General features: G+C 40.8%; 6 protein-coding genes across 9 annotated transcripts in view; 5 read left to right on the top strand and 1 right to left on the bottom strand.

Moving 5' to 3' along the window:
* LOC139478935 (uncharacterized) overlaps positions 1-7,412 on the top strand; it is a 14,248-nt gene extending 6,836 nt beyond the window's left edge. For 2 of the 3 annotated variants that reach the window (XM_071261631.1, XM_071261629.1), the window contains one exon: positions 3,045-7,412. In XM_071261631.1, coding sequence (XP_071117732.1) covers positions 3,050-3,697 — 648 coding nt within the window. In that variant the 5' untranslated portion in view covers positions 3,045-3,049 and the 3' untranslated portion in view covers positions 3,698-7,412. The remainder of the gene's footprint in view (positions 1-3,044) is intronic. The other variant, XM_071261630.1, reaches the window with a different exon arrangement.
* A 16,185-nt stretch (positions 7,413-23,597) lies between these two features.
* On the top strand, positions 23,598-42,621 carry LOC139479769 (elongator complex protein 3). Of its 2 annotated transcripts, XM_071262625.1 has the most exons (17): positions 23,598-23,700; positions 25,687-25,789; positions 26,840-26,930; positions 27,880-27,927; positions 30,599-30,669; positions 31,450-31,513; positions 33,862-33,930; positions 34,465-34,619; positions 34,883-34,963; positions 36,170-36,250; positions 37,083-37,209; positions 37,998-38,070; positions 38,398-38,518; positions 39,091-39,247; positions 39,980-40,207; positions 40,870-40,951; positions 41,521-42,621. In XM_071262625.1, the coding sequence occupies exons 1-17, from the start codon at positions 23,679-23,681 to the stop codon at positions 41,595-41,597; spliced, it is 1,650 nt and encodes a 549-aa protein (XP_071118726.1). In that variant the 5' UTR covers positions 23,598-23,678; the 3' UTR covers positions 41,598-42,621. The 2 variants fall into 2 exon arrangements, with proteins under 2 accessions (XP_071118726.1, XP_071118727.1); XM_071262626.1 differs by lacking the exon at positions 27,880-27,927.
* Positions 42,622-43,559: 938 nt separating this feature from the next.
* Positions 43,560-70,064, bottom strand: LOC139478204 (transmembrane 9 superfamily member 4-like). Its single transcript, XM_071260583.1, has 20 exons — positions 70,027-70,064; positions 67,323-67,439; positions 66,245-66,347; positions 65,198-65,241; positions 64,682-64,815; positions 63,084-63,186; positions 62,478-62,530; positions 61,882-61,923; positions 59,995-60,089; positions 57,012-57,164; positions 56,165-56,235; positions 55,085-55,217; positions 54,461-54,542; positions 52,846-52,921; positions 51,923-52,102; positions 51,089-51,168; positions 49,992-50,055; positions 49,245-49,364; positions 48,455-48,544; positions 43,560-47,560 (listed from the first exon to the last, which is right to left on the bottom strand). The coding sequence occupies exons 1-20, from the start codon at positions 70,036-70,038 to the stop codon at positions 47,411-47,413; spliced, it is 1,902 nt and encodes a 633-aa protein (XP_071116684.1). The 5' UTR covers positions 70,039-70,064; the 3' UTR covers positions 43,560-47,410.
* Positions 70,065-70,550: 486 nt separating this feature from the next.
* LOC139478533 (small ribosomal subunit protein uS10) lies at positions 70,551-74,433 on the top strand. Its single transcript, XM_071261031.1, has 3 exons — positions 70,551-70,659; positions 73,089-73,182; positions 74,139-74,433. Exons 1-3 carry the CDS (start codon positions 70,657-70,659, stop codon positions 74,393-74,395), a joined length of 354 nt encoding a protein of 117 aa, XP_071117132.1. The 5' UTR covers positions 70,551-70,656; the 3' UTR covers positions 74,396-74,433.
* A 9,642-nt stretch (positions 74,434-84,075) lies between these two features.
* On the top strand, positions 84,076-90,448 carry LOC139479159 (growth arrest and DNA damage-inducible protein GADD45 alpha-like). The gene is made up of 5 exons (XM_071261942.1): positions 84,076-84,204; positions 85,417-85,645; positions 87,419-87,526; positions 88,866-88,990; positions 89,373-90,448. The coding sequence occupies exons 1-4, from the start codon at positions 84,173-84,175 to the stop codon at positions 88,962-88,964; spliced, it is 468 nt and encodes a 155-aa protein (XP_071118043.1). The 5' UTR covers positions 84,076-84,172; the 3' UTR covers positions 88,965-88,990; positions 89,373-90,448.
* Positions 90,449-114,435: 23,987 nt separating this feature from the next.
* Positions 114,436-117,725, top strand: LOC139479885 (growth arrest and DNA damage-inducible protein GADD45 gamma-like). The gene is made up of 5 exons (XM_071262805.1): positions 114,436-114,601; positions 115,642-115,873; positions 116,193-116,282; positions 116,422-117,002; positions 117,284-117,725. The coding sequence occupies exons 1-4, from the start codon at positions 114,483-114,485 to the stop codon at positions 116,527-116,529; spliced, it is 549 nt and encodes a 182-aa protein (XP_071118906.1). The 5' UTR covers positions 114,436-114,482; the 3' UTR covers positions 116,530-117,002; positions 117,284-117,725.
* The last annotated feature ends 26,454 nt before the right edge of the window (positions 117,726-144,179 follow it).

Below are 144,179 nucleotides of genomic sequence, written 5' to 3'. Positions count from 1 at the left end.
GCTAAAAGCGGCGTAAAACCATACTCACTCACTCACTCACTCTCTTCAAACACCAATCTGGAAAATCTAGACTTGCTTCACCTTGGCTTATAAGCATGATAATAGGGGCTTGGCGGTTGTGAAAATAATATGGTTCAGGGATTGTGAGACGGATTTATCGTATCCCATTACAGGCCTGTCCAATTACCACAAAAATCCCTCGGCGCTATACCCACTCGTGTCACATGTATGACATCTTTTGCTGGCCTATGCTTGAGTTGGCCCTAACAACTCAGCATATCTATGTCGCACCTCCATTGTGTGGAATCACATGACCCTCTGAACTCATTGTAAACGGGGGTCAGGCTAGGTGAACTGTCCTTAACCCTTTTGATTTTGAAATGAATCTACTCTCTCACTAACATGGGATGTCTGTACCTAACAGTCTGTACCGAACACACGGATGGTATTGAAGATGATATTCAGAATGACAATTTGAATCACGTGCATCACGTGCTTCGAGTTAATAATAAACCACGTAGCTCACATGTAATGTGTTGATAGTATTACAGGTGTATTTGATGCATGAGGTAATATACCACGTGAACACGTGTATTGCTCATAACGTACCACGTTTATCTCGTGCTAATATGACAGAAACATATTGCCTAGTCCTGCACCATGACTGTGGAATATATTTATTTTATGACCACAATCTAGAAACGCATAATAGGGAAAATTTCAATTTCAAGAAGGGTATTGTGTAATATAAGATTTCATAGACTAAATGTTAGTCTACATATTGCCAAGTGACGTGCCATTTTAAGTCACTCACCTCACTAATGCTTCGTGTTCATAATATGACATATGCATCAGTCATCCATATTGTTAATAGTAATCCAAGTTCATCTCGTTAAAAGGTTTATAATATACCACAGTAGTCATACATTATCTGAATAATATGCCTCGTGCACACAGAGATGATGTTAATGATATGACTCGTGCACCAAAGGCATGATGTTAATAATATGCCTCGTGCACCACAGGCACGATGTTAATAATATGCCTCATGCACCACAGGCATGATGTAAATAATATGCCTCGTGCACCACAGGCATGATGTTAATAATATGCCTCATGCACCGCAGGCATGATGTAAATAATATGTCTCGTGCACCACAGGCATGATGTTAATAATATGCCTCATGCACCACATGCTTGATGTTAATAATATGCCTCTTGCACCACAGGCATGTTAATAATGTGCCTCTTGCACCACAGGCATGATGTTAATAATATGTTTCGTGCACCACAGGCATGATGTTAATAATATGCCTCGTGCACCACATGCATGATGTTAATAATATGTCTCGTGCACCACATGCATGATGTTAATAATATGCCTCATGCACCACAGGCTTGATGTTAATAATATGCCTCTTGCACCACAGGCATGTTAATAATGTGCCTCTTGCACCACAGGCATGATGTTAATAATATGTTTCGTGCACCACAGGCATGATGTTAATAATATGCCTCGTGCACCACATGCATGATGTTAATAATATGTCTCGTGCACCATAGGCATGATGTTAATAATATGCCTCATGCACCACAGGAAAGATGTAAATAATATGCCTCGTGCACCACAGGCATGATGTTAATAATATGCCTCGTGCACCACAGGCATGATGTTAATAATATGCCTCTTGCACCACAGGCATGATGTTAATAATGTGCCTCATGCACCACAGGCATGATGTAAATAATATGTCTCGTGCACCACAGGCATGATGTTAATAATATGTTTCGTGCACCACAGGCATGATGTTAATAATATGCCTCTTGCACCACAGGCATGATGTTAATAATATTCCACGTGCATCACACGCATATTGTTACAAATACGCCAAAAAAGTGTTCAGTGTCAGTAAAAAAATGATCCGGCGATTTCACCAATCGTGTTTGACCACTAACTTCATTAATCGTGTTCAGCCACTAACTTAATCAATCGTGTTTGACCACTAACTTCATCAATCGTGTTTGACCACTAATTTCATCAATCGTGTTCGGCCACTAACTTCGTCAATCGTGTTTGACCACTAACTTCATCAATCGTGTTTGACCACTAACTTCATCAATCGTGTTCGGCCACTAACTTCATCAATCGTGTTTGACCACTAACTTCATCAATCGTGTTCGGCCACTAACTTCATCAATCGTATTTGACCACTAACTTCATCAATCGTGTTTGACGACTAACTTTATCAATCGTGTTTGACCACTAACTTCATTAATCGTGTTCAGCCACTAACTTCATCAATCGTGTTTGACCACTAACTTTATTAATCGTGTTTGACCACTAACTTCATCAATCGTGTTCAGCCACTAACTTCATCAATCGTGTTTGACGACTAACTTCATTAATCGTGTTCAGCCACTAACTTCATCAATCGTGTTTGACCACTAACTTTATTAATCGTGTTTGACCACTAACTTCATCAATCGTGTTCAGCCACTAACTTCATCAATCTTGTTCAGCCACTAACTTCATCAATCGTGTTTGACCACTAACTTCATTAATCGTGTTCAGCCACTAACTTCATCAATCGTGTTTGACCACGATTTCATCAATCTTGTTCAGCCACTAACTTCATCAATCGTGTTTGACCACTAACTTCATTAATCGTGTTCAGCCACTAACTTCATCAATCGTGTTTGACCACGATTTCATCAATCTTGTTCGGCCACTAACTTCATCAATCGTGTTTGACCACAAACTTCATCAATCGTGTTCAGCCACTAACTTCATCAATCGCGTTTGACCACTAACTTTATCAATCGTGTTTGACCACTAACTTCATTAATCGTGTTCAGCCACTAACTTCATCAATCGTGTTTGACCACTAACTTCATCAATCGTGTTTGACCACTAACTTCATTAATCGTGTTCAGCCACTAACTTCATCAATCGTGTTTGACCACGATTTCATCAATCTTGTTCAGCCACTAACTTCATCAATCCTGTTCAGTCACTGACTTCATCAACTGTGTTCTCATTTCAGCCACCATGACTTGGCCTGAGTTTATCAAGCACATGCTGGCAACGACCCACAAGATACAGAAAGCAGCAGTGTTGGCCGAGGACGGTCAACCGCTAGCTGTGACGGAGGACCTTCAGGTATCCGTGGAGGAAGGACAGGCTCTGATTAGGAGCATCTTGGACCCAGCAAGGTCCGTCACAAGGATACACATGGACAATAACTTCTATACTTGCTTTCAGGGCAACTCCAAGACGCTGGTTGGGACCTCTCCTAATAGGGACAGAATATTCGTTGCCCATAAAAGTAAAGATTGTGTTGTCGTTGTATTTGGTGGTACAAAGGGCCATGGGTCTTATCTGTTTGAGCTGAAGAAGAATCTTTCGGCTAGGGAACATCGTGAAGATCATATGAAACATTTACATAATCAAGAGCAGATTACGAACATACCCAGTCAAGAGCACATCACGAATATACCCAGGCAAGAGCAGATTACGAACATACCCAGCCAAGGTCAGATTCAGCAAATCTTGAATGCAGCTGAGGATGAAAGATTAGCTTCCGAAGAAGCAGACGACATGGAACAACTTTCCGAGATGGGCCAGGAATCGATGGAGATTGATGACTTTCCACATGGACAGGACACATTAGGTGATGATCAAAACCTCCTAAGCTAGGTTTTGTTTAGAAGGGGCGATCTTACGTACACGTATATGCAATATTTATTTGATGTATTTAACATATTTTCTTATGGGATATGAACCTCTGGTGGCAGCTGCTTTCCTGTTGTATGTAAAACAAATCACACGATATACTCATTTTAGTTTTATAACGTACAGTACGAACGTACCACAATGACCCTATTGTGTGGTCCATGGTTTCACAAAATGCCTAATGTATGTTTTCACAGACCAATGGTTGGTTACGAGAGCACATTTATGTTGTTCAGAATATCACTATGCAACTTTACAAATTTCCGTCTACTCAACTTCAGTTATCTTTACCTTCGACAAACAACTCCTGAATGTCGAGTATAATAAGAAAAAAAGAAACTGCGCATGTCATTTTATCACACGCACATTTCTTTCTGGGCTCAGTGTACACGGAATCAAAAGGTCTGCATTCACGAAAACTTACATCACACGTCTTGACCTACTCGATAGCATAAACTTCATACGAACCCATTGTGTTCATACGGTATGTTGATGCAAAACTCTGGGCTGATCCTGACTCACTTGTTCCGCTCCAGTAGGTGGGATGACAAACACAAATTGTGCAGTTATTCATTGTAGGGGTTTCCCATATAACCAAAGAGAAATGACAACCTCTATTTGATCTGTCAGACATTGAGCAGCAATGCGTACAGACGGGCCATATAAGTCGTTTCAGGTCGACCTGGTTGGCCTGAAAGAAGTTTTGACTATAACAGTTTGCGTGGATGCATATTTGATGGTTGGATCGTTTGCATTTATTCTGAATATAACCATGCGTGTCTTGCAGGGGGAGGATATATTTGAGACCCGTGAGGAATATACCTCGGCCTCTGCCCCAATGTCACACTCTCCAGGAGCCTTGCCTTTAAACCGTGGGCCTAGCAGGAATGTGGCCACTCCCCAGTATGACAACGACGTTGTACAATACCACTGGGAACAGACTTACTGGTACATCCATAGGATGCTCGCCTATTGACAGTGTTTGCTGCTATAACATCTATAGTCTATACAAATATTATACTTTTTTCTCTCTGATCTTTTGCGGTACTGGCAGATTGATATTGTGTGGCGAACCCTCTGTTAATTAGTTTCTATTTCCAAGTTCACTGGCCAGGAGGGCTTGTTGCAAAAATGTTGCAAGCCCTCATCATATTTTAGTAGCCCAAAACAATAAACTACAAAATGAAAACTTGATGATTCGTATAAATATGGGTATGTATTGAATTTTCAAGTAGACAGTCGGACCAGCTTTACTTACTGTTACTAGCCCAATATAAAGGTTACTTTCATTTGGCTAACCGACAGGCAGCTATTTCGAACACTGGGCGTACCATGTGGTCTTAACAATGCATGTATGTATAAATATGTGTACTGCTGACTCATTTCAAATCAGTATACTCGCTATCGAGTCACTGGATTGTCTGGTCTAGATTTGATTGTTTACAGGCCGCCATCGTATTGCAGGAGTAACTAAAGATTTTCAGTGATCCATTCTTATAATTTTCACCACTATTTTGAATTCTACGCCCAATGAAATATCGGCAGATAATCGAGACTGTTTATTCTCTGGCGTTGGCGATTTTTTATATATATTATGTAACAATTCGAATTATGACATCAACAATATTGTTAGTTATGTTTCAAGAACACCTCTTTACGCCACCATCAATTATATATTTTCAGTCCAAGCATATATATCTCTGAGGAAAACTGGATATAAAGTATATTTCGTACAATGCAAATATAAAGATACATTTATGTATGCCTATTTATACTACTAAATGTATAACGTATATATCTTTTAAATGAAGAATCGGATTATAATACTAGTATCCCCCAATCACGTTTATTTATTACCCTGTCCTTGTTTATCGTTTCAGTTGTATTTTTAGTCAAAGCGTATATTTTGGTAAAATATTTAAATATTGTGCAATTGTAGAAACACTGTGTCTGTTTTAATATCTGTATACAGACCTTATCATTTTCGGGTTCTCTTATTGTGTCGTCTTGTATGAGTTCCATGGTGGCCTATTTCCAGCAGAGAAGATCATGACATTATCTGCTTTTGGCATATATTTCTTATGATTATGGAAATGGTTTGTCGCTTCTATTGGCATGATTTGACCATTGTTATTAAAGTTATTTCAAAGTGGCAGTTAGAAGATTTAGTATTAACGAAGAGTTGTACGGAAACGTCGCATATTTAAAGGATTTGAAATCCGTTAGTCAATCCTGACTTTGTTACTGTAGTAAGCTTCCAGAAGTAATCAAAGATGGACGTTCAGTGATAAAGGAAATAAGGTCACGTGATGTTTAAGCAATAAAATTGCTTTCATCTTGACATACCCCTTACTTGAAAATGTATTCCTGCAGTATTATATTTGATATATGTAACATGCATTCTCTTATATATATTTGTCATATGATTATTGTAACACAATATACAATACAATGCAATATGTATTGCACCACTTTATTCGATGATGATGTTGGAGAGTTTTTACGAGCGCTTCCCAAATGATCCGATTTCGCATGTTATTAGATCAAGTGATTTTACACAATTCTGGATCAAGCCCCAAGGACCAACACCCTTATTTATCGGTCCTGTTTGACATGTGTCAATCCAGTATTTTATATACAGTGACTTTTCCTTGTAATGATGTATAAGACCAAGGACGTCAGAACCTAGAGACGGAGGACCTTCATTTGTCTGTGGAGGTGGGTCAGCCCCTAGCCGTGACGAAGGACCTTCAGTTGTCCATGGAGGTGGGTCACACACTAGCCGTGACGGAGGACCTTCAGTTGTCCATGGAGGTGGGTCACACACTAGCCGTGACGGAGGACCTTCAGTTGTCCATGGAGGTGGGTCAGCCCCTAGCCGTGACGGAGGACCTTCAGTTGTCTGTGGAGGTGGGTCAGCCCCTAGCCGTGACGGAGGACCTTCAGTTGTCCATGGAGGTGGGTCACACACTAGCCGTGACGGGGAACCTTCAGTAGTCTGTGGAGGTGGGTCACACACTAGCCGTGATGGAGGACCTTCAGTTGTCCATGGAGGTGGGTCACACACTTGCCGTGACGGAGGACCTTCAGTTGTCTGTGGAGGTGGGTCAGCCCCTAGCCGTGACGGAGGACCTTCAGTTGTCCATGGAGGTGGGTCAGCCCCTAGCCGTGACGGAGGACCTTCAGTTGTCCATGGAGGTAGGTCACACACTAGCCGTGACGGGGAACCTTCAGTAGTCTGTGGAGGTGGGTCACACACTAGCCGTGACGGAGGACCTTCAGTTGAACATGTAGGTGGTTCAGCCCCTAGCCGTGACGGAGGACCTTCAGTTGTCCATGGAGGTGGGTCACACACTAGCCGTGACGGAGGACCTTCAGTTGTCTGTGGAGGTGGGTCACACACTAGCCGTGACGGAGGACCTTCAGTTGTCCATGGAGGTGGGTCACACACTAGCCGTGACGGGGGACCTTCACTTGTCTGTGGAGGTGGGTCACACACTAGCCGTGACGGAGGACCTTCAGTTGTCTGTGGAGGTGGGTCACACACTAGCCGTGACGGAGGACCCTCAGTTGTCTGTGGAGGTGGGTCACACACTAGCCGTGACGGAGGACCTTCAGTAGTCTGTGGAGGTGGGTCACACACTAGCCGTGACGGTGGACCTTCAGTAGTCTGTTGAGGTGGGTCACACACTAGCCGTGACGGGGAACCTTCAGTTGTCTGTGGAGGTGGGTCACATGCTAGCCGTGACGGAGGACCTTCAGTTGTCTGTGGAGGTGGGTCAGATAGTCAGTCTTCAGTGAGTATGTGAGGACCATCTCTACCCAGCATATATGGCATTATCTGATGGACATAAAGACCTTCTGAAAAGTAGAACTACCGACCATGTTTTCATTCTGTCGGCGATGAGATTATCCCCGTATTGTGTAAGACTCTGATGATAACAGATATTATTTGGGTCACAATACATATTTCATCGGTTTTTTTCACTTTTTTCGACAAACAAGGCAGGTTGTTGATGAATAATGTTTTGAAAGACATGATTGAAATTGCATGTAATTATCCACAGATCTTTTTTCTCGCTCTTTTCCTGAGCCTTGTCAGACCCATTGGGTTTATCCAGTGCGCTTTGACAAGCTATGTTGTGTCTTACTCAAGTAACCCCTTGAATTTATTTTTTGTGGGTTTTGTTGTGTTATATATTGTCTTCTTTCATTTTACAAACTGTTCTTACGTTGTGTTGTTTACTGACAAGGTTGGTGAATCTAGGGACTCTTTGGTCAGATCTGATGAGTCTTGATATAGTTATTCCCTAAATCGACCATACCAGCTTATGTTGAAAGGTCCAGGTGCTTCAGTACAAAATACGAACAAGTCACATTCCCATGCTTGTGGGATCCCTAAAGCGGTAAACGCCCAAGGCATGCATCGATTCACTTCGGGTTTTCCTCGCCAAATCAAGCTGATACGCCTTGATGTAACTGAAATACTGACACCTATGATCTTGAGTTTGAATACCGGTTCGCCCGATTATGTTTCTGTGTTTGTCAGCACCATACCCGTGCTCGTAGGTTTCACCAAAGAGGTAAATGTCTGAGACCTACATTACTTCAGGCTTTCCTCCCACATCAAGCTGACACGCCGTGATATAACTGGAATACTGTTAAAAACAGTTCACTTTCTTTTACTATTCATAGCAGTTTTCATTTTTCTAAAATATTTTGTGCCTGAAAATACTTGAATATTTAATGTCAGGTCCAACTCACTCACTGCCGTAGTCATATATACAAGTAGGTGGTTGTTAAACAAATCCCAAGGGTCGTCAAATGGTGAAAACGTACTTATATACCTTCAACGTACTCATATACCTTCAACATGTTCCATTATGGTGGCCGAGAGGGGACATCGCTTTCTCGCCTTCAATTACGGCCGCGAGAATGCGATAACACGAGACGAGAAAGCTATAGCAGGAGACGAGAAAGCAATAACGCTTTCTCGTCTCGTGTTATCGCGTTCTCGCGAGAAAGCAATTAATCCTCTCGGCCACCATATTTCATCCTAAAAGGACTATGTGGTCCACGCAGAGGAAGCTATGTAGAGGGCCTCTTGTTTAACATTTTAGGTACGAGTTCAATCAAATCTCAACCTCGATCAAAACTTACAACTTACTTAGTAGCTTATTGTTCCTATAACTAACTGATATTAAGTGACTGGTAACTTCGTTTTGCGATAATACAACATGCGTATGTTATCCTATTGTCGGCGATTGTGATTGGGACATTTGATATGGACATCTGTATCGTTCAATGATACATCAAACTTATTACTTATATGAATATAACATCCGGATTGACAGATTTCACTATCGCTATAAAGGTTGAGCGGTATATAACGAAGCAACTCTGTGTACTGATCTTTTATACCACATTAGCAGCAGGGCGTTACGTGAGGGTCTGTTGTATAGAGCTACATCACCCTTTACTTACACTTTGAGTCATGTGTTCATTCCTTGTATGTACTGTTATCATGGTTATATATGATGTTGTCGGCATTAAATTTTATCTATCACTCAGTGTTCACATCTTTATTTCAATCTATGGTTTGTTTGTTTGTTGTTTAACGCTGCAATCACCAAGATTCCAGATATATGACGGCACCCTGTAAATAATCGAGTGAGGACCAAACAATCCAGTGATATTGTGAGCAACGATCCACGCCATCGGGATTTGACAAGTCATCAACCAAGTCGAGTCTGACCAGCTGATCCATTTGGTCGCCTCTTTCCACCAGCATAGGTTGCTGGAGACCTATCCTAAGTTGGAATTGCCACGGAGATGAGTCTATGGTAACACACTTGGCGTTAGTTATTGGACGAATCAGTCCTTGCATTGCGTTGATGCTCTATGCATGTCATCGATCGATGCTCATTATGTCAATCACTGGATTTTCTGGTCCAGGCCCGATTATTTACAGACCGCCGTCATACAGCTGGAATATTGCTGAGTGCGGCGTTAAACAACAAAGAAACATCTCTCCCATTCTGGGACTGTTCCGATGTATTGATAGGCTGATCTAGTTAGGTTTAACGCCACCATGGATATTATTACAGTCATATCAAAGTGTTTCAACTGAATATATTAGATATTCATTACCACTTCTATAAAACACCATCAAGGTATATACTGAGTGACTGACAGTATGGGTCTTACGCCACTTTTAGGTTTGTGACCTTTTTGAATTGAAAAGAAATGAGGTACGGTCAGTGATCAAGTACTTACGAAAAAGGGCTTAACACCAAAAGTCATCCATGAAGATATGAATACAACACTAGGCGGGGATGCCCCTTCCTATCCCATCGTAAATAGGTGGGCAGCAGAGTTTAAACCTGGCGGGGAAAATCTTGAAGACGACCCCCACCTCAGCAATACCGGAAATGATCCAGAGGATCCACGATAAAGTGATGACCGACCGGCAAATGACTAAGAGCGTCGTGTGTGTGTGTTTGTGTGTGTGTGTGTGTGTGTGTGTGTGTGTGGCTGCTTGTACTAGTCCGGACTAATGCCAATCTTATTGTGCTAGCCATGCCGCAGTTTAACATCAACACCTGACACACAGTATACTGACTCAGAACCGACCAGTCCTTGTTTAAGCCCAGGCATCTTTGTTAATGACGCGGCCGGTGATTGAACCCCTGACCTTCCGCTCTCTTGGCAGACGCTCTACCACTAGACCACGGAGGCGGTCTACTATCACAGTGACTTGAAGCAATGAAGAAAGTATCAGCTCGTTGGATTCTAAAGCTTCAGACATCTGATAAGAACTCATGTCGCATGATAATCTGGCTGTTTGGAGCTGATCCATAAAGGTTCTTGCAGCAATTAGTGACTATGGATGAAACCTTGGTCCACCACTTCCAGCCTGAGTCTCTGTAAAGGTTATGACCTCCGTGAACTGGGATGCGGGTGGTATCATGATGATGGACTATCTTTTAAATGGCCAGATGATAAACGGAACATATAATGCTGCAAGTTGAGGAAATTATGGGAGCACATAAACACTTAGGGGAGTTTTAAGCAGTGACAGGGTCACAGGGTGTGCTCTTCCATCAGCACATGTGCAAATCAGATATTGTCATGGCTACTATCCTTGACAGTGTGGCTCTAAACTTCTTCAGCACCTAGCTTATCCTCCTGATCTGGCTGCGTCAAACTTTCGTCTGTTCCCAAACATGATGAAAACTCTAAACAGAGCCAATTTCGACTCGAACGACGACGTCACAGCAGCTGCGGAGAACTGTATGGACAGACATGAGAAGAACTTCTCCGAAACTGGGATAAAATCCCTCCAACATCGTTGGCAAAAGTGTATGAATGTGGGTAGAGATCATGCTGAAAAATAAATCATTTTAATGCCTTTAGGTCAAGTCTTTCTAAGTGAGGCTCAGAAGTTATCAATCACCCCTGGTATATAGTGCTGACATACCAAAGATCATGGTCTGGCCCAATTGTAGACATCTATTACCACTTATCAAACGGGAAGCACGGGTGGCCTGGCTCAGTCGTCTAGGGCGCTGCGATTCGCTGTACAGAGTTGCGGCCCTTGGGCACGCCAGAAACCTATGAATGTGGGTTCGAATCCCGGTTCACCCCGATTATGTTTCTAGGTTTGTCAGCACCATACCCGTGCTCGTGGGTTTTACAGAAGTGGTGAACGTCCGAGGCATACATCACTTCAGGCTTTCCTCCCACATTAATCTGACATGCCGCGATATAACAGGAATATTGTTAAAAGAAGTGTTTAACCCAACTCACTCACTTATTAAACGAGAAACACGATTGCAAGTATGGGGCTGACAGAATATGGTGAGGCAAGAATCTGGTTCCTGCTTATGTGCTTGGGGGGCCAACTTCTCCAACTTGGTTGCCTTGATGTCCTTTGCCCAAATGGTGCAGAGTGGTGCCCATGCTTTCAGTCACTGGTTTACCTGGTCCAGATTTGATATTCAGCAGGCTGCTGTGGTAAAGCTGAAAATGCTGACTGAGATTTCAAACAACATTCACTCACCCAGTATAAAATCACAGCACTTTAGGGGGCTGTGCAGAGTTGCAGTAAAGATTTATTTTCTTTTGGTGGAGGGGGCACTGGTGGACCAGTCGTCTTAGGCGCTGCAATTCGCTGTGCAGAGTTGCATCCCCTAGGCACGCCAGAAACCTCTGATTGTGGGTTCGAATCCTGGTTAATTTTCTAGGTTTGTCAGCACCATGCCCGTGCTCATGGGTTTCACCAAAGTGGTAAATGTCTGACAGCTGCATCACTTCAGGCTTTCCTCCCGTATTAAGCTGACCGTGAAGTGACTGCAATAATGTTAAAGGCAGGGTTGAACCCAACTCATTCACTCGCTTGCTTACAGCACTGTGCAGATTTCTCCTTAGGAGCCAGTGGTTAAATTCTATTGATGAACTAGCAAGCTGACTAAATCTACACCTGGAAGAAAGGTAAATACCACCCCTTCTATATTTTCATAGAAGCAGATGAAACAAATAAAACGATAGGCAACAACTATTGCCATGCAGGGGCAGACCGAGGAGTTTGAAAAACGGGACTTGGCCGAGGGGTCAGTTAACATGTAAGGTGTTTGAGTGTGTGTGAGTATGGTTTTATGCTGCTTTCAGCAATATTCCAGCAATATCGCGACAGAGGACACCCAAATTGGGCTTCACACACTGTACCAATGTGGGGAATCAAACCCAGGTCTTCGACATGATGAGCGAACGCTTTAACCACAAGGCTACCCTACCAAACCTGTAATCCGATACAAGAATGGCACATGTATTTTATCCGAAAATTACAATGTATCCGATTTGTTAAAGAAGCCATACATGAAAATACATAAAAAGCAAGTAGTGCTTTATTGTTTTCCTCATGCCATGTATATATACTACTCAAAAGAAGTTAAAGAATCCTTGATTCTTACATATTACTATAGCTAAGATTAACTGTTGTAATATTTAAAAAGAATCATGTTCTTTATCATCTTTTGCCATGACAGATTAACAATGGTAATACTAAAAAATCAGGTGATCTTTAACTTCTTTTAAGTGGTATATAAACAAGTCTGGACCAGAAATATATACATCAAAGGATGATGGCCCTAGGCCATGACAACTTGGTGATATATTTTTATAATTCATGTTTTTTTAAAGACAAACAACAACAACAACAACAAAGCATGTCTAAAAGTATTTTAATTCATCCCCATAACTTTCCTCTACAAGAGACACATGAGAAACTGTACACAGCATAACAGGTGTTCACTATATACATATAGACACAGTCCTCTCAACATGATATGTCATTGTATCAACACATAACAGTAGCACTGACAGCTGATATAAGCAGTATAAGTAACAGGCATAAGTACACAGTGCATTGCCTTGAAAATGATCTGGAGTCAAATTTCTTTTCTATTTTTGCATAAAATATTCAACTTTGAATTCAACTCTGAAATGTGCCTTAACTCACTTTTAATGACATTTGACACAATATATGGTGGGATATATTTAATATGATACATAACAATAGGTTCCAATCAAGGTGAAACATAGCTCATAGGAAATGGAACAACGATATGAGTTTTGTTTGTTTGTTGTTTAACGCCACACTCAGCAATATTCCAACTATATGATGGCGTTCTGTAAATAATCGAGTCTGGACAAGACAATCCAGTGATTGACATCATGAGCATCGATCCATGCCATTTGAATACGATGACGTGCATCAACCTAGTCACCAAGCCTGTTAGTCACCTCTTACGACAAGCATAGTCACCTTTTACGGCAAGCATAGTCACCTTTTACGGCAAGCATGGGTTGCTGAAGACCTATTCTACCCGGATCTTCACGGGTCGCAACAAAATGAAGACTCAACAGAGCTCATACCAGATACACAGGCATCACAATTACAGCAAAGGACATGCTTGGATCCTCACATTGGATTCAAACCTAGGACTTTGGCTAGATGAGCTAACACACAGTGCCAAGTATCTTTAGACTGATATATGAACAAGAAATAATCTAGATAATTTTTGCTACCTAATTTGATTGAGGAGGTTTAATGCCGCTTTGAACAGAATTTCATTTTCATATTGTTTCAACTTAATGGACAAGGGACCAAATAATTCTAGTGGACATACTTCCTCTGTAAAACCCATGAACAAGGCTTTGTGTCTGCAAGACCAGTGTTGGTGATTATGAATGCCAGCCAAGGGAGGTAACCATTGGTGAAATGTGATGACTAAACACAAGGCAATGCATTCTGCCCACAGGTACTAGAGACTAAACCACTGACTGTTCTAGCATGTGAGGTCAGGCTCTGTTTAAAGCCTCCAAATGTTAAAAAAAAGTTCAAAAGCAGTTTATTTTTCTGAGAATATAAATTCTTAAAGTAAGCAAAATAACACTTCTCAAAACCAGTATCACCATGACAACACATGATGGTGAAACAAGCCATGATTTCATCAATGATAAACCCACCAACAAATAATTGTACCAATGAGTGAAGTGAGTGAGTGAATGTTACTTCTCATTGGCAATATTGCAGCCATACAGCGCTGGGAACAAGTTATGAATTAAAGGTGGAGATGTGGACAGTGACGTTTATTCAATAAACATAATCATCCCAAGGTCGTTGTCCCTACTTTTCAAGGTCATTCTTTGGCACCAAATTGACATTGAATTTATCATGAAATTAAATGCGAATACATTTCAAAAGTAAAGTAAACGGGTCATTTAAAATGTATCTTTCATCATCCTCACAAAATGTTGATGATGTGTCTCTCCCGACAAAATGTCTATACTAAGTAATGCTTGGAACTTTTGTGTAGCTTAAATGTTGATTCATAAAACTGGTTTAGTCAGTGGAAACTCATACATTCTCTCAACTCAAAACAAACTTCACATCCCAGTACTAATAAACAGAAGCCATATATGAACATATTCTTCCACAACACTGGTAAATACTTGATTCTTTTTGGTCAATCTGAGGTTTTTTAAATCACAATGACATGCCTATGTTAGAAACAATTGATTTGGCAGATAAATCACTGAGAAATCTAATATCTTTAGGAAACAATCTACATAGTTGGTCAAATCTCCACAAAGCAATGACAACTCTACACTGAAAACACAGTATGTTTATCTCTGGTGTATACTACTCAAAAGAAGTTAGAGAATATCCAATTATTTCATATACATGTACTGAGGTTGTTCTGCAATGCCATGACAGATTAACTACAGTCATATGAAAGAATTGGGTTCTTTAACTCTTTTGAAGAAAATATATATGAACTTAAAGTTCAAAACCCAGACAGATCTCATAAGCTGACTTGCAAATGAAACTGAAATGTTTGTTATCGATGTGCTTTTAACAATACAATTACACCGGAGCTGTATTCGCAGAGTGCATGGACAAAGCATTGAGAAAAAATGTTAAAAGTTCCAATACTCTCAACATACAAGTCATACAACTTGAAGACTATCAAAGTAAACAACAAAATAGTTGTTCTTACAAAAGTCCATCAATAACAATCAATACAGTGCATATACCATATCCAAACTTATTACCACCCCACCTCTAATTATCAGCCGTTGTATAATAACAAATATACACGCCGAACACACATTGTATCAAATATGCTGAAAAGGCAAATAATAGGCTATATCCTTTAAACTTGCCACTGTAATATCACACTGTCACTGATGGTGTCAATCTGTTTACCCTAACTTACAAACCACCAGTTGATTGGGTAAAGCAATTATAACTAGCACTCAAAGTAATGACTAGATCATATAGATATTAATAACAAAAATACATCCAAAGGTTATTTTAAGTTAAACAAACTAATGAAACATATTAAAATAAACTCCCTGTAAACTTGGGATTGATATATGGCAACTTAGGTACGTTGATTCAAAGTGTTCTGTCTCTTGGAGTAACTTGATCAGGTTGGTAATGATTGAGGGTAGCTGAGGTCATTGGGTTTAGCATGTTGAGAAAGTTTGAATTATAATAAATAAATAGCACTTCTTCATTTACACTCCGACCAAAATGTTTGGAGGCAATTTGAATTTCAAATAAACAGCACTTCTTCATTTCCACTGCAGCCAGTTTTCCAGCATCCACCAAAAGAGTGAGCGAGTGAGTTGGGTTTAATGCTGCTTTTAACAGTATTCCAGTCATATCATGTGTCAGCTTAATGAGGGAGGAAAGCCCCAAGTGATGCAGGTCTCAGATGTTTACCACTTCGGTGAAACCCACGAGCACGGGTTAGGTGCTGACAAACCTAGAAACATAACCGTAGCAAACCAGAATTTGAACCCACAATCATAGGTTTCTGGCGTGCCCAAGGGATGCAACTCTGCACAGCGAATTGCAGCACCTTAGACGACTGGTCCACCCGTGCCCCCTCCACCCAAAGAAAATCAATCTATACCAGCTTACAAAACCCCTGATATATATGTGCTTCTTTATCTGTTTCTTAAGTGTACATAGTTAGCGTGTATACGATTAACAAATCAGTTAGATTAGTTTCTTGCACGCTGCCCAACACTAATACCACTAAAAAAATGTTAAGGACCATCCGCTTCTTTCATATTACTATAGTTAATCTGCTATACCATGATTATCAAGTCTGTCAGTGACTAGATGGGTTCAATTACGCCAACGTTCAATGATTTAAACACAAGACAAAATAACAAGCATGAAGCAGACGCATATCTTTCCCCTGTGAGGCCCAACAGTCTGGTTCCAGACTTTCTTCTCTCAGGATGGTTTTCTTTCAAAACAAACATTTCAGGTACATGAAATTGTCTGTTTATTCCCACATCTCATATCTGGTCATTTTTGGTGAGTTTAGTTTTAACACTGCCCTGAACAGTATTTGAGTTTTAACAAAACATTTCACTTTCAGCTTAAAACATGAAGAGTAATCCCAGTGATAAAGATTACTGGATTATGGGGAAAAATCACACAGTGAAGTTAATGTAATATACAAACCATTATCATTTAATGTTGCGATATTTAGTTGAACTGGTTAAGTCAATAACTATATACATCGTTAAACAAAACATATCTTGATAGTAAGCTTAAAATATGATACACGAAACTCCATGTTTTACAACTAATTTTTAACAATTTTACAAGTCTCCTTTACATATCTGATATACATCATGAAACGTGTACTGTTTTGTATCGTTTCATAACTTACTGACATATATTCACATCATAGCGCAGAGTACAGCAATGCACTGAACCTTGGGAGTGTCATAACACACCTAGTTTCAACAGTCTTTCAGTCAAATCACAGTGTAAAATTTTATGAATTGTTTGATAGGTATTACTTAGAAGTTGACGGATGACAAAGTAGACACAATTTATGGATAACAACTTCTTTAATACTGTAAAGTCAATGTAGAGATCCATATACCGTTGTCAAGCAGGACGGGTCAGTCTGTCAGTCTTGCTTGACAACGGTATAAAGATCTATACCGAAACATTGCCATAACAGTCAAATTTTACGTGGGATGAAACTTTACAATGATACAGGGGTCCATTCCACAAAGCTATTGTATCACTAAGACAATCGTAACTCCCATACTTTAACATAAACTTACGACTGTCGTTGTCCTACGATTGCTGTGTGGAACAAGGCCCTGGTGTTGATGTTTACAACGCTCCTGAAACAGTGAATAAAGGTATGGTGCAGACAAACCACAACAATCAACACAAACCTGGGATTCAAACCAATAATAAGTTGACTCTGGTACAACGACGGAAACCCATCCTTAACTTGGTTGCCTATCGAGTGATTATTTTATACCGATTATCATAATATTAACTCAGTGATAGTTGGCGACTCCATATCTAGATACCAAATGGGATGTCCCAGAATTGACTATAGCAGCTATAATTTAAAAAAAACAACCACACATGGATGTGGATCATGGTTTTCCAGCATACAGGGCTCGATTTAAGGAACTTGATTTAACTTGCACCAGCTACATGTTGACATGAAAACCAAGTAGCACCAGGCTAAACCATGTTGCACCAGACTCAACCAAGTTGCACCAGACTAAACCATGTTGCACCAGACTAAACCAAGTTGCACGCTGTCCCATAAATTTATCAAAGTTCAAACACAGATGCATAAGCTAGTCTAAATAAATAAAATCTCAGATCTTTGATGACTGTGTCATGATTTTACATAAATTTATGACGATTTGCTGTGTAAAATGTAATAGGAACATAATCGTGAAGTACCCACAGTTTGATTACATCAAGCCCAAGAAAGCATGACAAATAACACAGAGATTAGTAACGTAGTGTGGTACATAGAGCTTAGAGGTATTGAGTGTGTTATAACATTGTTGTTGTATCAGGTTAGTCAGACACAAATTTGACCTTTCCTTACATGTGCTTTTCAATAATTTGTTCCAAGGTTACATAGCTAAATCTAGCCCTGGCCTATCGTATCACTGAGTAATAGAGAGTGAGCTTTTAGCAAAATACCAGCAATATCTTGGAGGGGGCACAAGAAACAGGCATGAAATTCACACATTGAACCCATGTTCAATCTCATTAAAATCAGACCTTAGTTCTCGCTACCGCTAAACAAAGATCTGAAGACATCCCATTAGGGGTCACGTCAGAACGACCTTTATCCGACCAATCAGTGCGTCGCTTACCAGATTATGAAAGTGACAGTCGGAATGTGATTTCCAATCATGCAATCTCGAAACTTTAACATGGGGTATTCCGAACAATAGTTACGGGTTTAACGACTGAATCCTCACAATCTAGACTATCTATTAGCCCTTCCAGAATGTTTTTTTGTTCAGGTTTCAAATTTGTAATTGAGAATTTGTCAAAATATGTTTCGAAGCGAAGTCGCCAATTTGAAATTTGTGCCGTAAACATGGTAAAGCACGAGAAAGCTTCCTTCTGATTGGTCATTCCATTGGTTGGTCAAAGTTCGCGCAAGATCGGTCTGACGTGACCCGTAATGGGATGTCCTCAGATCTTTGTTTAGCGGTAGCGAGAACTATGATCTGGTTTCAATGAGATTGTACCCATGTGGAGAATCAAACCAAGGTCTTCGGTGCGCTGGCTGAATGCTTTAACTACCATGACACCCCACCACTGTGGGCATTCGTTACCATGGTCACCATGGTCACAAGTTTTCACTGAGACAATTAATGTGTAACTAACACATGTCACCATTAATTACATAAGCTGTGATTGTAAGATCCAAACAAAATACATGAAACCTTCTTTATAAACAAATAAAAGGACTAGAGTGCCAACTGAACAAACTATTCAACATGTTAAGTGTACTTGCATCAGTTAAACTAACAAAGGCTTGATTACTCTGTTCATACTTTCAGAAAATAGTATTTTACAATAAAGTATCCATCCTCAAGTGTCCAGGGTATGACAGATTCCACTGAGATAAAAACCCTGGACCCATTCATCACCAAAGCTTTGTTTTCAGATGTTACACTACCATCTCAATCTCTAATATAACTTAGCAAAGAATTTCTCTCGCCCATGAGAGTAATTTAATTGGATGGCTATTCTTAGCATCATGTAATTTGAATCAGGCTCAAGAATCGAGTGTTCTTTAACTTCTGTTGAGTGGTATATATATATCACTCAAAAGAACTTAAAGTTTATATATACCACTTCTTTTGAGTGGTATTTGTATCTATATCTATATATCCCGCTCAAAAGAAGTTAAAGAACATGCGATTCTTTCATATTACTATAGTTAATCTGTCATGGTACGACAGATTAACCACTGCAAAATGAAAGAATCATGGCAACAGATTAACTGTAGCAATATTAAAACATCAGTTGTTTTTTAACTTGTTTTGAGTAGTATACAAGGTTCATTTTCAGTCAACACATGCATAACATCCTAATACCACACTCACAGTCGCACTGTGGCACAAAATATACCCAGGAACCAACAAGTCACCGAATAGTTACTACACTCGTCTGTAACCATGGTAACAAAATAACTGATAACACAAAACTACATTTACAAAATTTAGAACTTTACAAGTCCCAGGCATAATTAGCATAATTACATCATAAGACATGTCAGAATATATCATGGCTAATAGCTGGCAACAGTCATTTCTTGATACACGTCAATCAAGGCAGTTACCGTCATACAACAAAAGAAGTTTATCACAAATGTAACATTTCTTCACATCAAATATGTTACAACAATGGCTTGTACCAAAAATATACATGCAGAAATTAATTAAAAACACAATCCACGAACCGTCAGTTCTTGTACTGACTCTGGTTAACATTTCAGGAAGGACCACACAAGCTTTCATATCATCAAATTACTTTATGACAACATTCATCACTGAGTGCCCCTTATGTTAAGTCCAAACAGGTCAACCTTAAATGTTGTCAATGCATCCAGTGCTAAATTCTTTTGTACTGGTTAATCTTGCAAAGTACATTGCATTTGTGTTGACAGAAGTACACAACTTACATTTTCACAAGGACTGGGACGGTCGGGTAGCCTAGTGGTTAAAGCGTACGCTTGCCATGCCGAAGACCCGCATTTGATTCCCGACATGGGTACAATGTGTGAAGCCCATTTCTGGTATCCCCCGCTGTGATATTGCTGGAATATTGCTAAAAGCAGCATAAAACCATACTCACTAAAACCATACTCACTCACTTATACAAGGACTGAAGGAACAAGTTCAACACAACATACCATCACTGTGAAATTTATCGTATTTTTTGAAAGTGAGTTAGATGTGATTGAGGTGAAATGGGTTTAACGTCGCAGTCAAGGTTATTGCACTTATAGTGATGTGAATGCATGTATACGTATGTGAGTGGCTGCTTGTACTAGTCCACAGTAATGCTGGTTTTATAGTGGTAGCCCACTGAGATACCATGCCGCAGTTTAACATGAATACCCCACTCAGAACCAGTATACTGACCCCAAGCTGACCAGTCCTTGTTTTAGCCCCTTAATGCTGAGCGCCAGACAGGGTAACAACAAGTACCATCTTATAATGTCTTTTGGTATGACGTGGACAGGGGTCGAGCCATGAACTTCCACTCTCTGGGCGCAAGCTCCAGCCACCAGACCACGGAGGCTTTCAAGTGAGTGAGGAAGGTTTAAAAATGGTTCCAGCACCACCATATCAAAGAACACCCATCTTCCCGAGGCAACAGTGTTATGTGACTATAAAAGTCAAGTTTTCAACGTTTCGAGTTTATGATCGAGCCTGGAAATTCCAGCCCAATTGGGCAAGGGTGGAAACCGGACTTTTATCATGTTTATAGTCAGTTAATGCCCTTGCCTCAGGAAGATGAAGAACACACCATGTGGGGAACAACAACTGGGTGAGGATTACTTAAGGCTACCTCACTGCCCAGTATCCCAGTTTTTAACTTATATTTTCATTAAATCATGATTGTACTTTTTCTTCCAGTGTAACCAGTACCACATATATAAAAATTATTTTTTAAAAGGAAAAAAATGATATATCACTATCAGATCATTTTGAATTCTTACATATTTAACATGTTTAACATGTTTAAACCAACAAAATTTTAGAATTGAAAGATTTGTGCTTACCTATAGAGAGGTGTTAAACAAAAAAATAATCTAATTTGAACACATTTTCAGTTACCATGGTTATATGTCATGGTGTGTCAGCTTGACATGCTTAAAGCTTAAACATGTTAAAGTCTTTGACCTTTACCACTTTTCTAAAACCTCATGAGCAAGGGTATGTGCTTACAAACCAAGAATCTGGAATCAGCAACGAAGAGTCATAGAATCCCTGTATGCCTTAGGGATGCAACTTTTAGAAATGTCAAAGCTAGGTAAGTACAATAAGCCCTCTCTTAAATTTGATGAACATTCTCAGTAGATGGGGACATAAATAAAGATCTTAAAAAGCATTGGTGGTTAGCATTGATCTCACACTATGTACAACACAAGCCAACACCCTACCTTCTTAGCTACACTACAGTCTCATCATTTGGAACCTTAAGATAGTTAAACCTTAACATTTAGAATTTAGTGATCCTGTAGTTTTATGGAAAAATTTAAAAAAGTAACCATGACCTGCTTATGAAACATATTAAAGTGGTTAAAAATACATAGTTGGTGTACACTAAATATTATTCCTTTTCGGTCATTAGAATGAAGATGCCATGTGTTACGCACATTGTGAATTTGTACATATACTTGATAAAATCTTGATATACATGCCTGGCTTGTGATGATGGTCTGGAGTCTCATGATACATTTCATCTGTTTTGATGGATAAACATGATATGTACTTATATAATATTATATAGAATCATCAGGTTAAGATTTCTGATCTAACAAGGCCACGTTGTCTGCATGAAGTCTTCCAAAAGCAGTCATCAAACTACGGCTCACTTGCATATTGTGCATTTACTCTACACACATCAACTGTCATCAGCAGCATACTTCATCTTTGGCATCCATTCACAGACTCCTGTTGGCATTTCAAACATATCGGCAGCACAAACGAACATGAGATTTCCTTGATGGTAAGGTACTTTTGTCCACAAAATAGCACTGAAACATATTCGATTTCTTCTTTCTTCACCTCTTGGTTTCATGTGTGGATTTTTGGAATCTGGATGTAAGTATATTAACAAGTCATTCTTGCTGTTTCTTCAATTAAAATATTAAATTATACAGAGACATTTGTGTTGTGATGAAGTTTGAAATGAAAGTAATGATTTGATCGACAATGTATTGCACAGTCCACACAATGCTGGTTTGGAAACAATATCATAATGACCATTATGATCATACAGTCCTGAATAGCATGGAATAGCGTCCAGTCATTCTGTTCTTAATATTTGAGACATTTCATCCAGCTGAATATGTTCACACCAAGAATGTGATAACTTGAGATTTATCCATGGTTATATCATTGGGTTATTGACACCAGCATTTTCTTGAACACACATTCATCATTTTCTGATCACGTACCTATGTACACTTGACCAATGTCCACTTACACGGTCTGAAACATTAATTCATTCAGTAGAAGAGCAACAAACATATATGTTTTTTTTGTCTAATATGTCTGTACACGCTAGACCCAGTACATGACCATGTGTTCAAGATGGCTCACTAACATACACCGCACAATCAATTTCCCCACGGGAATATTCTCAGGAATTCACTTCAATCAGTCCCGACATTCTGCCCCGTCGCACTCGTCGTCAGCACACCGCCACAAGATGCAGTTGCCGACACAGTTGTAGCAGATGAGGGACACCGCTGCCAGGAACACGATGCTGCATATCGTGCAGGGTTTCCTCACCAGAAAGAAACTTGTCAAATACAAAACAATAAACATTGCATGGTTGTAGATAAAAGCCGGGTTTAGCGGCTTCGGGATAAGAAGGACAGGTATTAACCACTGTAAACAATACATGGTGGTGATGTGGTGCTTAAAAATGTTCCATATCGACCTCAAATGTCACCCCTGTCAAATCTTAGCCAGCTGTTGAGTCATTTGTCCCAAGTCATGAACGTAAGAGAGTCTCCTTTGACCCGGAAGTATTCGGTCTTCCAAATCAGGTACCCGTTGACATCATTTGCGATCGTTATAGTTTCTTACGTTTGCATTCCATGAATATAAATAGTCAAATGGAAACTTTATTTTTGGTTTTATGTCTTAATGGGATGCTGTCTCACGTTATGTCGCAAAATATTTTCGTTATATTCGAAACTAATTTGTGTAGCTTTATGTTATGATTTAAGGTGAAGGTCGTTGAACATGTGTACACGCAAGGTAGTTGCAACTATCTAGCTGTTGTTGATGGTGTGTGTAGAGGTTGAAAATCAACGTTATCATGGTGAAGAATAGAAAGAAAGGCAAGTATTTCAGCTCTTAATTCATATCAAATAGAGTATACGGCTATAGGAGAATTCTGTGGTTTTAAATTGGATGCCACTGCCAGGTTAGGCAGGCTAAACATTCATGACAGCTGCAGACACTGTAGTTATGTGGTAATGATTGCGTGTGCAGAATTTGTTGCTGAATGAACTTTTAAGATTGATTATTGATTTAATTGTAGATATTCTAGCTTACTACTTTCTCTTGTGTCCACATAACTCAAGACTGCTTCCTTGGGTCATTAAACAATAATTCTGGAATATTTAGGATTGAACATGCATGTAGACGACAGGTTCCGTTGGGTCATTAAACAATAATTCTGGAATATTAAGGATTGAACATGCATGTAGACGACAGGTTCCTTAAAATTGGGTCATTAAACAATAATTCTGGAATATTTAGGATTGGACATGCATGTAGACAATAATAGACCAATGATCATTAAGTGACTATTAAATGTATGACTGTCCAACATGGTCAATGCAAGGTTATTACCACAACGCTAGTAAATCATAATCTATGTACTGTATTTCTCTTACCACTTGAACATTTGTTGTTCTTAATGTGTTTATATATAACCATCCTGTCTTGACTATTGGACACCATCATGGCTCTCGGTTAGCTAAGCACATATCTGCCATGATACCTGTTGAGGGAGATCATTTGAGGGTACATAATTAACTGTGGTTCAGATTAAAGGGAAACATCACTCCAACTCTCAGTTGTTTAGTTTGCACCGTTTTAATTAGCCTTCATAATCATCAGATATCAAATAGTGTCAGCAACCCAACTAACTGGACCAGTGATAATTTATCTCAAATTTCACTTTTTTTAATGACCAAGGTTGTTATCACTTGTTTGTTATTGTACATAATATATGTTGATTAATAGCTTCACCCTTTAAAGTTGTGTATGCACTAATCATGTTAATCAACAACAAAAACACATGTCGGTTTGGCTGCAACTCATAATTCATTGTATACCATTGTTATATATGGTTTCTCCTTCACACCTCCGATAGGTGTCGCTTTGCGCAGCGCAACAAGAATAGAGCTGAACACAAGTCATACCAGTCAAAATTATATTCATAATAGGCAATTATTGAATCCACAAAGAAAAAGCCCATCCATATTTCAATACTTGCAAACTTGGAGTGTTGTTTCCCTTTAACATGTTCATGGAGATTTCCCTGAGATTTTACTTTTCCATGTTTTCTAAAAAAGAAAAAGAAACACACATCCGCGAAAATGATGTGTATGATTAGAACCACTGTTTACCAATGGAATTTTAATGAAACAGATACCGTATTCGACGTAATAAGCGCCCAGGGCGCTCTCAAAATTAGAAATTGGGGGCTGTTATTAGAATATTATTTTGGTGGAAAAAAGAGAGTTGAAAGATACATTTCGTGGTTTATGCTGACACACTGAAATGTTTATATACGACAGATACATTTATCCAGAATTTAAATGCCCATATTTAAGAATGCATATAACACACGAGTGCGTATTATACAGGAATAAATAAGTCTTGTGTACATTGATTAGTCGGAAGGAGTGCTAATTGGGATTGTTCACTAGCCAATATATTAGCAAATATCGCCATGGGCGCTTATTACGTCGAATACGGTAAGTGTTCTAATGAAGGCTTAAAATATGTCTTTCTGGTGTGAGATTAGGAACACTGTACTGTATGAAAGTGCTCCAGAAAACGTTGTGTATATTGAAATACCTAGTGAGAATGATGGCGCATGAGTGCATACTCATAGGGGGTTGGGGTAGCCTAGTAGTTAAAGCGTTTGTTTGTCACACCGAAGACCTGGGTCTGATTTCCCATATGGGTGTGTCACCATGCAGGGTCACAAATACCAGCATTTAAGTAATTAAGTAAACAATGTTTCAATTTTCACACCCCTGACGAACATGAAAGGCACAATGTACATCTTTCTGTTGTCATGGTTGCAGTGCCGGATGTTTCCCGTGAGGAGCTGATGGTGATGACGGTCACAGAGATTGTCAATCAGCTGATCAAAGCTCATCAAGAGGGCAGAGATATCAATCTGAACAAGTATGTCACGATGATTTGATGTCATGAATTGTTTTTGGTAAAAACTGGCCTTTATCATTTTAAGCAGAAATAATGTTGGTATGTCATTGGATGTTTTAGAGGCTATACATGTAAAATTTTGTGTGGATCGATGCTCATGATGTCAATCACTGGATTGTCTGATCCAGACTCGATTATTTACAGACCGCCGCATATAGCTGGAATATTGCTGAGTGGGGCGTTAAACAACGAACAAACAAATCATGTAAAATTTCCAAAATATATAACAAATATGAACTATGGCTGTTGCATGTGTTAATCATTTGTAGATTAATTTAGAGGTAGAACCTCTGTCAGAAGATCCAGACAATATATATATATATATATCTAAAAGCTGGTAAAAAGGTCTTCATCAGTAAGGTCGTAAGCAGGGATGGAAATTAACCTAAACCATTGACAAGCCTGATAACATATACTACAAAAAACAGAAGAAAAACTGTCAGAAGATCCAGACAATATATATATATATATATCTAAAAGCTGGTAAAAAGGTCTTCATCAGTAAGGTCGTAAGCAGGGATGGAAATTAACCTAAACCATTGACAAGCCTGATAACATATACTACAAAAAACAATGTTAAGGATCACCTGAATCCGGTGATCAGTAACTTGTTTTGAGAAATATATAAGGGGCCTATATAAATTGCCTGAAAATTTGTCTAGTTCTCAGGAAATCTTAACATCAGACAAACTGACTTGGTTAAGGGGCTTGTGCCAAGTTGTATCCCAGGATAGGATAGGATAGCATGTTGTTTCAGATTTGCATTTCTGTATAACTTGGCATTGAATGTGTACATAGATAGGCTTTGTATTTTATATACATATTTTGACATGATTTGAACAAATGGAGAAATTGGTATTTTTATATGTTTGTGAAGATGGCATAGTCTGTCTTTTGTCTAGCTTGATATGTTTTCTTCCTGTTTCTATGGCCAGATCAGGATCATTCTCTTTATGTGACTTGATCATCATAATTCTCTGTACACTATGTTGTGTAATGGTATTTCCTCAGAGTGAAGACCCAGATCTCCAGCAAGTATGGATTATCGAGTCAGCCACGCCTTGTTGACATCATTGCTGCAGTGCCACATCAACATAAGAAAGTAAGTTGGTTGTTACTGGATAAACATGCATTAGCAGGTACATTCATTGTATCATAGCTGGCTAAGATATTGTATCAAGTATCATTGGTCACAACTTTGAATTTTTGTTGTTGAAATATAGTACCATTTTAAGGGGCATTAGACGATTCTAACTTTGCCTTTAAAATCCTACCTAAACCATAGGTGTAGGACCCCCTTTGTGGTCTAATGGATAGAGCATTTGCCTGTAGAGTAGAAGGTTGGTGGTCCGATCCCCGGCCGCGTCATACCAGAAGACGTTAAAAGATGGTACATGTTATTACCCTGCCTGCCGCTTGTTATTATGGGGATATAGAGAATCTCACCCGAGTGTCTTTTGATATCTTATATATCAACACGGGTTGATAAAAGTGGAAAAATTCCGAAGCTTGCCGAGGATTTTTGCCACTTTTATCAACGAGTGTTGATATATTTGATATCAAAAGACACTCGGGTGAGATTTTATTTATCATCCAACATCATTCTTCCAACTTTTTCAATTTGTAGACAATAATTAGCAGTGTCTTCAGTGTAAAAAGTACTGCTAACAGCTTCAGTAGCAGAGCCATTAGTGATGTCATTTGATTGTGACGTCATGGTAACCAGTGATGTCACAATGGTCTGCAAAGCATTGTAATGTAATTTCATTGCAGCGATATCTACAGTGTAGATATCGCTTGATCTCATCCAAGCGATATCTCCTGTGGGAGACAGTTTTGGATGATAAAAAACAAGGACTAGTTGTCTGAGAGTATACACTGCCTGGGTGGGAGATCCATGTTAAACTGCGTCATGGTATCTTAGTAGGGTAGCACTAAAAACACCAACATAAGTCCGGACTAGTACGAACAGACACACGCACTATGATTTTGAACAAACTTTAAACCCAACAATTTATCCTTTTGTGTCTATCATGTCCATATTGTTGCAGGTTCTGTTACCCAAACTGAAGGCGAAGCCAGTCAGAACAGCCAGTGGTGTAAGTAGCACACAATTGTTCTGCTTTGTAGCAGCTGGGTCACCATGGAAGATTGCATTTTATACATGTATTTCATATCGTCTTTCTGCTTTGTAGCAGCTGAGTCACCATGGAATATTGCATTTTATACATGTATTTCATATCGTCTTTCTGCTTTCTAGCAGCTGGTCACCATGGAAGATTGCATTTTATACATGTATTTCATATCGTCTTTCTGCTTTGTAGCAGCTGAGTCACCATGGAATATTGCATTTTATACATGTATTTCATATCGTCTTTCTGCTTTCTAGCAGCTGGTCACCATGGAAGATTGCATTTTATACATGTATTTCATATCGTCTTTCTGCTTTGTAGCAGCTGAGTCACCATGGAATATTGCATTTTATACATGTATTTCATATCGTCTTTCTGCTTTCTAGCAGCTGGTCACCATGGAAGATTGCATTTTATACATGTATTTCATATCGTCTTTCTGCTTTCTAGCAGCTGGTCACCATGGAAGATTGCATTTTATACATGTATTTCATATCGTTGTTCTGCTTTCTAGCAGCTGGTCAACATGGAAGATTGCATTTATACATGTATTTCATATCGTCTTTCTGCTTTCTAGCAGCTGGTCACCATGGAAGATTGCATTTTATACATGTATTTCATATCGTCTTTCTGCTTTGTAGCAGCTGAGTCACCATGGAATATTGCATTTTATACATGTATTTCATATCGTCTTTCTGCTTTCTAGCAGCTGGTCACCATGGAAGATTGCATTTTATACATGTATTTCATATCGTCTTTCTGCTTTCTAGCAGCTGGTCACCATGGAAGATTGCATTTTATACATGTATTTCATATCGTCTTTCTGCTTTGTAGCAGCTGAGTCACCATGGAATATTGCATTTTATACATGTATTTCATATCGTCTTTCTGCTTTCTAGCAGCTGGTCACCATGGAAGATTGCATTTTATACATGTATTTCATATCGTCTTTCTGCTTTCTAGCAGCTGGTCACCATGGAAGATTGCATTTTATACATGTATTTCATATCGTTGTTCTGCTTTCTAGCAGCTGGTCAACATGGAAGATTGCATTTTATACATGTATTTCATATCGTTGCTCTGCTTTCTAGCAGCCGGGTCACATGGAAGATTGCATTTATACATGTATTTCATATCGTCGTTCTGCTTTCTAGCAGCTGGTCACCATGGAAGATTGCATTTTATACATGTATTTCATATCGTCGTTCTGCTTTCTAGCAGCTGGTCACCATGGAAGATTGCATCTATACATGTATTTCATATCGTCGTTCTGCTTTCTAGCAGCTGGTCACCATGGAAGATTGCATCTATACATGTATTTCATATCGTCGTTCTGCTTTCTAGCAGCCGGGTCACATGGAAGATTGCATCTATACATGTATTTCATATCGTTGTTCTGCTTTCTAGCAGCCGGGTCACATGGAATATTGCATTTATACATGTATTTCATATTGTCGTTCTGCTTTCTAGCAGCTGGGTCACATGGAATATTGCATTTATACATGTATTTCATATTGTCGTTCTGCTTTCTAGCAGCTGGGTCACATGGAAGATTGCATATTATACATGTATTTCATATTGTCGTTCTGCTTTCTAGCAGCCGGGTCACATGGAAGATTGCATATTATACATGTATTTCATATCGTCGTTCTGCTTTCTAGCAGCCGGGTCACATGGAAGATTGCATATTATACATGTATTTCATATCGTCGTTCTGCTTTCTAGCAGCCGGGTCACATGGAAGATTGCATATTATACATGTATTTCATATCGTCGTTCTGCTTTCTAGCAGCCGGGTCACATGGAAGATTGCATATTATACATGTATTTCATATCGTCGTTCTGCTTTCTAGCAGCCGGGTCACATGGAAGATTGCATATTATACATGTATTTCATATCGTCGTTCTGCTTTCTAGCAGCCGGGTCACATGGAAGATTGCATATTATACATGTATTTCATATCGTCGTTCTGCTTTCTAGCAGCCGGGTCACATGGAAGATTGCATATTATACATGTATTTCATATCGTCGTTCTGCTTTCTAGCAGCCGGGTCACATGGAAGATTGCATATTATACATGTATTTCATATCGTCGTTCTGCTTTCTAGCAGCCGGGTCACATGGAAGATTGCATATTATACATGTATTTCATATCGTCGTTCTGCTTTCTAGCAGCCGGGTCACATGGAAGATTGCATATTATACATGTATTTCATATCGTCGTTCTGCTTTCTAGCAGCCGGGTCACATGGAAGATTGCATATTATACATGTATTTCATATCGTCGTGGCTCACTTCAAGTGTCAAGCTTCATGTTGGTATTCCAAACTTACTACCATTGAGATATGTCATGAATCATGATAACGGTAACCATTGCAGCACTACTTCTTTGTGATAAAGTTTGTTTGTTTATTTGTTGTTGAATGCCGCACTCAGCATTATTCCAGCTATATGACGGCGGTCTGTAAATAATCAAGTCTGGACCAGACAATCCAGTGATTGACATCATGTGCATCGATCCCTGCAATTGGGATACAAAGACCTGTATCAACCAAGTTAGTGAGCCTGGCCACCCGATCCCGTCAGTCGCCTCTTACGACAAGCATATTGTGATGGAGAGACATATTGCTGTTGTAGATTGCTGTGGTTGCTGTGATGTGTAAACCTCACCGCTGCCCTCACATCGCCATGACAGGGAACATCTGTGTGTAAGTCACAAGCTGCAGTACATTTAGTTAGCCTCTCACTTATAGATGAGGGGTGGTGGGGTAGCCTTGTGGTTAAATCGTTCGCTCATCACTCCGAAGACCTGGGTTCGATTCTCCACATGGGTACAATGTGTAAAGCACAAATTTAATACTTTTCCTATCTCACACTCTGCATGTCTTCCTTCTTCTTTCCATCCTTGTGTGAAAATGTGCTTGAACAAAGTTTTCAGCATGCATAGTGTGAATTTGGATAAGTTTATAAATATGCAATTTAATGTAATATTTACAATTTCTGGTGTCCCCTTCCTTGATATTTCTGGAATGTTGCTAAAAGCGGCATAAAGCCATAACCAATCACTTTAGGTGAGGAACTTGATTTTCTTAGACACTTGTCAAAAACAAAGAGGATTAGTCCTATGAGCCTTTCCTCCATTATGACCGTCCTAAAATAACGTGGCAAGGTTTGTTTTTGTAGCTTTTACTTTAAGTGACTGGCAATTTTTGCTAGTCACAAAAAATACAGACAATGCTGCAAAAGGGTCAGGAAATTGGAAACATGCCTATTCTTGTTTTTTTGCCATTTTATACACTGCCTATTCCTTTTGGGTTTAGCTAGTTTCTGAATACTGGATTAAAATACAAGTAATCTCTCTGTGTTAACTTCATGAAACACACTTAACATTTTGTTTTCAAACAATGTGGGACCACTTATTGCGGCAGGGTGTTTATTATGTTGAATATAGAGCCTATATAAAGGACTTTGTCTGATGTTTTTTTCAGGTACTGTCCCGGTGGTCCGGACTCAGACTTTGAATACTCCACACAGTCATATACAGGATATGAGGTGAGCATGTTAGAATAGGTCCCCAGCAACCAGATGCTAGTCTCCCAGTAGGGATCCATGTTAGAATAGGTCCCCAGCAACCAGATGCTTGTCTCCCAGTATGTGTCCATGTTAGAATAGGTCCCCAGCAACCAGAGGCTAGTCTCCCAGTATGTGTCCATGTTAGAATAGGTCCCCAGCAACCAGAGGCTAGTCTCCCAGTAGGTGTCCATGTTAAAATAGGCCCCCAGCAACCAGAGGCTTGTCTCCCAGTAGGTGTCCATGTTAGAATAGGTCCCCAGCAACACGAGGCTTGTCTCCCAGTAGGTGTCCATGTTAGAATAGGTCCCCAGCAACCAGAGGCTAGTCTCCCAGTAGATGTCCATGTTAGAATAGGCCCCCAGCAAACAGAGGCTAGTCTCCCAGTAGGTGTCCATGTTAGAATAGGTTCCCAGCAACCAGAGTCTAGTCTCCCAGTAGGTGTCCATGTTAGAATAGGCCCCCAGCAACCAGAGGCTAGTCTCCCAGTAGATGTCCATGTTAGAATAGGTCTCCAGCAACCAGATGCTTGTCTCCCAGTCGGGATCCATGTTAGAATAGGTCCCCAGCAACCAGAGGCTAGTCTCCCAGTAGGTGTCCATGTTAGAATAGGTCCCCAGCAACCAGAGGCTAGTCTCCCAGTAGGTGTCCATGTTAGAATAGGTCCCCAGCAACACGAGGCTAGTCTCCCAGTAGGTGTCCATGTTAGAATAGGTCCCCAGCAACACGAGTCTAGTCTCCCAGTAGGTGTCCATGTTAGAATAGGTCCCCAGCAACACGAGGCTAGTCTCCCAGTAGGTGTCCATGTTAGAATAGGTCCCCAGCAACCAGAGGCTTGTCTCCCAGTTGGGATCCATGTTAGAATAGGTCCCCAGCAACCAGATGCTTGTCTCCCAGTAGGTGTCCATGTTAGAATAGGTCCCCAGCAACCAGAGGCTAGTCTCCCAGTATGTGTCCATGTTAGAATAGGTCCCCAGCAACCAGAGGCTAGTCTCCCAGTAGGTGTCCATGTTAGAATAGGTCCCCAGCAACCAGAGGCTAGTCTCCCAGTAGGTGTCCATGTTAGAATAGGTCCCCAGCAACCAGAGGCTTGTCTCCCAGTAGGTGTCCATGTTAGAATAGGCCCCCAGCAACCAGATGCTAGTCTCCCAGTAGGTGTCCATGTTAGAATAGGCCCCCAGCAACCAGAGGCTTGTCTCCCAGTAGGTGTCCATGTTAGAATAGGTCCCCAGCAACCAGAGGCTAGTCTCCCAGTAGGTGTCCATGTTAGAATAGGTCCCCAGGAACACGAGGCTAGTTTCCCAGTAGATGTCCATGTTAGAATAGGTCCCCAGCAACCAGAGGCTAGTCTCCCAGTAGATGTCCATGTTAGAATAGGTCCCCAGCAACATGAGGCTAGTCTCCCAGTAGATGTCCATGTTAGAATAGGTCCCCAGCAACCAGAGGCTAGTCTCCCAGTAGATGTCCATGTTAGAATAGGTCCCCAGCAACACGAGGCTAGTCTCCCAGTAGATGTCCATGTTAGAATAGGTCCCCAGCAACACGAGGCTAGTCTCCCAGTAGATGTCCATGTTAGAATAGGTCCCCAGCAACCAGAGGCTTGTCTCCCAGTAGGTGTCCATGTTAGAGTAGGTGTAATATCAATCAGTGATTCTGCTGGTCCACTATGTACAGACCACTATCATACTTCTGAATGCTGAGGGGTGGTCGGGTAGCCTCGTGGTTAAAGCGTTCACTTGTCACGCCAAAGATCCAGGTTGATTCCTGACATGGGTACAAACTGTTAAGCCCATTTCTGGTGTCCCCCTCCATGATATTGCTTGAATATTGCTAAAAAGCAGCAAAAAAACAAACCCACTCACTCACACTGAATGCTGAGTGCGTCGATAGGCAAACAACAGCAGGCAGCCAGATTGAATTAGGTGGGCAGTCGTGGTGACTTGGCGGCATCTTTGTCTCCTGCTCACTCATAATATCGACCACTGGTTTGTCTGGCCCAGATTTAGTTTTTTACAGAAGCCTTAATGTAGCTGAACTATTCCTAACTGCAGAACACTACAGTTGTAGTCTCCATGGTATTGGCAAATATAGGTTACAATACATCACATATTGTGGTGTTCATGATGCTGATGGGATGCACATGTTCATTGTTTGAGAGGCATTTCTTAGAAGCTGGTAATTGACAAAATAGACAATATTTATAGATACCAACTTCTTTATCGGTGTAAGGATCGATACCAAAACGTCACTATAGTAGTACATCAAAGGAGTTGATTTCCATAAATTGTGTCCACTTTGCACATGTTCAGTTTGACTTACTGTGGTTTCAGCCGACGTCCATGAGAGCAATCCGAGCCCGATACAACCCATATCTCCAGACCCGGCACCGAGTGGAGCAGGTGAGCTACAGCACACAATGCCTATTGCAATGTCTGTTTTTTTTGTTCTTTTGTCTGATTTACTATAATCTGTCTAAAGATTGTACGCAACAGTTACGTATCATCAGTGTTGCGATTCGAAGGCAGGGGGAGCTGTTGGGTACTCCAGTTCTTGAAGCATTTACAACCAAAATCTTTAGACCCGTTAAGGTCCGGGGTTGAATAGGTCTCATTTTGGGCTTTCCTCACACATTAAGTGATATGACTGGAATACTGTTAGAAACGGTGTTAAACCCAACTCACTCACTCACTCACTCACTTAGACTTCATAAATTACAGGCGGCCATTATGTAGCTGGAATATTGGTGAGTGAGGCGTTAATCAACTTACACACCTAACTCTATTAGTTGTAGCATTTGGCTGGAATATTGGTGTGTGTGACACTGAACAACACACACACACACACACACACACACACAAGATATTGCAGGAATGTTTGCTGGAACCTAACATTGCTTCCTGGTAACCATGGTAAACCGATTATTCTATTTATAGCTGAAGCAGCTAGGACACAGCGTAGACAAGGTGGAGTTCATTGTGATGGGCGGGACTTTCATGTGTCTTGCCGATGAATACAGGGACTACTTTATCAGAAATCTCCATGATGCGTTATCAGGCCATACAAGTAGTTCTGTGGATGAAGCTGTCAAGTAAGTTAAAAACGAAAGAATTTATTATCAGGCTCCATCTCTGTATGTTTCTGTGAATATTGATTTTACTCATTCATACATGCAGCAATGATATTTATGTCTTGTAAATACTGGTACACAACAGTAACTTTGTATTTGTTTTTTGTATGGTGTTGATGCTTCCCACCTTGTCAGAGTTAGCTCCCTTCATCTTCATGATGGAAATTATACATCTCTTTGACGTGCATGAAATTGCTTTTAATACAGTTTCTCATATTTTGCAGATACTCAGAGAAGAGCAAAACAAAATGTATTGGTATCACAATTGAAACAAGACCTGATTATTGCCTTAGGAAGCACTTGAGGTAAGATTTGTCATCAGATCCTAAACATTGATAATTCACTGATACTGTCTTAACAAGGACACTTTAAAATGATTTAAAAAAAATAAATCATTGATCTTTAAGAATATTTGTATCAGCGTAGTAAGATCTCAGTGTGTATGTATGAAATTTTTGAAAGGATAGAAAATGACATTCTTGCACAGTACTTACCAATAGTTGTAATAAGTTATCAAATATCTAAATATCCATGGCATCCTTTCAGTGTAGATTGTTGAATGCGATTGTCAAGATGAAGTTGGGATTCAAGGTCAAGGTCAGAATTGATCCCCTGTCTCCATGCATATCTTTAAGAGATGACTGATGAGGATTGGGTGGTCTAGTGGTAGAGCATCTGGAAAGCGGAAGGTCCAAGGTTTGACCTCCACTGGCGTCATACCAAAAGACATTAAAAGATGGTACTTGTTGTGACCCTACCTAAAACTAGGACTGGTTGACTCGGAGTCAGTATACTGTGTCTGAGTGGGGTATTCATGTTAAACTGCGGCATGGTGTCTCAGTGTGCTAGCACTATAAATTGGCATGTGTCCGGACTAGTACAAGCAGCCACACACACATGTGCATGCAAGTCGCTGTACAAGTGCAATATTCTTGGATGGAACATTTAACCCCATTTCACCTCACCTCCTGCTGTCACCCACTAGTCTCCCTGGCCAAGACTTGATTATTTACAGGCCACTTTTCCACATAATGTAGAGGGACTACTGTAGACTGTCACGTAAAACAACATTCACTCAACTCAGTCACTTACTCAAAATATCTGCAACAACATGTTTCATTTCTAAACTACATGATGAAGGTGTAGTTTTGTCTTTTAAATTATTTTAATTATTTTGAAAATAGGATTTTTATGTTTGTTGGTTGTTTTATGTCGCAACCAGTGAAGTTCCAGCTTAACATGGCAGCAAGAACAGAATCTGGGCCAGATAAGCCAGTGATTCATGTCCACAAAGTTGGGTCAGATGACATGCCAACTTCCAAGTCACTGGCGTGACCACATGATTTAGTTGCCTCTAAGCGATCATATTGCTACGAGTATCGTAAGCTTATATCAAAGTATGGGAGTTACGATCACCTTAGCGCTAAGATTAGTCTGTGGAACGGGGCCTTGGTGATCTCTTCTAACCCAGGTACCAGAATGTTTGTAATGTCTTGTATGCTATGTTACAGTGATATGTTAAAGTACGGGTGCACCAGGCTTGAGATTGGTGTCCAGAGCGTGTATGAAGATGTGGCACGGGACACAAACAGGTGAGAAGATGCAGACTCAGTGATGTCCTGGAGTCAGTTCCAGACATTGTACATAGGAAGTTAAGCACAGCCCATGTGTGCATCATAAGGACAAGAACTGACAGTTCATATAGGGTGGGGGAAACATTCAGGCCTATTTATTGGGTATATACAGTGATGATAAAGTGCCAGGATCGTGTTTCATACTCGCTTGTGAAAGTGTCTTTTTCAAAAGCCTATGTAGCAACCAGATTAAGTTGTTCATGTATTACAATTTGGCAACGTGTGAAGAGATGAAGAGTATGAATACTCATTTGATGTTTTGATGGTTTTCTACACTTGTTATCTGATAGTCTTATTTAGGGGTCATAGATTCCTGAAGAAGCCATAGACAAGATTGTAGTCTGCTTCTTAATTGCAATGTCATGTCAATGTGGGATTATGTACTTTGTTATAAATTGGGTGATTGAATAATATATAATAGCTACGCAATAATTTGCAAAGAACAATGAAGAATGAAGTGTGGTTTATTTCACGACAAAACATTGTATGGAGATTCGAACTTTTGCTCGCAAATTGATGATGTATATTGGACGACATTATTTTTGAGAGGGGAGTGTCCAGCAAGTTGTTCCCTATAGATATAACTGGATAAAGAGATAAACGCCATGGCCAAATGATCGCATCCAAAAGCGGGAGAGATATGACAGTTGGTATGATAAACAACTCCTACTCATCGTTTATTTCTTAAATGATAAATTGCAATTATGGTTTAGTGGTTGTACTTCATATTTCAATCTTACCAAAATGTAAGAATCATTCTTTGCTTATTGTTTGACCTTTCCTTGTCCAGAGGTCACACAGTGCGGGCGGTGTGCGAGTCATTTCAGATGTCAAAAGACGCAGGGTTTAAAGTGGTGGTTCACATGATGCCGGATCTCCCCAATGTGGGGTGGGAGAGGGACATCGAACAGTTTATTGTGAGTTGACGCAATATACATTTGTTTAAAATTCAGATAAGTGGCAGCCAGACATCAGGGCTGGCATGTCTAATGAAAAGCCAGTCTGGTTAAAGATTTGCCAGTCCTGATTATCAGGTCATTATCAAACAGCCCATCATGGACAGTAGAATGGGCAGGTGTATATATTAAACACTGATGTGTACGTTTAAGGGCACATAAGGCTTAAAACCCCCAGAAAGAATTGGTTCTCAGGCAATCGGCTTTAAAAATTTAGTGCAGACGAACAGTGTCTTTATTTTATGTGGGGGTTGGGGGGTGGGGGAGGCTGTTCAAATTAGTATGTAAGCAAATAAACAGTTGTGCAACAAAATAAACAGTTGTGTACAATCAACCTGGGAAATGGCTTCCCTACATAACTGTATTCCGTGACAAGTAAAATACTGGAATACAGTATTTGACTACTGTTGGACTCTTTTAAAGAATATTTATTTTATTTTGTTTAACAAATAAATAAATAACAACAAAACATGCGACAAACTATATGATGATGTGGGCGGTGCCTGAGAACCAAGACTGTAAGTTTTTGTAGCCTTACGAACAAATCAAGTAACAATGATAACACCAACAACAATAATACAGACGGGATTGGCTGATAGACTTAAACTTTTGATTCTTTCTTCAGCTTCTAAATGCTACTTAAAGAAATAGGAACATGAAAATAGTATTTAAAAATAGTTAAAAAACATGATATGACCACAACATCAATGGGAGTGATAATTCATGTTGTGGCTTTTATTTTGTTTCAGGAGTTCTTTGAAAATCCAGCATTTCGACCAGATGGTTTGAAGATTTACCCCACCCTTGTTATTCGGGGCACAGGTGAGACTGTATGTCTGACTATAGTGACACAGTGTCTGGCTACATCAACTTCAGAAAAAAAAGTACTGTATTGGGATACGAATTGTATCGCCCCCTTTGTATAGGGATATTGTATCACAATTTGTACTATATTGTTACACCTATGGTCCAGGCATTTTTGGCAATGGGACAAATAGAATTCCAGTGCATCATGTAAAATATGTAAAGGTACTTTGAGAATGATTTGACTCAGGGCCCTGGATAATCAACTGACAATGACATATGTTAAGTACATTTTTTAATGTGGAGGGAAAACTCAAAGATAAAACATTCAATGTTTTTTCACAGGTCTGTACGAGTTATGGAAGACAGGTCGATACAAGAGTTATCCCCCCAGTGTACTTATTGACCTGATTGCGAGGATCCTGGCCCTGGTGCCACCCTGGACAAGAGTGTACAGAGTGCAGAGGTATGCTGTCATCACTATGCATATAATAATTATACAAAATGTACTGAATTCCCCAATTGGGCATTTGAATTAATGTTGAGATTTATAGTATGAAAAACACAATGCTAGTTTAAGTGGCTAAAACATTGGCTTGTCACGTTTAAGGCTGGGTTCGATTGTCCATTAATTGTGTACCTTACTAGAATATTGCTGAAAGTGGCATGAAGCCATCACTCGCCAACTCTCTCTCCTTCTCTCTCTCCCCCTCACTGCTCCCCCTCCCTCCCTCCCCCTCCCCCTCTCCCTATCCCTCACAGCCCTCTCTCTCTCTAGAAAATGATGTGGCCCACTTGATGCAGCTCTCTCTCTCTCTCTCTCTCTCTCTCTCTCTCTCTCTCTCTCTCTCTCTCTCTCTCTCTCTCTCTCTCTCTCTCTCTCTCTCTCTCTCTCTCTCTCTCTCTCTCTCTCTTGTGTTTAAATATTAAGAATAAAGTCTCATATGTTAAGCAATAGCAACTGATGAAAGTGAATAGAGTCCTGTTGAAAACATGATTGAGTTGAGCCCCAAACATGTCACTGTCCTGACCCCACAGAGATATCCCCATGCCGCTAGTCACATCAGGTGTGGAACATGGCAATCTCCGAGAGTTGGCACTGGCGCGGATGAAAGACCTTGGCACCCAGTGTCGGGACGTCCGCACAAGGGAGGTGGGCATACAGGAGATACACCACAAAGTGAAGCCATATGAGGTGAGTGTCAGACATAGTCAGGAGGAGGACCGCCTGGGCATGCAACATGTGACCACTTCAGGGAGATTTTGGAAATCATTGGCTGGTTCTAGAAACTGTTATACTGTTTAATTTTCATTGTTTAGCATCGTTTACCGTTTCAGCTTAAATTACCTTATTAACTTCTTATGGAACGGTGTTCTCAGCAGTAGTACATTACTATTAATATAATTAATATATGTTACACCTCAGTGCAGTACAATCTTGTGGGGTGTTATTCATGAGGGACCAATCAGCTGGTAAAGTGATGGAAAATGGTGACATTCAAAAAAGAAGTTGTATTCATATCTTGTTGGAAGCTTGAGTCTCGTAAACAGATATTAGTAGAATATTTGCGATATTAAAGTGTGAAAACCTACTCTAATTTACTGTGGTTTTCTAGCAGATGTTTTGGCATGGTTTGTTGCGCATATTTCCAGTCACTTACTTGCATGGTCCAGACTTGATTGTTTACAGGCTACACTCTCTCATCCACCAGATTCACCATTCTCCACGATCTTGTGCCCTAGGTCTAGACATTGTAAATATTGGCGAAATGGAGACATTGCATGTGTGTAAGTAGGGGAGTCTTCAACTCCTAGTTGATAAACGATATGAAATTTTCATCAACTCTCAAAGTGTATTTTGAATAATTTGAATCCAGTTCGCTGATGCTCCCAATGTGCCTTAAAATGTGTTGCACCTGGTTGTCAGGCGGAGCTGATACGTCGAGACTATGTAGCCAACGGTGGCTGGGAGACGTTCCTGTCATACGAGGACCCGGAACAGGATATTCTCATTGGCCTACTTCGGCTGCGCAAGTGTTCTGAGGAGACGTTCCGTGCGGAGTTGAAAGGCGGCTGTTCCATTGTGCGGGAGCTTCACGTGTACGGCAGCGTTGTTCCGGTCAATGCGCGGGATCCCACCAAGTTTCAGCATCAGGTTGGTATGCGTGTGTACTTCCCTTACAGACCCAGCGAGGACCTGGGTTAGAATAGGCCAGCAGCTCTCTTTTGCCTGATGTAAGAGCCGACTTGATCTGAATGGGTTGATTAAAGAGACTTGGTGGATTGCGTGTCATTGCTTGAAGACACGTTAGATTGCTCATGATGTCAACCACTGTTTTTCTGTCTAAGATTTAATTATTGTTGAGATATAGCAGGAATATTTCTGTGTTGTACTGTCTCCAGGGAGTTGCGACAGGTCTTGAGTTACCTAGAACACAGGATGCCATTCTTTAACTTAGGTGGCAGAGTTTCCTGAACTTGGGATACCTTGTACATGTATAGGGATGAAAATGGGGTATCTTGACAATTCTAGAAGTTCCTCCAACAAAACAAAGTGCATTAGTATTTGAGTAGAATGTGTATTCAGGCATAATAATCCCTGAAGAATACGGACATTATGTATAGACAAAGACTGGAAGTAGTCACTGTATCATGCCAGTTGCAGAAGTAGTCTGACTGTCTAGAAACTCATGCTACTCTCACGAACAAAAGACGACGACGATGATGATGACGACGACGATGGTGGTGATGATGGTTTTGATGATGATGATGATGATGATGATGATGATGATGTGACTAATACTGACTCTACTTCAGGGTTTTGGCATGCTGTTGATGGAGGAGGCAGAGAGGATCGCTCGTGAAGAACATGGCTCCCACAAGATGGCCGTCATCTCAGGTCTGTTACCCGATATCCACTACAGTCCTCACACACAGTTGTCCTTCTGTTATGGATAAGACATGGTCAGGTTATGTTTGTTCCTAGTTTTACACAATTTCTAAGCAATCTACCAAGAAGACTACGGAAAAGAGGAAACAAACATTTCAGTATCAATAATGTTGACAAAAATGGCAAATCAGAAAACTACGAGTTAAGAATGCTTGATAGAATTTGACTAGGCCTAGATAAAAATAATTCTGAAGACTGTGAGATGATAATCTTTAGATTTTCATTCTGGCAAGGGGTGGTAGAGTAGCCTTGTGGTTAAAGCATTGGCTCGTTACACTGAAGACCCTGGTTCAATTCCCCACATGGGTACAATGTGTGAAGCCCCCGACGTAATATTGCTAGAATATTGCTAAAAGCAGATTAAAACTACACTCACTCACTCACTCTGGCGTTTTACGCGAATTGTATTAGTGGTTACTTCTTGTCTCCTTCTGAAACATGCAAGGTTGCCTGTCCAATAATGAAAATTGATTTAATCATATTAAACGAGACTAATGATTAACCCATGATTTCCACAGGTGTTGGTACAAGGAACTATTACCGCAAGATCGGCTACGAGTTGGAAGGCCCCTACATGAGCAAGTCACTTCTCTGAGACTCCTGTCACCGCTGTTACTAAGTGATACATTGTGACACAGCACCAGGCCTGTGGCATTAAACAGAGATGATCAAAGTCCCGGACTGAACACAAGGAGGAGCAGTTGTGTTACAACTATCTTTTGTCTGGACCTACATACAGGCTACCATCTTTGTCTGGACCTACATACAGGCTACCGTCTTTGTCTGGACCTACATACAGGCTACCGTCTTTGTCTGGACCTACATACAGGCTACCGTCTTTGTCTGGACCTACATACAGGCTACCGTCTTTGTCTGGACCTACATAAAGGCTACCGTCTTTGTCTGGACCTACATACAGGCTACCGTCTTTGTCTGGACCTACATAAAGGCTACCGTCTTTGTCTGGACCTACATAAAGGCTACCGTCTTTGTCTGGACCTACATAAAGGCTACCGTCTTTGTCTGGACCTTCATAAAGGCTACCATCGTTGTCTGGACCTACATACAGGCTACTATCTTTGTCTGGAGCTACATGCAAGCAAAAATAGCAGAGTTATAAAATGTGCCCATCTCATTGTACATGTAGCCATGACAACGAGATGATGCATCAGACATCCATGGTAACTAGTAACAGTCCCTCACACTGGGGGACACAGGTGGCCCCTTGACTTTGATGCCACAATTCACTGTGCAGAGTTGTGTCCCTTAGGCATGCCAGAACCCAATGATCGTCAGTTGGAAGCCCATTTACACCCTGATCTGTTTGTCAGAACATTCTTGTGGGTTTCAATAAATCACTCACTCACTCACTCACAGCAACCAAACATGAAGTGGACTTTATAATGAGTCATCTTGAAGTGTGATCAGCAACAAGAATACAGAAGCCACAATAAAGAATATCCACAATATCACCTTGAACACATCTAGCTTAATTTTGAAAGAAAACAAATTGATTTGGCCAGAGTTTCATATAGGACTGTTGGACTATTGTTCCAGTTGTATATGTATATATATATATATATAAATATGTAATGAAATGATATGAATATAAAACCTTTGACCGGAAGCTTTGCACTGTATGTTATTTATATTTGGGGTTCCAGAGTAGAAGAGCCAAGTGTTGATGGTTGATGTTTGACCTGGTTGATTGTCATGAGCCGACTATTGGTGGTTGATTGTCATGAGCCGACTATTGGTGGTTGTTTGACTTGGTTGATTGTCATGAGCCGACTATTGGTGGTTGACCTGGTTGATTGTCATGAGCCGACTGTTGGTGGTTGATTGTCATGAGCAGACTGTTGGTGGTTGATTCTCATGAGCCGACATTTGTGGTTGATTCTCATGAGCCGACTATGGGTGGTGGATAGTCTATCGACCACAGTTCATTATTTACTGGTCATTGTGATAATGCTGACAATTTGGTGACTGCAGCTTTACAAACCTAATATCCAGCTTGTGGATAAAGGCTTCTGGTTCTGTGACCCCAGATGCAAAAATATACAGCTGTCAATTCAGGGTTGTAGTCCTGGTTAAAGTAACACTTCACAGAATTAAACTTTCGAATCAGTCAAATATTGTCCTGTTCAAACCCACCCTGAAGCTCGGTAATCACTTGTATGTGTCTCCAATTACCATGACCCAAAGGCTATGGTAAATATTATTAAATATCACACACTTCTACAGATCTATGCTTTGGTGAAAACCACCCAACTGATGTGAATTACAACATCCTGTGAAGATCATGGTTAAAATTGATCGTCAGCAACCCTTGCCGGTCGTGAGAGGCGACTAACAGGACAGTGAGGTCAAATTGCTTTGTGCATGTCATCGTATCCTAATCATGTAGATTGATGCCATGATGTCAATCACTTGATTGTCTGGTCCAGACTTGATTACATGTATTTACAGACGGCTCTCAGGGTCATACAGCTTTAATAATACTGAGCACAGCGTGAAACAACAAACATAATATGAAACATACAACAAAGACGCTCTCTAGAAAATACAAGTTTATTTCCCTCAAGTTGCCATTCATGTTCCCCAAACCAAGGAAACATGGATGCAAAGATAGATAGTACATCCTCATAGTGATACCTTCAAATATATACATTGCTAGTTTCCAAAGACAGGTAAACTGTATTAACATGCTCCTGACAGGTATACGTACATACTTACAGAGAATGAAATGGAAACTTGTAATGAAACACTGAACTGAACATAAAGGTGTGTGAATACAATCCTCTAAAACGGCTAGCACATGGCTAACATATGGTGTACAATGGCAGAAACTGCCTCAAAGGTAATTTCCAGCACTGATTCACATTTCACTCAAGATATATTAGCTTATGTCTTATTCCCAGTTTCAGCTCATAATTGCTTGTTTTTAAATCTAATCTAATCAATGTCTTACAAATGGAAGCTTTTCACACAGATAACAGTTTTAAATATGTTTGTGTTTTTCACCCAAAGATGTTATAACAGCAAATTTTAGGGAAAAAAATTTCATGAATTTAAGTACCGAGTTATCAAATGTTAAAGTGGGTTTTTTTCAAAACAGCAGAAAAAATATCAGGTTACATAATTACTTCACAGATAAACAAGATCACAAACATCGATGATTCGTAATTTCTATTTACAAACACATGACACTTCCGTGCTGAGGGCTGTGTCACATGATGAGTATCCCTTAAATTAGTCAAATAACTTGACAATCAAAATATACAAGATCAATCAATGAAATGTCATGCTGTCATGAACATAACCGTATATCACGTTTCCCACACACACACACAGACCCATATTGCAGGCCTTGTTAACTGCTGGCTGGCTGAACAATCTTGATATCGGATATAATCATCATTTAACATTGATCATAACAACCTTTATTCTCAGGGGAGCTGAAAACCTACTTGCACAATTCAGTAACCATGACAACCTGACAAGTAGATTGTTGATCTTAAAGTCTGTGGACAAATTACAAACATCAAATTTTTCAACAGTGGAATCCAGGCAGGCCACATATTATTCAAGTCATTCCACTTGTCTGTGATGTAGTGATTTTGTGTCATGATTTACCTGTTGGTCTACTGTAATACACCTAAATATTGTCCGTCATGTCATTAAGCTGATAAGGACCAACATATAACTTGAAAGGTGGCTGGGACTAAAATCCATGAACCAGTAATCTTAGCGCCAGGCAAGGATATTATAACCAGTTGCCCTCTGGCAAGAGGACAGTTCCACATCCACAAACCATCATGAAATCTAGGATATAATTCCAAACAAGTCTACATTCAAGTCTACAGTATTATTAGAAATAATATATTTCCTCACCTATGACAAACATATATGCTACTCAAAAGAAGTTAAAGAACACCTGAATTTTTCATATAACTATAGCTAATCTTTCATGGCTCATTGGTATGCAACATGAAGTCTTCAGGGGCAGGGGTCGACTTAACTGCTGGTCCATTGGCCTGTGGACAGACAAATTTACAAAGGGCTTGCTGAAACGTAAAGTAGATGGCCCATCAGGCTAGTAAAAAATTCACCCCTTCTCCGTACATGATTAATTTGTTTAATTGGATCCTCTTAGTAGATTGACAACTGGCTGCCATTTTGTAATCTCATTCTTGTTTTTATCTCGGAATGCAGGAAGAAACGGTGAAGAGTTCTAAACTGTTCAGAGCCCTGCCAGGTGGCTACGCGACCACAGGTTGGGCCACTTCGCAGCCTCCACCATTTAGTTGTAGGCCAGATAGTATGGATGGGGGCCAGTACCCTTTAAAAGGAGCAAGCCCTGCTGGCTCCATACAAATTGTGTTAAATCTACCCCTATGTGGGTGTTCCTCAACTTGTTTTGAGTAGTATATAATAATAATCTCACATACAATCCAGAAGAAAAAGATTCTGTGTGCAAATATTCAAAACTAAAAAAAACACAGTGTTGAATAGCTAATTTGGTTTCAGTCAGTCCATGTTGTGGAATATTTAACTGATCATAAACATATTCTAGGAAATATTAACACAAACTGTTGGCAGTGGTGCTAAACATGACAGACAGTCTGAGAAACTAACTGGCTTCGAACAAGTTTACAATAATCAAATAGGACTCCGCTAACAAACTGAAGGTTTTTAACAAAACTCTTATGGTTAAAAACATTTTTGAATCAAAACAAAAACAATGTTACATAACATATGTAAACAAGACGAACATAAATAAATGATGATGATGATGATGATGATCCATGAAGTTCAAAGCTTGCTATGCAGAATGGGATGCGTTCAGAGGGCCACTGACGACAGGATGTCTTGCTACATACCTGGAGCTAACTTGTTAAATTATGCGCATTCTTAACAAATGGTTAAACCACAAGAAGGAGTATAAGAATGATTCTATTTATGAAGAAATACTTGTCAGAATCAACACATACCAGGGAATCAGGCAGGGATATAGCAAAATGAAGCTGCTTGGAATTAAATAAATACATCAATTATTGAATAAAATTTCCTTAAATATTTTACACCCACAAAACACAAAATAAAACTGACTAAAGCCTATGAATATATATATTAGGACTGCCTGAAAATCATCTGAACCATCTTGACAAAGCGTGGATAGTGACTTCTTAAATGCAATGTCTACAAGCATTCTTGAAACCTAGAACTGGAGGATTTTGAGTTTAACATACACCCACTATTGAAAACCCAAGAGTAAGAAAAAACAAGTGGCTCTCCAAAATCAAACAGTAAAACACATTACACATAGATAGGTATTCCTCACCCATTTACAGGTAATAATTGTTCATGACATTGCATTTTCATTAATATATGGAGATCCTTAGTTTAATCTTAAGAAGCATGAATTATTGAGATTGGCTAGCTCCTCTGTGCTAAAAGCTATTTCCAAGGGTGCATGTGTGGAATACAAGGGAACAAGTCTGCTAGATTGCGGTATGGTCTGCCGCCAGCATTCTTTGTCTGATGATGCAGGGCCTTCTCACATCCTACATACCTTTACCACAGTAAATCCCTGTTTCAATTTTGAAAATAAGTAAAGACTACTTTGAATGATGGCAGGCACCAAAGCTTTCATGCAACACCATTTTTCCAAAATCCCAATAAATACACTATCATGAATGCTGTATATTTCAAGTTAGTAAACCTTTTTTAATTACCTTGTGCATTTGTCTCAAATGAACAGGATATATATATCTAGAAGCACTTTCTGTTTAATCACAATGAAATATTGATCTGCTAATGAAACACTTATATATACACAGATATGTACACAGTATGTCGGACAGTGTTTTATTTATAATACAGTATAAACATTAATTACACCACAAGCCCGAAGGCTTTCATTACTGTAAGATATTTGTTCACATAATGGTCCAAATATTCCTTATAGCTGTTAAATAACTGTACCAATTGATTTTTCTTGAAACAAAACTGATTTTCAGATTACAAATCAAATAAATATTATGAATAAATTCAATTTATTTATCAAAATCATTTCACAAAATATCTTTTTTTCATAGGGTCTGGCGGGGAGAGATGGAAATAACATTGTTCAGGGTATTTCAAGGATATAAGGAGACCTCGTACCAGGATTATCTTCTAAAAATGAAAAGATGGATTAATATTGTGCACAATGCATTTCAAAGAACACAATATTTTCCAGTAAATCCAATAAAAATACCTTTGTAACATCACCACAATAAAATAGCCCCGTATGTAGGAGTGTCATCACCTCTTTCCTCACTGAATACACGGAAAGATAACGCCTCTCACGCTCGACCACACATAACCTCATTCAAAGTTAGAATACACCTAAAATTACAACCCTTAATCTATCTTGATGGCAGCGTATATCTTGCGGATGAACCAGTAGGCTGCGTAGAAGCCGATTGTGCCAGTCAGCACCCAGAAGGTGAGCACAATGATTCCAGTGTAACCAAAGTACAGCAGCGTGGGGATGAACTCTGTGATCTCAAGCTGAAGTAACAAGCAAATATTTCATCATATTCTGAAGTAACAAGCAAATATTTCATCATATTCTTCATATTCTGAGTATAACAAATGTTATATCTGGGATCACACTTTCTTAGTAAAGTATAAATTCTTGTACTTTTGGGGTTTGAGTTCTGTCCTGGATTCGAACCCACACTCTAAGTGTGTACGGTTTTACGCTGCTTTTAGCAATATTCCAGCAATACCATGGCAGGGGACACCAGAAGTGGGCTGGCTTCACACACAGAACCCAAGGGGGGAATCGAACCCGGATCTTCTGCGTGACAAGCGAACACTTTAACCACTATGCTACCCTACCGCCCCTCACCAAACAGGAAACTCAAGATTAACTTTAGTCAACTCGAAAAACAAACACTGATCACTGGGGACCTGTTCAATCTCAGATTCCCAACTGGGATTTTTAGCTCTTTATTTTTGATTAACAGGCTTATCTACAACTAAACATCATTTTTAGTAATAACAAAGACCATAGTAATAATTAAAGACAAATACTTTTCATCTTTATTCTACTTTAATCATTTGTGCGTTTCTATTAATGTGATTAAACATTTGACTATTGTTGATAAAAAGCAGATAATAAATGGTTCTGAAAACTCCAAATAGTACATGTAAAATATCCTTCCCTTCCTTCTGTTTTCGTGCGTGCGTGCAAGCGAGCGAGCGCTCTTGCTTTAATTCCGAGCGCCAGGCAGGGTAACAAATAACGCCGGGGATCAAACCACCGACCTGAGCGAAATGCTCTATCCACTACAGCACGGAGGCTGTCCAAACTGCAAGGAAGGGACTTCCTGCAGTTGACTCACGACCTGGACCCACTTCTCTCAAGTTATTTGACATTAGAGAGGATCATGGACTTACCTTGGTTATGAAATAGAATACAGAGTAAGCAAAGATGTACAAAGCAGAACCTCCGGACACAACATACGATCTCCACCACCAGTGGTAGTCCTGAAAAACAGATTGAGCCATATAATCTAACACAACGATAGAGTAGATGTTTCATATCAATAGATGTCACACAACAATAGAGTAGATGTTTCATATCAATAGATGTCACACAACAATTGAGTAGATGTTTCATATCAATAGATGTCACCCAACAATAGATGTCACATACAAACATATAGATGTCACACAACACAACAATAGATGTTGCACATAAACAATAGATGTCGCACACAAACAAAAGATGTCGCACATAAACAATAGATGTTGCATATAAACAATAGATGTCGCACAACACAACAATAGATGTTGCATATAAACAAGATGTTGCACATAAACAATAGATGTCGCACATAAACAATAGATGTCGCACATAAACAATAGATGTTGCATATAAACAATAGATGTCATGTTGTACCGATGTGGGAGCATGCATTTGTGAATACTGGATGCACATTTATGCATCGTGTATAGCCTGTCATGTTGTACCGATGTAAGACTGTGCATTTGTGAATACTGGATGCACATTTATGCATCGTGTATAGCCTGTCATGTTGTACCGATGAGGGACTGTGCATTTGTGAATACTGTAAGCACATTTATGCATTGTGTATAGCTTGTAATGTTGTACCGATGTGCGACTTTGCAAACTGTAACCACAAGCCTCTTCCCACTGCCCCTGTAAGTTGAAAGAAGTGCCTACCTCGCCACAAAGCTGGAAGTAGACCATGACGATGGAGATTTGGGAAACAGAGACGATGAGGATGATGAACACAATGAAGAGAAAACCAAACAGGTAGTAGAACTGGTTCTCCCAGATGGCCTGTAACAAAGAATAAAGCTTAAAGCTTAGTCATACAAACAGACTCCCTATAGCCAGCACCTAGTGCATGGCTCTCACACGTACCAAATTTCTAGGAGACATACATTGTTTGAAGATGTCATAACTATCATCCAAAAATACCAACATCACTGACTAAGTATGGGGGTTTGTCTCCTGACAAACAGACTCCCTATAGCCAGCACCTGGTGCATGGCTCTCACATGTACCTAATTTCTAGGAGACATACATCGTTTGAAGATGTCATAACTATCATCCAAAAATACCAACATCACTGACTAAGTACGGGGGTTTGTCTCCTGACAAATCACCCAAGTCATATCAGTGATTCTATCAATATTGATCGAACATCCATTACCATGATTACTATACCTATTATTATGAACTTTCTTGAAATGTGTCAAGACAAGTAATGGACGATAAACTATGAATCCCTTGAGGAATCAATTCAAGTCTTGGTTGAGGATTTTAAAAAATCATTTAGATATCATAATAACATCAATATGTTTAAACTAAAATATTTCCAAACGATGAAACAAATCAGTGATACCCACTCCTTACATTCACTAGAACGTGCACTTTGTATCACGACCAGAATCGCATACTTACAGTGAAGATAAAGAAGAGTTCTATGAACATAGCTCCAAAAGGCAGGATACCGGCCATCAGGGTTCTGAGAATGGAAGAGATTTCATACACAGTGAGTGAGTGAGTTGGGTTTAATGCCGCTTTTAACAGTATTCCAGTTATTTCACGACTTGTCAGCTTACTGTGGGAGGAAAGCCCGAAGTGATGCAGGTCTCGGACGTTTACCACTTCGGTGAAACCCACAAGCACGGGTATGGTGATTTCATACACAGACTGGCTGTACTTGAGAGGAATATCACAACATAACCTGAAACATTTACTACTTCAAACAGTGACAGCACACAAGGACACCTCCAAAATCCCTACATTCAACAAGATATCTGGACAACTTCATCAGACAAACTGACCTGAGCTAGAGGGCTAAACTAAATTTGCATCCCTGCTATAATAAACTCTAAAAGTGAGGGAGCGAGTTGGGTTTAACGCCGCTTTTAACAGTATTCCAGTTATATCACGGCGTGTCAGCTTAATGTGGTGGAAAAGCCCGAAGTGATGCAGGTCTCAGACATTGACCACTTTGGTGAAACCCACGAGCACGGGTATGGTGCTGACAAACCTAGAAACATAACTGGGGCGAACCGGGATTTGAACCCACAATCATAGGTTTCTAGCGTTCCCAAGGGACGCAACCCAGCACAGCGAATGGCGGTGCCTTAGACGACTGGGCCATCCGTGCCCCCTAAACTCTAAAAGAAAACATGACCCACAAAAACGAGTAGGTCCATTGAAAAGTATTTGATTGTTTGCTGTGGAAAAGTGGGACAACAAATGGTTTCTTTTCTTTGTATATAAAAGACTTATGATGACAAAATGACATCAACATCCGTGTGTATGTTCCGACTACTAAGATCATAATCAGGGCACATCATGGACCCTGACTGAGTGAGTGAGTGAGTGAGGTAATGCTTTACGTCACATCGGCAATATTTCAGCCATATTGTGACGAAGGACCCTGACTGAGAGGTGCACCTCTGCACTTTCCTGGCTCAGAGCAAGGGTCTATGAATGATGGTTACATGGAGCAACTGGCATTGTTTAAGCCACACTGTGACACCTACCCGAGGAAGGAGTTCATGTACCAGGTCTGCTCGGGCACCTGTCTGGGGATCTGGTTGGTTCGGACAGGGTGCTCATAGGGCTGAAATTATAAGTCATGGTCATTTTCCTTGAAACAATTCATGTCCAGTCACATCAGAAAGAGAACAAAATACTAAACATCTTTTTAAATTTTGCTTTAAATATATTATATATGATGAAGCAGAAATGATGAGTGAGTGAGTATGGTTTTACGCCGCTTTTAGCAATATTCCAGCAACATTACGGCGGGGAACACCAGAAATGATGACCTGAGAATACATACATATATATCACTCAAAAGAGTGAGTGAGTGAGTGAGTTGGGTTAAACGCCACTTTGAACAGTATTCCAGTTATATCACGGCGTGTCAGCTTAATGAGGAAAGCCCAAAGTGATGCAGATCTCAGAAGTTAATCACATTGGTGAAACCCACGAGCACGGGCATGGTTCTGACAAACCTAGAAACATAATCTGGGCAAACTGGAATTTGAACCCCAATCATAGAGTTCTGGTGTGCCCAAGGGATGCAACTCTTCACAGCTAACTGCGGCACCTTAGACCACTGGGCCCCCTGTGCCCACTAATGAAAAGAAGTTAAGGATCACCTGATTCTTCCATATTCAATATTATTGCTATAATTACTCTGTCATGGCATCCAATTCTTTAACATGACTGTTGTTAATCTGTCATGGTATGAATGTAGTCGTTACACAAAACTAACCTATTCCAAATTACTACACTGTACATAATCATCTGCCAACTATCCATGAAACATCTTGGACCTTATTTTCACACCATCCCTGACGCTGACTGACCTGTTTGCGGTACCCGAAGTAGTATCCCAGGAACACAAGCGGTAGTGCGATGCCGAACCACATACACAGCAACGCTATCATGGTCGTGAACGGCACAGCGCCGGACGAATGCTTGCCCCAGATGAAGAAGTTGAGGAGAAAACAAATACCAAACACAACTCCAGGGAACAGCAGGCCAGTCTGAAGAGAAACCAGTGTTAGTTGACCTCAGTCTGAGAGGGAATATATTCTTGGCTTCTGTAAATAATTGGGGTATGGAACAGGCAAACTGGTTGACAGCATAAACAATGATATATGTTGTCAGTGTACAATGAAACACTCAGCCAAGTAATACTGTTTATTATCCAGTGTGGTATCTCTCCATTCTATTATGATAACCTGTGCCTGTCCGCTAACATAACAACATTTTGATAAAATTCAAGCCGTTCAATGCTAAAAATGGCTGTTCACAAATTACACAGGTGAGCGTTAGACATTAGCACTAGTGCCATAGTACTTGCCAAACTGCCCATTAGTAGACTAGTAGAAAGTTTGCTATTTTTAAGGGTCCTGTCATATGTTATTATTAAAATAAGTGAGTGAGTGAGTTTGGTTTTACGCCGCTTTTAGCAATATTCCAGCAATATCATGGTGGGGGACACCAGAAATGGGCTTCACACATTGTACCCATGTCGGGATTCGAACCCGGGTCTTTGGCGTGACGAGCGAACGCTTTAACCACTAGGCTACCCGACCGCGTCTTTATTATTAAAAGGACAAGTGGACTAAAAATGCTAGTGTCTACTGCTGCATGTGCATATTTATTGTAATAAAAAGGGGCTATAATACACTGGATAATCAATAATATATGTAACCATCTGAACCTCATACTATTCGGCTCAACTGATAACTAAAACCACCACCAGTATCATATATCTACTTACTTGTAACGCAGCCTGTTTCCACTGGAGGCCTTTCAAGGTTTTGTAGATGCGGGCTGAGAAATAGCCAGCAAATAAACTGAAAAACAAAGAAGTGAAAGTTGAAGAATATATTCTACATATAATAAATGTAGGAAATGTTGGGAAGAATAAACCAAGGAGTACAATCACAAAAAAAGGATGTGTATCACCTTCTAAAAATCTTATGTTGAAACATTAGGACGGCTATGGTAATTTTAGTGGGCTCAACAAGCTCCATGGTACCACCTTACTTGTGGTTAGGCACTGAGTCATCTGTGAGAAGGTCTTTACAGTACATTAGCCAGTTCTAGGGCAGTAACGGTTCAATGAAGTAGCTGTCTCAAAATACGAGTGACGTACCAGTACGAATGGATCATGTATTGAAATATAATCTTACATGTATACAAGGTGTGTGAGTGATTTTACGCCGTGTTAAGCAATAGTTCAGCAACATCACGACAGGGGACAGCAGAAATGGGCTTCTCAGATTGAACCCTTTTCGGGAACAGTACCCGGGTCTTCGGTGTGACAAGTGAACGCTTTAACCACTAGGCTACCTGACCGCCCCCCCATGTACACAGGGAACCTAGAACATGTGTTGTATTGTTTTCTCACAGTACATCCCTGGAGTTTCATGTTATCGTCAGTTTACTAGATTAAAGTGCATTTGATGTGTTTTGTGTTTTCTCAAGTTATTCCTACAGATCACTGAATACAGCAAAATATACCCAGGAATCATATCAGGACATTTCTTTCAAGATTCACAATGTTTGGATCACCATAGCCCTGGCAGGGCCCCATCAGCAGCCACTGGCCATAACAGTTGGATACATTGTTTAAGGTGAGTTGAGGTGAAATGGGGTGTTGGATACAATGTTTAAGGTGAGTTGAGGTGAAATGGGGTTTAACGTCCCGTCCAAGATTATTGCACTTGTGTAGTGACCTGCATGCATGCACGTGTGTACGTGCGCGCTTGTACTAGTCTGATGCGGATTTATAGTGTTAGCTCACTGAGATACCATGCCGCAGTTTAACATGAATACCCCACTCAGACACAGTATTCTGACTCCGAGCCGACCAGTCCTTGTTTTTAGCCCCTTAATGCTGACCGCCAGACAGGGTAACAACAAATACCAAGTAACGTCTTTTGGTATGACACGACCGGGAATCAAACCACGGACATTCCGCTCTCCAGGCGGATGTTCTACCACTAGACCACAGTCTTGTTTAAGACACTTTACACCGTTCTGTGGTGATGGACTCTGTTGTACCCATGTTAAGTGTTTGTAATAATTTTAAAACCCAACAAGACTGTCAGGGAGGTGATCCATAACTGTTGATTGAACATCTTCAAAGTTACTTGCCTGCATTCAGACATATTGAAAAATCTAATATAAGGGATAAATCACATGTCGATTCAGTTGAAATATTGCAAACAATTACTTGATAATCTACGAGGATTTATAATAAAACTGTATCGTAAGTAGTCTTAAAATTATCTGCCAGACAGTCGGGCAGGTGGAGGAAAATGTCATGCATCCCGACAGAAAAGTTAGGCAGTTATTTCAGACAGAGTACAGAAACAAACCACACTGACCCAGAGAACATGAACAAGAAGATGGCAGCAGTCATGAGAGCTCCTCTTGAAGCCGGAGACAACATCCCCAGCATGGCGAAAACTGTAACAATACATCATCACACCTACAATCATCTAACCTTAACATCATTTACACAAACATTTCAACATTGCAGTTCATAAACTTTATATCTTTGGGTGTATGCAGTGATTGAAATCAAATGGAACAAAATATCCTTGAGTTTTTTTGGCTTCAGTATACGATGTAACAAGACACCAAGATAACCTAAATATTAAAAAACCATAAAAAATCCTTGAATAAATGCCTGGTATATATTTCTTTCGGAAGATACCAAGACCCGGTGTTTATTCAAGACAGGCATATATTTTGTTTCAGAAAGGGATTGATATCAAAGCCTTGTGGGTTTTTTCTCAGTTAAATGAAAAAAAAATGGCTTTGTATTCTAACACTATTGCATATATATATGCTCATAGACTCAAACGATGTACCAAATTTCAAACTACACTGGAAGTTTTGAAATGTAACTAAATTTTGTAGACTAAAATAAGATCCGGCACACATGCAAGACAGAGGTTTTTCAAGCAGGCTGCAGATACCCATAAAGACACTATTTCCCAGCTTACATATAGTTATGAGAGCCATGAAGAAGATCTGCATGCCAGAGCCAACCAGAGCCGCAAGGATCTTCGACTTCCGTGGAGGCCGGAACACGTCACCATGGACAAGCTTCCAACCCGTTTCTTCGATAGTCTCATCCTGAAAATGGTTCAACTTATTTTAGCAAGTGAGCTTTTATGCTGCTTTCAGCGAAAATGGCAACATCAATGCGTAATAGAAGAGCATAATCTGTAGACAAACCATAATTAGAGAGTATGAAAAACAATTGCTTTATCACTGGTATCGGGGTAACATGTCACATCAACGCAGTCTGGATGCCATATCAGCAAGTTGAGTGAGTAATTGAGTTGGAGGTATATGCTGCTTTCCACATGTCCGTTAATGTGGGTGTATTTACCCCATTGGTGAAAGAACCAATACCAGCACAGTCATAATGCTGACAACAAGGGTCACACTCATTGAAAATCTGATCAGAACCCCACACCAGCAGATCCTGGCAGGGCAAAGGGAGGTAATGGCCCAATGGCATCTGAGATTATGTGTTAGGTGTTTTCTTCACAAACAAGCTTGAGAAATTGTAGTGTTTGATATTAGCGGGTCTTGAGGTTTGTTGCTATAGTATCTGAATCAATCTGGGTTATGGTGCAGACACCATGATTTAATCTTAATGTTTAACACAGGAAATCAACATCTTAGAATCATAAGGTATAAATTTAGTCAGTGGTGATGGATATGTGTATCACCTCAAAACTGTATGACAAATTAGGCACATGCTACGGCAGAGCTACAGATAAGCAGCATATTTGCGGACCCCCCTGCCCCCCCCCATATTCAAAACCCAAATACTTGCATACAGAAAGGCATGCATTAAATGAAAAACTTTAATGTACACAAACAGCTTATGTAAATACCCAATGAAGCTTTTACAGCATACGTACAAAGGAGCTAGTTTCCGAAACACAATTACGAGCTAATTTACTTTCAGAGTCAAGCCTATATATTTCCAACAGTTATATACATCTAAAACATTATTTCATATAGCTTAAAAAGTTATCTGGAGCTGTGATACTGTAGAGATAACTTACCACATCCTCGTCTTTATTGTATTTGGCAATATCCCGGCGTAGGGTGCGGACCATGATCATTGTCAGGATACCTGGAAGTGAAAAACATCCCAATCTTCATTACCTCGTTGAGTGGTTATGTAACCATGCCAACATGCAATTTCTCCGAGAGGTGAGGTGAGCTGAAATTGGGTTTAAAGTCGCGTCCAAAATTATTGCACTTATACAGCGACGTGCATGCACGTGTGTGTGTGTGTGGCTGCTTGTACTAGTCCGGACTGATGCCGATTTAAAGTGCTAGCTCACTGAGATACCATGCCGCAGTTTAACATGAATACCCCACTCAGACACAGTATACTGACTCCGAGCCAACCAGTCCTTGTTTTAGCCCCTTAATGCTGAGCACCAGACAGGGTAACAACAAGTACCATCTTTTAACGTCTTTTGGTATGACGCGGCTGGGAATCGAACCCTGGACCTTCCGCTCTCCGGGCGGACACTCTACCACAAGATCACGGAGGCTTCTCCGAGAGGAATATTCTGTTGAGTCTAATTGCACTACACTGTTCTTGATGTCCTCAAATCATTGAATAGGTTTCTTCAAAGGCTAGGCATCATTAACAGTGTTTGTTTGCTGTTTAATGCCTCACTCAGTAATATTCAAGCTATGTGACGACAGCCTGAAATTAATCAAGTCTGGACCAGACAATCAAGTGATTGATATTGTGAGCACTAATCCACATTGTTCGAGTCACATTAACCACGGGAATGGATCCAGGGGATAGTGTAGGTTTACCGAAATGCGAGCCCTGGCGTAATAGAGGATGCAAATGAAACACGGTCCAGCTCACAAAGCTAGATGGCTCACCTGAGAGGAAGAAGACGACAACGACGGAGTTGACGATGGAGAACCAATGAATCTGGACATCACTCATGGACAAGTAGGTGTCCCAGCGGGAGGCCCAGCGAATTTCACTCCTCACCCAGTTCACCTCGTACGTGAACACCACGTCCGTCACACCTGCAACAGTAAGCGAGTATGGATTTTACTACTTTTACCAATACAGTGATTCCCCGACAAAACACTCCTTGGTGTACCGCTAGCCCAAATGGCTTCCAGTATTTAATCTGGACTTGAGTAACTGTGACACCTAAAAAAAACCCATTGAAACTTCTTTGTTTAGAAAGCGTAATAACGAAGGATATAAAATAAATCTTAGTTTGTTCGTCTTTACCATTTCAATCATTGCAATCACTGAGAAAAAATCTAAGTGACAGGCGTATACTTTTAAATACAAGTATAAAAGAAAATTCATCCACTCTTGTATATGTTATCACTATTCGGGATCGTTGACGCTCTTTGTTAATTTCCAACCCTGTTGGTCCAGTCAGGTGACCTAAAAAGTGGACCAGTAATGGTATAGAAAAAGCAATACCCAGTATTAAAATTTGGCTAAACTGGCAATCAATTATTCTGGTGAGGTTTAGATATCAACAGAGAATAAAGTCATCGATATCCTCCCCAATGGTAAAGACTTGTGGTGAATATGTCAACTAGTTATGTATATATACTGCTGCCGTGGAAATTCGAAAAATAAACTTTCCTTAAGTCACAAACTATCAAAAGGCACCAGTTCACCGCAAGACCTATCTATGTTACAAGTTTGGTGAAGAAATATTGTGTTTTTCAAGATCTGCTCCGGGAGCAATAAAAAATATCAAATACAAAAGTGATGAACAAATTTGATAAAATCATTGACATAGCACCCAAATGGCAACATCTGTTGCAATGCCAACAGCTGTTAATGATTGACACAAAGCCCTACTTCGACTATGGTTGCATCAGCTGGTACCGATTCTTTTTAAGTGCAGAAATATCCAACAAACGTTGGCTTATCGCACAACCATTATTTTGATCTTATTCTCAGTTATCGGTAACAGATGCATCTTCCCGAGGAAAGAGAGTTAACTGACCATAAACATGATAAAAGTCCAGTTCCCCCATTGCTGAACTAGGCTGGTATTATGGAGTTACATTTTGGCTGGACTAACAAGTCTATGCATAGTCAAATAAAACTCGTGCACCGAAATCGAAATTTGGTTTGTTAACTGTCGTGCAGATTTCGGTCGATTGCAGGATTTGCAAAGCATGTGCTCCGCCAACTCGTTGTCAGCAGATATTTTCCAAATCTTTTCATGTTTTTAATCAAGGTGCTCACGTGATTTGATGCATTTCGCGATGTTAGACCTGTTTTATCACAATATATATCTTGATTATCCATCAGATCGTCCTGACCGGGCACCACCATTTTGTGTGAAGCAAATGCAAGTGGTGTGAGATTGGTCCATAGGAGAGGCTTAGAAAGGACATAACTGGTAAAAGCCACTGGTGGCGCTACGATCAAGCCCAGTAATTCAAGCCTATTTCGGCAAGGGTGGAAACTGGACTTTTAAAGTCAGTTAACTCCCTTGCCTCGGGAAGATGTAACAGATGAAAAGCATAAAGCAATGCGACTTATTTAGGAGATAAACATTCTGTGTTTTCTCAATGTAAAGCAAGGTCATTTGGAGATTTACCAGTGCCAAATGGAACTTCGGACCCAAAATGCATTGAAAACACAGTACGTTTATCTCCATTCTGACGAAAATAAAACTTGCTGGTGCTCGTGAAGATATTAATTGAAGCAGCATGGGATAGTCAACTATTTCCAATGTGTTGTTGATTTTTTTAAAGGAAACAACAACAATAGCCTTTCAACAAAGTATGGTGCTATATATGCTTAAATACTGTCTTTTTACTTACAATTCCTGTGTCAATTATTGTCAATTATTGTCAAATGCCAAAAATATATGGCTGCACATGCTAGAAGTCGGTGCAACTTTTGAAACCTATTATTGTACTTTTCAGTATTTCAAAATGCCTACCGACAATGACTGAAAAAGAAGTATTTTCCTATAAATATAACCTTTCGCAGTGATGAGGAGGTTAAATCAGCTGTTTCAATCAGACATGGTTCTTGTTATTGTGTATTAAGTGCTTTTCAAATTCATGGTAAAATGAATAATTCGTTGACACTGCATTCTTACAAAATCAACTAAGTATCTGATCATAAACAAATGTGGTGCTCCAGTGTTGACTGTTGAGGACATTTAATTCTGCTGATATCCCTTGCATCTGCTGGTGTGACATACTAGTAGGTAATTTCAGCTACTATTTTTTGGCCAGATTTATGTTTGTTTGTTGTTTAATGCTGCACACTGCAATAATCCAGCTTTATGACAATGGTCTGTAAATAATCGAGTCTGGACCAGACAATTCAGTGATAGACATCATGAGCATTGATCCATGCAATTGGGATACGATGACATGTATCTACCAAGTCAGCGAGTCTGACCACCCGATCCCGTTAGTTGCCTCTTATGACAACAAATATGGGTGAAACATGTGGTTAAAACCTACTTCCATGGTGAAATAATTTGGTTATAACCTACTTCCATGGCAAAACAATGTTATAACCTACTTCCACTGCAAAACAATGTTATAACCTACTTCCATAGTGAAACAATATGGTCATAACCTACTTCCATGGTGAAACAATGTTATAACCTATTTCCAGTGCAAAACAATGTTAAAACCTACTTCCACAGTGAAACAATATGGTCATAACCTACTTCCATGGTGAAACATTGTTATAACCTATTTCCACTTCAAAACAATGTTATAACCTACTTCCATAGTGAAACAATAGGTCATAACCTACTTCCATGGTGAAACCATTTTATAACCTACTTCCACAGTGAAACCATGTTATAAGCTACTTCCACAGTGAAACCATACAGTGAAAACCTACCTTGGGTGTTAATTTTCTGGGGGGCAGGTTTTCTGTCAAGGTTCTTCTGCTTACAAACACCCTTGTCATCAACAGTTAGTTCTCCATTGTTGATACTGAAATCACAGAGGTACAAGTGATAGGGAATATCTCAATACATAAAGGGTTAGCACTGGTAATAAATTAACCAAAGTAAGCAAAGTCCAAGGTCAGGGATATGAAATCTGATCATGTATTGGTGCTGTTAGTAACCAACCATCTTATCGCAATACAGTCCCTCTACTTGACCGATGACCAATGAGAACCTTGCTTACAACACTTGAACATGTTGACACGGTGGGTCAGTTAATTTGGGAGGAAAGTCATCACATGAAGGTATGGACATTTGTCTAATAAGAGGGTCCTGATGGGTTTTAATGCTTAACGTAAAACACCCTTCAAACACTATCGTTAACATAAAATTCATCTTTTTTTATTGTAAATGCTTATCGTAAAATACCTAAAAATAACTGCTAAACATAAATAAATAATTTACTGCTTATTGTAAAATGATTAAAATGGTCTTCAAGAACAAATGCTTTGCCACAGAAAGCAGGCTGCGCAACTGACGCAGGGGACCAGTCTAGAATGTTTAGCGTTTTGAGATTTTACCAGGTATTAAAAATATGAATTGTCAGGATGAAACGAAAGCAGAATTAAAAGTCCCATGTCCCTCCATGACCGATTTAGGAATTTTTCGCAGCAATTTTATTGAAAAAGAAGAAAAATTACTGCTTAATGAAAAAGTACCCAAAATTTTACTGCTTACTGCTTATGGGACCCACCTATCAGGACCCTCTAATAAGTGTGAAGAAGACCTGACAATAGCATACCTTACCTATCAATCGATACAAACCACAATGATCAGATGGTGTAAACCGACTGTCTGTTCCACAATAAGGTGAAATGGGGTTTAACATTGCGTCCAAGATTATTGCCTTACATAGCAACATGTGGGCATGTGTGCCCATTGTCTGGACTAATGCCAATTTTATAATGCTAGCCCAATGAGATATGATTACAGCACTCGGACACAGTAAACTGACTCGAGCCAACCAGCCCTTGTTTTCGCCCCTTAATGCCAAGCGCCAGACAGGGTAACAACAAGTACCATCTTTTGGTATGACGCGACCAGGGATTGAACCCCGGACCCTCCGGTCTCCAGGAGCACGCTCTCCTACTTGGCAGCCTGTTCCACAATAAAACCTCAAAGGCTATGGATACAGATCATGCAGCACAACTGGCCATCCTCCGTGGTATATTCTTCCTATTTAAACACATCTTTGAATCTTTTCAATCACAACTAAAAATAAGACTTGCATGAGGCAGTGAGTGAGTGAGTATGTTTTTACGCCGCTTTTAGCAATATTCCAGCAATATCACAGCGGGGGACACCAGAAAATGGGCTTCACACATTGTACCCATGTCGGGAATCGAACCCGGGTTTTCGGCGTGACGAGCGAACGCTTTAACCGCTAGGCTACCCGACCTCCCTTGCATGAGGCAGACATGTAAGTGTATGAACTCTCTTGAGGCACATGCCACGTCACTTTATGTTTCTGTAAATACTTTCAATGTAAGTGCCTGCTTACAGGCGCTATATAAATTTATTGTTATTGTCCTTGGGTAGCACTTTGAACATGAACCCAGTGTATGAAGACTAGCGCAAAATAAGTACAGTCATATTATTATTGGTGAAACCCATGAGCTCAAGTTGTGTTGACAGACCAAGGATCAATATCAAGGTGAATCTGGGATTCAACCATTCAGAGAATCCTGGCGTGGTTAAGGGAGGCAATGACCCACGATGGAATCTGTGTGTTAGCACTGTTTCCATGCAGACATCAAGTGGAGTTATTCGTTTCTTACCTCCGTGGTTCCACTTCAAATGCAACCACTCTGAATACGATGCTGAAAAAGAAGAGAGTCCACTTTTCACAACACTGACAACAACATCCGAACACAAAAGTTATAAGCTAGTATGAATAGTGATAACAAAAGAACTACTTTGAAAATTTATGTTATCCACTTACCGTACCATGATTAACAAAGGCATACCTTACTCAGGCTCCTGAGAGTTCTAGATACCAAATCTAGCCGTATTTATCAATATTTATCTGTATTTATCTGTATTTACCAATATTTACCAATATATTTACCAATATATACCAATATTTATCAATATTTATCAACATTTATCAGTATTTATCAATATTTTTCAAGTTATTGTCCATACACACAGGGGGTTTCAGTCACTATCACAGTGTGTCTGCTCAGTGCAGGAGGAAAGCAGTGCAGGTCTGAAGAAACACCCGAGCAGGGAATGGTGCCCTAGACTCATACACAGAGCAACGCTCAAACCCACAATCATCCGACTCTGGCACGCCTAAAGGACATGACCACACAAGTGTCCCCTCCCAACATAATGAACCTGTCTGACAGTGGCTACAGAGAAGGCTACTTACTCATCATCAGTGTGGAACTTGAGGATAAGTCGCAGATGGTTGTTGAGGTACACCTACAAAACAGCACCATCCATGAACATAGGAATTTCCCCCCAAAATGCAGTAATGCTCTTTCAAAGGATGCAATACAAATCATTCCGTTTATTTGTTCAGTTTTGTTGGTTTGTTGTTTAACGCCGCACTCAGCAATATTTCAGCTGTATAAAGGCGGTCTGTAAATAATCGAGTCTGGACTAGACAATCCAGTGATTGACATCATGAGCATCAGTCTATGCAATTGGGATATGACGACATGCATCAACCAAGTCAAGTCTGACCATCTGATCCCGAAAGTCGCCTCGTACAACAAGCATTGTTGCCTTTTACAGCAAGCATGGGTTGCTGAAGACCTATTCTAGTCCAGATCTGACGGGTTCTAGTCAGTTATCAGCTGATGTATTACAATGTATTTATTTGACATATACATATGCTACTCCAAAGAAGTTAAACAACGCCCGATTTTTTCATATTACTACAGTTAATCTGTCATGCATGATAGTAATACGAAAGAATCGGTGGTCCCTAACTTCTTTGAGTAGAATATGTAATATGGGGTGATGTAATTACCTCATTTCCAGTCTCATATCCAAGTTTGTAGCCATGCTCGTACTGGACTTCTTTGCTGTCAAGCAGTTCAAATTTGGTTGCGCACGGCAGATTATCAACAATTCTGTAATGATAACCAAGTTAATCTATTACAAGATCAAACATTGCCAGATTGGGCAGGACAATCTCACTGGTTTGTCAAACGAAGACTTATGGAGAAGGAGAATTTGAACAGGGTGTGGCAATAACATCCCTAAACTGGAATGATATAATGCTGGACAAGATAAACTTTGTGAAATATCCAGACATTCAAAATCAACCGGAATCACCAGTGATAGCACATGTGAACATGGTCAAAGGTATTTCTGAAATCAAACACGGTAAACTACGGTTATAACGAACTCAAAGGGACCACTAAGTTAAGTTAAGGCCTGGGACCAAAAAACACAGTTTGTTATATCCGTCAGTTTGTTATAAACGTAGTTTACTGTACATGTAATAACAAAGAGTGATTACTGATTATTGCTTAATCATGTTAATGTCACATCAGCCATCTTGCAGCTATTCACAGTGATGTAATAACAAGACATCGGTCTGTGTCAAAAACATTTGAGTCTAGACGCCCGAACATGGCTCTTAACATGACCTCACTAGATCTTAGTGTTATCATATGGCTCTTAACATGACCTCACTAGATCTTAGTGTTATTATATGGCTCTTAACATGACCTCACTAGATCTTAGCGTTATCATATAGCTCAACATGACCTCACTAGATCTTAGCGTTATCATATAGCTCAACATGACCTCACTAGATCTTAGCGTTATCATATAGCTCAACATGACCTCACTAGATCTTAGTGTTATCATATAGCTCTTAACATGACCTCACTAGATCTTAGTGTTATCATAAGGCTCTTAACATGACCTCACTAGATCTTAGCGTTATCATATGGCTCTTAACATGACCTGAGTAGATCTTAGCGTTATTATATGGCTCTTAACATGACCTCACTAGATCTTAGCGTTATTTTATGGCTCTTAACATGACCTCACTAGATCTTAGCGTTATCATATAGCTCAACATGACCTCACTAGATCTTAGCATTATCATATAGCTCTTAACATGACCTCACTAGATCTTAGCGTTATTATATAGCTCTTAACATGACCTGAGTAGATCTTAGCGTTATCATATGGCTCTTAACATGACCTCACTAGATCTTAGCGTTATCATATAGCTCAACATGACTTCACTAGATCTTAGCGTTATCATATAGCTCTTAACATGACCTCACTAGATCTTAGCGTTATCATATGGCTCTTAACATGACCTGAGTAGATCTTAGCGTTATCATACGGCTCTTAACATGACCTCACTAGATCTTAGCGTCATCATATGGACTGATATTAGCTGAGCTTAACTCATCAGACTTTCACTCGCCTCAGGCTTCAGATGAGTGGCTGAAGTCGGGGATTGAGACATGATGTTAAAATTCCTTCTAAGGATTTTGTTGAAAGTGTTTGTTTCCTGCAGCCCCGACTATTCCTGCCATATCACGGCAGATTGTAAATAACAAGACCCCATGGGATAGTGAAGTAAATCCATGTGTTACTTACAGATGGACGAAGTAGTCATGTTTGATCTTGTCAATGAAATCGGCTGCGCCATTCTGACTTATCTGCATCGGTTTGGATGGACTGGTAGGGTGGTTGCACAGTGTTTCGCAGGAGATATTCTGGGCCATGTTTACCTATGGAGAAATATTATCACAGAACATCATAATCATGATAATGTCTCACTGCAGCATGTCCAACAAACTCAGTCACATAATGACTTCCTTTTCTATCTTCTATACATTTGCATAAAGGATCAACATTTGAAGTCATGCGAAAGAAATAAAACAAGCATGACACCATATCAAAAGGCACCAGTTTACCACTAGACCTATCTATGTGCCAAGTTTGGTTTAGATATCTCTCATGTTTTTTCAGTTCTGCTCTGGAAACAAAACGTGACAGATCGACGGACAGACAGCAACCATTCTATATCCCCCCTTCCACTTCGTGGCGGGGTATAACAAGTGGCTAATTACTAGATCAATAACAACAACCACTAGACCAACTAATACATACTCTGTATGGTGTGTTGACGATACGATCTCCTCGCAAGACCTCACCTGAACAACAGATAAAACAACAAATCACATAAAATGTTCAAACTAATCATGCAGATGACATAAAATTATGAATATTCTCATCAAACCCAGGAGTTCAACTCAAGAGCACAATTAGTTTGAAGTTATAGAATCATTTGAACTGTTGGTGCCCTCAATGATAACAATCCGGGATGCAGACCCACAATGATCAGATACTGGCACACCAAAGGGAGGCAACTCTACACGAGAATGTGTGGCTCTTTAGATGAGTGAGTGATATCACGGCAGAGGACACCAGAAATGGGCTTCACACATTGTATCCATTTCAGGAATTGTACCCGGCTCCTCGGCGTGACGAGCGAAGGCTTTAACCACTAGGCTACCCGACTGCCCCACTCTTAAAGTGACTGGGTCACCAATGAGCAATACTGTCAAGTCATCAAGCACCGCAGTGCTAGGAAAATGGTGACTCTAAAACTTGTTATCGTGAGTATCATGTTGAGATGCGTGATTGAGTGAGTGAGTGAGTGAGTGAGTGAGTTTAAACAGCTACTTATCAACACATGCTGCAACCATGGATCGCTGCACATGCCATTAACAGTGAGGGAGTGATTATGGATTTATCCTGCTATCAGGATTATTCCAGCAATATCACAGCGGGGGACACAAGAAATTGACATCAGGACTTCAACATGTGAAGTGAAAGCTTTAACCACTAGGATACCCCACCACCTCTCACGCAATTAACAACATTGTTTGATATTAAGGGATGCCCTGGGACCCCTTAATCTTTAACCTTTAACACTAGGGTTATGTATGTGTAAGTATAAACAGTGTGGGGCTAATGGTTAAGCATTCGCTTGTCACACTGAAAGCCCGGGTTCAATTCCCGACATGGGTACAATGTGTGAAGCCCATTTCTGGTGTTCCTGGCCGTGATGTTGCTGGAATATTGATTAAAGCAGCGTAAAACCACACACACTATAAACTGTGCATACACATAAACTATTTTCTTACGACTTACCCAGGTTCTCTGCCTTGTGATTGATGCCATTAGGTGGAGGACAGAATGACAGGGAATAGTACTCATATGGCAGCTGAGTCCTCACACTGGTCAGCTTCACTGCCTGGAATCAGCCCATGTAGTCGGTTAAACACACAGAACAGAACACTGACTGAAAGGGTCTTTAATAGGCTAAGCTGGGTGCCGTTGCTCAAAACAACCTTAATGCTATGACTGTTGTAAGTCTATGTTAAGGTATGGGAGTTACGATTACTTTAGTGCAAAGCTTGCTTTGGACAATGGCACCCTGGGGCTTGTTTCACAAACTGATCTTAGCACTAAGTTTGTCGTAACTCCCATACCTTAACATAGACGCACGACAGTCATAGCACTAAGGTCGTTTTGTACAACGACACCCTGGTGTGCAGACAAAACCTGACATGAGCACGATGAGACAAAAGAAGCTAAATAAAACACCAATTGCCTTCTTCATTGTAACAATGCCAACTAAACAAGTCCGCTCTGAATTCTGCGACAAAATGCCTAAAATTTCTTGCCATATTAAGGTCTTTGTTTTGTTGAACATGCAATCTCCAGCATAGCTTTTCTGCACAGTGTTTATACACTCATTTCCACATAGATTTATAATGTTGAAATAAAGTCACATGTTCCTATGAATGTTGACTTGCAAAGTCTTGTAATCACTGTCAATTCTTGTAATTTTTAGAAAGGCACTTCGAATCACACACAAAAACCTGGTTCATTTAGATTTCTAATCACTAAAAACATATAAAACAAAATTATCATCATCTAAATACCCAAACAAACATAAGTGAGATAATTCTTTGCTCTTTGTATATATATACATTCTTTCAAACATTTTCTAATCCAAATCTAACATTGGTCACAGATGTTGGTTAATTACCCTTTCCTACAATCCCTCAGTGATTCATGAACCAAACTGACCTCAAAATCATTGTTCATACAAGTTACAACATGTACAATTCTACTAAAGCTCTGCAGTACCCATTTGCCAATTGCTAAAAAATCTTAATGATGTGTATTGTAAATAATGGTCAACTTGTTCTGAAAGCATTACCTTGACATCGACAACATCTCCTTTCCTGAACTCGACCGGTGCAACACCGGGCACATAGAAACTTGCAACAGAAGATATGACCAATAGGAAGACTACTGCACTCCCTACAGACATGCTCTGGAAGTAAGAAAATGTTGGACGTTAGATCTACTGGTCTCTTCACATGAGTATGACAGTGGTGGGCTAAAAAGGAAAAGGGTTGTAACAATTCACCATACTGCCAGCATCACCGGCGCATCAAGACACTTAACCTTACAGGGATAGAAATCAGCACTAGCCAGTCCAGTTTTGTTGATGTTAAAGGTATCCTAAGGGCTTGCAGGCTTTCATACATTTTCAGGAGGACTGCTACATGTCATTTCAATTTGGGCTAGTAGACATTCTTGGTTAATTTCTATCCGGGCCTCAGGACAATGAATTTCACAAGGCCACAGGGTACAAGTGACCTCAAGCCATTGTTGGCTTAATTGACTCAAGTTCACCAATTAAGTTTTGCTTTATAGATCTCCAGTTGCTTGTGTAAAGTCAGCTATAGTGAACGGGTCAGGCTTATTTATCTTAATTTACACCACTAGGGTGTGTCATGTCTATTGTTTCAGTAGGTTATTTTTTTCTGTTACTACCCTGTAAATGCATGTGCCAAGGTTGGACGATTGACTTAAGATGGTAGGAGAGTAAGCTTTGGAGCAGGGATTTGAATTAGTGTGAAGAGTGCATCATGTTTAAAGCCCATGAAGTGTAGCGTACTGTAATTAGGTCAGTGCCCCCCTTTTGGATGACTCAATGCCTTCAGCTTCTGCCTCAAGCATTGAAATTCCTATCACCCTTGAGGGTGTCATATACTGATGGCACTGGATAATTAAGAATTGACTTTCATTTTGTGCAGGGTCATACTCCAATGAACTCACACAAAGTGAATGTCAATTCTTATCATTTTCATATCACTATTTTACACCTTGAAGGATGTATTACACAATTTCATTTGGTATGTGTGACTTCATTTTATGCTGACAGCTGTACAACAACCAGCTGTTATGTTGAATAAAGTAGTTCCTCAAAAGGAGAGCTGATATGAGCGTATGTCTGCTCAAATTGCTTTTCAGGAAGTGAATTCAAATATAAGATGAGAAAGGTCTCTGAACTATCTCAGTAAGTCACTCACAATGACAGCACTAAGTAATGCATTTACATGAAGTACATATGCTTGTCATAAGAGGAGACGGGTGGTCAGGCTCGTTGTTTTGTTTGTTTGTAGTTTAACGCCGCACTCAGCAATATTCCAGCTATATGATGGTGGTCTATTAATAATTGAGTCTGGGGCCAGACAATCCAGTGATTGACATCATGAGCATCGATCCACGCAATTGGGATCGATGACATGCATCAACTAAGACAGCGAGCCGGACCACCCGACCCTGTTAGTCACCCTTAACGACAAAAATAGTCGCCTTATACGACATGCATAGTTGAGGTAAATTCACAGATTGCTCCAGACTGTCACTGTAAGTCTCGACACTGATCAAGTCGATTGTTTGGATGTGCATTTCTTATTTTTCATTCACAAAGATGGGTCATAGTCACTGATAGTGAGGATATTTGTGAACTGTATGCTAAAATGCTGAGTTCAAGATAAAGAGTCTAATGATCAGAAGCAAAGCTTCTGTATTTAAACATGCAGGGAATTACCAGGGGTTTTCCCAGGAATGTGAAAGTAGTCGGTTAGTGTTCATATCATTTCAAGAAAACAGTCTATGAAAAACGTATAAACGTCATAATTTGATATTTATATGCTTCTGAATATCTGCAGGGTTGGTACAGAATTGTCCTAAACAAATTCAAGGCACCTTTAGTCAAATACAAGGCAAATAAATCAAATACAAAATACAAACATTCCATGTTCTGTCATAACATATGGAGGTAGAGTGGGTCTTCAGCAACCTACGCTTGACATAAAAGGTCACTATGTTTGTCATAAGAGGCAAGTAACGGAATCAGTAGGTCAGACTCACTGACTTGGTTGATGCATGCCAATTGTATGGATCGTTGCTCATGATATCAATCACTGTCTGGTCCAGACATGATTATTTACACACCGCCATCATATAGCTGAGTGTGACGTTAAACCACAAAACCAACCAGACCAATTCATCGAGCTAATTGGAATCTGACATTGCTTCCAGGTAAGTGCAAAAGTGTCAGTAGTTTGATCAATTGTGAAAATCAATTACATAGCTACAACAGATATTTCTAATATCAACTTGATCTGTGTAGCATCTGTTTAGTCACTAGATCTTATACACCTACTCACAAAACCTCAGTAGGCCTATTAGGCACAGTCTGACAGTGAGACACACAAAAACAGCAAAAAGAGGTGACAGCCAATGACATCTTAACGTGAACAGCATCACGGATTACATATGAGAACTATAATATAAAATGACAAACATGATCTAGCAATACAGTAACAGAAATAAAACCGTCCCGAGACCGGCTTTGACACGAATCGAATACAATTCGAGGATGTCTCGAGACTTCCGACTTGGCATATCAGAATCTAACTACGGTACCTTCGCCGTTTCAACCAAAAGAAAAGGTGCACTCAAGCCCTAAACTCTCCATTTACTGTTAACATAGCTATCGAATAGGTAATATTCCGCCCAGTCAGGAAAAATATACAGTTTCAACAACCTAACAACCAACTTACCAGCGCCGCCATCTTGCTACAAACGTGGACCCCGTGACGTCACGTTTGAGGCTGTATTAAATCTAGACCTAACTTATCTTCCACGTTGCTCTTGCGCCCAAGGCAAATTGTTGTAAAATAACTAATAATACGGCTACCGGTTTTCCGATTGGTTGGTTCTGAAAAAATTCTAGGACTATTTTCTCTTATCGGGAAAATTATTTACCAAGCATGATATACGTTTTTCAAAATAGATATGTTAAAGGAAAATATGAAAAGTAAGTTTCCCGTACGAAAACCAAACATTATTTGCAGACTTATTCATAGGGGTGTAAGCATCATCAAACGTTTCTGGTTGGAAACAAAAAAAACAAAGAATCTTAGCAATATTAAGACACATCGGTTTGTAGTAAAATAACGCTCGTTAATTTAGTTCACGTGGATCTATATCCTCATGTAAGATGACTATTAGTTTCTTTACGGCTTCAAGTTTAACCTGTCACCCCTCTCAATAGTCCAGTCGCAATGACTTCCGTTCGCGCAAGCGTTCGCTCTTTCTTTCCGAACCTCGTGCAGTCAGGATAGTTTCTGGCTCACCGCTGTTCAAAGTTTTGAATCTTTGATTAAGTCGGCCAGATATTATCATAAAATATGGTATGATCATTTTCAAAAAGTATTTATCGATTGTTATTCAAATTACAAGAGCATATAAACCTGGAAATAATACCATGTGGTCAATTTGCTAAATGTGTTTACAGGTATTTGGGTTGCCTCCCTTGATATAAGTTGCGGGCACCTGTCCATTGCTTTGATTCCCGTTTAAAGTTACTTTTTGATAAAACGATATTACAAAGATACTTCACTCACGTTTATCCAACACTCAACATTCAATCCAACCATAAATCGTACTTCGTCTAATATTCGTGACTAGTTCTATGCCTACTATGTTTGCATGTTCACAATCAGAATATGCGATTGTTAATCAAGCACAAGCAGCCCTATGGTTTTTGGCCTGAAATCTAAGTTCATTTTCAGTCTAGGTTAGGATATAAATAGTGCCAGGTAAGAAATTGACACACTCTTCTCATGGATGGTGGGGTAGCCTAATGGTTAAAGCGTTTGTTCGTGGTGCCAAAGGCCATTCTTGTGTCCCCTGCCATGATCATGATGATAATGCTGAAAGGGACCTAGAGCCATTCTTAACTCAGTCACACTGTACATATGTTAAGGGATCAAGATTAGTAAATTTGACTTATCAGCGTTGGAAAATGACACTAGTCCTATAACCCCTTCCAAACCATAGTAAAGGTATATGGACTAGTAGAAATTTGCCATTATTAAGGGTTTAGCTACATGTTATCTCAAGGACTAGTGAGCTAAATCAGTCTGTTTCTTTTGCTGCTTTTTAGCGACTTAAATTAGGTGTGCTTGGACTACCATTTGAACTACGCTAAGGGGTCAGAATTTGACTGTCACAGTACTTCTGCTGGATATCTCAAGGATGTCATATCTTGTAGGACTGTGTTTGCTGTGGATTGTTTTTCTTAGACCTGAAAAAAAAGAAGTTTTTTTTAACAATTAACTCAAAGGGAATTTACAACAGGTCATTAGTATATGTTATCTTCATGAACGGACTGTGGTCAGAATTGGTGGTTAGTTGCTTATGTACAAGCTGAAGTGTTAGATGTTTGCCTTTTTCACAAAAATGCCCTTTTCCTGCTTTTAAAAAAGATAATTTATTCTGTTACCACAAAACATACGAGGTAAACTTTCTGATCAGCCAGCTGGCTCCAGGGTTCCAAGTTCTTGGTATGAGTGTGCTAAAAATTCACACCGGCATGCAAGTTTAAAATGTTCATAGCCCAGTTGATATTTTAAACACCATGTTTTTTCTGACTTCTGTGCCATTTACATCTAATAAAAAGAGTAACATTAAAGGCATAATTGTATTGTGTGCGGGTTTCCTTTTGTTAAAATTGAAATTTCAGAATCAAGGTGGTAAATAATTTGAACCAAATCAATTTGAAAGCCAATATGTGATTTCCTCAAATCTTAAATGTCGAGAAATATTGTATAGGAGTGAAAGATAAGATTTTAATGAAATTGTCTTTTTCTGCAGAGTAGGTCAAGTTCACTTTCAAAGTCATACACTAGAAATGTATTATGTTCATAACTTGAAGTGAGTGCAAAAGCTATGCAATCCAATAGACTGAGGCTGGTGGATCTTTATGGTTGAGATGTTTGTAAGAGCAAACACCTTTGTTTCAGGGTATGAATATGTTGCGTCCTATGCACGTAAACATTTTACTCATTACTCATGTATACTACTCAAAAGAAGTTCAAGAACACCCAATTCTTTCATATTACTATAGTTAATCTCACATGCCAAGACAGATTAACTGTAGTAATATGAAAGAATCGGGTGTTTTTTAACTTCTTTGGAGTAGTATATATTAGACTAGAGGCTTCTTGGTACAATAAACGACGATTATAACAAACTGAAAGGGACTACTAATTTTAATTCATTATAACTGTAGTTATATGCATACAAACAACATAACTACAGCAAATAGTCAGGACCAAAAAAGTAAGTTTGTTATATCTGTCCGTTTGTTATAAGTGTGTAAGTAATAACCATAGTTCACTGTATGTGGATTGATAAGATGCCTGTAAGACTGTCGAAAATCAAATGACATGTTGCCAGCCTAGAGCCCAATGTTGCAACTGACACACCTCGAGTTAAAAATAGATAGACCCAAGTAAATCTTTGGATGTTTCCAACAAGAAATAATCAAGCACATGGTTGTTTAAATGTGTGAGGGCCATAGGACCTTGTTTTAAAGCTGCACTGCACATGAGCTGAGAACAAATTGAATTTAACTTATCTCTACCCCTGCTATGGTAGCTTCTCATATTCCTTCCCCATAACTTCGGGCTTTTCTCCCATTAAGCTGACATGCCGCGGCATAACTGGAATACTGTTAAAAGCGGCATTAAACCCAACTCACTCACTCATACACTCGTATTCTTTCCCAATCAGAATGACCTTTATCTGATAATTATTTCTTTGTCTTTGATTTCAGTCTTACAAGGACACAAAGGCTCCAACAGAAGAGGCCCCGATTCACAGAATCCGGATAACCCTGACCAGCAGGAATGTCAAGAGTCTGGAGAAGGGTATTGGATTCTTTCTATAATTATGTTCAGGCATTTGCCACCTTTGGGATTCCAGGTTGGAGGAGGTCCCCACCAAACTATGCTTGTCATACAAGGCGACTTAATGGATAAGGTCGTCGGGTGCAGTGATTTGGTTGTTGGCATCTGAATATGACACAAACCGGCTTGGACCTGTGAAGAGTTGCATTCCTGGTATAGTAAACATAGCTGCTCCTTCTGAGTCTAGTGAGGATCCGGGTTAGAATTGGTCTTCAGGTCTCCTTGCTTGTCATGGAGGCGACTAACGGGATCCCGAGGTCAGGCTAGCTGACTTTCTTCATGCATGTCATTGTATTCATTAACATTGTCTGGATCGATGTTCATGATTATATCAATCACTGAATTGTCTGGTCCAGATTCAGTTATTCACAGACCAACGTCATATGGCTGGAATATTGCTGAGTGTGGCGTTAAACAACAAACGAAAGTGAAAATCTGGGACTACCTGTCAACAGGGTGGGATTTCCCATGGACAAGATTGCATTGGTGCAGGTTAACTTAACAGGTTAACATGTCCTTAGTTGGTTTACCTTTGAGTGAGACCCATGAAGATCCGGGTTAGAAAAGGTCTTGGGCAACCCATGCTTGTTGTAAGAGGCGACTAACGGGACCGGGTGGTGATGCTCGCTGACTTGGTTGACGATGCATGTCATTGTATCCCAATTGTGTGGATTGATGCTCATGTCAATCACAAGATTGTTTGGTCCAGACTTGATTACTTACAGACCGCTGTCATATAGCTGAAATATTGCTGAGTGCGGCGTGAAACACCAAACAAAACCTTTGAGTGAATTTGCTACAATATTTGAAGTATAAAGATACAAAAAATATGTTTTTAACTCAGAAATACTATGAGCAGTGTTACTCCCAACTCACTCACTCACTCACTCACTCACTCACTGTGTGCTTGTTTCCAGTGTGTGCCGACCTCATTAAGGGGGCTAAGGAGAAGCAGCTAAAGGTAAAGGGGCCAGTGCGCATGCCCACCAAGGTGCTGCGGATCACCACCAGGAAGACCCCCTGTGGTGAGGGCTCCAAGACATGGAGTCGTTACCAGATGAGGATCCACAAGCGAATCATCGATCTGCACAGTCCCTCCGAGATTGTGAAGCAGATCACCTCCATCAGCATCGAACCAGGTGTGGAGGTCGAGGTTACCATTGCTGACGCATAAAGACATGTAAATGACGGACAATAAACATGGAAACCTCATTCCTTTGTTATTCTTTGCAGCGGGATGAATCTACACTTGTCATTGTCCAGCCACGGGTTTTGTCTGGTCCAGACCAGGACCCACTTACACAAAGCGATCTTAGCGCTAAGATGATCTTAACTCCCATACTTTAACATAGGCTTACAATAGTCTTAGTGCTAAGATCGCTTTGTGCAAGTGGGCCCTGGTGACAGTACATCCCTGTACAAAATGTCTAGGGCCAGCAGCTTGTAGTGAACGTTTGGGTTCTATTTGATATGGCCACAGCCTGAATGTGCAGCTAGCTCAACTTGAGGATTTTCTTCTGGTGCATATTGCCCATGTCATTGATCGCCTCAGTGGTCTAGTGATTAAACATCCGCCCGGAGAGCGGAAGGTCTGGGGTTCGATACCAAAAGATGTTAAAAGATGGTTCTTGTTGTTACCCTGTCTGTTGCTCGGCATGAGGGAGTTAAAACAGTGTACTGTGTGTGAGTGGGATATTCAGGTTACATTGCAGCATGGTATCAGTAGGCTAGCACTATAAATCGCATCAGTTCGGACTAGCGGCACACAGACATTTCTGTTGGTTTTGCAAAATTGGTAAAGATATGAATTGTCACAGAGAAACTGCAAGTGCTGGTGATACTTTATTTACCCAGCAGGCATAAGGGAGTATGCTCCAATGCCCTTTGATACTTGGGAACCATGGAACAACTAGGGTTTTGTAAAGGTATCCACACCAGGTACTCTGCCAAAATGTGATGTTTTCCACACCATTGAGGCATCAATAACCCAGCTGTCACAGATGCCTTAGTTAGACGAACAGAGTTGAGTACCTTGGTCGTGTTAGGATTCTCTGCCCATGAGGGCAGATCCGAGATTGGCCATTGATTATTATCCCTGCCCAAGCACAGGATCACACATCGATTCAGGAAGTGTTTATTTTGTTGCTATTGTGTTAGCAGCTACTGACCCTTGAAGATCCAGGGTAGAATAGGTCTTCAGCAACCCATGCTTGCCGTAGAAGGCGACTATGCCTGTCGTAAGAGGCTACTAACGAGACCGGGTGGTCAAGATCGCTGACTGTTGATGCATGTCATCGTATCCCATTTGCGTAGGTCGATGCTCATGATGTCAATCACTGGATTGTCTGGTACAGACTCAATTATTTAAAGACCGCCGTCATCTAGTTGGAATATTGCTGAGTGCGGCGTTAAACAACAAACAACAAAGAATATCTATTTGCGCCCTACACATCAACTGATGTTTGACAATCTTGTAACAATAGCAATACAAATCTTTTTCCACAAAGTTACTGAACAGTTCCGCTGTAGAATGGGCATCTGTTTGGAACTCTGGAGGGCGAGAATTGGTAATTTCTTAGCACCACGAGGGACTCGTCAAATCGGCCATCTTGAGCCCTACTCCCATGACTCGAATTGGTCGCCGTATGTTGATGTAGGCTATCGGGTCCTTGCTACATGGGTGTTACTGACATGTATGTACAACGCGAGCTGTATCATCAGTACCTGCTGGGATAATATTCTACTTTCGGGGGACGTGGAGACTAATCCTGGACCGAATGGTAAAGGCATTGACAGTTCTGAACTCACTGCTTTAAAATCAGAGATTATACAGGAACTTCGTTCAATGACACGTGAGCTTGCACGTGATATTAGGGACATTAAAACCCAAACTCGCAAACTCAGTGCTACCGTGGAAGATATTAAGCGAAATATGGAAGACCTAAAGGGTGAACAGGCTGTATTACGTTTGGATATTAAGGCAGTAAACGAATTTTTGGACCAAATAGAGCAGACTCACAGCATACCAGTGGAACCGACAGGTACAGTGATACAGTTACAGTGAGTGAGTGAGTATGATTTTACGCCTCTTTTAGCAATATTCCAGCAATATCACGTCAGGGGACACCAAAAATGGGCTTCACACATTGTACCCGTGTCTGGGATTGAACCCGGGCCTTCGGCGTGACGAGCGAACTCTTTAACCACTAGGCTACCCGACCGCCCCTGATACAGTTACAGGACGAAGTAGAAAGACTAGAACAATATAGTAGACAGAACAATGTTTTGTTATTAGGAGTTTCGGAAAACTGTGATGAAAACAAAACTGGTTGTAAGGATGTTTGTGACGTTCTAAACTCGGGTAATACAACATATGACATCGTTTAGATACGTCCACATGATATTGCCGAAGTGCACAGACTTTGGCATCGTTCTTCACATTCAAGGCGGCCAAGGCCAATTATTATCAAATTCCTCACTATCGACTGGAAAATACGTCCCCTTAGTCGACGTAGCGACATCAAAAGTTCAGGGTATGGAATCGCCAGCGATCTCACACAGAGACAGCGGAATAAGCTACAAGACCCACGTGCACAAAACAAACGAGGATACTTCAAGAATGGCGTACCTATTGTTACTGACTCCAACCATGACGCAGCATAAGCTGCATACAGTGGTGAGAGATCGGATGATACTGAGCAAGTTGGTCATATCACGTCCAGTGCTGGCAAATAAGGGTGTGGTCCAGTTCAAGCAAATTCTCGTCGATGTCCAAAACAATCATTATCTACTAAGCTTCTCTTCTGGAATATATCTGGTTTGGTAAATAGAGTTTCCGATGTAAACTTTTAAAAACTTTTTATCTAATGCAGACCTTGTTGGATTAATAGACGTGGACAATTGACTTTTATTTTCAATTTGGATAAAACCAAGGTGTTTGTTTTTAAGAAAGGTGGAGTGTTGTCAAGTTGGAGTGCATCTTCCTATAAATATTTGGGCGTTACTTTTACGAGAAGCCTGTCCTGGTCAAGTCATTTCTCTAATGCTGGTTTACAGGGCAAATATGAAATGTTTGGAATTTTATAGTCATTGATAAAATTACATCCTCTTCGACATGCCTTTATGATTTAAAATATTTGATTTGAAAATAATACCAATTTTGCTCTATTGTTCCGACTACTGGGCTATACACCAGAATGATGAAATAGAAACCATACATACAAGCGCTTTCTAGGTGTCAAATCGTCAACACCCAACAATATGGTTGGAGGTGAATGTGGGCGGTATCCCTAAAATCTTTATGCATACAAAAGAGTTATTGGTTATTGGATAAGGTTATTGAGTATGTCCGATTGTCGCTATCCAAAGTAATGTTATTATGTGATGCTTCAGGCAGAAAGTAATGGTAAAATTAATTTTGTATTAAAATGAAAATCTTTATTGTTCGGTTTGGGTTTTGGCTCTGTATGGGAAAACCAGTGTATAAGTCATCCTCATTCGTTTTTGACAGAATTTATGTCGCGTCTTAAATGTGCTGATGAACAGGATTGGCATAGACTTCTGGAAAAGGGTAGTAAATCTTTCTCTTATTCCCTATTCAAGGTACAGAGTCGTATCTCATCTGTGTGACCGTCAATAAATTGAGAGTGGCGCTTGCTCAGTTTACATGTTTTTCAAATCAGCTATGTGTTGAAACTGGGCGATACGCTAACATCCCCCCGTAACAGAAGACTATGTTGTGTTTGTAATGCTGGGTAGGTGGAGGACGAGCAACATTTTTTGTTAGTTTGCCCTGATTATAACAAGCTACGGGTGTAAATTGTAAATATCCGACCAAACACAAATTTAATATCATTGTGTCAACAACTGATTGTAAATTAATTAAACGTTTAGCTATCTATATCTATCAAGCGATGTCACTTCGTAGTACATAATTACCAGAACAATAAGATTTGTGTACATCACGTCCATTGTAAGTATGGGCGGATGGCCGATGGCCTACACTTACGAAACCATATTGTTTAATACCATATTTTCTGATCTAAATAAATTAAGTATGAATTAAACATGGTTTATGTATGGGTATTTGCACTCGTATTTTGATGAAATCATAACACCCTGCTTAATGTAATGGAAAACGACACCAAACAACATGTACTAGTTTCGCGAAACGCAGCATGAGAGCAAAAATGTCGGATTATCTCCCTTAGACCGTGGCGAAAACGTAGAGTGCCTATCAGTGTTTCCAGAAGAGAAACTCGGTGTAGTATAATATGGGTATATACTATATAGATTTGAAAGTTTAAAAGAACATGGAAAAAAAAGAAATTCAGAAACGAACAATTGGGATCTTTTTAATTTTAATTGCAGTATTCCATGGTTTTGTACATACTAAAATCCATATCTTAATGATCAACTGCCCTTTTTAGTGCATAAGAAAATCAATTTTCTTAATGTTTCCTTATCATATTTCTAAAAACTGATGGAAAATTATTAATTGGGTCTCCGGTGTTCGCTTTTCCGGTGTGCTGATTGTAGACCAATAATTGCAGTTCAAACATTCAAGCGCAACCGAGATGTCTAAGTTTGTGCAATTGTATACGGGGGTACATAGCAACGGGGTTTGTATCGGTTATCTCCCTTTGTCCATAACGATTCTCCAACGCACCTGCCTCAGTTTGAATAATCTTGTCGTTAACAGCTTCACATGTTTTTTCTGTTGTCACAAAGTCTTGCTCAAAAGCCTAATTATAATCGATGGAGTGAGGCGGGAATGTTTGCTAGTTTTGAAGCGTTTGCATACGTTAGCCATTGGCATGTTGACCATGTCATTATACAACGTGAATCTACATCATGAGCTGTACACAAAATATGTTGCATGAGTAATGGACACGGTGTATTGTGCAGACCTGGAACGTGTGCGGATGTTTGCCGCAGTCATTCACTTTTCCGGCTCATAAACTTAAGCTATACATTCATGGCCCCAGAACCAACAGTCACTACATAGGCTTAATACACCATGGATTCTGAGGCGTAAAATGTGTCTAAAGCATCTTCCAAGAATTTGTACGTCATGATTTCTTTAAGATATTCTCTGACTTACAGAGGAACCAAGTCCATGTTCAGTTTTGTTTGTTTGTTGTTTACCGCCGCACTCAGCAATACCCCAGCTATATGACGGCGGTCTGTAAATAATCGAATCTAGACCAGAAAATCCAGTGATTGACATCATGAGCATCGATCCACGCAATTGGGATACGATAACATGCCAAGTCAGCGAGCCTGACCACCCGATCCCGTAAGTCGCCTCTTACGACAAGCATAGTCGCCATTTACGGCAAGCATGGGTTGCTGAAGACCTATTCTACCCCGGATCTTCACGGGTGACATGTTGAGTAGATACCTGGATGCTGCAACACCTGCACTGTGAATCAGAGAATGTCTGTACGTTATAATCGTTGCCTAGGCCTTGTTCCACAAAGCGATCGTAACGCTACGACTGTCGTAAGTCAGAGTTAAAGTATGGGAGTTACAATCACCTTAGCGCTACGATTGCTTTGTGGAACGGTGCCACTATCGTGCATCATAGAATCTGAATTAGCAGACAAGCATACTAGTTTTTGAAAAGCTTGATAAAAAATGGATAGACAGACGATTTGCTCGAGCCAAGTCCGACAATGGCCCTTCTAGGATACCATACAAATCCCTCTTTAATGTTCCTTTAGTTTGATTGTTTGTTGTTTAGCGCCGCACTCAGCAATATTCCCGAATACCAAACCTAAATATCCCAGTCTATTTTAAGTACGCTCTTATTTCTAATGTAACCCATTCATACAGGTCTCCATAATATGTTTTAGATAATGGGTGATCAAAAGAACAGGTCATCAAGAACTATTTTGAGACAGTCGTGATTATAAAGTGTTTAACGAATGCGGTCTGCAGTTTAATTATATCTCCCTGTTCGTGTCTTTTGGACAATTAGAAACTCGTATTGACGTCAACGCACACATCACCCGAGTTTACACTGCTATCTTCCTTTGTGCTAAAAATAACCTACTCGGTTATTTTTAGAGCGCATATATAAGGGTAAATCAGGGTGGGTGCCCCGTCATTCGTGCCTAGTCGCTCCCACGGTATCAGCTGGCTAGCGCTGCGACACTTTCCCACACGTTTGTATACAAACAGACACCCACTCCAACAGCAGCTACATACGTACGAGTCGAATGTTGAAACAGGTTTCGTTTTGAGGTTAAGGAAATGTGTCACCCTCAAACAAATTTACTCTGAGAAAGTTGCAAGGTTTTTGACTTTCACGGACATCGTGCTACCCTCCCCAACCCCCACCCTCTCCCCCTCGTGTTTAGTCTGGTGTTCTGTCTTGTTTCGATGCCATTATGGCGAGACTGACAAATATTGGTTTTTAGAGAAACCGTTTTGTTTTCCTTGTCTGACTCATTAGAGTTTCACCTGTGCAGGAGGAGACATTAGCGTTCCTTTGACGACTATAACAATCCTATCTTTCTTGCTACTGTGTTTGAAGTGATAAACAGGATTCATATTCCGGGTGCATGTCTGCATATCTGGAAAGTGATACTGTTTCATGGGTTTATTGTTTGGTATTTTGTCAGGGTATTACCGTAATAAAGTGGAAAGTACTGGGCAACTGAGTGAATGTTATTTTACTCCTTGTCTGGCAATATGAATATATTTAACCTTGAATATATTTAACCTTGAAGCTCAGGTCCGTAGGAATAGTAGGTTAGAGAGAGAGAGAGAGAGAGAGGGGGGGGGGGCTTGGTCGATCTCTATAGATATTTAGGAAATACCGTATACCAAGAATCATAATCAGGGAGATCTGGGATCCGAACCCATCCTCATCGGATTCTGTCACATAAGGGAGGTAATTATGTATAGCGAAATTCAGCGCCTTAGACGACTGGACCGTGCCATCACAACACAATATATAGAAACGTGGACATCGACCATCATATCTAAGTAACTGGCTTGGTCGATCTCTATAGATATTTATGTAATACCTAAAATACGAATTAATTTTGTTTATTGTTAAGAAGAAAGATGAAGGATTACGCTGAAGAACCAAATATTAATCACAGGTTCAAATAGTTTGCAATAGTTAGTAGGCTAACATATAATCTATGTAATCTTTCATTACATATTACATTTCTCTCATCTCAAATTGAAACAATTAAGTTTCCTGATGCTTATTTCATAGAGCTGGCTAGGCTTGCTTTTATTATAAATCTAATCTGGTTTTGATTTAATAAGATACGTATATTCAACAGTTATGGTGCATGACTAAGGATTAGGAACGTTATGATATAAGTCACCACTTTTCCATCTGGGCTCAGACGTATACCAAGAATCATAATCAGGGAGATCTGGGATCCGAACCCATGCTCATCGGATTCTGTCACATAAGGGAGGTAATTATGTATAGCGAAATTCAGCGCCTTAGACGACTGGACCGTGCCATCACAACACAATATGTAGAAACGTGGACATCGACCATCATATCTAAGTAACTGGCTATACTGCATCAATTTTAATTATATGCCTTGACTATTAACAATTAATCTGTTTTTAAACGATGAAATTTGTTTTCTCAATAAGTAGACTATGTATGTATGTTTGTTTTACGCCACTTTTAGCAATACTCCAGCAATATCACGGCGGGGGACACCAGAAATGGGCTTCACACATTGTAACCATGTCGGGAATCGAACCCGGGCCTTCAGCGTGACGAGCGAACGCTTTACAACTAGGCTCTCCGACCGCCCCGATAAGTAGACTAACATGAAACAAAACTAAACTTTAAATATATACTGTTAGTTTCGGTTGATGTCAGTCCCGTCAGTGCATGGCATGTGCAGTCATCCTTGCATCAATTTGGACTTTCCTCCCACTTGAGGCTGACACGAGGTGACATAACTGAATAACGTTCAAAGGTCTCAAATCGTTCACTGTCACGTGTATAGTTGAAATAGACGTAAACGTCCAACCAGCTGCTGTATCTGCATTAAAACCCAACAGAATCATTCCTCAGAATATTACATTATGTACGTGTAAATATCATGTGAGTACATGTGTGTAATATGTTTTATGTGAGTACATATGTGTATTATGCGAGTACGTGTGTACATTATATGCGAGTACGTATGTAGAGTATATTCGAGTATGTGAGTACAGTATATTCGAGTATGTGTGTAGAGTATATTCGGGTATGTGTGTACAGTATATTCGAGTACGTGTGTACAGTATATTCGAGTATGTGTGTACAGTATATTCGAGTACGGTGTGTGCGGTATATTCGAGTAAGAGTGTGCAGTATATTCGAGTAAGAGTGTACAGTATATTCGAGTACGTGAGTATAGTGTATTCGAGTATGTATGTACAGTATATTCGAGTAAGAGTGTGCAGTATATTCGAGTAAGTGTGTACAGTATATTCGAGTGTGTGTACAGTATATTCGAGTACGGTGTGTGCAGTATATTCGAGTACGGTGTGTGCAGTATATTCGAGTACGGTGTGTGCAGTATATTCGAGTATGTGTGTACAGTGTATTCGAGTATGTGTGTACAGTATATTCGAGTACGTGTGTACAGTGTATTCGAGTATGTATGTACAGTATATTCGAGCATGTGTGTACAGTATATTCGAGTAAGAGTGTGCAGTATATTCGAGTAAGTGTGTACAGTATATTCGAGTGTGTGTACAGTATATTTGAGTACGGTGTGTACAGTATATTCGAGTACGGTGTGTGCAGTATATTCGAGTACGGTGTGTGCAGTATATTCGAGTATGTGTGTACAGTGTATTCGAGTATGTGTGTACAGTATATTCGAGTACGTGTGTACAGTGTATTCGAGTATGTATGTACAGTATATTCGAGCATGTGTGTACAGTATATTCGAGTACGGTGTGTACAGTATATTCGAGTACGGTGTGTACAGTATATTCGAGTGTGTGTGTACAGTATATTCGAGTATGTGTGTACAGTATATTCGAGTATGTGTGTACAGTATATTCGAGTGTGTGAGTACAGTATATTCGAGTACGTGTTACAGTATATTCGAGTATGTGTGTAGAGTATATTCTAGTATGTGTGTAGAGTATATTCTAGTACGTGTGTACAGTATATTCGAGTACGTGTGTAGAGTATATTCTAGTATGTGTGTACAGTATATGAATGCATGCAGTTTTTTATGTTTATGCCACTGTTAGCATTATTCCAGCATGTCACGACTGGGGACACTAATTATTGAATTAACTGTAACCATGTGTCGAATTGAACACCTGCTAGGCTGTTTGTTTGTTTGTTGTTTAACGTCGCACTCAGCAATATTCCAGCTATATGACGGCGGTCTGTAAATAATCGAGTCTGGACCAGACAATCCAGTGAGTGACTTCATGAGCATTGATACACGCAATTTGGATACAATGACATGCATGAACCAAGTCTGCGAGCCTGGCCACCCGATCCCGTTAGTCGCCTCATACGACAAGTATATTCCCCCTTTACGGCAAGCATGGGTTGCTGAAGACCTATCTAACGCGGATCTTCACGGGACCTATTCAGCTGGTTACACGGAGAAATAATATATTTTTTTACAGCTCTGTACAGTTTTGACACCTGCATTCAATATACCGTTATTTTAGAAATTGTGTTTATCAATATAAATCTGCAATAGCCAACTCCCGCCTGTCCCTCGAACTGGGTCATGTTGTCCACCACCCGACATCGGAGACACGCGCCGGGTAGATCACGTGACTAGGTGTGCTAACGGATGTGGGGTCACGTCACAGGTTATCACACCCTTTTGCGTCACTGAATGGATAGAACTGAAGTGTTTATGTCCCATCTTCCCAGAAAGCAGGACATAAGCCACATCCGTCGCCAGTTTCACACATAAAGTTCCTGACGACGATAAGGATGCTCGCGAGTACCTACGGATACCAAGCCAGGTAAATATATTTACCTTTTCAACAGGAGAGACGAATACATTTTCGAAAACCAGTTTCAATAACTGTTTTGAGAATGGTGCTATGCCTGGTACCCTTTTCGTTCAGTGTATTTGGAATAACTAGGCGTGTGTGTGTGTGTGTGTGTGTGTGTGTGTGTGTGTGTGTGTGTGTGTGTCAGGCCTCGACGTCCACCTCATACACCCACCCACCCACCTTGGCACCACCCACGTAACGGCATCTAACACATGCATCCACTTACTACTTACTGCATGTCTGTCAATATAAAAACATATCGAGGAAAAAACCACATCTTAGTCACGGTGCTAACTTCACACATCTGTCTCAGATACAATTTTATAGACGAAATGATTTTTTTTCGTATTGTGAATACGATGTACAGGGACTATATACTACTCATACCAAGTTAAGGAGCCTTGATGTTTTACCGTAACCATAACAGATTAACCATAATCATGTGAAAAACCGGATGTTCTTAACTTCTTTTGAGTATGTTTGTCGTAAGAGGCGACTAACGGGATCGGGTGGTCAGGCTCGCTGACTTGGTTGATGCATGTCAGCCATCCCATTTGCGTGGATCGATGCTCATGATATTAATCATCTGGTCTGGTCCAGGCTCGATTATGTACGGACCGCCGTCATATAGCTGGAATATTGCTGAGTGCGGCGTTAAACAACCAACCAACCAACCAACCAACCAATCTTTTGAGTAGTATATATACAAACTCTTTTTTGCTTGTGGTGGCAATTATTATTTAGCATCCAAAGCTGGCTCTCCCAGGAGACAGTGTAGATATCGCTGCAATGAAATTACATCACAATGCTTTGCAGACCATTGTGACGTCACTGTTACCATGACGTCACAATCAGATGACATCACTATGGCTCTGCTACTGAAGCTGTTAGCAGCACTTTTTACACTGAAGACACTGCTAATTACTGTCTACAAACTGAAAAAGTTGGAAGAATGATGTTGGATGATAAATAAACTCTCCCCTAGTGTTTTTTATATATCAAATATATCAACACTCGTTGATAAAAGTGGCAAAATTCCCCGGCCAGCCTCGGAATTTTTCCACTTTTATCAACTCTTGTTGATATATTTAATATCAAAAGACACTCGGGTGAGATTCTCTATATAGTTGTCTGTATTTCGGTATTTACACAGTATATATAGATTCTCGATTATTCCAGTGCCCTCATGCCGACCACGCCCCCCTTGACCCCCGTGTTAAAAGAGGCTATACTGGCACACAGAGTAACAAGTGGCGTTATGGAGTGTGCAAAGCTCCTCCGCTGTAACCCTGACAACGTGATGCTGTGCGTGCTGCCCGAGGCGAGTGGACAGCATGACGTCACACTGGACATCCAACACACCCTCATTGAGGCGTTTTGCTGGGAGAACGAGATCCAGCTTGTTAAGGTAAATATTCGAATGGTGAGACGAACAGGCGAATCTATAAGTTCCTTCAAATGCTTGGGTTGATTGTGTAACCAAATTAGTTGAACGTTCGCTCGTGAACCGCAACCGTTCTTGATGCCCCAGAATATGTTATCACACCCGTGGTCAAGAGGATAAAGCGTCTGCCCGGAGGACGATCCTGGGCCGCGTCATACCAAACAGACGTTAAAGATGGTACTTGTTGTTACCCTGTCTGGCGCTCGGCAGTAAGGGTCTAAAACAAGGACTGGTCAGCTCGGAGTCAGTATACTGTGTCTGAGTGGGGTAGTCATGTTAAACTGCGACATGGTATCTCAGTGGGCTGGCACTATAAATCGGCATGAGTCCGGACTAGTACAAGCAGCCACACACACACACACGTGCATGCACGTCGCTATATCAGTGCAATAATCTTGGACGCGACGTTAAACCCCATTTCACCTCACCTCACCTGTTATGGCTTGAATACTGGGGAAAAGGCGCTGAACGCCCTACTTCGAAAAAAACCAAAATGGGGTGGTATAAATGGCTGACTGAATGGCTTGTATCGGTATGAGTGAGTGAGTATGGTTTTAAGCCGCTTTTAGCAATATTCCAGCAATATCACGGCGGGGGACACCAGAAATGGGCTTCACACATTGTACCCATGTCGGGAATCGAACCCGGGTCTTCGGCGTGACGAGCTAACGCTTTAACCACTGGGCTACCCGACCGCCCCTTTGTATCGGTATGAGTCTGGTCAGAGTCCCGTGATATAGATATAATATGGTAGCTGGCGGCATAAAACAGGATCCACTTGCCCACCTATATAACCACCCCGTCTTACTCCCACCTCAAATCTGTTTTACAAGTATAACCTTTAAACCAACTACGGCCGTAACATCCGAATGGAACAGTAACTCAATATTAATCAATAATTCGTCTTTGCTTCCATTTCACGGTCAATGCATTGTGACGTCAAACTATCTTATATAACTCATTTTTAAGCTGTTGAAAATGACATCGTTAGAAGTTAGATATTTTTTCTCGTTTTCCCCCCACATATCTGTGTGCCTTTCATGACGCAGGCACACAATCAAGGAACGTGGTCACAAACATGTCTTGAACGCTAAGTTGATTTGGAACTATTTTTGTATTTGCAAGCCGCAGTTGGCGTATATTCACGCCTCGAACTGGCATCTATTTTGGTCACATACAGCCATATTGACCCATTTGCATCATATATAGGCGCTACCAGTGCTTGGTGTAAACACTTCCTTGCACGTTGTGAAGTCAACGTGCATGTTCTCACATGATACTCTTCTGCTGGGAGTGTTTCAATGAGGTTTGATTTATCTGTAAGCGTCAAGAAATGACGTTCGTTGTCCTTTTTTTATGTGGACGATATGGGACCAGATTTCATACTTGACTGAAGGTGTGAATAATGCTTTAATATTTGATAGACATTTGGAGTGAGTGAGTTGGGTTTAACGCTGCTTTGAACATTATTGTTGGAGGAAAGCACGAAGTGATGCAGGTGTCTGACGTTTATCACTTTGGTGAAACCCACGAGCACGGTATGGTGCTGACGTCATTATGTAACTGAAATATTGAAGAAAGCGGCGTTAAACCAAACTCATTTGAAGCTTCAACAGACACATTATAATCCACAGCCATCGACCATTTAGACCAACCAATCCACACAACCCCGCTGATTGTATGTATCGCCGTGAAGATGTCACCTTCCAATAAAATACCCTTGTTTTTGTGTTTCAGGTGGAAAATACAGAGAGGTTATTCACAACGTTGTGTGGGTCAAAGAATGCTCCTTGTGACGTCGCAGCCGAGGATGACGTGTTTGATATGAGCTGCATCCTCATACAGGTATGTATGTTCTTACCCTTAGAATGAAACCCTTCAGCGTACAATGAAACCCTTCATTATATAATAAAACCCAGTTGGCCCCTCGTCAATCCGGAAACCTCACTTTACGTACGGTTACTATTACGAACGTAGCAATGGTTAATCAATTCGGATATGAAGCCCATTTTTCCGTTGTCCCCGGCTGTGATATTGCTCGAATATTGCTAAAAACAGCGTAAAACCATACTCACTCACTCACTCATTAATTCGGAACTCTGGTAATCCGGACAATTTCACTGGGAACGTGTCTAGCTTAACGGGGATCTTTGTCTGGTGCCACCTGCAGCTTCTTGTCACGAAGAGACGAAGGGTGGAACCAGAGCGGCGTTCCTAAGTCTGTAAGGTCTGGTGGCCATGGGTTCGAATCCAGTAGTTCGAGTTTGATCTTTGGTGTGTCAGCACCACACCCGTGTTTGTTGGTTTCCCCAAATCTGGTTAATGTGTGGGAATAGGTCCCTTCCCAACCTATGCTGGTCATAAGAGGCAATCAAATCGATCGGGTGGTCAGGCTTGCTACCTGCGTTGATCGCGCGTCATCGTAACATGGCTTGGATCGTTGCTCACAATATCAATCACTGGATTGCCTGATCAAGCCTTATTTTGTTTGTTTGTTGTTTAACGCCGCATTTAGCAATATTCCAGCTATATGACGACTGTCTGTAAATAATCGAGTCAATAAACCAGACAATCCAGTGATTGACATCATAATCATCAATCCACGCAACCAAGTCAGCGAGCCTGACCACCCGATCCCGTTAGTCGCCTCTTACGACAAGCATAGTCGCCTTTTACGGCAAGTATGGGTTGCTAAAGACTAAAGAATCTTCCCCGGAACTCCTTAATTACTTACAGTCCGGCATATAGCTGAGTGTGGCATTAAACAACAAAGACACAAATATCCTTAAAACATTTCCAAATGTAATCACAATGACACAATATTCGCATGTAATCACAATGCTTAAATAACTGCATGTACAATGAGCCTCTAGCCTTGCTCCAAGGCTGTACTGAACGATAGGTCCATTGGTGTATAGTGTTCTATCCTTATCAGAGGCAAGTCTAAATAAGTGGACAGTGAGGACGCCAGTCTCTTATTGGCACACCTTGTCCTTATTATTTACATAATATAAAAATTACGATTTAAAATAATCCTTTTTCGCTGAGAGACTTCAGACTTCAAGTCTAAATGAACCCCGTCCTTGATTATTTACAACCCCGTCATATAGTTGAACTATGCAGTGCAGCGTTAGACAACAAACAGTTTTTCAAACCATGTCTTTTTGCATCCGATATTTTGCAGCAACCGTCAGCTAAGAGCCCAGTTCCAGTCTCTCTGACGTCACAATGTCGCGAGAGGAGGCGGTCAAGGCTGTCTGCGACCAGGGAGGTGCCGCCTTGATGCACCAAAGCTACATTCACTCTCAGGTGAATATAAACTCTGAAAAAAAAGAAACGCAAAAGGAGTAAAATCGTAAATATCTGACAGTGTTTCCGATATCCATACAAAATTAAATACCCTTGCCGACAGTTCGCTCAAGCCCAAGCCTTCTTTGTCTGTTCCTAATTTTATCTACAGTGTGTCTGTTTCATTGACCAAACTGCACGAACAGAATGTGATAACCGATTCATTTACAGTAGGCTAGCCCCGGATGTAGCGAATATTCGACTTTCACGAACCTAACTAATTAGTCCTGCAGATTAATTGCTAATTTCGGATATAGCGAACAGATTCCGAGTGTCTTTAATGTTGACTTCTATGTGCGTAAGTTTAGTTTAAATATCTTGTAGTTCATTTGGATTTTTTCAGAAACGTTCATGCCCTTTCCCGGAGAAGCAACTGAGGAAGACAGAGAGACACGGTATATCGACGATGTTCAATGGTATACTGAAAGGGGTGATGTCTGCTTCAAAGAAGTATCCACTGCTTCCTGTGGAATATCGCTTGCTTCAAAGAAGTATCCACTGCTTCCCGAGGGAATGTCGTCTGCATCAAGGAAGTATCTACTGCTTCCTGTGGAATGTCGTCTGTTTCAAAGAAGTATCCACTGCTTCCTGAGGGAATGTCGTCTGTTCCGTAGAAGTGTCCACTGCTTCCTGAGGGAATGTCGTCTGTACCGTAGAAGTGTCCACTGCTTCCTGTGGAATGTCGTCTGCTTCAAAGAAGCATCTACTGCTTCCTGTGGGAATGTATCCACTTCTTTGTATGGAAATGTCGTCTGCTTCAAAGAAATGCCTAATAATTCTTATGGACATGTCGTCTGCTTCAAAGACGCATCCACTTCTTTGTTTGGGAATGTCGACTGCTTCAAAGAAATGTCCACTGCTTCGTATGGAAATGACGTCTGTTTTAAAGAAATAACCACTTCGTTGTATAGAAATGTTTGCCCCCAAGAAGCGTCCAATGATTCATATAGACATGCCTGCTTCCAAGACGTATCCACTACTTTATATGGAAATGTCGTCTGCTTCAAAGAAGCATCCCCGTTTTTGTGTGGAAATGTCGTCTGCTTCAAAGAAGCATCCACTTCCTTGTATGGAAATATCGTCTGTTTTATAGGCGAGTTCTCTTTTTCAAAAGGAAACATTGTCCCTGCAGTTTTGAATAATCAGTGAGCCAGCTAGCCGGTGAGCGACATACATATAATAACATTCACACAGTAACTTGAGCGCTCGTAATAATTTTGCATAAAACTGTTGTGCTTGCGATTATTTCAATCTACCATTGTGAATATCGATCCAAAGAAAGTGTTAAGAAGACAGGCTTCAAGATTACGTTGCACATTAAAAGTTAATTATGAAACTGCAATGGTTTGCAGATATATAGTGAATTCTTTGGTATAAAGAAGGCAGGATGCGTGCACCAAGGTATAGGTGCAGTGTGAAACCCGCGAAGATCGGGGGAGGGGCGGGGGGGGGGGGGGGGGGGGGGGGGGGACTAGGTCTTCAGCAACCTATAAAAGGCGCGACTAACGGGATCGGGTGGTCAGGCTCCCTGACTTGGTTGATGCATGTCATCGTATGTCATTTGCGTGGGTCGATGCTCATGATGTCAATCACTGGAATGTCTTGTCCAGACTCGATTATTTACAGACCCCTGTCATATAGCTGGAATATTGCTGAGTGCAGCGCTAAACAACAAACAAACACTGGCTGTGACCGACTCAGGTGCATGCGCCAAGGACTATCTGGTGATCACAAGTACATCCGAGCTAATGAGAATACGTGCACAGAGGTCACCAATTAAGTGGATCTCGTTGCCTCTTTGTCGATGAGAGCTGCAGGCGTTGTTTTTCCAGAGCAATAGGTTTCACTCTCGTCAGTTTGGTCACGTTTTCGTGAGCTTGTTCGCCGGGATAGCATACTTCAAAGGATAATGTGAAAATTGTATCCAGGATGTAGTTGCAGAATAAAACTTGATAATACATGGCTTGTTGTCATTAATACAATTAACCGTTGCTCCTTGTGTACTTAGTATTCACTTTAGGACCCGTGAAGATCCGGGGTAGAATAGGTCTTCAGCAACCCATGCTTGCCGTAAAAGGCGACTATGCCTGTCGCAAAAGGCGACTAACGGGATGGGGTGGTCAGGCTCGTTGACTTGGTTGATGCATGTCATTGTATCCCAATTGCGTGGATCGATGCTCATGATGTCAATCACTGGATTGTCTGTCCAGACTCGATTATTTACAGACCGCCGTCATATAGCTGGGATATTGCTGAGTGCGGCGTTAAACAACAAACAAACAAACAAAAGTATTCAGTTTAGACCTCTTCCGTGTCTGGTCGATAGAACGTATGCCAGGAGATCAGGAGATAGGAAGGTCAGAGGTTCGATACCAGGCCAGGTGATACCCAAAGATTTTAAAAGATTGTACTTGTTACTCTGCCTCTAAGTGGAGTAGAGGGCCAGGTTTTTTACCCTCTGTTAAGTTCATAACTAAGTGGGGCACGGGTGGCCCAGTCGTCTAGGGCGCCGCGATTCGCTGTGCAGAGTTGCGTCCCTTGGGCACGCCAGAAACCTATGATTGTGGGTTCGAATCCCGGTTCGCCCCGATTATGCTTCTAGGTTTGTCAGCACCATACCGGTGCTCGTGGGTTTCACCGAAGTGGTAAACGTCTGAGACCTGCATCACGCATGTTAGCGTATCTCAATTGCGTAGATCGATGTTTATAAATGCGGCGTTAATGAACAAATAAACAAACAAAAATATGTGACAACTGACCCGATCATGTTTTTAACCAGTTGACAAATTCAACAATACTGGAAATCGGGGCGTTTCAGAATTCACATTTGTAGCATTGCAAAGTGTTTACTGACCCGTGTGACGTTAAGCCGTTGTTACTGCTAGATTAAAAGTACTTGGTTAATGCAGTGAACCTTATTAATCCGTACGGGCGGTGGGGTAGCCTTGTGGTTAAATCGGTCGCTCGTCACGCCGAGGGTCGGGGTTCGATTTTCATCAGTACATGTGCAAAGCCCATTTCTGATGTCCCCCGCGGTGATGAATCTTGAATATTGCTAAAGCGGCGTAAAACCATACTCAGTCCCTATTAATTCATAGAAACCGGTCCTGAAAAAAGCACACAGAGCATCATATATTTGGATTAAGGATTAATGGGTGATACGTCCCGTTATATATGTATATAATCGTATCATAAGTAAATGTTCGTAATATAGAGTTTCCGGATATACGGGGTTGACTGAACAAGGAAGACACGGATACTTCAAACCGAAATATCTTATAATTTTCTATTTAGTTAAAGAAAACAATTGTTCATCCATTCATCAATTAACATATTCATATTTCTTTTGTAACTGCAGACAAAATAAGGCCGCCATGTAAAAAGGTTGATCGCATAATCCATTCCATGTTTTTTAATCGTGTCGTAACAAATGTTAACCTCCATATTGAATTTGCATTGACTTTAGCCAAGAATTCACAACGCAAATATAAAATACAAACAGTTGCATTCACCTACATAACTTAAATACTACATCACTTGAAAAACATTAACAAATAAAATGCATGTCGAACAATTTGCCTCAAACAACTGTTCTACGACAATGGCAGGCCAAAACAGATACCTTAAATAGCTTAAACAGTCAAGGTCACTGACTTACGAAGCTAAGAATGTGACTCGAAACATCTTTCTCTTGCCAATCATAGCAACAAACAAAGGTAACACGTAGCCGAAGCTTGATCAAACAGATGACTGTGGCTCACCATCTCCGTAGATGTGAACAAGTTGTCCACAGTCAACACGGTGTTGTCGTCGCCATAACGCACAGCCACAAAAATGCAAAGATGGATTCCAACATAGAAGGACTCTGGGATATGGGCATTTGATTAAGATGAAGATTACATAAAAGTTTCTATGGATCTTGGCACCAGGCAAGGGATCATCACCTGAGGCTATAGACACTCGTTGCCAAATCGTTTGGATTTGTGACATTGAGGCTTTATTGGTCTGATTTAATTTATGAAATTCCATACAGGGCTTCTGGTATCACATGCATGCAGAGATACCACGCCGGTTACGATTAAGCCCTTTGCGAAGCATGACACATCCCATCACATCACTGTGAACCCCAGCATGCTGTGGTGTGTGAGCGAAGTTAGTTTTACGTCGCTTTTAACAATGCTCCTAGTTTGTCTTACAGACCCTGATACAAATATATATCAAATGCAGTCCATGCAAGTCTATAATGTTTGGCAAGTCTAGATCACTGTAGTATCAGGGATCTGAAAGTGAAGAGAGTCTCTGGGCTCCTTTTTATCAAATGTTTATCAAGATAACTGAACAACTGTTTTTTTCTGTAGGATATGTTCATTTCAGAGACTAGATGTTAGTCTACAATGCTCCTTAAATATCACGACAGGGAAACCAGTTTTGGGCGCAACAAGTCGTATATGTGTAGCGAATAGACACAGTCTTTGGTTTAAAGTGCGAAGAAGTTTACTACTAACATATCCCTATTTAGGACAGAATGACGACAGGTCCTCAATGATCCACTGAATTAGGTGAGACACGTAAGCGGTACCTATACATGGTTATTTAGGTCAACGATTTACAAGCCATGGATCCGTTCTAGGAGGCAATCTTAGCCCCAAAACGATATATTTTAGCGGTAAGACGATTTAACAAAGACTTACGACAAATGGAACGCTTAGATCGCTGTATGGCAAAGGGGCTGCTACAGACCGATCTTAGCGCCACGGTCGCGGTAACTCCAAGTCTTCAGCATAGACTTAGCGTAGGCTAAGATCAGTTTGGGAACGATCCCTATAGAGCCGGGCCTCAATCAACAAGGCGATATAGCGTAACGTCTATCGAATATCCTAATCTTTATCAAAGATTTACGATAGGGGTTTCGCTTTACGGAACGAGACCTTGCTGTTCCTTGTTTCGATCGTAACGCTACGACAGTCTTAAGTGTCAAGGTAGACACAATTTTATGGATAACAAGACTTTCTTGCTTGACAACGGTATAAGGATCTATACCGAAACGTCGCTTTTCACAGTATTAAAGAAGTTGTTATCCATAAAATTGTCACCCTTGTCTACCTTGTCACCCGTCAACTTCTAAGTAATGCCTATCAAACAATTTAGTCATAAGTATATGCTAAAGATAAGATAGCTTTGTTGAGTGAGTAAGTATAGTTTTTTTCCCCTTTTAGCAATACTCCAGCAATGTCACCAGAAATAGTCTTCACACATTGTACCCATGTGGGGAATCGAACCCCGACCCTCGGCTTTTACCACCAGTCTATACCGCCGCTGGCTTTGTGGACCGGGCCTCACCTTCCCATGCGATGTAATCTTTGTTTAGGCAAGAATGGTTTTGTTTGTTTGTTGTTTAATGCCGCACTCAGCAATAGTCCAGCTATATGACGGGGGTCTGTAAATAATCGAGTCTGGACTAGACAATCCAGTGACTGATGTCATGAACATCGATCCACGCAATTGGGATACGATGACATGCATCAACCAAGTCAGCGAGCCTGACCCCCCGATCCCGTTAGTCGCCTCTAACATAAGCATAGTCGCCTTTTACGGCAAGCATACTCGCCTTTTACGGCAAGCATAGTCGCCTTTTACGGCAAGCATAGTCGCCATTTACGGCAAGCATGGGTTGCTGAAGACCTCTTCTACCCCGAATGGTAGACGTATGGTAGAGGTTCGCCGTGTCAGGTAGAAACGATTTAAGTTATCATCTTTACTTAGAACAGATTTTACATGTTTTTGGATAAGTTCCACAGTGTTACTGGGAAATTGTTGCTTTAATGATATTTGTTTGTTTAACGCCACACACAGCGGTATTCCTGTTATATGACGTCAGCCTGTAAATAATCGATTGTGGACCAGACAATCCAGTGATTGATAGTGTGAGCAACAATACATGTCGTCCCCACATGTGCCGCTTGGGGCTAATTTTAAACTGGACTCCCTAGACGGGTAATGGCATTTGTACAAGTATATATTAATATCCTTTAATTAGATAAGATGTTCAATCAAATTTATTACAAAACATGACGCTGTAAGTGGAATCACACGGTATTACAGTGTTATTATATATTAAAAGCGGGCATTGTATCCACAGGTCACATATGCCGGCCATATATATTTTGGCGACCGCTTTTCTTTAACGGGACAGGCACATGTGAACTGACCTATTTTTACATATCCTTTTCGTAAGAGCCCATTGACAGAATTCGGGGCGTATTTCTATGGCAAGCATTATTCGTTGTGATAACAAAACCGTACATTCCTCTTCTACGATGGCCGCGAATAGCTGCAAGATTGCTCATTTTGCAATAATCTTTTGTTTGTTTCTTTGTTGTTAAACGCCGGACTACATATAACGGGGGTCTGTAAATAAGACATGACAGACCAGTGACTGACATCATGGGTATCGATCCACGCAATTGGGATTCGATGACATACATCAACCAAGTCAGAGAGCCTGACCACAAGATCCCGCTAGTCGCCTCTTTCGACAAGCATGGGTTGCTGGCGACCAATTCTTCACGAGTCTAAGCAATAATCACTCACTCTTTTGGATCTTTAATACCTTACCTATTCAACTGAGGTCCGTCAGTGATCAAGCGTTGCTGGACATTGGGCAAGAATGAAGAACGCCACTGAGAGGAGGTGGGCGGATAAATCGACAAGAAAGAACTGAACTTTAGAATCAGAGCTTATCTACGGAATATTATACCGGATATCACAAGTTCAGCTATTCTTGTGGAAAAACGACTTTTAGCTCAGACTGTACAAAACGCTGCTTTTAATAAGTATAAAACCACACGGGAAACTAACGTCCAGGCGGAAACTGGAGTGAGCAGGTCAGGCAAAAGCAAACTTCGGACATACAAGTCTTTCAAGAAAAGCTAGACAACAGAGAGTTATGTCAGCTGCCCCCTACCAAAGGCACATAGAAGCGCTGCTGCCAAGTTTAGATGTGGAGTTGCGCCCCTCCGAATAGAAACCGAACGATATGAAAACATTTCTTTAGAGAATAGACTGTGTTTTAACTGTATGAATACCATTGAAGATGAGAACCATGCCCTCTTAACATGTCATCTTTATACAGACCAGCGCAGAGGTCTCATCAAGGCTAGCTGAGAAATGTGGTCAGATTATGACATTTTAACAAATAGAGTAATATTTATCCGTATTTTAGCCCACCATGATCTTGTCTTTCACACTGCTAGAACCTGCCATGATATGTTAACTAAACGCTGAGGCCTTTTATACTGTTAAACTTTGCTGACTTTTATATCTGTATAAATGCTTGTTGTCGGGGCTCTCTGAATGAGGGATGGTTGGTTGCAATGTGTGACCTGGTTGATATAATTGGTCAAATTGCTCTTCTCTTGTGACAGGGGCGGTCGGGTAGCCTAGTGGTTAAAGCGTTCGCTCGTCACGCCTAAGACCCGGGTTCGAATCCCGACATGGGTACATTGTGTGAAGCCCATTTCTGGTGTCCCCCGCCGTGATATTGCTGGAATATTGCTAAAAGCGGCGTAAAACCAAACTCACTCACTTCTCTTGTGACAGGAATATAGTATCCAGTTCTCACTACATTGAGCACGAGGTGTTAACACTGTGTCAATTTGCTTGGTCTAATAGCACGAGGGGCTGTGTAGCCTAGTGGTTAAAGCGTTCGCTCGTCACATCGAGCCCGGGTTCGATTCCCCACATGGGTACAATGTGTGAAATACAATGGTGTCCCCGCCGCGATATTTCTGGAATATTGCTAAATGCAGCGTAAAACCATATTCACTCCCTCACTCATTCGCATAAAATTGTATTCACTCACTCTGGAAACGTCATATTTCCGTAAGTGTCGGTTTCATCATAATGAGAAATATCTTTATTTGTTTGTTGTTTAACGCCGCGCGTTGTTGCCAAGATGCATGTGGTATTCACCTGGGAAGCAATGTCGTTCTTTCCACATGTCACCTAATAGTTGCGTCAGCCCAAGTGGAATGGTATGTGGTGAGAGCGTTAAACATTTACGTTTTATTTGTTAGGTTAGCGTTGGTAACAATAGTGTCACTGGTTCTAGTTGGCTTGGAATTAATCGTAACCTAAGCTGATGTACATATAGTAAAGGTTGGTTGGTTGGTTTGTTGTTTTACGCCGCACTCACCAATATTCTAGCTATATGACGGCGGTCTGTAATATTATCGAGTCAGACAATCCAGTGATTGATTGATATCATGAGGAATTGGGAAAGGATGCTATACAATATACATCAACTATTTTAACCCAATCCCGTTAGTTGCCTCTTTCGAGAGGCTGAGTCGCCTTTTGGGGGCACAGGTGGCCCAGTCATCTAAGGCGCCGCGATTCGCTGTGCAGAGTTGCGTCCCTTGGTCACGCCAGAAACCTATGATTCTTGGTTCGAATCCCGGTTCGCCCCGATTATGTTTCTAGGTTTGTCAGCACCATACCCGTGCTCGTGGGTTTCGCCGAAGTGGTAAACGTCTGAGACCTGCATCACTTCGGGCTTTCCTCCCACATCAAGCTGACACGCCGTGATATAACTGTAATACCGGTAAGCGGCGTTAAACCCAACTCACTCATTTAGTGGCCTTTAACGTCAAGCACGGGTTGCCGAAGACGTCTTCTAACCTGGATCTTCACGGGGCGAGAAATATCTACGACATGCTAAACGTCGGGCTTTCCGCCACGCCGTGATATAACTGACATGCTGTTCAAAGCGTGTTAAACCAGCTCACCCAGTCACTCAATGGGACTTCATAATACCCGGATGTGGTTTTGCGTGATTCGATGAGTACATTGTCAACAAACATGGGTCTCATTTAACTGGATAAATGCTGTAAGAAAGCTCCATAAACAGTCATGTAAATAAATGTCTCGGTAAGAACATAGTTTGTTTTTATTAAATAAAGAAAAGTTTCATCTTCTAAAAATGTTGTTTGTTTACATTCTTTCGTCTGGTTGAGAATGTAAATGAATGCAGATCGCAAACAGATCAATCAGTGGTTAAATAAACACGCTGTGGACGGTATTTGTTCATCCTATAACACTGATTAGAATCGTTGTTCTGCGAGGGACTAGCAATATACTTCTTTGTTTTTTCCTGCAAACTTAATGTTTGTCAGAACCTTAGATTTCCACCCACATCTAGTCTCGAAATGAAAATGTTTTACAGAAAGAAAAGTCGTTTAATCAGTTTTGTTTATAAAATATAACGAATAGGAGTCGGAGACTAAATAAATCTGCAGAGCTACAAATAACTGGAATTTCACAACACGTGTAAGGAATCCCATCACCTGAAAATGCAGTAATCTAAACATGCCAACTAGACTAGAGTACCAACACGTAGACTTGCATATATTGGGTATATTTGTATCAGGGTCTGTACGACAGACTACATCACCCCGTTCAATCAAACAAATCACGACATGCGGTGTCTGCCTCTAGACAATGCATGATTGGACACACGCTGAAAAGCTCATCCTAAATCGACCAATTCTATGTCAACTGACTAGTTCAAAACGTTGACCAAATCCTTTATTCGCATCATGTGCCTTTGTTATTGAAATCAATACACGTATAACGTGAAACTTGCCTTGTTGCAACACCTCGACAACATAATTAATCAGCTGATTTAATTGTAACGTGGGGATTCTGGTGGGAATGTGACCTCAAATAACCTCTAAATCATGTTCCCATAGTCTGTTTAACAAACAATGAAATTCTAAGGTCATTTATAAAATATTCATAAAGTGACACCCAACCAGAATAGTCACAGTTGGTCCACATTACTTTAAACAGGCTGTAATCATAGAAAGGGAGGTAACTGGTGTAGTAGTTGAAAGATCGGTCATCCCTGTTACTATGGGACGACAGATGTGTGAATCCCGAGAAGTCCGTGCGGCGTGTGGCCAGCGCACCTGCTGTCGTCTACATTTAGGACGCGTCGTGCGAAGGTGCCAACAAAGAAATCGTACCTGATCACACGTCAACGAACCGCCACATTTACTGTTAAAAGGATATAACAAACTACACATGGTGAAGCTGGGTGTTTGGAGGGGTCGATTTTTATCAGGACATGCGTGGCAGCCCGAGCGACTTAATGGCGTGGGTCAGGTTGTGAAAGTGTTGTGATGAGTATGGAAACACCTTGTGGAAATTGCGAGGCGACCATATGTCGCACGCACACTCAAATTTAATTTAAAGTATAGTGGTTTTGATTTCTATGAGAAGAACATATTAAATGCAGTAGCCGCCAATCGATATAAGAGACACACTATTGGGAAAAACATCTTGGTTTTAATGGCATTTATATAATGGGAATGCAAATGATTTAAACCCTCTCGGGAACAGAACAGCGCTGCTCCGCAACCAAAACAAACAAACAAATTCAAGGGCAGATCCCGCATTTTTAAAAAGGAAGGGTCTAAAGTATAAAAATCTTCTCTCAGTCATTTTTAATGCCCACAACATAATACATTTGGTTTTATAAGAAGTGTGTGTGGGGTGGTATTGTGGGGTGGTGGTGTGTCTTGGATCCGCCTATGAAATTTACAACAATATAAGTCAAATAACAGCTCCATCTGTTCTCCTTTCAAATAATTGGAAACGTAACCTCCTTCACAAAGAAAACATTTGTTATAATAGTATGTCCAAAACATTTCATCAATTCTGGGTTCAGGTTTAAAAAGATAAAAATCCTAATGTTTGCAGCTTTTGTCATCAGTTCAACCTTTTACGACATCCAGACAAGGCGAAGCCCCTTACTGACAAGCATCTAACGCATTTAAAAACATTGAGATGATCAAAAGAGTCGCTTGTTTACGTTCAGTTTTTGTTTACACTCTTATAAAACAAGAACACCATGGCGAAGAAGTTATTTTGTTGTAGATATTTTTTCCGACTGCTGTCAACGTTTGTGAAACTTGTAATGAAACAGACCATGTTTATTAAGTTCATATCATGCAGACCGTACGCTGAATACGTTTAAACCATGCAGACCGTACGCTGAATACGTTTAAACCATGCAGACCGTACGCTGAATACGTTTAAACCATGCAGACCATACGCTGAATACGTTTAAACCATGCAGACCCTGTATACGCTTTTTGCTGGCTTGTAGCACACAATTAAGACGACATTCAGAGAAATAATTTACTTATCAGCAGGTTATTTGTATCACAAATGCATGAATGTCCAACACGCATGCCAAAAATACTGACAGTTTAACTGCTGTAGTATTGCGCATTAACAGATTAAACCGCATATAGCCAGTCATATTCCCCACTAGACTTACCACGGTTGCTTGAGTGCCACTGCACTAATCACGTACGGGTTATGCTTCTGCTAACTGCCACTGACATTTGCAGCTGAAGTTTGTTCTATTGTGATGCTAATTCCAGAGTCCACAATAACGAGCTTCCCTACCACGCCGCTACTGTATCTGGTGCTGCTGTTAATACTATACTGGGGCGGTCGGGTAGCCTAGTGGTTAAAGCGTTCGCTCGTCACGCCGAAGACCCTGGTTCGATTCCCGACATGGGTACAATGTGTAAAGCCCATTTCTGGTGTCCCCCGCGGCGTAAAACCAAACTCACTCACTCACTAATACAATCATTACTGTTAGTTTGACATCACTGCTGTAACGTCATTGATTCGTAGATTGGATGGATTGTGCTGCTGTGTGTTTGTTTTTCCACCCTGACATAGAGGCTTGCGTTTAAACCATTTAAACTATCTCAATAATTTACAGACGTGATATCGATTATTAAAACTGTATTGTAATTATTGCAATAGTTATAAAGCCCCAAATAGCAGTCACCGTGTCAACGTCTCCTCTGTATGAACGTCTACTACAACTACATCTTGCTCTTTACCGGATAGAACTTCTGAAAGTACTCCTACCACTGCAACTACTACTGCTAATATCATGACGACTACTTTCACTATATTTGATATGGCTATTGACACTACTGCTATTACCACTGCTACTATCCATACAACTGTTGTTGTTGCAGCTACTGCTGCTAATTTTACAACTTTAACTTTATCTGATTAAATTGGTGGGACTACTACTACTACTACTTCTGCAACAACTTCTATGACTATTGCTACTACAACTACTACTATTTCATCTGCTGTTGCTACTACTATTACTACAACTACTACTATTGCCACCACTACCGCTGCTACTACTACAACTACTAATACTTCTGCTGCTGCTACTACTACAACTAGTACTATTGCCACCACTGCTGCTGCTGCAACTACTACTGCTACAACTACTAGTGCTGCTGCTGCTGCTACTACTACTACAACTAGTACTATTGCCGCCGTCACCACCACCACCACTACTACTACTACTTACTACTGCGTCTACCTTTACTTTATGTACATCAGGTTAGGTTACGATTTATTCCAAACCAACTAGAACCAGTGACACTATTGCTACCAACGCTACTCTAACAAATAAAACGTAATGTTTAACGCTCTCACCACATACCATTCTACTTGGGCTGACGCAACTATTAGGTGACATGTGGAGAGAACGACATTGCTTCCCAGGGGAATACCGCATGCATCTTGGCAACAACCACACGATAAGCCTACAGTGTGTGAGTGAAAACTATCTTGTATGTGCAGCGCGACGCAGACATTAAACAAGTATCTGTTAGCAGCTTTGACTGGGATAAGTCTTCGATTCCACAAAGAACCCCTGTTACTTAACATGGTTTGAATTTCAACGTCCTTTAGTTACGTGTGCAAAAAGGAGTCTGGCCGGTTGCGTGTGAACGGCAGAATCCCTCTTTGCGTCACGATACGCGGCGTCTGACGTCACGTGTATGTAAAAAGGCACATATCAATCACCACATATCAAGGTAAATTGTCAGATATGTTGTCATATAGAACCGTAAGGTTGCTTGTGACCTGGTTCACGGAGCATGGTCACCGTGTTAGTGTGCTTTAAAACCTGTGCTGGCAAGTAGAATGAAAACGATGAATTTTCTGGGCCTTAGGGATGTAAGAAATTCTTGGCAGTCCGGTTTTCTTGTAAGATTCTTGTAACGCATAGACAAAGGGCCCCATACACTTCTGACGGTTACGTGTGACGAAATAATTGGCAGGAGAGCGACGATCGCAGGCGAACGTTTTTTGATACATAAGAGATATATACTGAACAAAAAGAGTTTGGAATTATGAACATATTGGATTGAGCAGGAACTATAATACAAATATCCTCCAAAATATTCCTGATCCCTAACTGTTTTGGTTCAGTATACGTATGTAGACTTCCTCACAATCTCTTGAGACCCGTGAAGATCCGGGGTAGAATAGATCTTCAGCAACCCAGGCTTGCCGTAAAAGGTGACTATGCTTGTCGTAAAAGGCGACTAACGGGATCGGGTGGTCAGGCTCGCTGACTTGGTTGATGCATGTCATCGATCCCAATTGCGTGGATCGATGTTCATGATGTAAATCACTGGATTGTCTGGTCCAGACTCGATTATTTACAGACCGCCGTCATATAGCTGGAATATTGCTGGGTGCGTCGTAAAACAACAAACCAAACCAAACCACAATCTCTTTGGTCTGTTTTAGCGTAACTGATCTTGTTGATGAGTGATTAAAAGATAAAACACCACATCATGCATACCTATTTACTCATATTGGTAAACAGAAACGTACTAGTAATATGAAGATATAAGATTGGATCTAAAGTCAAACAATTGTAAATTACCCCCTAGTACATTGGCCACTTTGGGTTTGTTCATAATCGGAAACACAAGAGCCCCGTTCCACTAAACGTTCGAAGCGCTACGACAGTCGTAAGTCTATGTTAAAGTATGGGAGTTGCGATCACCTTAACACTACAGTCGCTTTGTGGAACGGGGCCCAGAAGTAAAAATGAAATGAGTTAAATATATGCTCTCTATTACTCTGAGTAGTAGTAGTAGTGGTAGTAGGATACAATGACATGCATCAACCAAGTCAGGGAGTCTTACCATACGATCCCGTTATAAAGTCGGCTCCAACGACAAACATGGGTTGCTGAAGACTTATTCTAGCCCGGATCTTCACGGGCATAAACAAAACTGTACTAGTTGTACTAGTTGTAGTAGTAGTAGTAGTAGTAGTAGTAGTAGTAGTAGTAATAGTATTGGTGGCCACAGTGGTGGTAGTGGCAGTGGTAGTAGTAGCACCAGTAGCAATAGTGGTAGTGGTAGCAGTAGCTGTAGTGTAGTGGTAGTAGTAGTTGCAGTTGTAGTTGTAGCTGTAGTAGTAACAGCACCAATAGTAGCAATAGTATTTGTAACGTTGACGGCAGCTTTTATTGAATATATATTCGTTATAATAGTAGGGATGTTGGCGGTAAGAGTAGCAAGGCTTATTATGTGAGTAATGACGATATATCATCGTGGTTATAATGATGAATCAAGAAGACATTGATGTGAAGATCACTGCGGTCGCCCGCAGTAGTTAATTATTTGTGATTAAATGTGAACACACATATAATGTCATTTGTAACTTGATCTGAAAACACTCATAATTCATCCTGATTCACGTACGATCAAAGGCAGCAAATTACTTTCAAATAGAAATAAGCGATAATTTTCATTACTAATTAGCGATCACACTCCAAGTGACGTAATGTTATAAGACCAGTGATGTGCGCAGCAATGACGTCATCGCCCTTGACGTTCAGTATATACCACGAGGAGCACCATCTGCACGTGGTGGACGCAGCCTTACGGTATAATACAGCATAATAGGGGTATGCATTTCACACGCGTTGCTGCGTCGTTGACGTCATTGGGGTTGGATATTTTGCGTAATATGCATCCCAGCAGATGGCGTTACATTTGTTATCACCAGTTATCAAACATTACTATGTTGAAATAAACTTTTCAGTTTGAATGTAAATGTGGTTATCTCGATATTCTAATAGGTCAGAAGTTTCCATGACGTGCTTACTTCATTCGGCCTTACTTATTATTTATTTCCATACGGGTGTTATAAGTCAAGAATTAAGTCCGCAGTTGCCCGTGCTTGTCTTAACAGGCGCTACAATTGGGACCGGATGCAGCAGTCGGGTATGCACAGTGTTCGAATGGGGAACTATGCGTGTCATCGCATCGCATTGACATAGGTATTATGAACCACTGGGTTGCCAAACTAGGGCCGATTAAGATACTCCAATATTTTATAGCTGTAATACTTCTTACCATTGCAAAAACACATTGACGACACGTTGACATTATAAGTTTTAATTCCCCAATAAATTAAAGCCCTTTCATTCTATATGGTCATTAAAAGGCCAGTGTCCTTTCATTCGTATAAAGGGCCAGTGGGATAGTCTAGAGGTTAAAGCGTTCGGTCGTCACGCTGAAGGCCAGGGTTCGAATCAACACATTTATACAAGTGAGTGACAAACCTAGAAACATAATTGTGGCGAACCGGGATTCGAACCCACAATCATAGGTTTCTGGCGTGCCCAAGGGACGTTACTGCACAGCGAATCGCGGCGCCTTAGGCGACTGGACCACCCGTGCCCCTACCCTACATTTATACAATGTGTGAAGCCCATTTCTGGCATCCCATGCCTTGATATTGCTGGAATATAGCTAAAAGCAACATAAAACCATACTCACTCATTAAAATCGTATAAAATTGTAGTTTAATGATTGTAACACGTGATGTCGCCATGTATGTAGGTCTACGGTACCGTGGTCATAATTTAATATGTTATCTACACTTCGGTGACTGACTGATCCAATTAATCGTAAAACCTGTACCAGATCGTGTGTCAGTTTGTAACAAGCATGAACGAGCGCGGTGTCGCACAAGGAGGCCCACGCATGTCTCGGCCAGTTACGGCGGGACTTGAATTGAGACGTATCATAGCGTATATAATAACCCGCTCCTCAGTCGTGCCTGGGACAGAATCACGTGACGTATATCCAGATAAGCATATCTCGGGCTATCGCCGCACATAATGTTTGTCATATTGAACACAAAGACTATCACTCACATTATGGACACCGCATACCCCACATTCCACGCATGACGGAAATAGCTGGCATACCGGAAGTGGCTTCAATGCATTGTGGGTATTGCACTTGGCTGGGTGTTAGGGTACACGGTGAACTCATATTGATACTTAACCGAGCACCGCTATACTCTAGTCATTGTCAAATTTTGCAGCGATTGCTTTTGGATACGTGTCCGGAAATAGTTTAACATACAGCGTACGAGGTGCCTTTCCACCTCGTGTGTGGCGAGTTTAAACCACAAACATTTGATAGAACAATGTTACGTACGGGTTGAAATACCTCGGGCATATATAGGGGCGATCATAAGGTTATGTGAGGTGAGGTGAAATGGGGATTAACGTCGCGTCCAAGATTATGGCATCTATATAGCGACGTGCATGCACGTGTGTAGTCCGGATTGATGCCGATGTATAGTGCTAGCACACAGAGATACCATGCCGCAGTTTAACATGAATACCCCACTCAGACACAGTATACTGACTCCGAGCCGACCAGTCCTTGTTTTAGCCCCTTTATGCCGAGCGCCAGACAGGGTAACAACAAGTACCATATGTTAACGGCTTTTGGTATGACGCGGCTGGGATCGATCCCTGGACGCTCTACCATTAGCCCACAGAGGCGGTATAGGCGATGATAAGGAAATGTTAATGCAGACGTAGCCCTAAGACGTTGTCTCCACATCCGAACATGCTTGCTTCATGTGTATAAAGTTATTGTGAATATATTTCTTATATTGCAAAACGATGAAATTATGTGCAGTGTTTTTATGTTTCTGTCAGGGTAGTCTGGAACTTTCCTTTTGCTTCTAAAATGACATATCCCTGTATGGATATCATGAATGAAGCTAATATTTCCCGGTACACTTACATAGAGTGGCAGGTATTATTCCAACTTCACAATATCTATCCCGTTCAACTGACCAGTGTGTATTCAAATTCATTTGTGTTCACGGGTGGCCCAGTCGTCTAAAGCGCCATAATGCGCTGTGCAAAGTTGCGTCCGTTACCTTCGAGGATCACATCATCTCATCCTACCGGTTAGCCATGACTAGTTTGGTTTAACGCCGCTAGTGTCAGCTTGATGTGGGAAGAAAACCCGAAGTAATGCAGATCTTACATGTTTACGACTTGTGGCAAAGATGGGCATGGTGTAGTCCTGCACCATGACTGTGGCATATATGTATTTAATGAAAAAAGAAGTCTATATTAAAAAGGCAGTCCAAGCCAGCTCTATTCCACATGAAAATGCCCCAAGAACAATTTTAGCGAAGAGAAATGAAGCGTGTAACAAAAGATGTCATAGCATCAGCAAAAAAACAGAGGAAGGAAGGAAATGTAGTGTGTATTGTGTAATGTATTGTGTCAGAGACTTTATGTAAATATAGGCATGGTACAAACGCACTAGATCCGGGAAGATCCGGGGTAGAATACGTCTTCAGCAACCCATGCTTGCTGTAAAAGGCGGTCATGCTTGTCGTAAGAGGCGACTAACGGGATCGAGTGGGCAGGCTTGCTGTTTTGTTTTGTTTGTTGTTTAACGCCTCACTCGGCAATATTCCAGCTATATGACGGCGGTCTGTAAATAATCGAGTCTGGACCAGACAATCCAGTGATTGATATCATGAGCATCACCCCAAGTAATTGGGATACGATGACAAAGTCAGGCTTGCTGACTTTTATTGAGGTATGTCATCGTATCCTGATCGATGCTCATGATATTAATCACAGTCTTGTCCCAGACTCGTATATTAACAGACCGCCGTCATATAGCTGGAATATTGTTTAAACAACAAACAAACAAGCTGACGAACCAAAAAAGATAGTCCGGGCGAACGTACCCAGGCACCCCAAAGCTTCACGACACAAAGTTGAGGTGAGGTGAAATGGGGTTTAACGTCGCGTCCAAGATTATTGCACTTATATAGCGATTTGCATGTACATCTGAGTGTTTGTGTGGCTGCTTGTACTAGTGCGGACTGATGCCGATATATAGTGCCAGCACACTGAGACACCATGCCGCAGTGTAACATGAATATCCCACTCAGACACAGTATACTGACTCCAACCCGACCAGTTCTTGTTTTAGCCCCTTTAATGCCAGACAACGCCAGACAGGGTAACGTCTTTTGGTATGACGCGGCCGGGGATCGAACCCCTCTCCGGGTGGACGCTCTACCACTAGACCACGGAGGCGGTTCACGACACAAAGATGGTGCACTGAACGCGCGTTGCAAGTCCTCATGTCCTGAAGCTTTTAATTTGTTACACATGGCTGCACAATTGGAGCAGATCTACGTCACCTAAATACATTATCACACGTCCGGGAACATGGTCTGCATGTGTCGCATATGTATATCATCATTTCTCGGATTATGGTCATCCCGAGAGATATGGGCCTTCTGTGAAGTGGACCGCCTCCGTGGTCTAGTGGTAGAGCGTCCGCCCGGAGAGCGGAAGCTCCGGGGTTTGATCCCCGACCGCGTCATACCAGAAGACGTTAAAAGATGGTACTTATTGTTACCCTGTCTAGCGCTCGGCATTAAGGGGCTAAAACAAGGACTCATCGGCTCGGAGTCAGTGTACTGTGTTATACTGATGTTAAACTGCGGCATGGTATCTCAGTGAGCTAGCACTATAAATGGGCATCAATCTGGACTAGTACAAGCAGCCACTTACACACACACACACACACACACACGTGCATGCACGTCGCTATATAAGTGCAATAATCTTGGACGCGACGTTAAACCCCATTTCACCTCACCTTATGTGAAGTGTGTATTCGGACAGGGAGGCAGCTTGGCCTTGTCGTTATACGTTTGTTTTCTTCAGTGGGGATCGGGAGGGGTCAGACACTTCCGGGAGGAAGCTTTTGAGTTTTCATACCCTGATAAAACACAAAGCTCCAAGATACATCCATCTGTACAGACCTGTGGAGACAAGAAACGCATATCCTCCACTTGCTCCACATTCGTGCACATGCGAAAATGGGACGCTTTGTCTATTACGGTGTATTTATAACCACGCACACCATGGCACAGGGGAAGCAGACATGCGCACTAACCATGCATGCTGCAGCTGGGCTTCCGATGTGTCAGCAAAATTTCAGCCCTGTCACGATTTAATTGCACGCACCGATTTGCAAGCTATTTATGCGAACGTATTGATATTCAAAACGAAAAATATTTGTGTAAATTTGGAAATACCTCATTAGGGGAAGTTTGGGCATATATGGAGATGAGGTAAGATGGGGTTTAACGTCGCCTTCCAGATTATATGCACGTGTGTGTGTGTGTGTGTGTGTGTGTGTGTGTGTGTGTGTGTGTGTGCTTGTACTAGTCCGGACTGATGCCGATATATAGTGCCAGCACACTGAGATAGCATGCCTCAGTTGAACACGTATACCCTACTTAGACACAGTATAGCGACTCCAACCCGACCAGTTCTTGTTTAAGTCCCTTTAATGCCGAACGCCAGACAGGGTAACAACAAGTGCCATGTTTTAACGTCTTTTGGTATGACGCGGCTGGGATAGAACTCTGCTCTCCGAGTGGACGCTCTACCACTAGACCACGGAGGAGGTCCGTTCATAAGAAAATGTTAGTATACGTAGACCTAAAACGTTGTCGCCAAATTCAAAGAGTGAGTGAGTTAAAATTTCACGTCATAACGTCACTATTTCTGCCATGGAGCGACCCACATTTGAGGAAGCAGATTTAGGTGCAGTCTTATTGTATACACATCGACTGCAAAGTCTCTGGTCAGTAAAGAGTGAGTGAATATTGTTTTATGCCAGTCAGCACTATTTAAGCTGTTACGGCGTAAACGAGTCTATACATTTCAATCCACTGCTTGACAGCATGAACAACACATGGCGTCGGGGACCGCTGATGTACACACCCAGCTCAACACTGCAGCCGCCCGATCCTCACTACAACAAGCAAGGGGCACTGGGTATGAGGACGGTGTGGGGTGGTATTCTGACCAGACTCCCTGGGTTGTCAACATTTAAATGCACTGGAAATACAATAGCTACCTAAACTAGCTAGCCAAAAGAAAGTACACATACTGAAGGTTAGTCTGTCTTACAGACCCTGATACAAATATATATCAAATACAGCCCATGCAAGTCTATAATGTTTGGCAAATTTAGATTACTGCAGCATCAAATGAAGAGAGTCACTGGGGTCCCTTTTATTATATTTTTATTAAGATCACTGAACAACTGGTTTTTTTTTTATGTACGATATGTTTATTTCAGAGACTAGATGTTAGTCTAACTGAAGGTGGGTAAACATTAAACAAGAAATACATATTCGACGGTGATGTATTTGGTATGGGTATCACAGCTGTGTTGTAGACCACTACGTTTGCAGTGTTTCGGCCACTGTTTTCAGCATAGTGTCGTTTACATAACATAGGTAATGTGTTGAAATCCAACTGTCAAGTGTATGTTTTTTGGGGGCCCGCCAGTTTATAACAATGTAAAATGTGAAGCTTTTGCAAATGTGACTCAAATGTTTACATTGATGATTTTAAAAAGTTATAAATATCCAAAATATATCGATTAGTCTGAAACTCAAAATAAATCCCACTGCTACAGAACGCAGATGACAGGCAATGTTACTGTTTCTGACTCACCGGACGTCGGACCCGTGAAGATTCGGGATAGAATACGTCTTCAGCAACCCAGGCTTGCCGTAAAAGGCGACTATGCTTGTCGTAAAAGGCGACTAACGGGATCGGGTGGTCAGACTCGCTGACTTGGTTGATGCATGTCATCGATCCCAAATGCGTGGATTGATGCTCATGTTATCAATCACTGGATTGTCTGGTCCAGATTCGATTATTTACAGACCGCCGTCATATAGCTGGAGTATTGCTGAGTGCGGCGTTCAACTACAAACCAACCAAATCACCGGACGCCGTCCAGGTGCATTCCCCATGCCCCCTCTCATAGTGTACCACCCGCTGATTTCTCCGGGAGTGGTCGGGGGGTGTAAAAAACATAGTTTTCTTTTATTAGATGTTCCGGGATGGTTTCACCTGCCGCACAACTGGTTCCCCCCACGTAGAAGTGCTAGCGGGAGAAGATATAGGGCTTTGATATGAACGGATATAAACCACAGGGGATCTTAGACCCCCATCTTCTCAATATTATGTAAATAACGCACGGTGGGTCCCCATTAGTGTTATATAGGCATCATACCACGTTCGCCCACCCGCTATGAAAATACAACCGGACTGACTTTAGGGTCGCATGCCTCGCCCCCCTCAAACGGTCGAACTGTAATTATCAGTTGCCTTGAAACTGTTTCGTAACCTTTTGTGGGCTGATTTCAACACACGGTCACCCCTGCTGGTTTCAAAAGGTCTGTTGCTTTGAGCAAATGGCCGTTTATGTTATCCAGAGTTGATGAGCGGATAATTGATGATAACTCCGTGACATACTTGGCATTATAAGGGCATTTGGTTGTTGGTATATGGGCGTGAAAACAATATCAGGGACTACGTGACAGTATTTCATACATATATTCTAACGTTCTGTGTTGTGAATTATGCCTATGGTGTATTGGCCTTCTGTTGATTTAAGTAATTATTGTTTTTAAAAAAGGTATTCATTCATGGCCTTAAAGTTCTATTTAAAAAAAAAAATTGTAGAAAATATTGACAGTTTCATACGGGCACAAGTTCTTTTTCACACGTGTAAGAAAGTTAGAAATATGTTCGAGATGTCGTTTGATGTCAAGTATACCTGTAAACTGGAATGACAACGAAATGATTGAAAAGGACAGTCAAGCATCTGGCCAGCTGTTATTTTCAGTTCCACCTGCTCATGAAATAAACAAGACGTGGGAGAGACCTGTAAAATATATTTATATAAGTTGTATTTGAGTGGATCTGAAATCAAACGTTTGTTTTTGTGATCATTTTTCAAACGTAGAATTTTGTTGTTTGAAATGGATAGGTAGATATTCCAAGTATATTCATAGGGCAGCATTCATAGAATATGAAAGTTGTTTCATAAGATTTTCTTCTGAGATGAAACTGTAATATATGAATTATAAATCCGCGATTACTAAGCAAATGAATATATATTTCAAAAATATAAATACTCAGATGAAGACAAACATAGACATGTTATATCAAACAAAGCTGACAATGAGAACCCGTCAATAACGGTAATTTCAGCAAACGGCTACGTATGTTATTGGATGGGGTTTTGTGTTTATATCTAAAACGAACAGTGAAAATATGTTTGAAACGTGACTTTTTTTCATTTTCATTATAAGAATCTCAGATAATCAATATATATATATATATATATATCAATATATATATATGAAGGAAACATTTATTAAGGTATAACCATTATTTAATCACGATGCACACGATGAAAGCAGGCCGCGGGCGGAGAAATGTTCCACTGCCGAGCGTGATTCTCGTTGATGTGACGGCTTGAGTGTTGTGTGTTGCGTAATGGGAGGCTTGAACGGTCAAAGGTCACATTGCTTGCTGTGCAGCAAAATGTCGTCGATCGCCGTGAATCACATCAGCATTATTAAACTACCGATGAAGGCGTGGAGTTAAAATCATGTTTTGTGGTTAACATTGTGAACATCAAATGTCAAAGCAGTTATCAATGAATATAAAAATGCGCAGTATGACTGCTGTTATTCATTTTAACTGTGTTGTAAGTAAATCAGCTTCAGAATCTATGTCATGTTTTAGTGGTTTTGGAGTTGCGAAACAAGTAAAGGCTATGAAAAAAGCACAATACGTAGTTAATTCATTTATTCACTTACTTGGTTGCAGGTATACAGAGGCGATGAGGAATATAATAACTGAGCACCAATAACTATATATTTCCCTATCAAACAGCATAGTTTTACTTATACTGTACTTATTTTCTGGCAGAACACATGCTTTCGTTTACACGGTGACACATTGATATTGAAATACAGAAGTCAATAGGATGATATGAAAAAAAGAAGTGGTGTTTAACATTTGTCATGCCATATGCAGGTCAGTCTGTTGACCTAAGGCTCCTTCTTGGACCCCTTTGACGAAGTATCGTTATATACAACATTTCTTAAACAACTGTGGATATATATATATATATATATATATATTTACTTACTTCACGGGACACATCTGGAAAATAAAGACGAAAAATGTTTATGTAATATTTTTTTGTAACACGTGCTTTTCAAGCGAGGTCAATGATAGAAAAAAATACTATGAAGTTTTTTAACAACCTACACACATTTATCGTGAAACATCAATAAAAGAAGTCACAAGCATAATCCCAACGTCTCTCGAACTATTCAAAGCCCACACTTATTTGGTTTGGTCCGACAAGCTTTGTTTGAGATCCGGATTATAATCGCAGTGGCTGTGAACAAGGTCCAATGCCTTTTCGACATCTGCACGCTAATAGTGTCATACCTTGAACCTTCGGCAACAAAGTACACAGAAACTGAAGCTTGGTGACTCGGCAAAAATATCTCACAAAGGCATTGTGTTGAAAGACAAGATCCCACATACTTCGAACATATATGCATGGGTTTATGGGTCCAAGCTGGCAATGACAATGAACTTAACGGTTTAACCTTTCCATTGTTTTAGGGTTTTCATGGTTCTAAATTTACCCGTTTAACACCTTTGACATATTTTTTGTGCATTAAGCCCTTGAAACATTTTAACGTTTAACCAGCACCCTTTCTCCAGTCCTATATGATGGAAAATACATTTGGAGTGAATTTCGGTGAGCTAGGAATTTAAACTTGCTTGATTTTATAGGTTAAGACAGTACAAAAAAGAAACTGTAGGAAAATAACATGTTTCATTTCTGAAATGTATAATAAAACGCGGTAATGATGTTTCTTCCTTGTCGAAAATACACGCAGTTGAACACAAACAACAATGCGGGACACGTGTATGTATTATTACTGCAGTAAAAACAAATGCTAATAGGTATTCGAGTGCATGCAGACACATGGGGTGTAAACATATGTTTATTTGTGATATATGTATTTTAACATTGTCGTGATCCTGTCGGCATTTGTTTCATATACGGGCAATATATCTATATGTTACACTTAACATGGTATTGCTTATCATCATACATATCGCCAATATCATCCTTATAAAAACAACTATCTACATCGTGTGAAAATATATATGTGAGCTTATATATATACATGGTTATTAGGGCCGCTGGTCACAGATTGACTGACACAAACCGTAGGCTAGTCGCAGTCCCTCTTTATTACACACGCCTACGCATACTAAATCTAATAGATTGGGATTTGTAGATTTAAAGGCTTAAGCACTTCACATATGGTTGTACCCTAACTGTGAGTATACACACAATTGAGTAGTATGTTTCTCTGAAACGTTTCCACAGTATATCCGAGGAAGAGGGGGCGTTTTGGATATTAACATAGTCATATATATGTGCATTTGATATAGGACAGCTAATATCTCGTTATTTAGATAGATGGAACAATGAATTTGTAACCAGCTAGTATTTCATACAAATATCATTTACACAGATACACAGATACAACTTTCAATTGCTGGTGCTTAAGTAAGATATAGGTTTGAGTGAAGCCTTGTATACCTTATCGGTATTGGTGTACTTAACCGACTGTTATTTTTTCTTCGAAAACAATCCTGTACTGTATAAACACTTGCCAAAACATGTACTGTACCCTAGAACTAAGCGTTTGAGATGCCAATGAAATGCACTGTCTGATATAAATGACTACAATGGCACAGGTCGATCTGATGAATCTGTTCAAATACAAACACTCAGCGTTGTTTTCATGTAAATTCAAAGTTTGCTTTTTTAGAGCGAGGTAGGATTATGGTTAAAAACACATAGTAATCCAACCTATGTATAACATGATGTCTACGAGCTTCCTTGTCTAATGCAAAAACAACACGCCCATCACATATATTCATCCATCGCGAGTTTACAGCACTCGTGATCCCGTACACCCACACCACTTGGTGCGTTCGCTTCAGTCCCAATTTCCTTCACTACAACCACCCGAACAGTCAGTCATCTAAGTACTTTCGACTGCCTTTGTTGAACAGGTTTTAGTCAACGAGAAAAACCATCCCGTACTCGGGATCTCGCACCGAGGCTGTAAGATGTAACCTTACTTTGTCTGTAGCGAACTTGAACCCAGTTGTGCGACCTCACATGAGACGGAACTGAGTGCAGCGATTGACCAATCAGCGTCGGCCTTCCTGGAAAGCCCCTCTTTGTTAGTACATGTGTGGGCTCGACATGCTCTCTGTTCAGTTTAGCGCTAGCTGTCGTTGAGAGAGGTCCGTGTTACAATGGCTCCACTTATTTCTGAGGATTTACCTTGTGCTCCGGAGAGTATTGACTTGTATAGAAGTGAACTGGAACTTAGAAAGCCCACTTCACTCTCTAAAGACACAGACAAGTGTGAAAAGTAAGTATCATCTTTTTCTCTTACTTTGTATTCATGTTAATGCAATGTGAACAGGTATGGGGACTTGTTTGCATGTTCAGCTGGTCTTAGTCACGGATTAATCACCGCAGCTATTTATATATGTTTTCTGCCCTGACAAAGTCTAGATCGTGATGTTAACTTAATTCGGCAATATTGCTCATTTTGCACATGAGGGTTACAAACTATGTCAATATTTGTATCGCCCTTTAACTACATTTGTGCATCAAATTTGGAATCAAGTCAGAAGTTTTTATTTCGTAATGGCATTAGTCGACTTAAAACATGTAGATTACTAACTGATGCGTTGTAATGTAGTTTTGTAAGTAATTTTCTCGCTGATGGTGCGTTATCAGCAAACGCAGATGTTACCGAGAACCAGCTGACACGCGGGCGGTACCGACTGACACGAGCTCATCGTGTGACCGACTTATGGTGTCTCATGATATGTCATGCGCTACCAAGCTAACTTTCAAATCATGGGCCCTAACTTGTGATTTAGGCCATATAAATCAGTGGTCATTGTGAACCACATACCATGTGCTTGTCAACATGTTTACGGAATCTTGCAAGCACGATCTAGCCGCTAGTTGTTTATTGAGGGGGAATTCCTTGGGCGATCAATACAATCAGTGGGCCGTTCGCAATCTGAGTCAGGACATAGACAGGCGCGGCTGGGAGGAATTCCCCCTAAGTTTTCTTAGTGCAATTTCCACAGGCAAATATTTGCAATGCCCCAAATTCCATCGTCTAGACACTCCCTTTTATCTCGATAAGAGATGCTGGTGTCTCAATTGAATTGAAGTGTACTAGAAATAATTTAAGTTTGCCCACTCCTATCATAAAAACACTAAAGAAAAAATAAATATTATATAAGCAAATTATCTAATTATCCAGTTATGCTGATTCCACAGATCATGATCATATTATGTGACATTCTTAGTATTTCTCATTTTTAAGACAATTCAATTTTAAATTTTGAAAATTTGATTATGTATTAATTTATGAATATTGTTTTCCAGGACCCCAGTAAGAGGAATCGGCTTTGACCTGGCCAATATAGTTCGTGAGGCCGTGAGAACTGGTCAAGCTACCCACGGGGTGTTCCAGTGTGCTGACCTGCTGACCACTAACCCAGACAATGTGATGCTGTGCATCTTACCAGATGCAAGTGACCACTGTGACGTCACAGTGCACATTCAACACACACTGATACAAGCCTTCTGCTGGGAAAACGATATTCAAATGATTAAGGTATGTAATCATAGTTTATAATTAATAATTTTATTAATTACTAATAATATTAAATATTCTAGACAAATTATTACATCCATGACATGTTGAGTATGAGAGACCTGGTCGTGAAGTATAAATCTTTTCGTAAACGTTTACTAGGTCACAGAGATGTGTTACTTATCTGATCATAAACAATTCTTGGAAGGGATGTATCCCATAGCCATGTCCTGTTAGTCAATGAAACAGGACTGTTTATGCAACCCGGATGTTCATAGATAGCAATGTCAAGGCCGATGCGGTTAACCAATGAAGTAAATATGTTTATGTTGTATTTCAGGTTGACAGTGTTGACAAATTAGCTGTCCTTCTGAATGTCAAATCTACAAATGATGCGGTTTGCGGACCTGTCTCGTGCGCTCTTATTCAGGTAAGCATTCTTCAATGTGATGATTACCGAACTAGATTCTTTGTGAATTTTTTGTCACTATGAATTATTCGAGGGTTAACAATATGTTTTCTTTGTGCACTTTACTTGAAATTTAAATTTTTATTCCTCTTTTTTGCAGTTTCCATCTGGAGATCTTAGCCCTGAGATGGAACGGGTGTCCCAATATATTGATCACGTGACGTTTAGTGACGTTTATCCTAGACCTGTGATCCGACTTCCAGAATGAACTCCATACTCTGTGCAGCACTGCATCGAGTTCTAAACTGCCAGAATGCCTATTCTCTACATCTTCAAGAGGGATAGAGAACTTCAACCTTTGCGGGTACCTCAACTGGCAAAGCACCGAAAAATGGCAGCCAGATTGGGTGAGAGGTGGAAGGAGTACCCATGACTTGAGATCGCCAAAGACCATATTGTATCATCCACTGTAATGACCGGGGGTCAGCAAAACCTGCCCAGGGGTCAACAAGAAGTTATGACCATCTGCTGCCAGGTGGACAACGAGCCCGGTCAAGATGCTGATGGGGTCAACCAAGAAGGTGGACAACCAAAGGCAACACCTACACATGAATCACCTGCTTGTTAGGAGCTTTCTGTTAAACTGCCCGAAGGGCTGACGGATGACTGACCAGGAGCACGGCCTGGCCAAGTGAGGGTCATCGATCACCCAACCAAGATGTCACTTCAAAGATTGACCAGGTAATTAGAATCATCCTTAATAAATCACGAAGCTACCTCCAGTTAATGACTGATATTGTATTAAAGGCTATTTTTCCTTTCAATTTAAATAATGAAGCTACACTCGGTGAATGCATAATAAAATATTGGCATCGTGTCCGTTCTTGATTTTGCACCTGATGTCAACGTGCTTCACTCGGTAATGTTCTAAAATGCTACTATATGAAACTTTTAACTAACGTCTGCCTTGTCATATGCCATTTCATTTGGTATTTTCTATAACCTTCTCTTCGCTTTTCCAGGTAATACGTGTACACTGCCACTTCGGCGTGGGCGACCACACAATCCGTGGGTGACCAGAACCAGGTGAAAGGTCACAGCCTCGTGCAGCTGCCCCAGACAAGTCACGTGACGCTATGCATGTATCGTCTGCTCGTAAAGCCCGACTGGGGGCGGCGGGAAAAGACTTCCTCGTCGTATTAGCGGGCTTTAACCAAGTATTTCCTTTGTAACGGGAACTCCTAATATGGAAGTGCCACATTTTTCAACGCTGGAGGCACACTGATTGACTGTGACGACAAACTGAACTGTTATTACAATGAACAATGCTTACACGCATCTTTCGATTCCACCACAAGCAATCCTATATATAAATGAAGGATTGATATGTGTTCATTGTGGACTTGAATAATTTCTGTCTGTGCTATTTAGTATCGATAGTTTCAAATAAAATTTTGAAAAGAAGCTGATTTTATGTGTTCATTTACGTTTGCGAAATGTTCTGGTGACAGTGATGTGGATCCGAGTGACAGTGGTGAATTGGCTTGTTTACCCTATTAGAAAATGGCGCACTTCGTAATTAGGATAGTCGCCATCCACACAACCTTAAAGAGAAACAAGGCGACTAACGGAATCAGCATCCCTGACTTGGTTGATGAATGTCATCGATCCCAATTGCGTGGATCGATGCTCATGATATCAATCACTGGATTGTCTGGTCCAGACTCGATTAGTTACAGACCGCCGTCATATAGCTGGAATATTGCTGAGTGCGGCGTTAAACAGCAAACAAAACTAAACTAAAGAGAACAAGCACTTTCGAATCAATTCACCGAAAAAACACTTTGCCTGCTAACTCGGGTGGCCCAGTCGTCTAAGGCGCCGCGATTCGCTGTGCAGAGTTGCGTCCCTTGGGCAAGCCAGAAACATATGATTGTGGGTTCGAATCCCGGTTCGCCCCGATTATGTTTCTAGGTTTGTCAGCACCATACCCGTGCTCGTGGGTTTCATCGGAGTGGTAAACGTCCGAGACCTGCATCACTTCGGGCTTTCCTCCCACATTAAGCTGACACGCCGTGATATAACTGGAATACTGTTAGAAGCGGCGTTAACCCAACTCACTCACTATTAATCAAGCAGTGATGATAACCCTAATTACACACATTCCACGTCTCAATTTTAAGCATTGCACTGATTGTCCCAAAATGGCCAATACTAGATATAGGCAGCAGAACGTTTATCACTCCCTGTACTGGCGTCGGTACACTAACATTTAGTCTCTGAAATCTTATATTACACAATATCCTTCTTGATAAAAAAAATAAAAAATTCCCTATGCTGATTTCAGATTTGTGGAATAGAGCTGGCTTGAGCTGGCTAGACTTGCTTTTGTATGCATTTCTAGATTATGTTTTTTTCATAAAATAAATATATTCCACGGTCATGGTGCAGGACTATGGCGTCGGGTGCTGTCTGGCATGTGCGTTACCCCACAGAAAAACCAAAACCACATGATAGAAAAGCATGTATCGCCAGCTCTATAACGCATATTAAATCATGTATGACTATATGTTAGTCTTGGGGTATTAGTTTATGACAGTAACACTTGGATGCCCTGCATTCATATCACATTGTTACTTTCTGAGCGCAAACATAGAGCATAGGAGACACATTGTTTACTTTCTGGGAGCATAGGCGACACATTGTTAACTTTCTGGAAGCATAGGCGACACATTGTGTACTTTCTGGAAGCATAGGTGACACATTGTTTACTTTCTGGGAGCATAGGCGACACATTGTTAACTTTCTGGAAGCATAGGTGACACATTGTTTACTTTCTGGAAGCATAGGTGACACATTGTTTACTTTCTGGAAGCATAGGTGACACATTGTTTACTTTCTGGAAGCATAGGCGACACATCGTTAACTTTCTGGAAGCATAGGCGACACATTGTTTACTTTCTGGGAGCATAGGCGACACATTGTTTACTTTCATAGAGCATAGGTGACACATTGTTAACTTTCTGGAAGCAAAGGTGACACATTGTTTACTTTCTGGAAGCATAGGCGACACATTGTTTACTTTCTGGGAGCATAGGCGACACATTGTTTACTTTCTGGGAGCATAGGTGACACATTGTGTACTTTCTGGAAACATAGGTGACACATTGTTTACTTTCTGGAAGCATAGGTGACACATTGTTTACTTTCATAGAGCATAGGCGACAAATTGTTTACTTTCTGGGAGGATGCCAAATAAAGTGTCTACGTTTTGAGCGTAGACGACGCATTGTTAACTTTCTGAGAGCATGCACGAAACGGTGTCTATTTTCTTAGAGCATACACAACATATTGTAACTTTCTGGGATCAGAAATAAGACATGATATGATATTTGGTCTACTTTCTCAGGAAAAACACGTGATGCACGAGTAGGGTAAGGGTTGATAACAAAAGGTGATTGATTATGTTGCGAACGAAGAGTTTGAGTTTAGAAACAAGGTAAAATATATACACCTATTGAAATACATGAAGTTAAATAATAAGCCCAATAACGCTTATCGGCGGGGTATGATACCTTCTAATTGTCAGTTTATTGAGTTCATGGTACAATCTCAGTCAATCACCATATATAGTCATCTCAATAGAAATTGAATACGGATATCACAAAACGGACATCATCTAGACATGCTGACAATTACGTTGCCAGGAAACTGATGAAACCAAACACATACATTTCCTGATAAGCAGCTTGACAGCAAACGGAGATTCTTTTAATTTCGACAGTTAGGTCCCTACTAAAACAATAAGGAACAAAATGTACAGGATGTTAGCTATTAAAATGTACCTTTGTTCGATCGACATGGGGAAAATACAACAAGCATGTGATAATTATGGGGCTGGTCCTTCAAGGTATAATTAATATGCCAACTTGAAATCGATTCTTGTGATTGAATTCTTAAAACCTTGCTAAACCGGACAGTTGACTTTCGAGGATAAACGCCCGACCTCTTATACTCTGCGTATGAAGGAGAAGTAGCCATAATTTGCCTACAAAAGTTCAGCCCCGGGCGTATGAATTCATGAAAGTATAGAATATAGACTACATGTGTAACTCGTACCAGGAAAGGATATGGCTAGACAACTTTAATGAATTATAACAATGGTACATCGTCCCACGGTCATTCAAAATGAACAAATAATACCATCAATGAATGCTCTTTTTGGTACAAGAACATGCAATCACCCCATTCAGTATTTTGACAACGCCGTCTCAATAACAAGCAAACTGTAAGCCTATTTCACTAAGATGGAATTGGTATGTATAAAAACAACCTGTTTTGCAAGTATTTCAACCTACAGCACAATAGCCCTCTAACGACGGCATTGAGGTGTAATCAGGTTTCGAAGGACTCGCTCAATGCAAAAAAACACATGCTGTATCGATAATTCACCATGCATCAAATGACACGATAGACAATAGATTGTCTTAATATCAGACCTTGAGGCAACACAACTGTTACGCTAATTAAGAGATACTTATACCTAGCGTTTGTAATTAGGCGAATTAATCTGGTAGCAAGGTTGTTGGGCGGTTGACGCCCATCGCGATCGGTAAGCCGATACCGAAAGTGAATGAGCGAAGAGCACTATAGGGATCATTAGTGCAACAGATTATGTTTGACTTCGTTTTGTCCCCCTGTTAAAAAAAGGATCGTACAGTTGGCGCGAAGCTAAGGAACTTACAGATTACAATAAAAAACTCGTTCATCCAGACGGTGTGAATATGTGCTGATTGACGAATTGTTAGTTTTGAGCAATGCCCTTCATAAACATGTAGACGTTACGCCAGGAAAGAAACATTTCTGGCTTAACACGTCAATTTAACAGCTATTAGCAGGTTTTGTTCACAATTATCACATGATGAAGATGACGTTTTTATTTCAAAGCAGCTTAAAAAACGACAAGCCGTGAAGATCCAGGTAAGAATGGGTCTTCAGCAACCCATGCTGGCCGTAAAGGCGACTAACGGGATCGGGTGGTCAGGCTGATTTGGTTGATGCATGGCATCGTAGTGGAATTGCGTAGATCGATATTCATGATGTCAATCATCGGATTACCTGATCCAGACTCGATTAAACAACAAACAAACAAACAAAAAAGGACACCGTTAGCACTAAATGATAAATGTCAGTTGATCGTATATGTGAGTATAGGTTTAATCGCGTTTAACAATTTTTCAGCAATATGACGACGGAAATGGACTTCACACAGTGTACACATGAGGGAATCAAACCCGGGTCTTCGGAGTGATTAGTCTGTTAGACCCTGATACATTTATATCAACTACAGCCCATGCAAGTCTATAATGTTTGGCAAGTCTAGATTACTGCAATCTGAAAATGAAGAGAATCACTGGGCTCCCTTTTTATTAGATTTTTATTAAGATAACTGAACAACTGTTTTTTTCTGTGTGATATGTTCATTTCAGAGACTATATGTTAGTCTACGGAGTGATGAGCGAACGCTTTAACCTCTAGGCTACCCCACTACCCCGTTGGTCATATAAGCCATGTAGTAGTCGTATATAGTGGACTTCATATTGAAGAAGAAGCTAATTCATTTTTTGCCCAATCTTTGCATGCAATGTGTAATTGTTACACAAATGGATACCTCGGTATTATGTAACCGTCAGTGATAAACTGATGTACAGTCATCGCGCACGTTGTCAGGGTAAGCGAGACTGGTCTTTCTCCGAGAGAATCCGCGGTGACACATTTTCTACGTCCTCTTAGGTCGCCTGCTGCAGTTAAACCAGGAAGGAACTGACACAGTGATGAATGAAATTTACATGTCACCGATTCTAAGAAGAATCCCTTATCATATATCCTATTTGTTCTTACTCGTGAATGAATCGATGAACCTAACGTATGAGCTACTTTTTGAAATGTCACAATTTTCTCTCTACAAAATGTCAGTTTTATGGCGCTGTAATTAGTGTCATATCTACTGTTATTAACTTATCTGATTTCAAACACGATCGGAGTAGGATACCGAGTGTGAATTATACAAATGCACGTTTATCTAGAATATTGATCTACCCCTCGGGTGGCCTTAACATCTACGATGAAATGGACACCCAAGGGGAGATAACTCCAATTGTATCTGCTAAACGGTTAATCAATAAGACATTTGATATTTGACACTTGATATTGTCTCTACATCATTCAGATATGAACAGCCTCAGGGAAGTGTTATGGTGAAGCGAGACTAACGGAATTTACCATCAATTGTTTTCTAATACTCCATATAAAAAACATATAATAAACATTTCCCTGTGCAATGACAAAAATGACAATTAGCAAACGGAAATCTGCAATCTTCAATCTTTAAATATAACATACACTTTTGTTTGATTTCAATAAAATGTAACTAAACAGGCGGTATGTATTTTGGAAAATCCATCACGTGGACTATTGTTTCGACATTATTAGACCCTTCATCCCTGTTTCCACTTTACACCCACTGTTTTTTGGGCCGGTTAAAGCGTTCGCTCGCCACGCAGAAGTCCCGAGTTCTATTTCTAATATTGGCTCTCTCGTCCATTCTTCAATCCCCTTTCGTGATATGCTGTAATATGATAAAAGTGGCGTAACAATACACTCACTCGAGTCTTTTTCACATTCGTACTTTTTACCATTTTGCTACAAATAATGATTACGAAGGCAGTATGGGGTTTAACGTTGCGTCCAGGGTTATTGTACTTATAAAGCGACGTGCATGCACGTGTGTGTGTGTGTGTGTGTGTGTGTGTGTGTGTGTGTGTGTGTGCTTGTGCTAGCCCGGACTGGTGCCGATTTTATAGAGCTGGCCCACTGAGATACCATGCCGCAGTTTAACATGAATACCCCACTCAGACACAGTATACTGACTCCCAGCCGACCAGTCCTTGTTTTAGCCCCTTTTTTGCCGAGCGCCACTCAGGGTAACAACAAGTACCATCTTTTAACGACTCTTGGTATGACGCAGCCGGGGTTCGAACCCCAGACCTTCCGCGCTCCAGGAAGGCGCTCTACCACTAGACCACGGAGGCGGTCGTCTATTTACAAAGTAATCGGGGACGTTTTATTGGGCTCAAATTACAAACTTCATAAAAATTGTTATTTCATAACTACATAGTATACTGCCAGCTATCTTAAACTGTAACAATGACCCAGTGAGGTTGTGGGGTAGCCTAGAGGTTAAAGCGTTCGCTGGTCACGCCGATGACCCGGGTTCCATTCTCATGATATATGTTAACCCATTTCTGGTGTCCCCCGCCGTGATATTGCTTAAATATTGTTAAAAGCGGCGTAAAACCATACTCACTCACTCACTCACTGAGGTCATACAAAGTTTTAGATAAGCTGTAGTACTTCACTACGGAACCTCGTTATTCCGGACAATACCGTCATGAGAGAACGGTTTAATGAGGCTGAATAACATTACATGAGATCATTCTTCTGTCAGTATCGTGATGGGTTTCCGACCCAAGCGTTCAAATGTCCCTGAGGAGCTTACTCTTCTTCACAATAGACAATATGTTCGACGCGTGTCTCGGTGTAAGTAATGACACTCTCTGCAATTGCTTAATACAATATGGTGTAGGAAGTCCCCCTTCCCATCTACTTCCTTGTGCTGGCAGTGAGATAACCCCTTCGGCGATTTGCCACAACTCTCTTCCCCGTGTCACACTTTAAACAATATGCTCTCAAGGGATGTTCTCAGCCCCGAGACACCCCACGGCACAGATCCACCCCCGGGCTTTCAACGTGACTGTTATATTGGATGCGTTGTATCTATCGCGTTATCTGAGTGTCATACTGCGCGAGTTTGAATTGTCCTTGATGAAATGAATTACACCCTATTGATTGATTGCTATCGACAGCGGCCACCCACTGAGGATCAGCAACGTTGTAGTAATTGTGGATGCGTGGGTCACAGACTTGTCGCAATATCTGCCGTGTTCGCATATTCGCCAGATGACACAGGCTGGTTGAAATTGAAACCAACTTACTAAAACTCGGATCGGCGGTTTAGATGCGGATTCAGAATTTAAGACCCGTGAAGATCCGGGTTAGAATTGGTCTTCCGCAACCCATGCATGCCGTAAAGGCAACTATGCTTGTCGTAAGAGGCGACTAACGGGATCGGGTGGTCAGGCTCGATGACTTGGTTGATTCTTGTCATCGCATCCCAATTGCGTGGATCGATGCTCATGATGTCAATCTCTGGATTGTCTGATCGAGACCGCCGTCAATATAGCTGGAATATTGCTGATTATGTCGTTTAACAACAAACACACATCAGAATTTTGGAGAAAGTTCACACCCAAAGACGTCAAGATGACATAAAAAGATAGATGGACTGTCACAGGTTGATAAGAATGGCGTCTAAAGAAATGGTGGGGTGGGGTATACGCCCCTGCACCCTCTCTAGAACCTGCAGTGCAATTATAATCTGCACAGTTCAAATTTATTAACGAATCTATGCTGTTTGGTCGTCAATAGACACCGAAATATCCAAAACGCCCATACAGTTGAAATAAAGAACTATTCATATAAATAGGTCCGCATGTTTTCTCAAGCCTGTGCAGATTAGCGACTATCAGTGGAGCAAGAAACGAGTACAACCCGGAAGACGCGATAGCTGTTAACAGCATCTCCAATCGAAATGTTTTCCTGGCGGATGCGACCTTGGTCTCCAGGAGACGGCGCCGTGAATGCGTACATTGAGTAAACCATGTGCTCACGGAGCTATGAGGGGAGACCGACGTTTTCGCAGCAAGCATATTGATAATTTTCAATGTATATTTTTACATTATCTCCGTGTACTAGTTGAAATATAATGTTTAATCCGTTATAACATTATGCTGACGGTGTCGCTGTAAATTGAAGTCGAGAAAAGCCGACCTTGAATTAAAGCCTCCGGCTGTTCGTGTTTGTAAATAGCTAACTCATGCTTTGAAAAAAACACAAACTGCTGAGATAAACGTTTACATAAGTGTCAAATTGACTGCCTTTTTTAGATTTCTATATGCATAAACATTGAAACCTCACAACTCCAGACTCTTAATCCGGAAACTCCACATACCGGACGATCTTGTTCAGAACAAACATTACATTACTTATACAAATGATTCGTTTATTCGGAAACTTGTGAATCCAATCGATTTTATGAGGAGCAGTACCATCCGGACTATCGTGGTTTCAGCTGTGTTATTTAGGATACTGATGTTGAATAAATCCTGTTTAAAACAGGGATGTCCACTGGAGAATCAGAAAGACATAACAAATAAATTACCGAAATCGGGAACCCTTAAAAAAAAGGACTATGTTCCCTTTTTCGGTACCCATTCCAGGTTAGGCCTAGACGTTGTTATCATTGCTATGTGTGGAACTATGGCATTGTCTCTGTGTCATAAGGATAATCATTATCTGCCAGATTGGTGATTTACATTACATAATTAAAGCTTGCAGACAAAGTATTTTTAAAAATGTTCACCGCCTGTCAATTGTCTCGAATCTCTCTTTAAACCTAACGTGGGCATAAGTTTACATCAATCTAAGTGGAAAGGTGACACCATCGAAGACATCAGGAAGTAATCTGATACAGGGATGTGCGCTACTGAACGTGAGCGTGTAGATTTTTTCATGCATATGGCGGCAAATAATCGCATGGAGGCATATTAGTGCCACATTCTAAAAAAATGTATCATCTACGTAGATAAAAGTATCATCTACGTTGATGATACTTTTTTTAGAATGTGGCACTAATATGCTTCCATATCATCAGCAAACTACGACGTTACCTAACATCTGTGAGGCCAAGAACACTGTTGCAAGTCCACGTGATAACCCGTCTGGATGATGCTAATTCCCTGTTGTATGGCATCCCGCCTTTGCTGCTACATCGTCTTCAGGTCTGTCAGAATACAGCAGCCAGAATCAGAACAAGGTGACCAAGACAACAGCACATCATAACCAGTCTTCAGAGGGCTGCACTGGATACTGTTGCAAACTAAATCACTGCTCACTGTCACCATCATCAACAAGTGCCCGAAACCTCCACACCCAAATATACCTAAACGGCCCTCAACGGCAACGTTCCACCACTATCTCTGATGTCACAAACCAAGGACATGTCAGTAAACATCAAATCAACAAAACTCAATAAAAAGCTTCTTTTAATTTGCAGCATCCGTACTCTTGAACAAACTCCACATCTCACTAAATCTTCTGGCCTTTCGTCGAAAACAGTGTTGGTCCCATGTAGAGAGACTACTGCAATAACATGTCGACATCGCATGAGACAGATACCGAGGTGGACATACCATTCTTGACCACAGTGGAACCGTTAGTGCCACTCTACGTTTCTGTAAATGATTTTCATGCAAAGCGCCTGTGAGCAGCCTGTGACATTCGGCGTTACATAAAACGATAATGCTACATATGGAAGAGATAGAATGGTATGCTACATATGAAAGAGATAGAATGGTATGCTACATATGTACGATATAGTGGTATGCTACATATAGAAGATATAGAACGGTATGCTACATATGGAAGAGAAAAAATGATATGCTACATATGAAAGAGATATAATGGTATGCTACATATGTAAGATATAATGGTATGCTGCATGTGTAAGCGATATAATGGTATGTTACATATGAAAGTTATAGAATGGTAAGCTCCACATGGAAGAGATAGAATGGTATGCTCTATATGAAAGAGATAGAATGGTATGCTACATATGAAAGTTATAGAATGGTAAGCTCCACATGGAAGAGATGGAATGGTATGCTCTATATGGAAGAGATAGAATGGTATGCTACATATGGACGATATAGAATGTAATACTACATATGAAAGAGATAGAATGGTATGCTACATATGGAAGAGATAGAATGGTATGCTACATATGGAAGATATAGAATGGTATGCTACATATGGAAGATATAGAATGGTATGCTACATATGGTAGATGAGATGAGATGATGGGTATGTTGGAGAGGTGAAAGATGAAGACGAAGATGAAAGTGGCGAGTCAGTTACGTGCATTGCATTGTTATGGTTTACATTTGCCGACGACACAAAACATCATTCAATCAATCACAAAACACGACACTCCCTTATTTAGGTAAACAGTTGACCTGTCTTTTCATGTGTTTGTGATGGTCGCCACCGGTGGGATGGGATACTTACAACTAAACTTACAGCTAACGTGAATAAGCGCTAGTTCATAAATGTCCGTAAAATGATGTTTAATCCCTGCTCTAGACAGCAACAATTGATGCTCGTGTGCAATTAGTATTCTTATTTAATTATCACGCCCATTGTACCATGCATGCAGTGTAATGTTCAGCGCTATCCCAGTACGAGGTCGTACCCGGAAGTCACGTGTGACCTCCCGCGACACCGGGAACTCTTTCTGGAGAAGGGACAGAAGTTTCCTCCTAAGACGTCCAACAACTTGAAACCTCCACTCGGTGTGCAGGGGCAGGGGAGAAGGAAGGTGTTTTATTGAATGCAGAGTTGGTTAGTTTCGCTTTCTTCTGCTGTTCCATAAAGGTTCTGACAATTTTCAAGGAAGGTATCGGCACCGGTATTTCCGTTAAGGACATATTTATGATTGGTGCCTTAACTCATTTTTTAATAATAATCTTTATAAATCTACAGGGATGGTTTCCTGGGTATTTAAGAACAAAGTCCTTCTAAAAGGAAACTCACCTGTGTCCTATACCCGGCATCAAGGAAGAATGAATACAAAGCTATCTCTAATTTTCGCTTCATGCATTATCGTTTAAGGAAAACCTTCCCGATCAGGACAAGCGGAATCTTCTAGTAGACCGTACCTCTATGGACATATCAGCTAGAAATACCACATTCAATTCGTGCCCCAAAATACAACTTTTTTTTTAGCTTTATCCATTCCGTGCATCCTTTTTATCCGAAATTGAAATCTGTGCGTAATTCTTTCTACCAAAATACACATCCAATAAATTTAATGAGACAGGCCACATTTGGAAACAATGCTAAATATATATTTCAAGGGCTGTCATTATTCATTACGATGCTGTAACACACGAAACGGTTTTTTAACCAATTTATCCACATCGGTCTGAAACTCTGTACAGAAACAACAGATCAGTGACGTTAAAAGTTATTCCCTACGTCAGCGCTGCATGCGACATGAACGACAGCTCTTGCATATACGTAGAACCGCTATCACATTCACGTATTTATACATCCATTAGTCTTGCGGAAGACGCGCGAGCTACAGAGAGACCATTGCAATAGGAAAGCAAAATCGATATCTCTTTTAAGTTATAGTTGTAACATGTAAAGCCGTTGTAAATATACCTGCATGTCTTTTTTTATGTTTAAGTAAAGTACGTGGATCGATCTCTTTTGGTGGAACAGGTAATATGGAATACGGGAGCGTCGAGGGTGAGGCGAAGTTGAAAAGCCTACAACTGTGATGCGTGTCTATTTATGTTATCTATCCTGTATGTAAACGCTGTAAACTTGAGCGTCATATATGTTATTTGTAGCGTCACATGATGAATGTTTTGCGTAGTGAAAAAACATCTTGTTGATCATCTGCGATTTATCCAAACGCATGGTACTTGCATGTGTGTTTTTCGCTAAATGTATAGGTAAACGTACTATTGTGAAAACAATCATGAGCTTCTATTTGTTTGTAAAACCTGTCGACAGGCAGATATAATCATAATATTTGTATTTGTCCTATGTGTATACAACGTGCATAATCATCACGATAACACGAAGTTTTTATTCATGAAGTACCATACACATAGGTCCACATAAATAACAATATTTTTCTTATAACATTTTTACTATCAATAATTTGTGTTTATGATATAAAAATCAAGTAATCATACCTTTCGTCTTGTTGATCGTACCCATTGCTTCGGGACTAATTAGATTCAGCCTGAGTCATCCAGTGTTAATCAAGTACAACGTAGGGCAGTCCCCAAAATCATAAAATGCAACCTAGGACGAAAATATAATATGGGTGCAATAAGACCCACAAAAGCCATGCGTATTGCTATAGTACACAACTATGAGAGGACAAGAGGTTCATTGCTTCATTGTACCATTCTATGTACGTCATCGTTGAAGCTAATTATTTAATTGAATTTAATTTATTGATTCATTCAAGAGTAAAAGCATTTTAATGAATATAATTTACGAGGTATTGATGGTACATGCACTCTGATATGCGTTGGGGAAATTTAAATTTCGATTGTTGATAAAAATACTTTAGAATAAAAAATGCAAAATTGATGATTTTGCATCTCTGTTTGAATTGTCATGCATTATTTCCAACGTTCTTGTTTTAGATGCGTTAAGTAGAAAAGGTATACGTACAATGGAAAGTCTGCATGCACTAGTCACGTCTAATGCCGGTTGAATAGTACTAGCCCACTGAGATACCAGTAGTTTAACATGAATACCCCATTCAGACACAGTACTGGGTGGTCATGCTCGCTGACATGGTTGATCGTATCCCAATTTCGTGACCCTTGAAGATCCGGCGTAGAATAGGTCTTCAGCAACCCATACTTGCCGTAAAAGGCGACTATGCCTGTCGTGAGAGGCGACTAACGGGATCGGGTGGTCAGGCTCTCTGACTTGGTTGATGCATGTCATCGATCCCAATTGCGTGGATCGATGCTCATGATGCCAATCACTCCATTGTCTGGTCCAGACTCGATTATTTACAGACCGCCGTCATATTGCTGGAATATTGCGGCGTAAAACAACAAACCAACAAAACAAATATGCTGTCAATCACTGGATTGTCCACATTCTTTTACTTACAGTCCGCTGTCATATAGCTGGAGGAATATTGCCGAGTGGGGCGTTAAATAACATACAAACCAACAAACAAATATCAAATTGTAAGATTGTAAAATGTTTAATGCGATTTTAATTATCACTAAATTTCTGTTTCAGAAGACATCGAAACAGACCAGTATAAATTATGTTAGCAGGTAACATGCTTTAAACTCAAACAGGAACGATCAATTAATGTGGACGCGGAAGATGGACTTTCTTTGTGAGGCGGATGTATAACCAAATCCACCAATCGCAATGCCCTGCGGCTCTTATCAACCAATGGAATGTGTTTCCCTTCTTCACCTGGGATCTTCCTCATGTAATAAACATAAATTATATGTTTTTTTCCAATCATATTCATATTGGAAAGAAGGCCAAACAAACACTACTGCAATGTGCATCTAAACTGCCGGCGAGTGAGTGAGGGTTTACGCCGCTTTAAAAAAAATTCCAGCGATACCACGGCGGAGAACACTAGAAGTGATCTCCACTCATTGTAGTGACGTGTGAAATCGACCCGGGTATTCGGCGTGAAGAGCAAACGCTTTAACCTCCAGGCTACCCCACCACCCATGCATACAGTTAAATGATACATTTAATAAAATAAACCTTGCTTTTGTTCATCAAGATGTATCTCGAATAGTGGTAGTATTGTCTTTATTCAAATGTATTGTAGGCTTTCCCGACCAATAACCGGCCACTGGCTCATAATACATTGCACTGTTGAAGTTCAACGATCACATTTACATGTTTAACAAAGACTGTCTAAGACACATGGATTTAACAATGAACACATATATATGCTTTACATTTGTTTGATAGACAGATGATAAAATTGGTTACATTTTTGCCTTTTTGGAAACTTGGATATTTTATTGGTATACGTGTGCCCTCTGGAACCCTTACACACATTACCAATGGCCATTCGTTTTGAGTTTATTTGTCACAAAATGTATTCAAATCATCAGCATTGTTTTTGTAGATGTGATCACATTATGCATCACCGACGAGGTTAACGCATCAACATGTGTTTGCAAAACTTGAAACGGATACAAAACGAAGCAGGTGCTGGGCAAGAGGACACAAAGGATGTGAGCGACAAAGTATATCTCCATCCTTTGAAGCCAGGACACAGTCTGTCTGAACATCACCTGGCGTTCAGCTTTGTCATGTACAGACAAGCTTAGCCCCGTAGGTATTTGACGCCTTGATTCAACCCGCGTACAACGTGATCCGTGGACTAAATGCTATATAGCGCTATTAGCTTGTGCCCATGACCGCGACGAGGTTAAAGTGTTATATTATGCTTGGTAGGGGCTGGTAGTGATTATGTTAGGTCCCTATTGATGCTACTGTATATCAATGTCCCTAATTTACACCTGCTGACCCAGAAAAGCACTGAGGTCATTAGACGATTAATGGTGTCTCGAGCCAGTAGGTCATATACCATTTAGTAGCTTGAGTGAGTGGTGTTTTACGCCGCCTTTTGTAATAATCTATCACGACGGGAGACAGGGAAAGAGGTACATGTTCCCGTGTAGGAAATCGAACCCGGGTATTCAGCTTGACTGTTGGACGCATTAAACAACTGAACCACCTTGCCCACCACTTAAAAAAAGAAGAGTGGGTGAATATTGTTTAACGCCGCTTTTACCAATCATCCAGCAGTATCACGGCGGGGGACATTGGGACTTCACATATTGTATCAATGTCGGAAATGTAACTTGGAGTTTCAACATGGCGACAGTTTCACCTCAAGACCACCTCGACGCTCCTAACTGAATAGAAGACAGCCTCTGTGGTCTAGTGGTAGAGCGTCCGCCCGGAGAGCGGAAGGTGCGGGGTTCGATTCCCGGCCGCGTCGTACCAAAAGACGTTAAAAGATGGTACTTGTTGTTACCCTGTCTGGCACTCGGCATTAAGGGGCTAAAACAAGGACTGGTCGGCTCGGAGTCAGTATACTGTGTCTGCGTGGGGTATTCATGTTAAATTGCGGCATGGTATCTCAGTGAAATAGCACTATAAATCGGCATCAGTCCGGACTAGTACAAGCATCCACACACACACACACACACACACGCACGCACGCACGCACGCACGCACGCACGCACACACACACACACACACACACGCACACACACACGTGCATGCACGTCGCTATATAAGTGCAATAATCTTGGACGCGACGTTAAACCCAATTTCACCTCACCTTACTGAATAGAACAGACCAGGGTTTCATGACTTATAATTGGTGCCCCCCTGGTAGATCTTTTACTTTTAACGCTACACAATAACGATGAGAAAAATTTAAAACGTATATCCTGAGCTTGATAGTTTGAATTGCTGTTATTGAGAAATATCACAGGTGAGTTAGTTTAGGTAAATGTCAACCAGTAGTTTGTATATACGTGTGTAGGTAAAGCTACCCCACTCATCGTGAATCTGCAACTTTTCTCCCACCTGTTTCCTAAAACACCGATCTAAAGTAGGTTCAAACAGTATGTTCCGACAGATGCGCTAATCGCACCCCCTCTGATCTGTCACGGGACCTTTGTCGCTTTGTTAGAGATAAAAAGATGTCTTACTGGGGCTTAACATCCAAACATAAGCCAGCCACGACAACAGCACACTGAAAGAGGGTTTGATTGTGCATAACACACCATTCGGAAAATTGGCATGCGATCACCAAATTAAACACACTCAGAAAACCTCGGGATTTGATTGCCTTCTCTGACGTCCGCAAATTTCTCTCCGTTGCAGGTTTCAACTGTCAAAAGATCTTTGTGTACATGTCTTAAATGAATACATATTCGACAAATAATATCAGATTTAATATCAGCATGCTTCAAGCAGCAAGCTGTAAGCCGACATGGAATTATCAGCCTTTTTCGTCACAGAACATTTATATTAATTTGTTTTCGGACAAAAAGCAATGAAATATATAAATGATAAAAACTGAAATTACATTGATTGCGTTTTTAAGATTTAGAATCAGTTGTTATCTACTCCATCAGGTATGAGGATGCACAATCAGCCGATCACTCACTGTAACCAGCCACTTGTACTTGCTTTTTTCAACACTGTAAAAATAAAATTGTTTTCACTTCTTTACCTTTTTCCAAAACAAATGTACATTTTACTGTAAAATAGTTACGTGTAATACAATATGGAATGGTGCAGGCCTTTTACTGCTAAAGTGCTATACAGTAAAGTACGATTATAACGAACTCAAGGGGACTACTAATTTTAGTTCGTTATAACCGTAGTTCGTTATAAGCATATATGTATACAGCATAACTACAGCAAATAGTCGGAACCAAAAAGTAAGTTCGTTATATCCGTCAGTTCGTTATAAGCGTGTTCGTTATAACCGTAGTTTACTGTATATATATGTGGATGTGAGACACTAATATAAAGAACTGTCCATTCCAGACCTAGTCATCCTCGGAATCCACGGGTAGTTAAAAAATAAAGAAAAAAACAACAAACAAACAACCACTGCAGACAAAGACCAATAGCACCTGCCTGAACTCTCTACCCTTAGAGACTGGGATCTACAAATGGCACTAGTGCTATACAGCGTAGTTGTCAATAATCTGAAAAGTATAGGCTAACAACAACGACTGATGTTTACAGGTAGTAAGCAGCACCTGCTTATAAGTACAGCCCCGAAAAGACATAATTAACCCAAACTGACAGTTATAAGCAAATGTATATGCCACATGGCCGTCGTCATTGTGACCAGAGTGGGTGATTTTGAATGGACTCGCTGCTATTTTAGTTTCTCAGCACATAATAATATGTAGGGTACTGACAGGTTGTCAACAGGTGCGCGTGTCGATAGCATGAAATCCACACCTGTCACTCGCGTGTCTGCCATGTTGCGTTAAAAAAAGCTGAACTAGTAAATCATTTAAGGCATGTTATTGTTCTATTTATGAAATAAATGAAATAAATTATTATTGTCATTTGAACTCTGCAAACAATAACATTACTTGCATATAGTGTGTGTTGGTATTACCTGTTACCTTTGTTATGAGTGAGTGAGTTGGGTTAAACGCCGCTTTTAACAGTATTCCAGTTATATCACGGCGTGTCAGCTTAATGTGGGATGAAAGCCCGAACTGATGCAGGTCTCAGACGTTTAGCACTTCGGTGAAACCCACGAGCACGGGTATGGTGCTGACAAACCTAAAAACATAATCAGGGCGCACCGGGATTCGAACCCACAATCATAGGTTTCTGGCGTACCCAAGGGACGCAACTCTGCACAGCGAATCGCGGCGCCCTAGACGGCTGGGCCACCCGTGCCCCCACTTTGTTATGAACTTAACAGAGGGTAAAAAATCGGAATAATAGGCGTATATGTATTCGCCAATTTCCCATTTGAAATTTAATTTAACGAAATATTATTACAATATCAATGTTTAATTGTTGTTTTACGCCGCAGTTTTATGTCAGATTTATTAGGTAAATTAACTGCAATACTGTTAAAAGCAGCGGGTTACCCAACTCACTCACTAATTCATTTGTATAAACCCCCGAATTAGTGAACACTAATAAAAATATTTGCACCAAATATTCCAGGCAGACACGCATATTATTGTCGAACACCGGGTGAACTTGAGCAGATAACAAACTGTGACGGTCGTTGATGATGTTTTTCGTAAAAAAATGTACGCAGATATGTCATGGGAATGTTAACATAATCACCGGGCCGTTTTAAGATTGAGATCTTCGTGACGTAAAAAAATAGATAGTGATCTAATTTGTAAACAAACACCATACAATATTGCGTTGTTTGAATTCACTACAACATTATGTTAGAAGAGGGGTTGAGGTGGATGGTCTGTTTGCACGTCTCTGGCAGTCACGGTTACTTGGTCACGTACGTCAGCTTGTCTTACAACCACAGCGACAAATGCTTCATCATCCACGGCCATAAATCCCACAGCCAGGGCCATATCTCCTTCACGCCTAAGGGAAGTTCGGCCATGACGTACGGATAGGTCACGTCAGCTGATTGGCTGGAAAGATGGAAGGGCGTCTTTGATTGGTTGGTTTCCGTTTACGTTGACTGCTATCTTTTGTGTGACGTGTGTTCGTAGGACGTTGAAGTGCAATGGAAGGCCAACGTCCACACATGACAAGGAGGAAGAGCGTGTTGAAGGAGGGCTTGAACAAAGGCCCTGTCGTTGTTATGGAAACAAAAAAATTACATCGGGTTTTATTATGTAATTAATTAGTACTGTTTCAACCCACTGTTAGAAATGCTGCGTCATCATCAAGATGGACTTTATCATTAGTAAGCAAGCGCGGATACAACTGTTTTATAAAGGGTGCTTTGGGTGGGGGTGCAAATACTTTTTTTAAAATAGGTGTGTGCGGTTAGCCTTGTGGTTAAAGCGTTCCCTCGCCACGCCGAAGACCCAGGTTTGATTCCCTACATGGGTGCATTGCGTGAAGCCCATTTCTGGTGTGCCCCGCCGTGATATTGCTGGAATATTGATTCGTAAGCGCACATTCACTCACTCATTAAAATAAAATACCGGATTTGTTCAAATATGTCATTCTGCAAGGGATTTTTAAGCCAAACGTAAGTAAACTAATTGATATTTGTTTTGATAAAATATGTCACCGAATGATTCACTTAAAAACATTCTTTGCAGATGGCACGTGGTCCTGTGCACAGCGCACAGATCACAAATCAGGTGAAGTTAAGCAACGTCGGTCTCGGAAAGATGGGTGACCACGTTCAGCAGCTTGACTCCTGAGAGTTTCTAGGGCTTCGGTCCTGCCCCACACTGAAGCACATGTACCACATGTGGTGTCTCCTTAGGCAAGTGACTTTGTTCGAAATGTGCCTCTGTTCACCCAGCAGTTAGTGGGTACCCGGTAGGATGAGATGGTAATGTGGCTGTTAACCTTCTAGCGCCTCACAGGCAGCTTGGGTTGTATACTCTCCAGGGAGCTGAGAATGAAAATCGAGTGCTCACTGATCCATTGACCGGGCTAATAATAGTGTAGCGCTATGAGCATCCACTTAGTGAATGTAATCTGGCGCATTATAAATGCACTTATTATTATTTTTATGATTATTATTAAACCCTTGAGAGAACCCCCGTAGGAATCAAACCCGGAACTTCGGCTTAGCAACCGAACGCTTTAACTACTGGACTCGAGACGGGACTGGTACAAGCAGCCATACCCACACGTTCATGCACTTCAATATGTAAGCGCAATAATCTTGAACACGACGTTAAATCCTTTGTTCTCATCTCCTCGTGAATCCGGGTTTAACTACCTGGAAATGGACTGAATTCGTGTTATGCTAAGGTGGACTCCAACACTAAAAACTTCAACTAAAACTTCCCAAATGCGGTACGGGGCTATGGTATTGATATCAACAATGCCTGTGTATTTAAATCATTGTTGAATAAGGGATCCATTAATGATTTAACGGTATCTCATTGCATGCTTTCTCTGGCCAAATTGTTGACAAATGTGATCACCCTACCTCCCGGCCACGAGGGGTCGCTCATCGGTCGCGTGCCCAGCACGCACCTGCGCCCAGCAGAGACGAATTTGATTGGCTGAGCACAGACACCCGAGCGCGTGGAGGTACAGAGCTTTTGTTGAAATTGAACTCTGTAATTGTCGGGTAGGGGTGAAAGAAAACACGACCGACGCTCGCACGACCGTTTCTTTTGTCGTCAGAGATTCCGATGGAACAGGTTGAGAGAAGGCGCGTGGCTTCTTTTGTCGCGAATGGCGACAGGTGGAGGGGTGAGAAACTTGGATGGAACAATAAACTTGAGGGTTTAGCCGGGGCTTCGGTGCCTTCTATTGTAAGAAGAGAGGGCCGTTCCTTATTTAATTTCTTTTCATGTCCAACAAAAGTTGTCCCTTTCGCGCGAGCTGACGGTTAGGGAAAGTTCAGAGAACTTTTTGATGTTCAGGAACGCCATGTGTGACACACTTGATTGGACATATTTATTGCTCAGATAAAAAAAAACAGCTTGGGGAAAAGCAGTGTTTATATTGACAAATTTCTTTTGTGAATAGTATGGACAAAATTTCTAGATGCGGCTGATGACGATACGTCTTCACATTATTGGTGATGATGCAGTTGATGATGATACAGTTAATGATGGAAGCAGGTAAAAAGTAATTTCTTCTGATGCATGATCAGTTTAATTAGGAGAAACTGTATACTCCTATGCCGCCAGACCTACGCCTAAACACGCGCCTACGCCTACACACGCGTCTACGCCTACAGCTCTGTCACCGTAGTTTTTACGCTGCCTGTCGGAGTTTGACACCTGCCCCTTTTAAAGGGCTTCAGTCGTGCCCACACTTTATAAGATCATAAGTTTTGCGGTCAACGCGGGTCATTTGGAGGTGGTAATGTCAATGTAAAACGTGCTAGTGCCTGAAAGGGCAGCTTTGGGTGTATACTCCCCAGGAAACTGAGAATGCAATTTGAGTGAAAACTGATCCATTGATCAGTGTAATCACAGTATCATAATAATAATCACCATCATCATCACCATCACCATCATCATCATCATCACCGCCACTTTTGTTTTACTCCTAATGCCGAGCGCCAGGCAGGGTAACATGTACCATCTTTTAACGTCTGTTGGTATGACGTGTTCTCTAGGCAGACGCTCTTTCCACTGGACCACGGAGGTAGTCCAAGACCAGATAACACTTCACAGACAACCACGATGTAGCAGAGGCAATAGTGTTACATTTCATTCACTCGGGGCAAAAATCATCATTAAAGTTTTATTAATAAAAGTATTTTAAGGAATATAGGTATTGATAGTACATGTGTATTCTGATATGCGCCATGGATGTTGCTTCTCTGTTTGATGGTCTTCGAGTAACGTTGAACTTTCTCGTCGTTACTTGCATTAAAGGTATAAGGACAACTTTGTCAAGCAACGAAACAATCGATTTAAGTATACACGTGGCTCTTTGTGTTCTTCCTTCTTCCCCACACATCAACTTGATATAATTGTATAATATAAGCGGCATTAAACCTAATTCACTCACTCACACTTCCTTCTTTATAAAAAATATTATTATTATTATTATCATTATTATTATTATCATTATTATTTCAGCAATATTTCAGCTATATGACAGCGGTTTGTAAATAATCGAGTCAGGACAACCAAGTGATTGACATCATGAGCATCGATCCACGCAATTGGGATACGATGACATGCATCAACCAAGTCAGAGAGCCTGACCACCCGATCCCGTTAGTCGCCTCTTACGACAAGCACAGTCGCCTTCTACGACAAGCATGGGTTGCTGAAGACATATTCTACTCCTAAGCATAACACTGGTATCAGCTTACTACTGGCATGAATGTGTACGGTATTGGAAATACTATTCTCTTTGTAATTGAGTTGACCATGTGCATAAAAATGTTTTTGATACTGAATCATGCTGACCCCGTTCGCTTGGGGGCCCCTCCCAACGCTCGGGCATAACCGGACTGCACCCCTTCAAATAGCTGGCCCAACCTTGACAAAAAGGCAAAGTTATCGCATTTTGGGCGAAACAAGACACCCCTGTACCCATTCGTATCTTTAGTACCAACACAGTTAGCTCTTCGCCTTCCGCCGGAAACAATAAAGGCAGGTCCCACACATGTCGGTTACAAGACTCTGTGTTTTACGTAAGTCTGGAATGTAGGACCGGCTTTAGAGAGGACGTTTTGTCAGCTTGACAATATATAGCTTATTAGTCACCAAGGTGCGTTTTTTTGTGTAACCATTAATTTTCATGCATTTAGAGACAATGGTGTACAAAACACGGTCCGAAATGTAATATGGTATATATGTTTTTTAGCCCTATATTCTGAAACAAAACCCATGCAAAGACTTTATGGTCAAGTTTGTATTTTACCGAATATGGAGTGACACGTTGTAAAAACCCGTGACCTTGAGATATAACTTAACCAAGTAGCAGCGCTAGTAAATTAAAATAAAGGCATTCACGGCCACTTTGTCTGCTAAAACAGTATACCGTATATCAACAGAGCATGTGCACGGGAGGGGGAACGGGTGGCCCAGTCGTCTAATCGCTGTGCAGAGTTGCGTCCCTTGGGCACGCCAGAAACCTATGATTGTGGGTTCGAATCCCGGTTCACCCAGATTATCTTTCTAGGTTTGTCAGCACCATACGCTGCTCGTGGGTTTCACCGAAGTGGTAAACGTCCGAGACCTGCATCACTTCGGACTTTCCTCCCACATTAAGCTGACACGCCGTGATATAACTGGAATACTGTTAAAAGCGGCGTTAAACCCAACTCACTCACTCACTCACGTGCACGGAGACATGGGGGCTATGTAGATACAGCGAGATGGATGTGGTGGCATGGTGAGAGGGTGTGTGTATGTGTAAGCACGAGTACGAATACACGAGAGGGGATGTAGTTATCGTGCGACGGATGAAGGGGTACGGCGGAGAATGGTGGGTGTGGTGGGAGGAGGGAGTATGTATGTAAGCATGCGCATGGATCCATGAGGGCTGACGTAGACATGGTGAGATGGTTGTATGGATATGGTGGGGAAAGATGAATTCGATGCGTGCATGCGTGCGTGCGTGCGTGCGTGAGTGCGTGAGTGCGTGGTGATAGGAGGGTTGGAGTAGATATATTGAGATGGTTGTATGGATATGGTGGGGAAAGATGAATACGATGCGTGCATGCGTGCGTGCGTGCGTGCGTGAGTGCGTGGTGATAGGAGGGTTGGAGTAGATATATTGAGATGATTGTGAAAATAAGTTAGGTGGCATCTTCCCAAAGTAAGGAAAGTGGAAACTGGACTTTTATAGTAAGTTAACTCCCTTGCCTCGGAAAAAAGATTGGGTGGTGGCGGAGGCATGTTTGCATTTTTTTCACTTATAGTGTTTTCTTTTAATCAATATATGTTTCACGAATTTTAAAGACTTTAATGTCTCATAGACCATACCTGCAGGGCATTGTACATACCAACCCGCACTACGACGCATTTTTATTCTGTACAGTGACGTGACACTTAAATAAAAAAACCTCTCCTTCTGCATATCGGTTAATGCAGCGTTTCAGCTTCGCGCTAGGTACATATTACACCGTCTAGACCTAGACTGGACACCAGTCTCCATTGGAAGATAGTCTCCCTTTGATAATCTGGAACACGTGGTCAACGCAGCAGTACGAGCCTGCGTCACTTCTTTATGTTGAAAAAAAATATCAAATTAAGGATTTACGTTCAAGACGATATCATTCTGGTCACATCTTTTAAACAAACATTTTGTATCCTGAAATTAGATTATTTCCTTTTATGATACATTTGTATTTAAAAAAAACCTGTAAAAAAACCCATGGAACCACTCCCACCGATCATGCACTCAATTCCAAAAACATCAAATGGATAGTCCCGTAGAATAAAACGATATTGGTAGCTGTGTTCGTGCGGAGATCCTAAGCGACAAGCACTCTCGCGTGAGAAGAAATAGCTTACAGGAACCCGTCGCTCAATATTCTTGTTGAGTAATTTTTACGGTCAGGCTTTCCTTTGAAAAAAATCATCCCCTGTACCCAACGTACTGTATCGATGACAGCTTCGATTACCCCACAATCACTGTAGGCGTGATTTGTAACGAAAATAGGAGGGAGCGGAGGGCTCAGGTCAATGAACTGCTTTGTTGTCTAACGTAACACGCGAAGGATGCAAGCGATTAAATCGGATTGCCCTCGGCGCTGTACTCCGAGACCACTGAACCGAAAACACTCGTTTAGCTGGTGAGCGATCTTCGAATGAGTCGGCGCGGGATACGTGGATCGCACCGGATGACCCCAGCACTTACACCTAGCTGTACTTGTTATGATGGGTTTGTAGAACACAGCAGTGCGGGTAGACTTGCACAAGTCTCTAAGGCAATAATTATGAGTTGAAATCATAATTTCTAGAATATGTTAATAATAAGAACAAGCTGTCCCTATAAGAGACGATCTGTCCACTTATCTAGACTTGCCTTTTAGGAGGATAGATTTACTGCACATCCAAGTCTTTTCTTTCAGTAAAGACTTGCAGCAAGGCTACAGTGCGGGATGAGTGTATCCGGCGAACTTTGCCATACTTACATGTATTACCATTTTTTTCGCATTTCCCCAACAGAGGTGAGTTGGTGCAGTTGCTGCACGACCGACAGTGTGGTTTACCCAGAACACTTGTAAATGTCAGAAACCTGCAGACTGGTGATACACGATCTCAGGCTAGGTGTGGAACCTTCCCTGTGGACGGTAGGAGTCAACTGAGCGCGCGAACATGATGTATGTCTAAATTGTTTAAGACGTTTAAACCCTCTAGGTATATTACTGGTCATCTTCCCGAGGCAAGAGAGTTAACTGACTTTAAAAGTGGTAACTGGACTTTTACTAGTCAGTTAACTCACTTGCCTCGGGAAGATGATTACTGGTCAGAGTGAGTGAATGTGGTTTTACGCCGCTTTTACAGTATTCCAGCAATATCTCCGCGGGGGACACCAGAAATGGGTTTCACACATTGCACGCATATGGGGAATCGAACACGGATCTTCGGCGTAAATGTTCTATTTTCAAAAGACGACTATACTGGATAAGAAACACCGCAAGCGTGCATAGAAGTATAAGTGACCTTCAGGGGTAATGTCTCCTGTGAAGCAAGGTCACGGTTCGATAGTTTAGCCTAATGGTCAAAGCGTTCGCTCGTCACGTCGCATTCCGAGTTTGATTCCCTGCTTTGATAGAGATCAGGGAGTCTATTGATGGTTTCCCCGCCCCAATATTGCTGAAACAGACGTAAAACAATACTCACTCACTCTCATGCAACCAGCTGGTTGTGTTGTGGTATTCCTCACCAATCCACTGATTCACATGCTCGAGATATCAGTATCAGTCTCAGACAATACATCTTTCAACAACAGCATATACCCGGAGTAGAGTATTCTTGATATTCAGGTACATGCTAAGGTTGAGCTTATTGTTTAAAGTGCGTTCTCTCCTACACAGATGAAATGGGCCGTGGATAAATACATGAACACGCATGGATCGATGCTCACGATGTGAATCACTGTATTGTCTGGCTCAGACTCGATTATAGTTACAGGCCGCCGTCATTTAGCTGGAGTGAGTGAGTTTAATTGTATGCCGCTTATAGCAATATTACGGCGGGGGACACCAGAAATAGACTTCACATATTGTACCCATGTCGGGAAAGAAACCTGCGTAAAATGGGCCACAATCGTTTTCGATCGAGAGAGAGAGAGAGAGAGAGAGAGAGAGAGAGAGAGAGAGAGAGAGAGAGAGAGAGAGAGAGAGAGATGACATGACATGCATACAGTCATAAAGATGCAAACTGTTTCATGGCAACCCGTAAATTCACACCGTTCCATGGCAACCTGTAAACAATAGAGGCACAATCTACATCATATCCCACGATGAGTGACTCACTGACCTGTGACTCATCCCTCATTATCAAATAAAAATATATGTATTTAAAATTATATTCATACTAAATTCGGGAACAAAACTGTGACGCAAGATTATCAAATGTCAAATGACACATTTTGACGTCCTTACGCATTCACCGGTTGTTCTGTGTTCTCGAAATGTAAAGACTGACGGACTACTTCCACTTTCAAGGGGAAACTCATAGGAATTCCCTTTCACGAAAAAATACTAAAGCGATGTTTCTGACCATTTAGACGCTTTAGGCAGGAACGAGCGTGTGCAGAATTGGTAAAGTATTTGACTGCAGGCTTGAAACTTCATGCGGAGATCTAGGCAATTAGCAGTCTTTGAACGTCTTATTGTTTACGAATTTATAAAACAGAAGTGATTTCAATATGTTTTCGCTTTTACAACCGTGGAAATTGGTGTGTACACTGCGTGAATTCAGGTTTTATACGTTTCACATCCAGAAAAAGCAAAACTTATTGAAGTCAATTCTATATGGACTATGCTTATCTATCAACGTTATAATCATAGCGCATATTCTGGTATTGGTAGCGTATTCTCTGTTTATATAACCAGTATTGAAACTCAATCTAGCATCAAGTGTATTTAACAACTACTCGTATGATAGATGTATTGTTTAAACACAGTGTCACTCTCCTCTTTCCCGAGTATTCAACTACGTACAAAGGTTTGTTGTTCCACAAGGAACATGGACCAGTGCACCAATCTGTTGTCGCCATTTCTTCAACGGATGTCTTTGGCTATGGACTCTTTGAACATTCTCGCTATTCATAAGATTTGGCACCGCCAGATTTCCACCTCTTCCTTAAACACGGGAAAAGAACTGTCTGGCAAGCATGACGCAAATGATGATGATGAGGACGATGATGATGAGGACGATGATGATGATGATGATGATGATAACGAGGACGATGATGATGAGGACGTTGATGATGTGGACGTTGATGATGAGGACGATGATGATGATGACGATGATGATGATGACGATGATGACGATGACGATGATGATGAGGACGTTGATGATGTTGACGTTGATGATGAGGACGATGATGATGAGGACGATGATGATGAGGACGATGATGATGAGGACGATGATGACGAGGACGATGATGATGAGGACGATGATGACGAGGACGATGATGATGAGGACGTTGATGATGTGGACGTTGATGATGAGGACGTTGAATTAGATCATGGGTGACAAGGTGCTGTAGCACATATGAAACTAGGGTAGTTTAAAAAATATAGGTCCAAATTGACAGAAAATAGAAAGAAAAAGCAAACTTAGATCACAGAAATATGAATGCTCCAAAACATCATACGTATCTCATAATGTGAAAAAAACAATATTATTTTTCACGCCTCCGGCACACTTACGATATTTCGAATATCATACTCGTTAAAAGGTGGCGGTGGAGTAGCCTAGTGGTCAAAGTGTTCACTCCTTACGCCGTAAGCTCGGGATCGATTCCCACATGGGTACAATTTGCCAA

Source organism: Haliotis cracherodii, unplaced genomic scaffold (assembly GCF_022045235.1).
Source record: "Haliotis cracherodii isolate W230 unplaced genomic scaffold, xgHalCrac1.p SCAF_4, whole genome shotgun sequence".
Lineage (NCBI taxonomy): Eukaryota > Metazoa > Mollusca > Gastropoda > Lepetellida > Haliotidae > Haliotis > Haliotis cracherodii.
This window is presented reverse-complemented; position numbering and strand designations above follow the sequence as displayed.

Bases quoted from the DNA above. Each gene is read 5' to 3' on its own strand.
- LOC139479769 (XM_071262625.1), top strand. From the start codon at position 23,679: ATGGTGAAGAATAGAAAGAAAG. The intron at 30,670-31,449 runs GTAAGTCACAAG...TGTTTTTTTCAG, and splicing joins ATGACAGGGAACATCTGTGT to GTACTGTCCCGGTGGTCCGG. The intron at 34,620-34,882 runs GTAAGTTAAAAA...CATATTTTGCAG, and splicing joins TCTGTGGATGAAGCTGTCAA to ATACTCAGAGAAGAGCAAAA.
- LOC139478204 (XM_071260583.1), bottom strand. The intron at 56,236-57,011 runs GTGAGCCATCTA...TTTCACTTCCAG, and splicing joins TGTCGTCTTCTTCCTCTCAG to GTATCCTGACAATGATCATG. The intron at 52,922-54,460 runs GTCAGTGTGGTT...TTTGTTTTTCAG, and splicing joins TTCTTGTTCATGTTCTCTGG to TTTATTTGCTGGCTATTTCT.
- LOC139478533 (XM_071261031.1), top strand. The intron at 73,183-74,138 runs GTATTGGATTCT...GCTTGTTTCCAG, and splicing joins TGTCAAGAGTCTGGAGAAGG to TGTGTGCCGACCTCATTAAG.
- LOC139479159 (XM_071261942.1), top strand. From the start codon at position 84,173: ATGCTCGCGAGTACCTACGGATACCAAGCCAG. The intron at 85,646-87,418 runs GTAAATATTCGA...TTTGTGTTTCAG, and splicing joins ACGAGATCCAGCTTGTTAAG to GTGGAAAATACAGAGAGGTT. The intron at 87,527-88,865 runs GTATGTATGTTC...GATATTTTGCAG, and splicing joins TGAGCTGCATCCTCATACAG to CAACCGTCAGCTAAGAGCCC.
- LOC139479885 (XM_071262805.1), top strand. From the start codon at position 114,483: ATGGCTCCACTTATTTCTGAGGATTTACCTTGTGCTCCGGAGAGTATT. The intron at 114,602-115,641 runs GTAAGTATCATC...ATTGTTTTCCAG, and splicing joins GACACAGACAAGTGTGAAAA to GACCCCAGTAAGAGGAATCG. The intron at 115,874-116,192 runs GTATGTAATCAT...GTTGTATTTCAG, and splicing joins ACGATATTCAAATGATTAAG to GTTGACAGTGTTGACAAATT.